This window comes from Pipra filicauda, unplaced genomic scaffold (genome assembly GCF_003945595.2).
Source record: "Pipra filicauda isolate LSUMZ 115617 unplaced genomic scaffold, ASM394559v2 scaffold52_size3558583_pilon, whole genome shotgun sequence".
NCBI classification, from domain to species: Eukaryota; Metazoa; Chordata; class Aves; order Passeriformes; family Pipridae; genus Pipra; species Pipra filicauda.
The window spans coordinates 3,342,890-3,487,068 of record NW_024104676.1 but is presented as its reverse complement, the minus strand read 5'-3'; the positions used below and the strand labels follow the sequence as shown (position 1 = coordinate 3,487,068).

At 40.2% G+C, this 144,179-nt stretch overlaps 3 protein-coding genes across 4 annotated transcripts; 1 reads left to right on the top strand and 2 right to left on the bottom strand.

Moving 5' to 3' along the window:
• Positions 1 to 28,303: 28,303 nt before the first annotated feature.
• Positions 28,304 to 36,624, bottom strand: FBXO4 (F-box protein 4). Of its 2 annotated transcripts, none has more exons than XM_039387093.1 (7): positions 36,562 to 36,624; positions 35,714 to 35,949; positions 33,785 to 34,005; positions 32,702 to 32,777; positions 32,039 to 32,217; positions 30,966 to 31,141; positions 28,304 to 29,943 (listed from the first exon to the last, which is right to left on the bottom strand). In XM_039387093.1, exons 2-7 carry the CDS (start codon positions 35,926 to 35,928, stop codon positions 29,854 to 29,856), a joined length of 957 nt encoding a protein of 318 aa, XP_039243027.1. In that variant the 5' UTR covers positions 35,929 to 35,949; positions 36,562 to 36,624; the 3' UTR covers positions 28,304 to 29,853. The 2 variants fall into 2 exon arrangements, with proteins under 2 accessions (XP_039243027.1, XP_027568512.1); XM_027712711.2 differs by lacking the exon at positions 36,562 to 36,624 and adding an exon at positions 36,043 to 36,354.
• CUNH5orf51 (chromosome unknown C5orf51 homolog) lies at positions 36,454 to 39,733 on the bottom strand. The gene is made up of 6 exons (XM_027712703.2): positions 39,646 to 39,733; positions 39,237 to 39,337; positions 38,664 to 38,810; positions 38,131 to 38,262; positions 37,828 to 37,942; positions 36,454 to 36,922 (listed from the first exon to the last, which is right to left on the bottom strand). The coding sequence occupies exons 1-6, from the start codon at positions 39,731 to 39,733 to the stop codon at positions 36,633 to 36,635; spliced, it is 873 nt and encodes a 290-aa protein (XP_027568504.2). The 3' UTR covers positions 36,454 to 36,632.
• A 14,855-nt stretch (positions 39,734 to 54,588) lies between these two features.
• Positions 54,589 to 143,555, top strand: OXCT1 (3-oxoacid CoA-transferase 1). The gene is made up of 17 exons (XM_027712704.2): positions 54,589 to 54,738; positions 58,720 to 58,828; positions 60,179 to 60,269; positions 71,432 to 71,567; positions 76,660 to 76,809; positions 78,531 to 78,637; positions 85,322 to 85,382; positions 101,871 to 101,978; positions 104,539 to 104,650; positions 105,124 to 105,218; positions 105,883 to 105,931; positions 109,242 to 109,314; positions 110,081 to 110,156; positions 125,005 to 125,094; positions 129,812 to 129,892; positions 132,082 to 132,183; positions 139,764 to 143,555. Exons 1-17 carry the CDS (start codon positions 54,667 to 54,669, stop codon positions 139,797 to 139,799), a joined length of 1,548 nt encoding a protein of 515 aa, XP_027568505.1. The 5' UTR covers positions 54,589 to 54,666; the 3' UTR covers positions 139,800 to 143,555.
• Positions 143,556 to 144,179: the final 624 nt, after the last annotated feature.

Sequence of the window (144,179 nt, the reverse complement as noted above, 5' to 3'; positions counted from 1 at the left end):
TAAAAGTACACCCCATTGTCCGAGTACATCCCTCCCCCAGAGGGTGAGTGCAAGATCTAGAATAAAAGGTTTGATCGTGGCACTTTGATTTTCTGGTCCCGTTACCACTAAAAGGTCCTGAGATTGTTGCGGGATCTGTGTCCCCCCAGTGCCCGCAATTTCTGTTAGTGTCTGTGTGGTCGCCCAGGATCTTGGCCAATCTTTTATAGCTATTATAGTTAAATCAGCTCCGGTGTCTATTAGTCCCTGCATTTTCACTGATTGACTTACTGATGGGGATGATATGGAACAGGTCAACATTGGTCGATGGTTTAAAATAGCTTAGTGCCACGGCCCGCAGGGAAAGGGACCGGGCACTGCAAAGCAGGGTTCAGGACACAGCTGAGGTCGGTGAAGCAATGCCGACTTTATTAGAACCAGCGGGGACTTATATAGGGTTGGAACAGGGGCTGGACTCAGGATAGGGGAGGAGTGAAGGATTGACAACTCAGGGACTCTTGGGATAGGGTGACAGGGTAGAGATGGGCGGAGTTGGGGTGTTACTAGGAGATTGGGCCAATAGGAGCTACCTCTGCACTGCACCAAACAGGGACCAATCACAGGCAGAGGAGCGGGAAAACAGGGGAGAACAACAGGTTTTGGCGGGAAAACTGTGAGGGAAGAAGGAGACAATATGGAGGATATGATTTTTAAAACAACAAGCTGGGGTACATACAACACTATAACAGTACAACAATAAACTGGGGATAACTGGGGAAAACTGTCAGTTCAATGGTCGTCACATCCGGTGAATAAACGTCTTTTCCAGTGAATTAGTGTCCATTCCGGTGTAGGTTAGTCATTTCAGGGGTTATAGATCTGTCTCCAGGCCTGGTATTTCTGCCAATCGTTTTCTTCTTCCCCAACAGCTTAGGACCAAGTGAGCAAGGGTGCTGCAACCCCCAGTTGTACCTTAAGTTCTTCTATGGATTGAAGCTTGGCGATTGGACTTTCTATCCCAATTTCTAAGGGAGGAGAAGGAGCCTACAGTCTCACCGGAATTTGGTCTCTTGTCAGGTGACTGACTATCTGAGGGACCACGATGATCCCTGTTTCAGATACATCTGCGATCCCTGAAAGCAGATAAGTTTCTGTAGGAGAAACAACTGAAGGATTGGTTCAAACAGTTTGAACTTCATCATTCCATAATGTTATTGTGGAAACAGGAAAAAGCTCTATAGAAAAACTTAGTTCATCTCCATTTCCTCTGGGATGGTGGGTATCATTTGCCCTGGAATTTTCCTCAGGGGGATTTGTGTCTTCACGCCCCCTGGGCGCTTGACTTCCAGTTTCCAGGCCTCCTATGCGTCTTTGGGGAGTCTACTAGTAGTCTGCCATTTATATCATATTTTGCTCTACAATGATGGGTCCAACATAATCCTTTCCGACATCTTTGGCACGGGCTCGATGGAGGTTCTATTTGAGGGCCCTTATTACAGTTATTACAATAAGTCTCAACATCCTCTGTCAATGTGCTTGATAATGCCCTGTTTTCCAACATTTAAAACATCTTCTCTCATATTTGTTACCCTGAATAATCGCATTTGCCAATGCTTTCATTTTGAATTGTAATGACCCAACATCTTGGCAGGCCTGCATTATTTCAGTAGTAGTAGGATTTTTAAGGGTCTTTAGTACTCTTTGACAATCAGGGTTCGCATTTTCAACAGCTAGTTTTAAAAACAATGCTTCCTGCGCTTCAGGGTTAGAAACTTGCTTAGAGATTGCTTCTTTGAGATGGGTTGCAAAATCAAAGAAGGTCTCTTTTTGTCCCTGTTGAACTTTAGAAAAGGGCTGTGTCGGTGTGGAGGCATCAACTACTATCTTAATTGCTGATAAGGCCAGATTTTTTGATCTATCAAGATAGTCTAAAGGAATGTGAGCCTGCGCATTATTGCTAGAATAAGGGTCTTCACCAAATAACCGATTAATTGTTTCTTCCATTGGAACCCTTCTAGAATTTAGAGCATCTTGAGCGTGTTTTTTTATTAAGCCTCACCATTCACTTTCGAACATTGTAAATTGTGGGGTGTTAAGAACTGCTTTGGCTATGGTCCTTATATCATTTGGAGTTAACGTACAAGCAGAAAACAATGACTCAATAAGCCCGATGACAAAGGGTGAGCTGAGGCCATACTCAACTATTGCTTTTTTGGTGTCTTTAAAGATTGGATATGAAACTGGCTGCCAGGTCGGGACCTTCCTCTCCTCCAAATAAGCCAGGAAGGCTCGTAACATATCCATATCCCCATCTTCTTCTGCCCCTTGCCTGGCAGCTGACCATCTATCTAGTGCAATACCATTCCCTGCTTCATTCTGTGGAGGTTCAATAATATTATTTCTCATACTTATATTACTGGCCAATGGTCTGGCATAGAGGCCGCCATTTTGCCAGATGTTTACATCTGGTAGACCAGAAGTGTCATTTGGGCCTCCATCTTGGGAAGGGCCAGAGGTATCATGCGAGCCACCATTTTGAGAAGGGCCAGAAGCATCATGTGAGCCGCCATCTTGGAAAGGGCCGGAAGTACCCAGAGGCCGCCATTTTGGAAAGGACTAAAACTACTCGGACGGCTGCCATTTTGAGAAGGGCTGGAGGTACCCGGGTGGCTGCCATTTTGGGAAGGGCTTGAAGTACTCGGCCGGCCGCCATCTTGGATTTTGATCTTAGTTCCTCCCTCAGAATCTTGGATTAATATTGCTTGGAAATTCTGGTCACGCCCACCATTTTGAGAGTTATTGGATTCTTTAGCACAGGTTAGTGTTCCCCTGACGCCATTAGATGTTTTCCTGCCAGTTTGGTTAGTGGAAGGGGTCTCGGCGCCATTTTGACCTATAAGTTCTAATGATGAGGGTTTTTCTCTGGTGTTAAGGTTAGGGGATTTGGGTCCCTCTCACCTTCTCTCCCGCTGTTTGAGGATTTCTAGGACAATCCTCCACCCAATTTGGGCTTTAGAAGCATACTGGTCTCCTTTGTGTACAGCTTTCCAAAGCACTCTCCCCATTTGGTCCCATTGCTCATAGTTTAGGTGATCGGGGATTTTTTCTTGGTTTTTATCAAGCCATCTGGCTAAGGATTTTAGGGAGTCCTTATCCAAAGGGTGTGCCCGGGCGAGTATTAATATTTTTAGGCGCTGGTAAGAATCCCTTTCGGATTTTGACATCCGGGCTCCCATTTTTATATTAAATTGTGGAGGGGGGGGCGGAAAGGAATATCTTTGGGGCTGCTCACCTCGGTCAGTCATCAGACTAGGTGTTGTGGAGCCTGCCAGTCATAGACTTGCTATCCCTATACAGTCCCCAGGAGTCGCCAGCGCTAACAGTTCAATACCATAGCGAGATGCCGTCGCAGGGAGCGAGTTCTCTCAATGTGAGGGACCTCTAGCTCTGCCCCACGTTGGGCGCCAGATGACGCGACCCGTTTGGAAAGGGGGTTCGACCACTTTGGAGTAGAGGCAAAAATAGTCCTTTATTGAGGGGAGAAACAGACTTAAAAAGGGTCTGGAGGGAAGATACTGGAAAAAGGGGAGGAGATGGGGAGGAGCATGCAAATACAAACCAGTGGAGAGAAAATAAGGGTGGAGATATCCAAACAAGGGATTATTAATAAATCAGATACTGCAATGCAGCATTTTTGAACCAATCACAAACAAAGGCGTGAATTGAGGTACCAAACACTGAGGGACATGTGGTAAACTGACAATCAAAGGGATATTATAAGGCAATAATATTCTGAACATTCAACAATAACATTAACAATCCAACTCCAACAAAGGTAGAAAAGGTGCATTCTTCTGGTGTTCCAAGAATTTCCTCACAGATTTCCATATTTGCCTTCCATTGCTCGTAGACACAATCCTCCACAGCACACTTCTCCCGGTCTCCCACATTCTGGAGTTTAGGGAATCTAAAAGCAGCCTGTTGTTGGCATCGTACTTTGCCCTGCAATGACGCATCCAGTGATGATCTTTATGGCATTTGAGACACGGACTGGAACGATGTTTGAATTGTGGGCCTCAGTTACATTTTGCACAACAAGTTGGAATACCTTCTGTAGAGTGCTCTTGATAATGGCCATCTTCCCACACTTGAAACATTTCCTTTTGTATTTGTTTCCTTGGATTATGGCATTCACTAGGGTTTTCATTTTAAGTCAGTAAGTGCCACAGTCTGGGGTTGGAAAGGATCCACGACAGCAAAGAGGGTTCAAGCGAAGTAAAAGATTGAGTCGGATTGTCACTGTGCTATCACGCTATAGCACTTTATTCAAGCAGGGGTAGGACTTATATAGGGTAGGATGAGGAAGGTTCTGGAAAGCAGGGAGGAGCATGGGACTGACAGGGGCAACAACCAACCAGGGAAGGAAGGAGGGAACATAGGATCAGCAAGGACAAATGAAGGAAACATCTGCAATGCAGCAAATGAAAGCCAATAGGAAAAATGGAGGGTACTTGTGAGGGGAAAATACATTAAAACTTGAAAAACTCGGAATAAAACCGTTCTGAACAGATTCCCTGGTAACACTGAAACAGTCTTTTCCATTGACAGCCATTTCTCAATAATGGTGTTATAATTTATCACTTTTGGGGGGGTGCTTGATCGTTTCTGTTTCTCTCTGCACCTGCTGCAGCTCCTCTTGCCATCTTTGTAACAGTTCCTCCTCAAGGCATGTGCCCTTCTCAGGTAAGAACCAATGTTTTTACATGCCTGCATCATCTCCATTGCTGTGGGATTTTTCAGCGTTTTTAGCACTTTTTGGCAGTGATCGTTTGCTTGTTCAACTGCCAATTTCATGAACAGTGCGTCTTGGGCCTCCTGATTAGGGATTTGTCTAGAAAGAGCCTCCTTCAACCTTGTGGCAAAGTCAAAGAAGAACTCCTTCGGCCCTTGCTGTATCTTTGAAAATGATAGCATTGGCATGGAAGCATCTGCTACGATTTTGATTGTGGATAACTCCAGGTTTTTAGTGCGATCTAAATAAATAAAAGGGTATTTGGGCCTGTGCTTTGTTGGCTGCATATGGGCCCTCCCCAAACAACCTATTGATTGTTTCCTGTATAGGTATTCTTCTAGTTGATAGTGTATCCTGCGCACGCTTCCTGATTAAATTCCGCCATTCAGCCTCAAACATTGCATATTGAATCGTGCTAAAGACTGCTTTTGCAATGGTATGTAAGTAATTTGGTGTTAATGTGTACACTGAGAATAATGATTCTAAAAGCCCTATAGCAAATGGTGAACTGAGGCCATACTCCGTTATTGCATTCTTGGTATCCTTAAGGACTGGGTAGGAGACCGGCTGTCATGTAGGCAGCTTGCCCTCCTCGAGGTAAACTGGGAAGGCTCGCATCAACTCCAGGTCTCCTGCCTCTTCTACTTGTTTGCAGGTTACCATCCATTTATCAGTCCCACCAGTATTGATTGTCGGTTCAGTAGTGTGTCCCATATAATCATTGTCAATATCAGGTAGGCCTGCCTATTGTATGGCATGGATGTCGCCATTTTCCCAGATGTTTTGGGTTGGCAACCCAGAAGTGACCTGGGCCTGGGTGCTGCCCTCCGGCCAGATGTTTACATCCGGAAACCTGGAAGTGGCCTGGGAGGCGCCATCTTGGCAGGTGTTATGACTCACTGTTGTCAAGGAAGTTGGGGTTGCTGGGGCGCCATTTTGCATCTCATTAGTTTTTCCTGCTCCGGAAGAAGGTGTTAATTTTATATCATACATTTCCTGGTGGCCATTTTGTGTTAGTCCTTGGCAGGAACCGCCATTTTGAGTCCCAAGGTTGTCTTGGCGACCATTTTGTGTTAGTCTTTTGAGTCCCTGTTGCCCACCATTACAAATTTTCCCACCAAAACCGTTGTTAGCATGGTTCCCAGTGCCATCTTGGGTGTTAATTTTGAGGTGAGGGTTTTTATCTGTGGAGTTATTTCTTGGTGACTCAACTCCCCTTTTTTCTTTCTCACTCTGCATTAATAAGGCTAGAACCACTCTCCATGCTATCTGTGCCTTTGAAGCCTCTTCGTCCCTTTTTCAACGGCTCTCCAAAATAACAGTCCCATTTGATCCCCCTGGTTACAAGTCAAGACTTCAGAGATCTTTTCTTTATTCTTAGCTGTGTTGGGGTCCTAAGGGGACGAAAGGATGAGCCACCCTCTGGAGGCTGAGGGAAAATGGCTGCTTTATTAAGAATGCACCGGCTTATATAAGGTTGGGATGGAAGAGTCTGGAAAGAAGGGAGGAACTAGGGAGGAGCATGGTAATAAAAAACATACAAGGAAAATGGGGGTTGGACATAACCATATAAGGAAAGGCTGAAATGCAGAGAATTTGAACCAATCAGGAAAGGGAAAACCAGGGGTATACATAACAGGGGAACTTTTATAAAACTGATTTAAGGGTTCAAACAAGTAATAAACATGCAGTTAACTAAATGTCCATAACACATTAGTGAAAAGCTCTCAAATCGGGGTGATGCAGTTGTCGTCCATGTTGGGGACGTCACTCATCTCCAGATGCCTCTCTTGTTCTTTCTTCCACCATTCAAATTCTGTCTCCTCTTCACCCTCGATACTTAGCCATCCACTTGGGACTTCAGGGAGTCTTGGTCTAAGGGATAATCTTGTGGGAGTATAAATGTTTAAATTCGATGGTAAGCATCTCTTTCAGATTTAGACATCTGAGCTCCCATTGTTATTAATTAAATTTGGGATAGGTTCGGGGGTAGTTAGGGAGGAAAGTTGCTTTGTGATTGCTCACTTTTTGGTCACTGATTCGGTGTGGTGTGTTTGAGCCTGTCAGTCACTTGGACCCGCTTTTGCAAAGCAGTCACGGGAGCCACTGGTGCTGACAGCTCAAGACTGCAGTAAGAATCCCTTGTGGGGGGGAGTTCTCTTAATATGAGAGACCTCTAGCTCTGCTCCACGTTGGGTGCCAGTTGTTGGGGTCCAGTGAGAAATAAGGGTTTGACCACTCCAGAGTTAGAGGATGAAATGGTCATTTATTGAAAGGTGCACTGGTTTATAAAGGGTATGGGTGGAAGGTACTGGAAAGGAAGGCGGGATTAGGTTGGAGTATGCAAATGGGAGACAAATAAGGAAGACAGGGTTATTTATATAACTATAAATGGGGATTGTTGACCATAAAAGGGATAACCATATAAGGGAGTGCTGCAATGCAGCACTTAAGAACCAATCAGGAGAAAGGGAAGAAAAGAGAATACAGAACCATGTGGATTTTTCTAAAAACCATAAAAATGGGGTAAACCCGGGGTAAAAATACTTTGTGTGCTGCGGTCCAGGGTTGGGTTAGGATAATGACAGCAATAAAGGGCTCTTTACAAGGTGGAAGGTCTGAGGCTATCACAACTAAACAAGTTTGAAATAAATTATCAAGATTTGAAACAGATAAACAAATAGAATCAGTCCCTATTTCTTTCACGAGTTTCACCCATATGTTGTCCGTGTTTGTGTAGACCCATGTGGCCAGTGGCGCTGTTTTTGTTGGCATTTCGCCAAGGGTGAGGATGGTAAGGATGACACCTGTGGTGGTTCTTGATATATTCTTATTCGTTTTGAAAGTATCCATCGTGGTCCAGTGTCTGTTGAAACACAAGCATGCCCCTTTCCCCATGTAATCAGAGGGAAGGGGCCCATCCACTTTTCTGATATCAAGTCTTTCTATAATACTTTTGCTTTAGCATTATTCTGGTTGTTTGCTGTTTGAAAATGTTTTTCTACTGGACTTCTGCTCATGTGGGTGTCCTGTTCCTCCAGCCTGTTCAGAAAATTTGAAACTTATAATACCTTGTCTAATTTCTCTTGGGGAGACATACCCAAACTTTTTGTTTTTTAAGTAAATTTTTGATGTTCTGATAAGCTCTCTCCACAGTGCCTTGTCCTGTGGGATTGTGAGGGATACCTGTAGTATGGACCACACCCCACTTGCTGAAAAATTTCTCAGTCTCCTTCGACACGTAGGAGGGCCCATTATCAGTTTTTATTTGTTTTGATACCCCCATACATGTGAAGGCAGCAAGGAAATGTCTCTTAACGTCACGATTCTTCTCACTAGTATGGGCAGTCGCTACAATAAATTTAGAGAAGGTGTCATTTGATACGTGTACATATTTTAAGGTTCCGAATTCATTAATATGTGTCACATCTGATTGCCATATTTGCAGTGGCTCCAGTCCTCTGGGATTTACTCCTTCAGGTTTGAGAGGAGCCACTGCCTGGCAATCAGGGCAGTTTTTTAGAATTTTTTTTGCTTGAGACATTTTCAGGCCGAATTGTTTTTGTAGTGCCTTTGCATTCTGGTGGAAGAATTCGTGAGTGAGACGGGCTTGTTGATAAAGGTTGGGTACTGTGGACATACCTGCCAATTGGTCGGTGTATCAGTTTCCCTCCGCCACAGGGCCAGGCAGAGTGGTATGAGAGCAGGTATGTGTGATTAAATATTGGAATTTTCTGTGTTGAATAAGGAAAAGTAATTTGATTAGTAATCCAAATAGTAACTGATTTGACATTTCTTTCAGATATGAGTTCTCAATACATTTTACAATGCCTACTACATAAAATGAGTCTGAAATAATATTAATAGACTCAGATTCAAAAATTTCAAAGACGCACACAACTGCTGAGAGTTCAACTATTTGTGGAGAACCTTGCACTCTATGTATATCTTGTACCCAATTATCATTTTGTTTCCACACAATGACTGCATTTCCAGTTTTGCTGGAGCCATCTGTGAATACTGTTTTTGCTTCTTTGATTGGAAAATCTAATAACATTACTTTTATTTGTAAGGGAATTTGAATTATTCTCTGTAGAAATTGACATGCCAGGAGATGAAATTTTACTCCTCCCAGGTATTCACACATGGCAATTTGGAACTCCATCGATACTCTCATCAGTTGTTCACAGTGCTTGGAAGTCAGTGGGAGATAAATGTAGCCTGGTTCTTCCCCCCAAGTTCCAAGCACCGAACATGTCCTTTAAAACATAACTTGCCAATCATTTCTGGTAGAGTAGTTATTGGTTTTTGGAATTGATGTGGGAGGAATAGCCACTCCCACAAGCAGAAATCACGTCCAGTTTTGAAAATTGTCCTAAAATGGCTAATGGTTGTTTTTTATTCAGAACAACTACAAGAGAGACTGGAGTGCCCTCTATTTTACGTTCAGTCTTTCAGAGATTTTTGGCTCCCCTATTTCGAGGGAGGCTTTTCCCTCTTCTGTGAGGAATTGGGGGGAAGATAGATTTGCATACCTTTAAGTAACTGAAACAGGGGATGGAGATCCTGTGTTGCGATCCCTAGCACCGGTCTCACCCAATTGATGGCACCAAGGAGTTTCTGGAGATCACATAAAGTTTGGATGTTTCTGTCAATTGAAACTGATTGTAGTCTTATATTTTTGGGATGTAATTTTCCATCTGAGGTATCTCCAGGGTGCTTCCTTTTGGGTCTTTTCAGGGGATACATTAAGACCATGAGAATTTAGCACCAAAATGACCGAATTGAGTGTTCTTTGTACTGCCAATTTTGTCTTTGCATAGATCATCCATATAATGGAAGATGACTGTCTGTGGAAATTTCTGTCTAATTGGCGTGAGAATTGGAGAAACATATAATTGACACAGGGTTGGTGAATTCTTCATCCCCTGAGGAAGCACTCTCCATTGAAACTGGCAGTGAGGCTCACAAGAATTGATCACCGGGATGGAAAAAGCAAATTTAGGAACATCTGCCGGGTGTAAAAAAATGTGGAAGCAACAGTCCTTGATGTCTATAATGACCATGGGGCACTCTGCAGGTAGCATCACCGGAGATGGCATGCCCTGCTGTAGCGCCCATGGGCTCTAGGACATCACGGCCTTTCTGGAGATCCTGGAGCAGCCTCCAGGATCCCGAAGATTTTTTGATAACAAAAATGGGGGTGTTCCATGGGCTAGTGGAACATTCAAGATGCCCTTTTTTCAGCTGTTCATCTGCCAATTCATTCAGGGCTTGCAGCTTTTGTTTAGGCATGGGCCACTGGTCAACCCAAACAAGGACTTTGGATTTCCAAATCATTTTGAGAAGTTGCAATTCCCCAGTTGCCCTGCTTAAAAAGTCGTTTCAAGCCCAGTGTCCCACTGTTCTAAGGCATCTTGCCCCCACAAGGTAATTGGGATGTTCAGAATAAAGGTTTGGAGGGACACAAATCTACCTTCTGGCCCACAGATCTTTACCACTTCAACACTCCTCAGTGGATTCCGAGACCCCCCTACTCCACTAACATTCACAAATGTATCCGTTGCTTGCCAAATAACTGGCCAGTCTTTACTGGCAATAATGGTCACGTCAGCCCCAGTGTCAATTAGGCCTGTGACCTCTACTGCCTGTGGTCTCTCCCTGTTAGGATAGAAAATGGTACATGTTAAAAGCGGACGTGATCTCTTGACTGCTGTCATCCAATTTATCTGCGGGTTTTGATCTCCTAGATCTTCATCATCTGCTGCAATATTCATCAAGTCGCTAACCAATACCATTTTTGCTTGCGGCATCCCGTCCTTGATTTCTAAACGTGGAAAAGCTACTGAGACACAAATAGAAATACTTTTGTCAGTCAAATTTGTTAGTAAAGTAGGAATAACCACAATTCCCTTCTGGACTGCATTTTGGTATGACATCAGCAGGTAGATATCTTCTGAGGAAACTGACTGTGAAGGGCTGACATCCACAAGTTGATCTTGTGTTTTTAATGTTAACTGTGGGTACCACAGTGTCAGGGTAATACATTCCAAGCTTACAGGTTCATTTCGGTGTTCGGTAGACATAAATGTTGGTGTGATCTGCTGCAGAGAATGGAGCACAGCTGGGGGGAATTCGATGTCGTTGTACCCCCCTGGGCGCTCATTCCCCCATTTCCCGAACAGTTGGACTCGCAAGTAGCAATATCTTGTTGTGAATGAAATGATACTCTGTGTTTAAGGCCAGGGGATTTGTTTGGTGGTAACAACTCTCCATGTTTATCTGTGAAGGAGTGGCAATTTCTTGCCCAATGCAATTTCTTTACCGCATCAATGACAAAGCATTTTAGGGAGCTCAGGTTTGTTATTTAGTTTTGGGCACTGTTTCTTCAAATGTCCCTTTTGATAGCAATTAAAACACTGCTGAGGCCCAGTGAAGGCAGCAGCTAACAACTTTATGTGAGTTTTATCGTATGTTTTTACAGGCTTCTATAATTTCCAGAAGCATTAGGTCCTTTAAAAGTCTTAGTGCTTTCTGGTAATCTTCATTTGCTTTTTCAATAACTAATTTCTGAAATAGGATATCTTGGCTTTCTTTTTCGGCTACTTGTTTGGTTATGGCTTCTTTAAGCCTTGTGATGAAGTCTATAAATGGTGCCCTTGGACCCTGATTTATTAATGTAAAAGATGGAGCCTGTACATAGGCATCAGCAACTTTCTTCAATGCTTCAACAGCCAATTCTTTAGAGATATCTAAATACTTCAATTCAATCCTGGTCTGATCTTCCTTTTTTGCATATGGGCCCTCCCCATAAAGCATATTGGTGGCATTGCTTATTGGGATTCCCCTTCTATCCATTTTTTCATTGGCATATTTTGTAATTAAAGATTTCCATTCTGCCTCAGAGTTTTGTACTGTTGTTAATATTCCTTTCGTGATTGCTCATATGTCATATGGAATCAAATGATAAGCTAGAAAAAATTATTCCAATAGACTGATGGTAAAAGGAGCCCCAAGGCCATATTTGACAATTGCTTTCTTAATGTCTTTTAGGATAGGATATGAGATAGGCCACCATTCTGGGACCTGTCCTTCCTCAACATATATTGGGAAGGCCTTGACGAATTCAGTATCCCCTGCTTCCACTGCTTGGGCCCTGAAGGCCTTCCAAATTTCCTCATGTTGCATGCCCTTGCCCGAGGCTTCGGCCTTCCTGTCTTTATGGGCGGCGCCATGTTGGCGGATGTTTATGCCACATGTTACTTTGGCCCTGCCCCTTTTCATGTCACTTTCCCCCCAGAAGTCTAGTGATGTAAGTGAGGAGGTGGAGCTGGCAGGAGAGGGCATGTCAGAGGGAGGGACCGACGTTATCTTGTGCTTTTCCCACCTGTGCTTTTCCCACACCAAGATTTCCCGCTTTTGCTTTTCGTGCGCTTTGTTCTCCCACGCACGCGAACTCCCTCCCTTGCCACTGACACCATGTTGTATAAAGGAGCCAAATCTCATGCATCGTTTTTCCTCCTTGCTGCCATTTTGTACCTCCTGATGACTCTCATTATCAGGGGATTTTTATCTGTTCTTGCTAGGTTTTCTTTGGGGTTCTTGGAGACTGGTGTTTGAATTCGTCATTTGGTGCTGTAGCACCACCAGAATAAACCTCCAGGCTATTAGTGCCTTGGTTGTGTCCCTTTTTCCCCTCTCTTTTTTTTCTAGATGTTATATCCAATTTTTTTCCCAATCTGATATATTAGGATTGTCCGGGACGACTTCATTTTTATCTTCTAGCCATTTAGCTAAGGCTTTTGCAGATTTTTTGTCGAGGGGATGTCCATTTTCAAGTATAAAATCTTTTAGTTGCCTATAAACGGATTTTTGTTGCGTTGAGAGACAGAGTCCCATGATGTTTAGAATGACTTTGTTTCTCCTTTTTTGGAAAATTATTTTAAATTTGTAGGGGGTGGGAGACAGGTGTAGGTATTCAGAGATGCCCCCAGCTGCTCACCTTCACGGTGCGATAGGGTCTGCCGATCCAAGGATCTGTTTTCCACTGTTCAACTGAGGGGAACTGCCAGGACAATCACCACTCCAGGCGTCGCCTGAGCCTCTGTGGCAGCGAGGGAGTTCTCTCAATATGAGAGACCTTCCACCTTGCTCCACGGGTGAGGCGCCATATGCCGCGGTCCGGGGTTGGGTTAGGATGACGACAGCAATAAGGGGCTCTTTACAAGGTGGAAGACCTGAGGCTATCGCAGGTTTATTGAAGAAGGGTGCCAGCTTTCATAGGGTTCGGGGGGAAGGTGCTGGAAAGATAGGTGGAGCATGGGATTGACAGGTGAGGGAACAAACCAGGGAACAAGCCAGGGAAGGTAGGAGGGAAAATTAAAAAACCAGGAACCAATAACAAGTCACTCCACACTGCGGCAAATCTTAGCCAATCAGAGGGAGGAACAGGAGAACAAGGGGTGAACAAGTCTGAACATGTCCATGCAATAGGAATAAATGGGGTACATCAATGTATTAAGTTTTTAATGCATGCATTAACAGTTTTATAAACATTCTAAAGTCCTTGAAGTCAACTCTGCCACGGCCTGAGGGTAAAAGGGATAGGGACGCAACACTGCACAAAAGGGTTCTGACACTGTAGAAGGTCAGGGTGCAATGGCCAGTTTATTGGGGGAAACAAGGACTTATATAAGGTTTGGGCAAGGGGAGGTTCCACAACTGGGGCGGAGCATGGGATTGACAACTCAGGGCAGAATGGGATTGGGAAATAGGAAGAAGATGGGTGGAACTTTGGAGTATCCAGGGGAAAGGACCAATGGGAGCTCACTCTGCACTGTGGCATCCATCAGCCAATCAGTGAGAGATGAGAGGGAAAACCAGGGAAGAACAAGGGAGTAAACAACTTTTGGCAGGAAAAACGTGAGGGCAAGTCCAGGCAAGCCCTGAACAGTATAAACCAAGGGGAATTAACATGGGAGTATGTGGTGGTATAAAAATGTGTAATTAGTAAGGAAATCGTAGATTTTGCATATAAGCTGTTGTATTGTATTGTATTGTATGTATGTTCTGTCCTTTCATTGGTTGATATTTGACGCAGTACCATATAAGGTTGTGTTCAGCCCCTATCTCCTATGATTGGTTGTAATTTGCATGCTCTGCCTAAACCCCACCTTCTGTTCTAGTGCCTTCCTTACCCATATTATTTAAGGCTGGAGCCATTTTGTGTAGTGCTCTTTTGTGCCCTTTTGTTTCTCCCTTTAAGCCGTTCAGTTGCCCCGCTACTTTTCTAATAAAATCACCTTACCAGCTGCACCCAGAAAAGTTGTGGAGGTCTTTATTCCAGCGTCGACCTCAGCAGGAGTACATTAAACTTGGTATAAAACTGGGGGATAACAAGAGAGTCCATGGAGTAATAGTCTTTTCAGGCCCCATACAAGTCCCTCCAGGCCTTGAATCGTTCCCAGTCAGTTTTGTGATCCTCCTCAAACTCAGCAATATCGTCTGTTAACTTCCATAAACTTCTCTCCACTTTTGGAACTTTTCCCACTCTGATTTCTCATCCTCCACAATCGTGTTTTAAATGTAAACTCAGAGTTCCAACAGTCCAGGTAGTCACTTAAAGGTGGTAAATATGTTGTTCTCAGGCGTGCCGCAGATTTCCTCACAGGTGTCTATCTGTTTCTTCCACATTTCATAATCGATTCTCTCCTGGTCCCCAAAAAGGGACCCCGCGCTGGAGCAGTGGAAAGACACTTCTCCTGAGCAGTGGCAGGAACATTGTAAACTGATCATAATCCCTCCTGCCTGTCTCCCTGTACTGCTGGAGGGAAGGAGGTAGAGCTTGAGAAGAAGGGAGGGGTGAGGGAAAGATTTTTTAGGATTTATTTCACTTCTCATTATTCTGCTTTGAATTTGTTAGTAATAAAATTTGATTAATGTCCCCAAGTTGCAACTGTTTTGCCCGTGACGGTATTCAGTGAGTGATCTCTCCCACTCCTTTTCTGAACTCATGAACTCTGTTATGTTTTCTCCCCACTGTCCAGCTGAGAAGGGGGGTGATAGAGTGGCTTTAGTGGGTGCCTGGCACCAGCCACGGTCAACCTACTACAGTTGGTAGAAGTTTGCTGTGGTGTTTTGCTTTTGTGAGTGTGAAAATTGCAGGATTTTTGTGGCCTCTTACTGGCTATTGTGGGGTTTTGCTTAATTTCTTGTTCAGGGGGTAAAGATTGAGGGATAATGCACTTGGGTGTTTCCTGGGCAATTTCTAAAGAGACAGAGCGTAAGACTGTGAAGAAGGAGACCTTCCAGATGGGAAGAAGTGTCAGAGTGCCAGTCTAAGGTGAAGAAAAACAGGCAGTGCCAGACACCAGCACAGCAGGTAATTGCTGTCCGGGGCTCACCAGCCAGAATCACTGTCGTCCTGAGGCTTCTCCCCAGTGCGTGCCCCGCTCCTGGTCATCCTGTCAGCAGCCAAACGTGGAAGTGTGAGTGCAGAGAAGCTGTTGTCCAAGAACCCAGGGAAGTCATGATTGACAGATTTGGTGACCTTCTATGTCTTACCATCTACAGTGTTGGTAGATAAGGTTAGAGCAACTACATCGTCTGCCTGGACTTATGCAAAGTTTGACACTGTCCTGCATGACATCCTTGTCTCTAAGTTGGAGAGACAAGGATTTGCTGGATGAGCTACTTGGTGGACAAAGAACTGGCTGGGTGGCAGCACACGAAGAGTTCTGGTCAATGACTCATTCGCCATGTGAAGACGAGTGACGAGTGGTGTCCCTCAGGGATCGGCACTGGGGCTGATACTGCTCAACGTCTTTCTCAGTCACAATGACAGTGGGAATCGAGTGCACCCTCAGCAAATTTGCTGATGATGCCAGGCTGTGTGGTGTGGTTGACGTGCTGGAGGGAAGGGATGCCATCCAGAGGAACCTTGACGTGCTCATGAAGGGAACCTCATGAAGTTCATCAAAGCAAAGTGAAAGGTCCTGTATGTCGATCATGGCAATCCCAGACACACCTACAGATTGGGTGGAGAAGTGATTGAGAACAGCCCTGTGGAGAAAGACTTGAGCGTGATGGCTGATGAAAACCTCAACACGAGCTGGTGTCCTTGCACATCAGAAAGCCAATGAAATCCTGGGCTGCATCAAAAATAGCATGGTCAGCAGGTCGAGGGAGGTGTTTTTCCCCGTCTGCTCTTGTAAAACCCTACCTTGAATACTGTGTACAGTTCTGGTATCCCCAGCAGAAGAAGACCATGGAACTGTTGGAGCAAGTCCAGAGGAGGGACACAAAGTTCACAGAAGGACTGAAGCACCTCTCCTACAAAGACAGGCTAAGAAAGTTGGGGCTGTTCAGCCTGGAGAAGAGAAGGCTGCATGGAGACTTCAGAGCAATCTTCCAGTATCTGAAGGGGCCTACAGGGAAGCTGGACAGGGACTCTTTCTCAGGAGCTGTAGTGATGGGACAAGGATTAAAGGGGAACAAATTGTAAGAGGTGAAATTTAGGTTAGATATTAGGAAGAAATTCTTCACTGTGAGGGTGCTGAAACACTGGAACAGGTTGCCCAGGAAGGCTGTAAATGCCCCTACCTTGGCAGTGTTCATAGCCAGGTTGGATAAGGCCTTGAGCAATCTGGTCTAGAGGTAGGTGTCCCTGCCCATGGCAAGGGGGTTGGAACTAGATAATCTTCAATGTCCATTCAAACCGCTTAACATTCTGTGATGTTACTGGCAGAATTGGGTGGGTTTGGACAACAGGTCCATTTACCATTTACTGTCTGTTTCTGGCAGCAGATGGAGTAAACCTGTCTCAAAGAGTGCCACGGCCCGAGGGTGAAAGGGATAGGGACGCGACACTGCACAAAGGGTTCTGACACAGTAGAAGGTCAGGGTGCAATGGCCAGTTTATTGAGAGGAATGAGGACTTACATATGGTTTGGGTAAGGGGAGGTCTAATAACTGGGGCAGAGCATAGGGTTGACATCTCAGTGGAATACGGGATTGGGGGATGAGAGAAAGGTGGGAGGAATTTGGGAGTATCTAGGGGAAGGGGGCCAATGGGAGCTCACTCCGCACTGCAGCACTCATCAGCCAATCAGTGTGAGAGATGAGCGGGAAAGCAGGGGAGGGCAAGGTGGTAAACAACTTCTGATGGGAAAACATGAGGGCAAGTCCAGACAAGCCCTGGACAATACAAACCAAGGGGATTGACACAGAAGTATATGTGGGGGTACATTAAACATGGTACAAAACTGGGGAATAACAAGAAAGTCCGTGAATTATTAGTTCCTTCAGGCTCCATATAAGTCCCTTCAGGCCTTAAACACTTTGGTATTCCTCCTCAAAAGAGGAAAAAGATCTTTGCTTAGGAGTCTTCTAACAGATTCCCCATTTCTTTCTTAAAGGCTCTTACATCTCCAGAGCTGACGGGCACAGATACAAATCCTATCCCTCCTTTGCCTTCCTGTTAGAGCTGTCTCTCTGAGGGGATATAGTTGTGAGTGTGGAAGGGGGTTTTTGATATTTCCAGGAGTTGATGTCATGTTTGAATCTAAAGGCAACTCACTGGATTCTTTTGCTGGTGTGTGTGCAGAGACAGTGGTGGTAAAATGGCGACTTCTTGCCCTTGTGCAAGTAAAATAGCGACTTCCCGCCCTTCTGGGGACAGAATGGCGTTTTCCCGCCCTTCTGGGGACAAAATGGCGGTTTCCCACCCTTGTACAGGTAAGATGGTGATTTTCTGCCCTTTAGGGGATGAAATGGCGGGTCTTGACTCCACTGGAGCACTTGGTGTCACTATACTTTCTCCATTATAGGGTGGAATGTAAGGTGGAGGGGAATTCCAAGGCTCTGGATCTTTGTCAGAGTCTACTTGCTTTCTTTTCTCTCTTAGAGGGAATAAGCAAGTATGTGTGCTTGCTCCTAACCAAATAATAGCATAATGGTTCTCCTCTAAGCAATAAGGTCTTTTATCACTAACATGCCAATTTAGGATCTCACAAATCCAGCTCTCTAAAGAGCCGTAAATTCGCCAATACACACCTTCTCCTCCTAAACCTATTTGTCTACCTCCCCACACTTCAACACAGTAATAGACCATTTTCTCTCTTGATTTTCCGAGAGTGTGTGGGTAACTATTCCAATTCTTCAACAATATACCTAAGGGGCTGTCTGCTGGAATCCCCTGCGACCTAGCCTCAAAGCCGCTTGCTTTAAGTCTTCTCTCCTCTTGAGAATCACTTCCAGTATCTTTTTCTTTGGTAGATAGGTCCCTAACCACAAGATCCCTTTCTCCCTGGGAGCTGCAGTTACCTAGCATAAACTGTCTTTCTCCCAGAGGGTCCTTCTTCGAGTTCCTAGTTTTACTTCTGAGTCCTTCCCTTCCCTGGGAATTACCAGACCTCAGAAGTCTTCCTCCATCGGAGGGATCACCTGGCTGCTCCACCTTACAGCCTCCCATGGGTGAGGAAGCCTTGCTCTTCCCCAATCCCATCTTCTGGGGTGCGTTCTTGCTCGCTCACACACACTCAAGTCACAAACGCTTCCCCCTGTTCGTGGCCTGCTCCCTCGCAGGCTACAGGAACCGCACTACTTGGGGGTCCTCACTCACTTCAATCTTGGAGAACGTCTCACACAGGCACACCGCAGGACCCCCTCCCAACCGACAAGGGGGCTCGCAATACTCACCTCTCCCTAGATGAGTCTTCGCTCTTATGGCAGCACCACACCGAGGCACTGGAGTGGACCTCCCCAACCGGACGAACCACACAGCTGCCTCTCCCTAGGTCAGCTGCCCTGCCCGCAAACCGAGCCTACCAGATTACCTGTCCGAGCTCCTCCCTGAACTGGACGTTGTCCAGACCCGCATGCAGAGATCACAGGGATCTGCAGAAACTTCTTTTTGCTTGTCTGGCCTTAATAAATTGGTCGGTATGAAGAGTCTGAATAATAGAATCCCTCCAGGGCCGTCCAAAAATGGGACGGGGGTGCCCTTCCCAGAGAGTGGTTCTACCACCCAGGGGTCTTCATCCGAGTCACGGCACCAATTGTAATAAGTAAAATGAGGCTATAATTTGGGTTGCAAGGTAATAAAAAGATTTATTAATGCCAACAAGCAAAAACGGCTAGCCGGGCGACCGGAGGAAACCTCAGTTCCTGCCGCGGTGCGCAAAGAGGAACAGAAACAGCACTTTTTGTACCCTCTATTGTCACCTCCCCCCCAAGTCATGTCATCAGTCCATTGGTGGAGGTTTTGCGGGCTGCATCCTGTTTGGTTCCCTCTTCGCGGCCAACTTGGGGTTGGTTCCTCCTTTCACGGGCAATCGCCGTTGCTGAGGGGTGTCCACCAATAATTTCAAAGTCATTGATTTCTATGAGGCCATGGTCTTGGAAATTTCCATCAGGATGACGGTTGATCACCCGGATTCCTCATGGTCTACCCCTCCATATTGGTTCCTATTAATATGCTTAAAACAAACATCTCCAAAATACAATATGCTAAATCATTCTTGTGTTGTGTTAATCATTCCGCAGCTTACAGAACTTGTGGTTAGGCATTACACAACACGTCAACTTATGATTTCAACAAAGCAGTTAACACAATACAACAACTTTATTAACTCTTTCCCATTTTGAGCAGCAAATTTCTTTAGATCACTTATAACAGAACACTTCAGGAACAAGGACCAGTCATGCAGGACTCTGCACTGCGGCTAAATCCTACCAATCAGAATGAGGGTACAGCAACAAGGGAGCAAACAAGTCTGGACATGTCCAACTGCAAGTAGAACTGCGGTACATACTTAGAAAAACATGTATTAACAGTTCTTATGTACTATACGGTCCGAGTTCTTTTCTGGTACGCATACTAAATGCTACTGGTATTCTTTAGTGTCCTCCTTAATAATTCCCATAGAGTTCACGCCATCTCTGAAACGTTTTCCAGTCATTTTCCTCGTCCTCACAGTTTCTCACTGGAATGCTAGCAGACAAAAAGAGTATCAAGGAAAGGCACTTGCACTTGGCTCTTTTATGCAGTCTTCATAGTGGGCTTTTCATAGGGATTTCTGGGAAGCAAGACCCAAGTGCCTCTGCATTCCCATGCACAGTGCTGCCTCCCAAAACAGATCCACCCTTCCCTACTTCTGCTCCTTACATGCCAGTGCAGGACAAGGAAATCCATTAGTAGGCAGATTAAGGAATTCATGGGCAATGGGAGTACACTGGGGAGCCATGGCAGAGAGCAGGGGCTGGTGGGGATGTGAGGACAGAGAGCCCCATCTGATGTGAGGTCACAGAGCCCCACTTTGATCTGCTGTTCAGTGCCAGCTCTGGACACCTCTGAGGCAGCAGCAGTGGCAGCAGCAGAAGCAGCATGTTGCGAGCACTGGGGGTCATGGTCCTCACCCGCTGCCTCCCCCTCTTTCTGGTGGCCCTGCAAGCCCAGGATGCCCAGTCTGCTCCAATGCAAGGGCAGGGAGCAGGTAGGCAGGCGGGGGCCAGCACCCACCCTGGGCTGGCGGCAGTGTGGCCAGGGCGAGGACTGGGTGAGCCAGGAAGGCAGCACAGTGCAGGCAGTGGGGCAGACACAGCCCAGAGAGGTGTGGAGGGGCTGCAGCTGCTTCAGGGGTTGTGGGGAGAGAGGGTCCTCATGATCAGGGAGGTGGGGAGTGGCACTGCAGGGCCAGAAACTTGGCACTCATCCATCACATTGCAATGGTTATCCACCCTCGAGGCTGAGCTCCAGGACTGACCCACAGGCAGGTCACGTGGGCACATCATGGCTTTTGCTTCCTTTCAGAGCTGCCAGCTCAAAGTCCCAAGGGCAGCCAGGCACCCCCGCAGCTGTGAGAACACAGACCTGTCTGTGTGCTCTGTCATTCCCTGACCCCCTTACACTTTCTGCCCTTGAAGTGTGATGGTAACTTCTCGTGGGTGTTTGGTTGTAGATGTGGCCAAAGGAAGGCCTCTTCCAGCTCCTGAGCCAGATTCCATGTTGATTCCAAGCTGGTATCTCAAGGGTGAGTAGTCAGGCTCTGCTATTTCACAGAATAGGCACCCTTGTTCCATCTGTTAGGCATGGGAAATGTATCTTCATATGTTAATGTCCTTCTGAAATCTCAAATAGTGAAGGATTCCCAGAAGATACCTGTAGTTCCAAAGGAACTCCTAAGAGCCTTGGAGAAAGCTGCATCTGGTTAGTATATCCCACTCTCTTAACCATAGGACTTGGGATGCTGAACTTTTCACTTACTCTGGGGATCTGCTGTAGCCTATGCAGCAAGAAGGGATCAGTCAGAGCCTCGCTGCAAGGACGCTCCATTTCACACCTTGCGTGGGCTGCTGAGCCACAGAGACAGCTCAGCTCCTGCTCCCAGACGGGCTTCCAGCTGAGAGCCAGGGGCAACTGCTGCTGCACTTGTACCATTATTGGCCAGAGCTGCTGTGTGCAGATGCTGATATCCAGGTGTTAGGAATAGGGCTGTGCTGAGTTTGTGTTTGGCTCATGCACAGCCCAGCATCAAGGCAGAAGTGATGTCCCAGGAAATCTTGGCTGCTCTTTCCAGACCTCGGGGTCAGGGGTGGGTTGGAGCTGGACACCCAGTGTGAGGTCAGACAACTTACTTGAAGGGCTTCCTAGAATGGCTCATTTGGTGAATTCAGTCCTGGGTGGTTTGGTTCTACATTTCTAGTTGCCTCACAAAAAACTTGGCTGTGCATTTCCTCCTGTTTTTGGGGACAATGGGCTCCTCCCTGCCGCTTGCCAGGGTGCCCAGGACATGGTACCATGTTCCTGATGAGGGACAGTTACTTCTAATGAAACTGTCCCATGTTCTTTCTAAAGAGATGGAGCCTAAGGCTGTGCAGAAGGAGACCTTCCAGATGGGAGAAAGAGATAGAGTGCCAGTCTTAGGGGAAGAAGGAGAGGCAATGCCAGACACCAGGACACCTGCTCAGCCTCAGGGTCATCCTGGAAGTGAGTGCTCAGGAGATGCTGGTGTGCGAAAAGAGGAGTATTTTAGTGTATCCCTGCAGAGCTCTCCATGGATGAACTGCAGGTCCCCAGCACACAGCCCTGGCCTGCAGCCTGAAGGAACAGACTGGGCAGTGCTGGTGCAGGCTCTTCTCTAGGAGAACCTTAAAGGATCCTTCTTGTCCCCTGGTCCTAAGACACCAGAGCCAGAGGCACTAGTCTCTGAAAACAAAATCCCTTGTGCATCTGAAGTGCCCTGAATCTGCGATTATCCATAGTGCAGAGCACAAACATTGTTTTGTGCATTGTCCTTTCTCCTGTCAGGGTCAGCTACTCTGGGAAAAGCTGAAACTGCTCAGGAGCTGAGCAAGAACTATATCCTTGGAACTGCAGCAGCCTTCAGCGTGCTCCTGCTTGGGATTGCAGTTGGTTGCATAGTCATGTCCCAGTTAATGAGAGACACGTGAGTTGGTTTCTTTCCAGTTATTTATTGCTACCATTGGCAATGAAGTGTTTGCACAGTGCTGGAGTGCCAAGGCAGCTCCTGGGAGCACTTTGCTGAAATCTCCATGGTATGGTCCTTTAACTGGGCTCTTAATTCATATCCATGAGTAGACTTCTTTGAAATCTCTTTGTACAGAAGGACCCAGGGAGACAGAGCAGCACAGGGACAAGCTGATACTTACTCTGCCTGAGAAAGCAAGGTTTAAACTAGAGATAAAGGCAAAGCAGAGTCAGGAGAAGGAGCAGGAAGGGGCGAGAGAGACCAAGCAAACACCAAGTTCAACAACAGCTGCTACCTGTCACCAGGGATCTTTGCGGCAGAGCTCGCCCAGCTATACAGGAACATGGGCACAGACCCCGCACCTCTGCCCGCTTGTCCCAGCTGCTCTCTGGCTGATGGGGCCTCATCACGGGAGAACTGGGTTTCCCTGGACTCACTCCAGCCCACACCGTCCTGGTGTCCCTGCTACCAGTACCAGCAGGGGTACTTTACTTTAGAAGATCATGTTTTGTTTTATGGACAATATATAAATAAATATATTGTTAAAAGCATTGAGTTCTCATCTGTTTTGGCTGTTCATGTTGGGATAGAATGCACAGAGCTGGAAGCAGGACTGGATCTGTGAGAGGAGCTGGAAGAGACCTGCACTCCAGGGAGGGACACCTTTGTCCCAGCATCAGCCTGGTTTCCCAGCTGATAGTTCTTCCACTAGATTGGGGACATGCTGTTGAGACGTGAAGTGCAAAGGCTCCACCTCATGATGAATGCAAATGAATGATTTGTCTTGCAGCTCTGAGCCTTGAAGCACAGGCACTCAGGTCTTTCTTTCCAGAAATCCATATCAAAAGCTCTGTATGAGCTGCATTAAAAAAGCCAACTGGAAGTAGCCTTTATTTGTTACTATTTATGTCAGGCAGGATTCTAGCAAAAAGCTAGTCTTGCTACAGCTTCATAACCTTCGAAGAATCCAGTTCCTACAAGTTCTACTCCAATACAGCCTCACAGTCCAGCACAATATACTTCAAGTAGGAAACCTTTACCATACGCAGATGGGCACACTACAAGAGTATGTTACTCTCAAAAAACATTATTTTAACCTCTCTTCCTGATTGATATGACAAGAATTTACATGAATTGATTAAAGGGTTGAGCCAAACTTTTCTTTTTTGCAATTCTGCAATTCACATACCTGTCACTCCACATTGGAGCGTTTCAACAACAATTGTTCTCTCTGTTGGTGCTGTTTTAGATATGTAGTTAACAAAATCCATCCTCATCTACCCAAATCCACAAGCTCTTTTCCTTTTTTCAATATACAATTTTTGGATGCATTTCAATATATCCAGTGGTTCAGCATTTTTCAAGTGACTTCCCCACTGCTTGCACAGTCCTCTGACCTTTGCCCACATGAGAGCCAATGAACTATAGGGAAGGTCATCTGCCACGGTCTGGAGGAGAAGGAATAGGACTGCAACACTGCACAAAGGGTTCGACTCGAGGTCGAAGGTCAGGTGCAATGGCTCTTTATTGAGGGTGTGTGAGGGTTTATATAGGGTTCGGTATGGAAAGGGCTAGAAAACTGGGTGGAGCATGGGATAGACAGCCAGGGGAACAAATGAGGGTAAGAACTTAGAAAAGAGGGAGGAACTGGGAAGGAGCTGGGAAAGTAAAGGGCCAATGGGAGCTCTCTCCACACTGCGGCATTTTTTAGCCAATCAGAGGGAGGAGCAGGGAAGGTAGGGGATAAACAACTCTGGGCAAGCCTGGACATGCCCAGGCAATACAAGTGAATGGGGATAATATAACCACATGGGGACATTACAAAAACAATATCTAAACTGGGGATAAACTGTCAAGTCCATAAGATGGAGTCTCTTTATGCACCGTAAATTTCTCTCCAGGCTTTAAAACTTTCCCAGTCGGACTCTTGCTCTACCACAGTCATTCCAGCCAGGAATGTCGGATGGGACTGATCCCTTACATTCAGATTTACAAAGCAACATTTTGTTCAGATCTGCACCATGACGACAATTTGTTTTGCCAAGGGCATGAGGGGCAGCACAAGAGACACAGACACCAACCTCAAGGAACAAGTGTGTAATTTTACTATAATGCAAAACAGCAAAGAATTACAAAAGGATAAGCTCAGCAATGCAGCTAATCATTACTACAAAGAGTGCCTATAAGAATGATACATCACCAGTTACCCTGATACCATAATCAGCATCCAGACCCACACATCAGCTGGGGAGCCCCGGTTGCAGCAAAGGGTCAGAGAACCCTTCTCAGTAACTGGGAAATCCTACTCAGTGTGTCCACTCATAGGTGAGGTATCCATCATTGCTGTGAAAGGTCCAGCTTTTATATTGTTAAACAAACCAAGCTTACATAACCGCTAGTGCAGAAAAACATCTGGCTTCCTTCTCTCCTTGTGTTTCAACCAAAGCCTGGCCAAGGCTCAGGGGAAAACCAAGCTTTGACAATATGTCACCAAACACGGCCAGACATCTAATTCCATGGCACTGACCAGTCTCTAAATACGGAAAGATAAATACATTCATATTTCACTGAGTCATACATATTTAATAATGAACAGATACAATTATTATTCACTAATGAGCATATACAAATATATCTTACTAATAAGCATACATATTTACACACATGTAGTCTTATCATACTACATATTTTACTGAGAAGCACACCTAATTTTTCTAATGAGTGGATACATGGCTAAATATAACGTTAGGTTGAAAGGTTCATCTAGAGGTAAACTTTGGCTCAGGGCCTGTTGTTCAGGCCTCAGCACCTCAACTATCTATCTTACCTACCTTAAAGCTACCCCCCGTTTACCATTTGATCCCTTTCTTTTTCATCCTACTGGCAATGAAGATCTCCAGAAATGGATTGAGGTGATTATTGGTGGACTTATATTGTTAAGATTATTAAGTTTGTTTGGTGTATTTGTGGCTCAGGAAACTTGTGTGTGAATGGACTTTACAGAATTGTCTGCAGTCAAGTAGCCTATTTACAATGTTGGTATTAAATTACAGGTGATTCTTGTTGCAGTGTTCCGATATAATATGCTGAATTTGAAGCAGGTGTGATTTAGTTAAGACTCAGGACTGAAATACTGAGTGTTCTTCTTGAATAACTAGATTTCACAGTCATCCATCACAGTTCCTTATTTGTTGAGGGACATAGGCATGTTAGTGACAGCTAGAATGGAAATAATGATGCACATGAAATCAGTAACAGCAATTCTTATAAAATCATAGAATCATAGATTCATATATGTTGGAAAAGACCTCTAAGATCTTTAGTTCAGCCTTTGATAGATCACAACCCTGTCAACTAGAACCATGGCACTAAGTGCCACATCCAGTCATTTCTTGAACACCTCCAGGGATGATGACTCCACAACCTCCCTGGGCAGCCCATTCTAATGCTTGACAATCCTTTCAATGAAGAAATTCTTCCTAATGTCCAACCTGAACCTGCCTGGCACAGCTTAAGGCTTTGTCCTCTTGTCCTGTTGCCAGTTGCCTGGGAGAAGAGGCTGAACCCCACCTGGCTACAACCTCCTTTCAGATGATTGTATAGAGCAGTAAGGTCTCCCCTGGGCCTCCTCCAGGCTAAACCACCCCAGCTCCCTCAGCTGTTCTTCATATGATTTAGTCTCTAGATCCTTGGTCAGTTCTGTTGACCTTCTCTGGACTTGGTCCAGGACCTCAATGTCTTCCTTGGGGTAGGGAGCCTAAAACTGAACACAGGTTTTGAGATGCTACCTCAACAGTGCCGAGTACAGGAGGACAATCACTGCCAATGGTATCCTGGCTTGGATCAAAAATCCAGGGCCAGCAGGACCAGGGCAGTGATTGTCCCCCTGTACCAGGCAAGAGTATATTCCACACTGTTGGCTCATGTTCAGCTGCTGTCGATCAGCACCTCCAGGTCCTTTTCTACTGGGCTACCTTCCAGCCACTCTCCCCCAGCCTGTAGCGCTGCCTGGGGTTGTTGTGAGCCAAGGGCAGGACCCAGCATTTGGCCTTGCTGAATCTCATACCCTTGGCCTCAGACCATTGATCCAGTCTGTCCATACCCCTCTGCAGAGCCTTCCTACCTTCCTCCAGCCGATTTGGTGTCATCTAAAAACTGACTAAGGGTGCACTCAATCCCCTTGTACAGATCATCAATAAAGATTAAACAGGACTGGACTCCTGGTACATTGACTTTTGACATCCATGTAATGAGTTTCATTGCAGATCCAAAGACATAAAAAAAGGAGGGTCCTCTTGAGAAGGCAGAATGCTAACAGGGCTCTTGCCGACATCTGTATGCATTTTGTTTCCCATTAATAATGCTGCAGGGCACCTCTGTGCCTCAGAGCAAAATAGCAGAATAACAAAATCCAAAACACATAAACATCCTGCTGTAGGTAGGATATTCCTTTAGTTCTTCCTCCATCATGAGAAAAGTTGTCTAATTTATTTTCTCCCTCTTGTCTTTCAGTTCATTTTATTAGTATCCTTACCTTATTGCAAACAATATTATAACAGTCAGAATTAACACACTGTGTAAGATATCTGCCTGCGAGGGAAGAAAAAGGAGCAAAAAGCCTCTTGGTTTTTAATTGTTTGGAATGATGTAGTAAGTTTTACTCAAAGCTAATTCTAGGCTCTTGATTTGCAGTTTCATCCTCCTCAGGGAAAACTGAGAGCAGCCTGTGTGCAAACACCCTCTGGGCCTGAAATTTAAGCACAAGCTCTAGCAATAGTATCACCTTCTATAACTGACAGAAGAGTCTTATTTCTCTATTCTTGTATTTCAGGAAAGTAACCAGTTACCCAGAACCACTAGTGCTAAAATGGCATGAAAGACACACTAAATAACAGACTAAAGCATCAATCATCTTGCAATAATGCCAGCAATTATTTCCATACATCTTCTTGACAGCGACTCCAGCTTTTCTCTTTAGCTGTGAATTCATGCTACCATACAAACTGATACTGATGATAGCCACTAGATTAAAAGAAGAAGCAGCATGTCCCCTGTCTTTGAAAATCATGTTGAAAATCAGCAACCCCACAGCCACCTTCTTTTTGGGAAAGCTGTTCAGGTGAAGCGTCACTAACCAAGTTTTCTTATCCATCATGTGTATTGCCATTTTAACCTTTTACTTTTATTTTGTGACCACTGTTTATGTAAACATCCTGTCTCAGTGGGCAGGAAAGCAATTTTCTTTCTAGCACTCTTAGAATCCTTCATGCCAAGGAGAGCAAGATTTCTGGGATCCAGATGATTTTATTTCTCACAAACCCATCACAGTTGCTTCTACTGTGATAAATACAAGGCCAATTAGATTTAAAAAAAAAAGTTTTACATTAAAAAGTTTTAAAATACATTTATGTCATGATTCCACATCAAACTAGTTTTGAATTTGTAACAATTTGAATAAGTCCCAAGCTTAACTGACTAACTATGCTTCTAAATTCATCAAACTCAAAAATTTAAATAGTAGAAACTGGTTTAGTTTAAAGATAAAAGATAGTGCTAAATTAGATATGGAGTACATCTCTGCAACTAATTGGTGTATGTACGCTCAACAGGCTGGCTGCCTCTCCATAGCACACCTCTGTGCATCTCAGTGCTCTTTTGGACAGTGTACACGGTCATCTTCCTTGCCTGTACTGATCCACCACGGCACTCAATCATGCAGATCTGTGACTGTACGGACTTCTCATTCCCACTGTTTGTTTTCTAGACTGCACCCTTAAAACTCATAATTCTTGAAGTTATTCTACCTTTAAGTTAACGTAACTAATGTTCTTTAGATTAAAAAAAATTATATACCCTATGTTATCCTGACCTTTTGAGAGGACAGTGAGTGAATATCTGTTAATTAAACTGGCAACATAAAATAACCTTGTTCATTATGATAGCAATGCTAATTCATTATGTTGTGACAGCATGACTGCAGTATGTGTGCACGCATTGCACACATGTGGAGGGCTTAACACACATAGAAAGACTGTAAACATCGTTCTTTAAAAAATAATTTATTCCTTGTGAAGAAAGTAGAATGATGATCTTACATAAACCCCCCATATCTGTAGCTGACGTAGCATCAGGTTGCTGCATTCGACCCTCTACTTACAGATCACTATGAAATTATTAGGACTAGAAGGAAAGTCGCACACATCCAGTCACAAGGCATGGAATTTTACCCTAAATACTCATGAATCTATTGCATCTGCTCTATTTTAAAGGGCAAAACACGCATACACTATTAAAAAAAGGATAAACCACAGAATTTTCACAGTATATCTTCCTATGGATTTTCCCTTGAAACTCCCATATGTCCAAAAGCATTTAGAAAGCTGAATTAATTGCGCATAAAGACTAAAAAAAAGACATTTTCTAGGTCATTAAAAAAAATCCAACCATTTTCTCAAGTGGAGTATTTCTGACATAGCTGTGTTGAGCATCACTCACACTTCCCACACAAAGGGCAGTTACAGCTGTTTGTGCACCATGCAATTATTTATCTAGGTTCCAAAGAGAAGTTGTGAGACTGTTGAATTTCCATGGAGAGAGGAAAACAAGCAAGAAGCACAGAAAGTAAATAAGTGCACAGGCAAAAAAATCCAAGGGAAGTTTCTGAACATTCATCCAATAATAAAAACACAAAAAAGGTGGAAGACTATGACTATCTCAAACATCTCTATGGAAAATGCAATTCCAGCTTTAAAATGTTACTTCCCTTCTTATAAAAATATTTCCAACTGTGTAGAAAATTTCAAAGACAGGTACAATTCATACCTGGAAATGGCCACAACTATTTCAGTAACTGATAGTTTATGTATTTGATAAAGTTCTGAAGTACTAATGATTCTATTTAACATCTGTTCGTTACATCAGAGGTATGTGCAGTTCAAGCTTAAATAATTTCAACAGAAAAAGAAAGATGCTGAAGTCTACCGTGGTTGGTTAATAAACAGGATCACAAATAAGAAACAACAATTCATACATGGCAGTTTGCTTGTTTGCTTCTAAGAATTTTGGTCTGACTGACATTCCTTCTGCTATTTTTTGTCTAGACATTGTTTCTGGAAAAAATGCAGGGGAATTCTTTCTGTCAGCCTACTACTGTACTAAGTACAGTATATTTTCTTTGGTTGGGAACTGTCCCTGTCGAGATCTCCACTGAAAATGTTGACTGAACGTGTGGTGCCTGCCACAGAGCTGTGCTGATAAACTAATGTAGTGTTACATGTATTTACTGAAGAGAACAGACAATCAGATATACTGACAAGATTGTACTGAAGGCCCCCGGCTGAAAGAAGGAAAACAACCAAAACACCCAAACCGACCCGCCCAATTACTTCATAGCTGCTGGAATCCAAGCAATCCTACTTGTACTTCTAATTCAGGACTGTAGTTGGAAGAATGTTAAGTATGTGCGGTGATATAAATGCAGGGTCGTCTTTTAAATTTTCCTTCTGACAGCGTCCCTGCAGGAAGGACAAGACTCACGCTAAATGAAATGCAAAATGCCAAAGGGTTTATACAGTACAACAATACACAGTTCCATTACTGTGCATTTTTACAATTTGCTTCTTCCAAGAGCCACTCAATTCCATTTAGCAAACCATCTAAAGTTGCAGCTACATTGTCCTGCACCTGTGAAAATAAAAAAGAAGCTAATGTATTAGAGATATCAGGTAACAGGATCTAACAGTATTTTAACATCACTCCATGTCCATCCATGAAGTCAGAAACAACCATATAAAATCTAAATTTTTATTATTGGTCTAAAGGTCCCTTAGATAAAAAAGGCTCCGTAAGAGTAAGCAAACAAAAAAAAACCACATTAAAACCCATCAGAAAAGCTTTCACTCTTGGTACCAATGTGTGTTTTTTCTCAATCATTCCATCAGGTATTCTGGAACACTGTCCTTAATTTACAGATGACAATGTACTTGAAAATTCTTCTTGTAACTCTTAAAGCAAAAATGCTGCTAGCTCTAGACTTCTACACATATTATTACTATTTGGATTTTGTAACTTTTATCAAGAGGTTATTACAAACAGTTTGGGTTTTTAAAAGCCTGTAAACATTTTCCTTATGAAAATGAAGGAATTATCTCAAAAAAAAATTTAGTTTTTTTCTGGTTTTATTATTCTTCAGCTACACAACATTAACAAAAATTAATTATATGTGGCTGAATCATGCTAACATATACTGTGCTTGACAAGCATAAAAAAACAGGTTCAGGACCTCACATCCTATGTAAAAAACTGATTTGTCAAAAACTTGAACACATCACATCAAGCGAGCAACAGTCTCCTAAAAATGGCCCAAAAATCTATCTTGTTTCCAAGGCCTTGGGTTATGACTCAAGTAATTTAGATTTAAATTAACTGAAGCTTCCTTACTCCCTTCAAGACCAGCATTTGTCCTTCCCTACATTATGAAGTCTCTTGTGTGTTCCTGGAGAAGCCACTGAACTCCCTATTCTCAGACAGACTAATGATTCCGCTTAGAGGACCAGAGAAACTAAATCCCTCACTTAAGTGGAGGGCTCATGTGCCAGTGTTAAAAGCTGCACACTTGCTTAGGTAGCAGTGGTTCAGGAACCTGAAAGTCTAAACTTAACGTAAGTCAAAAGAGAAACAGAGAATAAAGGTTTAAATGCAAGTACCATCCAGGGCTGACGTAGCAGATTTAGTTGCAACTGATGTGCCACATAAACACATGGAATTCTTTCCACACCAATGTGAGAGACACAGGACAAAACCAGCAGAGGTCTGTTTGGAGGCCCGAGGGCTGGATCAATCATGGCCAAAATACGAGCCCATTCCTCCTGACGATCATGCTCTGAGAAACAATTTTTAACATATGAGTCTTAAATACACGCAAATCCAAGGAAGCATTTTGTTGTTATTTCGGAGGATTTTTTTAATTTCTTTTTTAATTTCAGAGGTGACGAAATAGAGGGCTGGAAGGGCGAAATGATCTAGTTCTGCCTATCACAATACTGATTCACCTGCACTCATGTCACACAAATATTAATGTCATGTTTAGATGTTATTTAAGGTCTCCATAGATTCTACAGGCAACCTATTTCAGTCCTTAACATCAGTGTTTTCCTAGTACCTTACACAGATCAAAACTGCAACAAGCCATTCAGACACACTCACATACTGTACAGTCAGCAGCTCTTCCCTACTGGATGTACTTTTCTCCTTAGTATATCCCTTCACGTTTTTTTTTCCCCACTTCTTTTCTGAACTAGTCCTTTCTCTCCATTTAAAGCTGATGAACGTAAAGACAGTTACAGTAATATTTGGATTATTCTCTTACAGGACTATACTAATTTAGACTAACTGCATCTTTTACTGAAGTTTTCCTGGTGAAAGTTCTGTTTCCAGACTATTACACCACAAACAATGTATTTCAGGCTTCTCCTGCACATGGCCAAGGGTTTTGTTTATGTTGTTTTTTAATCCAGATGATTTCCAACATGTAATTTAGATAGCAATCGTATCAGTATGTGCCCCAAACAAAAGAAGGAGCCATAACCCCTCAAAGGTTGATGAGAAAGTGTCTAGGATAGGGAACCTCTTCCACAGGATAAGCCATGAAGAAATAGCACTAATAAAGCAGATTTTGAAAGGATGAGAATGTGGATTTTGATGTATTGTATATTCTTTGTAATTTTTATAACATTCCAATTATTCTCAAAGTATGAATAAATAAAGATAAAGCCCTTACTTTTATGAGCTTCTGCATTAGCAACATAAATGAATCCATCAACTACTTCGCACACCTTCTTCACTTGATCTATTACACTGTAGTGCACGGCTTGCTGATTCCCTTCTGTGCTGTTCTCTTGGTAAAACATCTTATTCACAGCAACAGCTTGCTCTGTCCTTGCTCTCCTCCTTTCCACACTGGAAGATATTTCAATATTTCAGTAGTCAGGTTAACTGAGAAAGCAGAACTCAATGCTGAGAGTCTAGGTAGCAGAGGAAAGGGACAAGAAAATGGTATGAACCAGCAAAACGATTTTGCTCCCTCCCGCCCCACCTTCTTTCCTGGTGTTCATATAGAGATGGCTAGCAATCTGCATATGAAAATACACCCTGGGACGAGTTTATATAGTGTTGCAAAAGGGAATCAACCAAGGTTTCAAGAGGGATTGAAGCACCTGTACTGTAGGTATGTAAGAGGCTTGGAAAAGGTTTATCACTTCCATGTGAAAACTCAGCAATTGAAAAAAAGAAAGGAAAAGCAAAGATGTTGATGCTTCAATTTATAGGGAATTTCGATGCATGTGAATGCACATATAGAAGTCACATGACAAAAAGATGAGGAAGGTATGAAATGAATGAGAAACTGTACTTTTTATTTAGCAGAGACCAAATCTTATCTTACCTGGTGGTGGAGTACAATGTCAGAATATTGAATTTTTGACTGTTATTAAACTGAAAACTGACTCCTGATCCAATTCCTACAGGGAAAAAATGAATATATGAGATTACAACTACTTGGTTACTGAATATAATTAAGTAGTAGTCTGAATATTCCAGTGGTGCTATAATATGGATATATTCAAGCCTAGATACTGCTGCTAGGGGTAGCAGATTTACTATCTTACAATTAAATTTTCTACATGCCCTAATTGGTCAGACTATTAATTTAATGAAAATCAATTCAATTATATTCAAAAAAATGAGGCATTTCCGTATTTCTGATAATTAGACTTGAACCTAGAAACCCAAATCAGAAAGGAGGCAGACTTGTGTTTACCAGCTGAAATTGTCATAGCAAAGGCTCTAGTCTGTTAAAGACAAGCTGCATTGAAAAGGATGGAGAGAAATTAAAAAAAAAAAAAACAACTAAAAAATAATTTTCACACTTCCTACAAATACAGTTTAATTATTCTAATTCTGATGTGCTGAAATAAACATTAGTTAAAAAGTAATACATTTTTGTCTCTGGTTTGGACTGAAGTGAAATTACAGATGTTCAAAGTTATTCTTTTACACACCAAAAAAAATCCTTCACCTGCTCCTGTAACTCTTCTAAATGAAATTTACACCATTAGACATAATCATGTAAAGGATCAGTCTTGAGTTCTTGTATAAAAACAAAAATGTGTTTTTTAACCCCTCACTGCAAGCAGTAGTACCTAAATGAAGTTCTGTCTGCATTTATCCATTACAACAAGAGCTATAACATGGAATTTCGGATGAAATAAGTACGAGGAGCAAAACGATCCTTCTGACATTGTGCAAATTTAGTCATAAATTCACTGCAGCGATTAGTTTGTCCCAAATGTTCTCTGCATTTATCCTTCTGAATGAATACAAAGAAAGAAAATGGTTTTTTTCCATGATGTTACTGACTTTTATGAGGACAAAAAAACCCATCCTTTTTCTCTGTTTCTCCAACCGCATTTTTTTGTGTTATATTTGTTCACAAAATATAAAGGCCAAAAGCCAGAACCATCATTACCATGAATCTGTCTATGAGGTAGGCCAGCTACTACCAGAATTTCTGGGCACGTCATCATCTTTTGCACTAACGAGTCGTCCAGCTCTTCCAAACCCGGCCCAAACATGGCAAAGCGAGGTTCTGCCTGAGTGACCAGTGATTGCAGAAAGGAAGTCACAGCCCCATACCGGGGTCGGCTTGATCTCAAACTTCTTCTACCCTGAGGACAGCTCTTTTTGTATCTGTGTAAAATAGATGCAACTAGAAATTAAACACAAGATACAGAAGAGGTATTAATCAAACAACATAAATTGACTTAGGTCCCACACTTTCTATGCTTTGCTACTGGTTCAACTCAGAAAGCATAGGTCAAAAATTATAGAGTTCCAAACTGATGCTTTCAAACACCAGTACAAAGCAGACAAAGACATCCGTTCTTTTGAAGTCCAAATACTGACTTTTTGGACCTTGTTATGTTGCTATCAATAGATCATTCAGTTTGTTTAAAATAAAATAAAATTACACATTCCCCCACCCTCACTGAACACACAATACAGATAAAATAACATCAAAGCAGATGAGTCACATAAAAAAATAAAATTAGGAAAATTAGACTGGTGAGTGCATTTCAAACTTTAATTAGACTGCATCTGTGCTTGAAACAGGTAACCACCTGAAATGGACCATGTCCCCTGCAGGTACAGAGCATGCATGCTGTGAAAGATGAGTGTTGTCTGCAAGCTTATGCGCTCGCTTGGTGCACAAGCTGGAAAGCATGAAAAGACTTTGGTAACCAAGGGGAAGAGTAAGACAGATATCCTAGAGCAGCAGCTTCAGTCTGCTTCTGCAGTCATGGTAGGCTGTTGCTGGACAAACCACTTCTAAATGAAATTTACACCATGTGACGTGATCATATAAAGGATCAGTCTTAAGTTCTTGTATAAAAACAACAAATGTGTGCTCTTCTACACCTACACTGAGGTACTTCAGTTGAGATCAGCAGAACCACTAAGTGCACACAGACACAATAGAAATCAGTGGGAGGTGGTTTCAAACAGGTGATGCTCTGAAGTATTCAGACCTGAAGAGATTTAAATCCAATTTCAAAATCAGTATATATTTTGCACTTCAAATTCTGGGTGCATTGTTCCTGTCTGTAAAGTGCGGCTGAAGGGCACAGAGATTGCAGAAGCTAGTCCATTTAACATGAAAAAACACGTTAAGCATCACCTTTGGAAAATTTAACTGCAAATAAATAAAAAAACCCAAACAAACCCACAAACCACTACTACAAATTAATCAATGGAATTGAATGAAGTTAAAAAAAATTTCCCATAAAATAATCTGCTTGTTTAAGAAGTCCTTGTCAGTCATCTAAACACATTGTGAGTGTTGCTATTCTTGTCAGCTATACTATCTGAAACCAGTCTTTTACAGCATTCAACAATCAGAGCTAAAGCAACACTACTTGTTCTTCTGTGCACATTCAACAAAACTTTTTTTTATTATTAGGTCTTCCATGTAAGATGAAAAAAATAAAAATTCATTCCACTTGCCATGGTTTGAAAACTTCTTAGTATTTTTATTAAAGAAGAAATCACTTGCCATTGTACTGAGAGCAAAGAACACTTCTTATCAACAGTATGCAGAGCTTTTGAGATGACTGTATTTCTGTGGCATAGCAAAGCATAGTTTATGAACAGCTTTAATTAGCTCTTTTTTTACAATGTCTTACATTCCTGTTGAACTACGAACAGAAAGAGCTGACCAGACCATCGAACAGCAGGAAACTGTATTTCCAAAATAAACAATGGATTTGATAAAAGATCAAAATTTAAACAGGAGATTACAGCAGAGCTTTATTGCTGTATACATGAAACATGCCTGTGGGCTGAGTATTACTTCTGAAGAGAGACTGAAAGTCATGTAAGGGAACACGAAGATACTTACACTGCCATGTAATCATACAGTGCCTTATCGCTGGCCTCTGAAAAGGCTTTATTAAAAACCTCCACATCTGGGAGCGACTTCCAATCAACAGACGTCCAGAGGGGGAGATCCCGCAGGAGAAAATACCTCCACAACAACGGGTCCCGCACCGCCGCCCTCCAGTAACTACTCGTGCTTCCCAGGCGGCACAGATCTTGGGGCGAGAGGAAGGACATGATGTTCAGCTGCACGTCGATCTGAAAACCAGGGAGAGCAGCGGTTTAAGCGACTCGGGAATGTTCCGCGGCGGAGCCGGGAGAGGCGGGATGTCCCGACCGGGCCCCACTCACCGGCAGCCTCTGCAGGGCGCTCGCCTCCTCCGCATCTCCCGGGAGCGCTGGATGCGGGGGGGCCGCGAACGCGGCGGTCCCGCCGCGTTCGCGGCCCCCCCGCATCCAGCGCTCCCGGAGGACACGCAGCCCACCCCTCACAGCCGCTTCCAAGCCTCCTCCCCGCTCCTCTCCTCCCTCAGCAGCCATGGCGCCGCCGCCGCCCCTCACACCGCAGCGCGCCGGCGCCGCGGACTTTGGCACCGCCGAGGAGGCGCCGCCATCCTGCCCCGAGGGCTGGTTACTTCGGCGGCTTTGTTTGAGCGTGGGGAGGGTTTTTTGTTTTGTTGGGGTTTTCCCCCCTCTCCCCCCCCCCCCCCCCCCCCCCCCCCCCCCCCCTTCCCCCTCAGAAATACTTGATTACACTTTGGACCTTGGTATTCCAGTTCTTGGAGATTGTGCGTGTGGGTTTTTTTTTTAATGCAGCAGAAGTATACATTTCGATTTAAAAATTAATAATAATAATAAAAAAATTAAAACCAGACACGGAAGCAGAGGCAAAACTCCTTAGTTGTGCTCCGAGGACATGGGGTTTCTTCCGGCTGTGGATCTTAGCTGTGGGATTTCACAAAGTCACGCAACATTTGTTTTGCCGTCGTCGTGTTCCACCCTTGGCCTTTTAAAGGTCCCTCACATACGGTCACATACTTCGTTAACATGTTTTTCCCTGTTTCTTGGAAGTCCAGCCACACGCTCTGTGTTCCGCTGCCCAGGCTGCTGTCACACACAGGATCTATTGACTCAGGGCTTTCCTGCTTCCCTTCTCCCCCGTGTTTCAGTCCCCAGTAGCACATTTCTCCACTGTACATCATTGCCAGTAAGTGTGTGTCACTAAATATACCTGCAAAAATAATTTATATGGAGTACTTTATTGCTCTAAGAAAGTACACAGCTTGTTAACTTTTTTTTGAGTTTCCTGGAAAAAAATTCCAAAATGACAGTCTCAGCCTGTTAAATAGGTAAAACAAAAAACCAACTCTTAACCTTGGGATGACTGACAATGCCCAGAAGAGAACACAGATCAAGACTGTGCTTATTACTCTGTCCATTTTGGCCCTCCATAATGCTAAAATCTTTAAGATTGCCATCTAACCAAAATTCTGATAATTATGTTTGCCTATTATCGTTGAGAATTTCAGTATTACGCAAAGGCATGACTGTGCATATTTATGTTAGAATATTTCTGTGCCTCCCATAATTCAAGACTGAAAGAAGATAGTTCTATAGATTGCTCTATAGTAATGCAACTTACGTAAAGCTATATAGTGACAGAGAGAATTTGCCAAATCTGAACAGTTCTGCATGTAGTTTTTACCTGTGTGAAGTCTTTAATTCTTTGTACCTGTGTTATCCTAGAGCTAAACAGGCAGACCAATAGGCAAACATCTAGCACCCTCTGCAGCCGTATCTGTGCCTTAAACATCTGTCAATTGTCAACTGGATGGCTGCAAAACACATATGCTCAGCATAAAACACCCGCAGTCTCAGTTCACCTTCATCCAGTGTGCTCAAAAACACAGGGAAAATCACCACCACCACTTTCTAAAATCCACGAGTCAAAAAAGAAGGGGGTGAGCCCTGCTGCCTGCTTATTTGCCTCATTATTACCTTCTTGTTCTAAAAAGTGACAGGTTTTGAATACAAATTTAAAGAATGAAAACACACAAAAAACCACTTCATAAAGTGAAGCAGTTATTAAGAGGAGGGGGTTGTGGGGTTTTTTCAGGGTTTTTTGGGTTTGTTTACCTTCACTGAGTAATCTAGCTGTGTCTTTATCTTGAAGTAAGACATCTTCACTTAGCTGAAGAGGGCATCTAAAGCTAAGCATCTTCATCAAGTAATGAACTCCATCATTAAGACACTGAGTATAGTTAAAAACGAGGAAAAAATAAGTTCTGGTTAAATTAATGGTAGCCAGAAATACTTCTATGAATTCCCCAAAACCCTACTAAAAAAAAAAAAGATAAAAAAGCAGCCATATTTTAAAAGTGAAGAGTCAAACTTTAAAGCTGTATTCACAAGCTCATAGAATGTTTTCATTTACTTTACCTTTTTAAACGTGGCAATGTTTCCTTGTAGCCATTCTCTCCTTTCTTTTGCTGTATGACAGTACATGTAAAGCAGGGCTCCTTTCCTCCAGTAAAGACATTCTAACAATTCTGCACCAAGGATGTTAATGGGCTGAAATAAAATCCAACAAACTGGGCTAACACAAAAATAACCCACATGAACTAGTTATAAACAGAGCAACACATGCAAAGAGTCTCTTACTTCAGAGGCTGTACTTGACAGCAACACTCAGAAACACAAGACTAACCGAATACTGAAAACGGCCAAATCAAACTATCATTAACGTGTCATACAATCGTAAAATGTTAGTGAGAGAAATTCTGAGCACGCAACAAGTTATTTGAAACAATATTTTCAGGAATCAGTATTTAAATACAAGAAAGAGTTGAAAGTCTTTCAAAATACCTCAAGTTCTGCCCATCAAAAATACAAATACTACCATCCTGTTTCAGATTTTTTATTTTAAAATAATGAAATAATTAATCCTCTGGCTCAAGAACATCAGTACTCACTTCTTCATCTACGTTGCATTCCCTCACTAGATCTTCTGGTTCTGAAAGAATACAAATAAGTTCTTTAAGTTTTTGCAAGGAAGTTTCTTCTGGAAAATCGTCATCCACAAGCTGGTTTTCCTCAAAATACGTTATGTCTAGGACAGCCTAGGAAAACAAGAAGACATACAAAAGAAAAACGCTACTGGCAAAATAATGAAGTAGTGGTGTGTTGTAACATGGAAAACTTGTTAGTTTATAAAATGATACAATTTGAAGGTATTTTTTAACATTTTGTTTACTAAACGTGCAAGTTATAAGTATTGAAGGATTGCTGGCAGTGAACGTAAAGTCAAACCCCTTTCTGTCCCTAAAGTATCCGTACAATTATTCTCGGATAAAAAGTATCCGTACAATTATTCTCGGCTCCCAAGTTATCCAAGTCAACTGCAGCCACGTGCTTCACAGATGTTCACCGTACACACCAAGTAACAAGGTATCCTTTTCTGCTCTATCCCCCTTTTTACATCAAAGCTTCTCTCACAATATACACAGATTTTCTTGAAAGTCAGCTTGATGGTTTAAATACAATACCTGGGTATAGAGCTGAAAAAGAGCAGAAGGAGGCTCTTTCCCTTCGTTACAGAGGTCCTTCAGCTTCTCCAGAGCAGCTGAGCCTTTTGCTAGGAAGGTGTCTGAAGGAAGAACACAATGCTTCCTTAGCACTGAAAGGCACTCAGCAGGAGCCTCGCTTCCTCTCCTTTTTCACATGGCTTCATCCACCCTCGCGGTATTTACAACAGCAGCTGGGTAGCACAGCGCTTAAGCAAGCCAGCTGTCCTGTTAGCCCGCACCTTTCACAATTAAACTGAGGGCATCCGCGGCACGCTCCGCTGTTCCCAAGCCGACCCCCACGCTCCGTTCGCGGGGATGCCCTACACCCCTCCCTGAGGGCCGCCCTCCGCCTGGTTCTCGGCCCGTCCCCCCTCGCTGTGCCGCTCACCGTCCCCGGCCGCGCCCCGGGGCGCCCCGAGCCGCCGGCCCAGCGCCGCCAGCCGGGGCCGCAGCGCGGGCACTGCCGGCAGCGCCATGGCCGCGCCCGCGCACACGCGCAGGCGCAGCGGGGTCGCGCCGGCGGGGCGGGAGCGGCGGGGCTGTGGCACAGAAGAGCCGCGGGAGCGGGGACGGCGGTGCCGGGCGTTGGGGCTGCCTCGCCTCCCTCAGCTCCCGCCCCGCCGGGACAGCCCTGCGCGCAACGAAGGCCGCGAGGGCAACTTTGGTTGTGTGGAGGCGTGAAAGCTCTTGAATAACAGGCGCCCATGGCGTCTGCGGATCCGTGTCACGGTTTCCCAGGGAGAGTCGCTCGCGTGAGCCTGTGTCAGCAGAATTTATGTAGTGAACTTACATGTTGGAAAAGATCTTTGGGATCATCCAGTCCAAACTATGACCAAACACGGACATCTCAACTAGACCATGGCACTTAGTGCCACGTCCAGTTTTTCCTTAAACACCTCCAGGGGCGGTGACTCCACCACCTCCCTAGGCAGCCTGTTCCACTATTTAGTCACTCTTTCCCTGAGGAAATTCCTCCTAATGTCCAACTGAAACTTCCCCTGGCACAGCTTAAGACTACATGCTCCTATCTTGTCTCTAGTTGCCTGGGAGAAAAGACCGATCCCCCCTGGCTATAACCTCCTTCCAGGTGGTTGTAGAGAGTGATGAGGTCACCCCTGAGCCTCCTCCAGGCTAAACAACTCCAGCTCCCTCAGCTGCTCCTCGCAGGACTTGTGCTCCAGACCCTTTGGCAGCCTCCGTGCTCCGTGCTCCAGCACCTCAATGTTCTTCATGGATTGAGGGGCCCAGAACTGGACACAGGACTTGAGATGTGGCTTCACCAGTGCCAAGTATAGAGGGAGAATGACGTCCCTGGTTCTGCTGGCTACACTATTCCTGATACAGGCCAGGATGCCATTGGCCACCTGGGACACAGGTGGGCTTTGTTCAGCTGGCTGATAACCAGCACCCCAAAGTCCTTTTCTGCTGAAAAAACTTGATGGGGGTGCTGTCCCCATCAAGTAATTCTTTCCAGTGTCACTGTAAAATAGGTGTTACCCATAAGCAAACTGAAACAAAGGCAGCAAGGATCAAACAGTTTATTTATCAAGAAATGTTTTTTGTTTGTTTGTTTGTTTTTAAACTTACACTTTAGTATTGAATTACTTACCATGCAGAGGTACAGCTGTGAGAGTACACTTAAATCATCCTGAGACCACATACTTTTTGTTAGAGGAATCAGGCACTTTCTCCAACATTTTGTCCAGCTTCAAACAGCACTCTTAATGAACTTCAGAAGTGATGAGTAAGAAAATCTTGCTACTATGTGACAGCAAATCATGCACTATTTTATGTTGTTTAGTTATAATAATACTGCATTTTACTATACTGTTTCCCTAGCCTTCACCATCTCTTTACCTGCCTGGAAAAAGCTAATGCATCAATGTCTGTTGGAGTAATGTGTCATGAACTCACGATATTCACGATATTTTTACTTGAATATTTAAAAGAAAAGTTTACTAAAGACATTCTCCCCTTTTCAAGTCATATACTGTTCATCCTGTTAGAGCTTGTGACCCACTAAAGTACTTAAGAAAAAGGTGCCATTTACTTGGGTACTTTAGACCATGAAAAGCTGTCTTCTTGCAGGCACAGATGTTTTTGCTGTTGTCTGTCTTATGAAAGAGTTGCCAAACAGATCAAATACAACAAAAAATGTAGAACCTAAAAGGCAAAATTGTGTCTGCTTCCAGAAACGGTTCGATTTATAGAAGAAACACGTGTTTTGATTGGATATGTATTGTTGTTCATTCCTGCATAGTCAATAGTCAGATACAATTTTTCATCTCAGGAACAGCCAATACTAAAAGTATTCTGGTAGTTAACTATATCCTACCTGTGAGTGGAAGAGGTGTCTTAAGTAAAGACATGGCTTCATGTCTTAAGTAAAATACAGTGCTTTCCATGTTGTCATCTTTGGGACTGAAGAGTGCCTGCGACATTGACAAGTGCCATTCTTTGGGTCATTTGCTTGCTTGGTCCTGCCCTTACTTCTCTGTTCCAATACCCAGCTATGATTTAAATGTTGCTTTTTTTCACAATTAGTCAAGTGGGCAGGTGTGTCAGCCCTTAATAGTGAAGGAGACATCATCCAGCTTTCAAGATGTGTCCTGTAAAAAACTAAAAAATTAAACCCCCCAAAGCAACCCAAAACAAAACAAAACACCAAATGGTTGTATGCTGACTCATTTGATAAAGGAAGTGGTATGTTTTCTTCCTGTGCCTCAGGCACTGCTGCAGCTTACTTTAGCTCTGTCTGTTTTGAAAGCTGGATGTATACGCAGTGGCTGGTTTTTTTCCAGAAATGGTTATCCATGCTTTCTTTAAATATATAGTGAAATCTGGCTTTGACATTATCAGTGCCTGAAATGGAAGAGGTGTGTGGCTGTTAATATCAGGTTGGGAAAATAGAAGTTGCTACAAATTTTTAAAAAGAGGTTGATGCACACTTCTCTTGGAAGATTTGTAGGGGTTTGGGTTTTAATTTCCCCAAACCTGATTTTGCCATGAAATGTGTGAGGGAGCAGAAGACACCTCTAGTGGAATTTTTCTTGTATTATACCTTACATACTCCCACTGGGAGATGGTTTGTGAGAAATAGAGGTGACAGGACTTCTGGGCAAATACCCAAGAGACTGTGGAGTCCGGAAGAGGGGCTGGGCTGAACTAGGATGGGGGTGGTGCCTCCTCACTGCAGAGGGGGGGAGCCTTCACCCCTCCCTGGCAGGGAGCTCTGCTTCCCTCTTGGGTGGAGTAGCCTCTGGGCAGCCTGTGTCCTTCCTTTCTTTCCTCAAAGCTGTATTCCCTTTACCACTAAACATGCAAGCTAAATTTTATAATATGTGGAGCTGCCATGCTAGTCTTTTCCCACACCTTCCAAAGTGCTTTGGTGTCAAGAGTGGTGAAAGATAAGGTGTCTGATTGCGGGAACGGTGATTTCAGTTTGCCTTTTGTTTTTAGTAACAATCTGTTCAAATAAACTCCCTGCCAGATATTTGAAAGCCAGTGGCCCAGTTAGGGCTTTACTGCCTCTCACTGTTCTTTTCAGGGCTTGGAAATCTTAACGTTCAGATTTTTAGAGCTTCACACAAAGTTGCATCCCAATATTTTTCTGAAAATTTCTGATGTTTAAGAAGAAACATTCTTTCTGAGTGACACAACATAAATTATGTTGAAGCAAAAAGTGTTTCACTCCATATTCTAGGGAACAGTTAAAGTAGGGTAAAATGATCTCAGGTGAACGGATCCATGTGGGATTTGTGATCTGTCAGAGCCTACAACTACCTGGTTTTAAGGCTGCTGTTACTAATGAGGGAAGGTGTAGGGTGTTGACTGTTTAGAGACAGGCTCTGTTCCTAGATTGGTGGCAGAAAACAGGAAAAGTGTGGTGCCAACAGTTGTGGTTGATGGAAGAGAGAAAGCCGTGATTTTGTCCTTCAGAGGCATTGCCACAACTGTTTTCTTTTTTGGGATTTGTATATAAATCTCTCTCTATATATGCAAAGGTATATATGGTGTGAGTGTAAATTAGGTTCTGTAGATTGCTACAGTAGGTTCTGATGCTTCTTTCCTTCCAAACCCTAAACTCTTCCTGTCCTTCTTGAGACGTGTGTGTAAATGTGTATGCTGCTAGAGAACAGGCTGGTTGTAATTAAACATTTGGAATTATTTTTGTCCTATATATTCTGTCAACACTTACTAAGTGCTCTAATATATGTAACTGTGAAACTGGGCTAGCCTGATGTCTCTGAATACCTGAAAACTTTGAACATACTAGAACAAGTAATGTCTTGGATATACATAATTGTCCTACTTTAGTAGTTCTAGGACAACTTCTTTTTGTATTGAAAATTAAACAGAACTTAAAACACAAGAGTGTCGTTCCTTTGTATATTTAATATTATTTAAACTAGGGAAATGTTTTTAGCTGTAATTAAAAATACAGAGTCATCTAAAAAAAGCAGATTTGCGCAGCAATGACTGATACATTTTTATCATTATTAGCAGCTTCAAGAACTTGTAACTTTTGCAGGTTGTGCAAATTTTCTTGAACTAGGGCACTTAAAATAGGTGATAATGAACTCATACAAATTCTTGGAGAAAGTAGCCAAGACAGGAATTTTAGTGGGTTCGAGTAGGTTCATGTTCATAGAATCACAGAATACTGCAGTTTGGAGGGGACCTGTAAGGATCAGGAAGTCCAAATCCTTAATGCCCAACGTGAACTTCCCCTGATGCAGCTTCGTTCCATTTCTTCAGGTGCTGTCACTGGTCACCAGAGAGAGGAGATCAGCAGCTTCCCCTCGGATGCCTCCTCCACATCCCGTGGGGAAGGTGTAGACTGCTGTGGGATCCCCACTCAGCCTTCTGATTGTGGATGTTTTGTTCTCTAGGAAGAAAGCTGAAAGAAAGAGGTTTTACTTTCAGCAAATTAGTCCTCTGAGCAGAGGTTACTAAGCCTGATGATGATCACTTGATTACTTACTGCTTTCTTTGGTTGTGAACTGACTCTTAATTTTTTTTAAAAAAAAAAGAGGAAGAAAAGGGTATGTGTGAAGGTGGAAGTAGTTAGTAATGGAAAAATTGAATGGAATTAGAGAGATGGAAAACTACATCAGACCTATTCAAACAGGACTCAAATGATGTCAGACATTATCCCTTATCTGGCAGATTCCTAACAGTTTTAGAGTTTGTGGTCAAATTTTGTATTTGAAATGAACAGAGAAGACATCATGGATATTAACACAGAAGTATTTGGCTAATTTGAGTTTATAGCAAGTGAATCAAGTATAGCATGCTTCAAGTCCTGTAGAATCTGGGAGAAATGGTAATACTGTATTTGGTACAGCATCTTAGAATGACGCTGAATTACTATAATTTCAAGGTACATATTTTGACTCTTGGGGATGGTCCTGTGCAGGGCTAAAAGTTGGACTCCATGATCCCTGTGGGTCCCTTCCAACTCAACATATTCTGTGTTTCTGTGATTCTGTGCAATGTATGCCCTTAATAATGAGTGGCCCTCATAAATTATAATAGGTAATTTAAGTGTTGGACTGCAGTCTCTGAATTCTATACAGCAATTATAACTGAGACAGATGTGAGTTGACTTAGAAATTATGAGATAGGCATATTCATCTATACGATAGGTTTCACAAATGTATTCAATCTCTGGTAAAATACTTAAATCAGGAACATATTTATAAAATATTAGGCAGTAATGGTGTATTTTTGTTAGCAAAGAAATGAGACTGACTTACCTTCTTTGTTTTTTTTTATTTATGAAAATTGCAAACTTTGACAGTGAATAAAAGCATAACTGCCTAAATCGATAAATTCCATTTTATTGGTTCTTAGTGTGAATTCAGGATTTTATCAGAAATTTTTTGTGCATGGTGGACATTATGCTGATTTAGCTGTCTTAGGAATGAGACTTATGGTGCATCTCTAGTAACTAAAGAGCCACTTCACAAAAGTTAATGAAAAGTACCTGCTCTTTTTACTTACTTATATGTATTAATGAACATTTATTCATATTTGCCTCCTGTGGATTTGAGTTGCTCAAAATAAGTTTGAAGTTTATTTCAGATCCATCTTGTTTCATTTTGATGAGTTTTAGTGAGCAAAGAGGTGAACTGAAGCAATGTGCCTTCGCAGTCTGTTCTGTGGCTCCCCTGGTCAGAGCTGCCTCAGCAACAACTGGATTGTTGCACTCAGTCTTAGCTGTCAGACTTGCACCATAAACTGTGTTAGCTGAGGAGTATGAGAAGTGTTGTTTATAAAACTACTGAATTTATTAAAATGTGTTGCATAATATTTGGTCCTCCACATATGTTTCATCACTATATTATTTGAAGTAAATATTCCTGCTCTTGAAAATAAGCAAAATAAATATTTGTATTTACGCAGAAAAAATATGAAACAGAGGTCTTTATTTATTGTATGTGAGCTTCATTAGTTTATTGTATCTAATAATATCTGTAAGAAAGATGGTCAATACTATGGTATCACCTTTCAAAATCCTCAAATTCAGAAACCCTCAATACTTTGGTATCACCTTTCAGTTCCTCAAATGCAAAAAAGGAAATGTAAGTTCTGTCTTGCTTTCACTGTGTGGCTTTGCAATTACCAGGGAAGGGGTGTAAAACTGGAATTTATTCAGAATAATGCTAAGAAAGGGCAGATAGTTACCAAAGATTTCCTTCCTATTTGTGGGATGAAGGACTATGAAATAATTTCCAGAATCCAGTGTCATGTTGACTAATGTCATGGTATTGTTCATATAATCATTGCTCATGAAATTATATAATACAGTATCAAATTCAGTCAGTCCTCTTAAAATGAAGCTGTGTGTTTAGCCTGAAATTTATCTAGTTCAGAGCATTTGTTACACTGTCAATGCCAAATGTGAAATCAGGGAATAAGGGTGATCTATAATGGAATTTTACCATTGTGTCAATAGATGTGAAATAGATTTATTCTGCAGAAGCATGTGAGTGCCAACAGTTAGTGAAATTGTGGGTGTGTCCTATTTTTGTTTGCCTAGCCTTACGTGACTTTGTTCTACCTGCTTTCTACTTTGTATATAGTTCAGGTGGTGCCCTGACAAAACATAAACCAGTTGCTTTCTTATGGCCTGCTATTGGGACAGTACCTGATTTGAAAAGCTTCTGAACATAAAAAGTGATTTGGCAGTTTGATTTCTGGTTGTTAGAGTGGCATGCACTGAACTTTGATGTTGGAATCGCTCTCTTCTACAGAGACCAGCCTAGAAGAGGGGAGCATTAGAGGCTGACAAATAGGAACTTCTTGCTGTTTGAGGGAAAGCTGAACTAGCTTCTTTTTAAAAAGCAATTGTAAAGTGTACAATATTCTGTAAGGGAATGAAACAGTTTACTTGCAACAGGCAAGGAAATCTGTGTTTTTCTATTATATGGTTAATGAACAAAGAATGGTGTGTACTGTGGACACCAGAAGAATGCTGTGCCTACCACATGTCATTTGTAGGCTTCTGTCAGTGTTGGTCTGGTCTGGGAGAACTTGCTTACAGCAATCTCCATGTCAGTCTCCAACTGTTACAGATCACTGTGCGTATAACTGAGAGTATTGCTTCACAGTCGGCTTCTAGCAAATGCAGAAGTAATGTCCTTTGGTCAACAGACTCATGTCCCTAACTGCATGTTCCCATCTTTAATTGTATTAATTCTAGAGTCATGTGATGGCTTGGTGTATTAGGTCTGCTCGCTTATCTGACTGAATGCTGCCCTTTTTTCCCACAGACCTAGTCTGCAGTTGGATCACCAAGCTGATCTGAATGGCTGTAAGATGAGACTGTAGCTTCCTTCTGAAACTGTAATATGTAGCATTCTGTGAGAGAACCTTTATTTGGCTTTTACTCAAGCTTTTTTGCTCCTCTAAGAGGTTTTATACAGTTAATTCCCTTGGATCATAGCAAGATTAAATCTACTAATTTGTGTATTGTATTAATCTATGTAGCAGTCAGCATTAAAGTTTTTCCGTTCCTTCTAGGGTTTCTCTTTATAGGAAAAAAAAACCAAAAGAACAAAACCAAACAAAAAACCCCAACCAACTAACATTCCTGAAAGGATCATGGAATGGATAAGAAGCAATGTAACAACTGAGGTGTACAGAAAACAGGTGTCATGCCTTAGTCTGGTAAACATTAGTTTCAGAAGAATACTAATTTAAACGCCTGCTCTGCTGTCTTCCCCCTCTTTATGAAAAGGCGTTTTAAGTTGTGCTTATGTGATTGTATGCAGTGAAAATCCCTCACTCAGCACCCTTTGGGGTGAAAGAATCTAAGGGAGACAGACTTTGTCCGGGCAGAACTCTCTTGTAACTTTATTACTCCATTTATATACAAAATAAGGATCTGAGCTATCAAGCCAGGCCAGGTGTTATCTGCACACATTCTGCACAGACACTCCTGTGGCCATCTTCACCCACAAAGAACAATCATGATCCAAGCGGCTTTCCAGCTTTACCTTGCGATTCTTTTCACACACACACGTAGCTCTGGCTCGCTCAGGACCACAATATTTTTGCTTTAATATTTTCTTCTTCTATCATCCAGGTGGCCGATGATGTCTTTAGCTGCTCCTACGTTTGTATCTTTCAGATGAACATGACTGGGAGGCTCATCGCTGTTAAAAGCCTCCCCACCCCTCTTCTAGTACTACAGTTGAATGTTCAACCATGCAAATCCATGTGCTGCTCTTGCTGGAGCAAGAAATCCATGTTTGTTGAACGTTAAGTGTGGAGTAGAATGTGAAATGTCTGTGGTGTTCTGGCTGGCTTGCTGGAAATCTGCTACCTGGGAGTGTGAGTGCCAAGAGTACCCTCTTGAGTCTATGTTCAACTAAATACCCATCTTTCAAAGTCATAAGAAAATAAATATAAACATACTGATCTTGAAAACCTAAGTTGTCACAGGTAATTCTTCTGTTTTGATGCAAACTGTTGAAGTGGCAAATTATGATAAGGTTTTACACTGTGAGGTAAAGGGAAAATTCAAGATTGCTGACAAATTTTCTGATTCCTCTTGCAGATAACTTGCTAGCTGAGTGAAATTCTGGAAGTGCTTGCTTGAATTCTTAGCAATGTAAATGCACTACAAGCAAAAAGCATCATGTTTATCACTTGGATAAATGTTCTAGTCACGTGAATTACACATTTTAAAATTATGTGGTAATCTGAGACCCTTTTTGCCGTTCCCGTAGTAATTAGTTTCAACCAAGTTTTTCTGGTTACCATTGGTACCTAATGTTCTCCATGCCACACGTGCTACAGAAGTAGCAACTCGTTGGAGCCTGTGAGTCTTAAGTGAGGACAGGCATTGGTGCTGAGAAGACAAATATCAAAGACCTCGAAGCCATTTTTGTTTGAGAGTTCAGCAGAATGCCACAGGGTGTCACCAATACGCTCAGTATAGTCCAGCTTTTAACCATGACATTTCATGGAAGTGATGTCAATATGAAATGATTGTGTTTACTGAAACTCTGCAAACCCCAAAAACTGGAATATAGAATTCTTCAGTGAACAGCTGGGGTATGGCTTCAAACTGAATCCTGAAAGAAACCACCAGGATCTTTGACAAGATGTTTTGAACTGGTGAGATTGTGAGCAAGAGGCCTAAGAGCTCTGTGACAAGCAACAGTGTGCTTGCAAATGGAGAGAATCTGCTGCTTAGGCTTATCTCTGCTGCAGACTTCCAAGCTCTTTGTGAGTGTGTATCTGTAGAACCAGGCTTAAAATCCAACTTTACCAAAACCAGGGAAGAGCGGAGGGAAAATAGGATGCTCTAAGACAATTGATTCTGAAGGCCTTTTAAAAAGATGGAAGAGTGAATGGTAGGCATTCATTTTAAATCACTTTCTAAAAGAAATTTTTAAAAGTTTCAGATTTTGCTATATATCCTGTGTGAAAGTTGTTACCTTCCCTACAAATTCTGTTCATGTGATTGTGACTGAAAAATGAAATGTCACAGTAAAGGCCTATCTGCTTTTACATGTGTAAGTTTTGGACCGTTGAGAATATTAACCAAGCCGTTGATGAGCTGCCCACTGTAAGGGGGAAGCCGTTCTGACAGCTGTTCCTCCTGCAGTTGGATGTACTAGAAGAATTAGGCAAAACAATTGGCACCCAAAACAGCTGGAGAATGGATCGGCACTTTATTTTGTCAGTGCATGCAGGGAATTGCCTCCCTTGTCAGGAAATGATAAAGTAATTACAAGGGCTTAGATTGCATGCATGAGTTTGTGTGCTAGACTCTGATAGACAAGAAGGAGTCCTTTCCAATTAAGCTCCACACCCACAGAACAGATGGCAAAGTCCAAGTTTCAAAGGGGGAAAACCAGAGTTACAGGCAAAACTTGCCGCCAGGCGGGTGTTGCCTTTCTTCATTTATATGCTTGGGCCTGTAGTCTTACTGTGCAGAACCAGCGAGGTGCGGAGTGAGGGGTGCAGGAGATCTGTTTACTCTGTACAACCTCTGCAAAACAAGGTTTGCATAATCATCTTAGGGCTCTGTTAGTTGGTTGTTTTTTTGTAATACACTGTGTATCAAACACAAGGAATAAAATTTCTTCACTCGTATTTTTACAAAGTCCACCTAGGTTCTGTGTTTATGGTACCTTCTATTGCTGTTGAGGTTTGTTTGAAAGAACCCTGTGGAGCTTATTAATGTAACATTGCACTGCAGAATCTGGAAAAGCCTGTTACAGTAGTGCTACCAAACATGAACTGACTTGCAGTGTGACAACTGCTCAGGATTCCTGTTTACAGTTTATTGTTTCTGTAGCTACTTTTGCTGTGTTTACTCTTACAGTGCTATTGGTGTGTAGCGTAAAATAAACCCATTCTTTCAGCTTGTCCAAAGGGTGTGGGGGGAAAGACTTTCCTGTTCTGTTGCATTCTTGCAGAAAAAAAGTGAGGAGTGAGAAATTAGTAGGGTTTTCTGAATAGGAATTTAAACCGTCCTCCACAATTATCAATACACAAACATATGGAACTTATGCAGCTGATGTCTGCAAGTATCTGCTGAATAGGCATTTTGGTTTTTCCTCACTCCTGCTGTAAAAGAATGATAAGTCACTTATCCTTTCTCCAGAACTAGTAGACATAGTGACTGTCACCTTAGCTTGTTTAGACAATGTTAATGCCAGTTACTAAATGAGCAACATATGAACATGAATGGAAGTGCCAAGGATCATACTGAGTAACAGACTTTGTGGTTCTATTTAAATTAAAATGACACCTTCATTTTAAGTGCTGTATAATTAGATCTTGTAAGTGCTGTGGTTTTGAATGAGGTTGCAGTGTTTGCACTGGTCAGAAAGCTTGAAGTTTTGTCATTTTTTTAAGACAACCACAGTGAAGTAACTACTTAACCGTGGATTTAAATGCTGATATTTCAGGGGCTGTTTCTCAGTGCTGTCAAGGTTAATTAGCTGCGGTAACATTAATTTTCAAATTTTGCCCAAGTATATAATGTTCGGTGGCTTTTAAGAAGTTCTGCATAGTTGTTTATCTTAGCTCATAATAATGAAATAATAGTCTGACAAGATATAGAAGTTTCTGTATCCTTTATATGAGAGCAGGACATTCTACCTAAAATATGACAGCTGTACCTAAAATTCTACCTAAAATTGCCCAAGATCGTTTTTCACAGCATGGACCTCCTCATCCAAGTAGTGGGGTTTTTTTATTATTATTTTCTTAATTAGATGACCTCCTGTATTCTATTAGGATATTAATTGTAACAAAAATATTTCATGACTTACTGTTATCTGCTCAAGAGGTCCTTCAGGGATAAAGAAGTAGTCTTGCCAAAGGATTGTTGATTCTTCCTTATTATGTAGCTTCATGATCGTTTCATAGTTTTGTGTCCTTCTTTATCTTCAGCTTAGGACTATGAACGAAAAATTGGCAAAGAGATTCCTCAACAACTCCACATGTTTCTTTCAAAAACCTTGGCTCTGTGGTTCTTTCATTTGCTTTACATTTGCATCTAGACAATAGCTTTTAGGGCTTGGGGTTTCTAATTGTTTTTTGTTTTCCAATTTAATTTTGCCTTTGGTATTTATATTTAGTTATGTTTGAACTTTCATTTGCCAAATCTCTGCTGATTTTTAACACGTGTAATTTTCATTAGACTTGCAAATATTCATTTTTCTTTGTAATGACCTTCCTTTCACTGAAATCTTATTAATAAGTTGAGTATTTAAGTTCACATGGTTCGCTCAGTTATGTTAGCATTGGTTATACAGGTGGCAGCCCTCTTCTCTTAGTTAATTATACATCCTGTAAGTGCTATGAGTTGATCTTGAAATTGTCGAATGTATTGCACAGGGGCTTGTAATTATTGTCATGTTCTCATCATATTTATAATTACGTAATGCCTTTAGGTCAGTATCACTCTGTTCTCATAGGAATATGAGAATGCTATGAAATAATTTTTCAGTTTTCTTTGACTTTCCATCTCATATCAAAGGAATCAGGTTTATTGCACTTTATGAAAGATGAGTTGCAAGTGCTTTTAAATGACTAATATAAAAATATTTTAAAATTTTGAGTAATAATCAAAAGTACTAAACACCAATCTCTTGTTTCAGAACTGGGACCTACTAACATGTTGAAGGTAAGTTTAGGTGTTCTCTGTGTGTTCTAGTTGCTGCATAGTTAAATGAGCCTTCCCTTCTCCTTCTCCCTGTGGCTCTATATGCAGTTTTCATGCCTCACTAACTGAATTTTCTTGCCAAGTTCCAATGGGTCTGAAAGAAAGGTAAATTACTAAATTTTCATTAGCTAAAATCTGGATCAAGTATAAGCAAATTAAAAAAAAAATGTCTAGAAACAAAGTTTTTCACCTCAGATTTCGGGTTGTTCCTCCTGTGCAGGTAAATGAAACTTGCAAACTCTCTGCTAACTCTTTGATGGCTTCTTGGGGAAATACTGTTTCACTGTATTGGAGTTCTGACTTTGACATCTTGTGCTTGATGGCAGTATAAGTAAGCTGGTGTTATACAGTGTGTATATAATGATTAACCTGTGGTAGCTGTAGAATGCCTACCTGCTGACTTATTTTGGGCACCAAGGGCTCAAAACTCTCCTCATTTGTAAATGCTGTTAAATTTGGAAAGTGTTTTGACTCACATTTACTGCTGTTATGTGATTTACTTCACTGAACAAAATATTAAAAACATTCTTGATCACTTTAGAGACTTGTTTCACATTGGCCACTTAGTTGTAGTTCTTGTTGTGTGACGAGCTTTAAGACATCTTAAAAAAAAAGACAAATTAGATGATCTACTGTCCTTTATAAACTCCAAAACAAATTATTTTATCTACTCTTTCAGTCATGCTTGGAGCTTTTCTAAGCCAAAATAAGATGCTTGCAGTCCAAAATATGTGGATTTTTCAATTTTTTAAAAAAATAATTTTAGTCTTACATAATCTGTAGCAGATGATAAGGAAAAGTTAGTTTAGAAACTGTAATTTATGTAAGTAGAATAACCAGCTTTGCATAATAGATGTTCCAAGTAGGTATTAATACTCATGCACATATACAGTTAGCCCTTTTCCTTCAGTCTGCAAGGAGGAATGCTGTTGGAATCCCAAATAGTGCAAATTCCATGCAAAATAAAATGCTAGCTGGGTATGTAACAAGTACTCAACGCTGAACACTTTGATAAGTTTGAGAATGCACAGTATTGGTTTAAAGGAAGATAATTTATTTAACTGAAAAGAATAAACTTACTTTATTGAACTGAAGAAAATAAACTTAGTTTAGACAAGTTTTTCTATGCTTAGGGAAATTTTGTCATGAAAGGAAACATGACTTAAGGAATTTACATGTGTATATGAAATTTAGGAGGAACCAAGGTTCAGAAATCCAGCCCTGCTAAAGTTTTCTGCTAATGCTTAGCCCTGGAAGAATACAAGCTGTGCTGTTATTTTGTTTTTAATTCATTAAGCCTCTATAATTTGTAGCTTTTGACACCTGGAACTGGCCCAGACTTAACTGACTAGCTAAAATGATGAATAACTAGAAAAAGCTAACCAACTGAAAACCTTCACAACAGTCAAGGCATCACCACCACACTTCATTGGCATCTGCAAGGTTTGTCTGTTATGTGAAATATAACTACAGGTCCCACCTTTTAAAATGGATAGGAGAGTGGCATGCCACAGGCCATGAACCAGCACCTGCAAGGCTGGACCAACGCTCTGAATAAAACGGACAGGGTGTGTAGCACATTCTTAAACCTTGGTTTCCTTGTAAGTTATCCTGCTGTGTGTTGATTACTGCAATGGCAAAGTACAGAGAGGCTGGCAGCTGCAATGGAAACAGCCTGGAAACAAGACGAGGAGCAGCATGACCTGCCAGAAGGGTGACTTGTCATGCGCATGAGAACTTATTTTCCTGCATCTGAACAGCTTCTCGCATTTTCCTGTGAATCCTTCTGTTCTATTGGGCATTGTTGGGGCATGCACTGATTATGTGGGGTATTTTTAGAGAGCATAAATAATGGCAGAGTCATGCTTTGAATTTTCCTCCTAGAAGCAGCAGAAGGGCCAGGAGTTCACCTCACGTGGCTGCTGCTTAAACGAGCCGACATCTATTCTAGTAATATTTTCCCACCCAAACATAGCATCCAAGTGCCCTGTGGAAACCATGTGCTTACTGGAGCCTGGCTCACCCAGGCTGTGCTCCGAGGGCTGTGCACTGGAAACATAAACCATTCAAAGCCTCTGTCCTTTCCTTTATTCTTGTGGTGTTAGTCCTCAGTCAGAAAGTGATAGGGCAGAAATTTAAGCCACCTTAACTTGCAGGGAGACAGCTGCGATGGTGCATCTGAGCTGTCCATTTGTGGAAAGCGTGGAGAGGAAAACAGGAAAAAGGAAAGGAAAACAGGAAAACCTGTTGTTTATTGAAGTGATTGTAACAGTGATGTAACACTGATTGCTTTCCCACCCGTGTGGGCTCTGATGGTTTTTATGAACAAAACCGCTGTCTGATGGGCCGGCGGTGTCAGTGGCAGCTACCGGAGTAGGGGCTGCTCCTCCCCGTGGGAGAGCGCCAGCGTCGGGCACCCTGGGCTCGGCAGCGACGGGAGGCTGGACAGCTCTCCCGGCTGCCGGACGGAGCCGGGCCGGGGGGCTCCGGCAGCCGCTGTCCCCGGGCCCCCTCAGCCGCCGGCCCCGCCTCGGCCGCACCGACGTCACGCGCGTCAGGGCCGAGCCCCTCGCACTCCCCCGCCCGCGGGATCCGCCGTCCCGCCGCCGCCGCTCCCCTCGCCCTCTTCGCCCTCCGCCGAGCACCCGCACCCGCCGCCCCGGCCCGGCCGCCGCCCCTCGCTCCGCTCCCCGACAGCCGCGCAGCGCGAAGATGGCGGCGTTCAAATTCCTGCTGCAGCCCCTGGGCCGCCGCATCCTCCTGCCGGCCGCGCGCAGGGCCGAGGTAAGGGCGGGGGGCGGCGGAGGAGGCGGCTCAGACTTCTCAGACCCCTCCGACCCCTCAGACCCCTCCGCCTGCCCCTGCCCGCCGCTGACCTCGGCGGGGAACCCGCCCGCAGCCGCCCATGCCGGGACCACCGTGTCCCGCGGGGGTGGCCGCAGCCCCGGGCGGGGGAGGCTCTTCCCGCCCTACGGGGCCGCGACGGGCTTTGTTCGTGAAGGGTCTGTGCCGAGGGAGCTCCGTGGGCGGCGGGCGGGAAGAGGGAGCGCAGAGCGCGGCCCCGCGGCAGGGCCGGCCCCGGCGGTGGGTGGCGATGCGGTGACCTTGGGAGAGTGTCACGGAGGTTTGGCTTGCAGGGTTTTTTTGGTTGTTTTTTGTTTGTTTGTTTGTTTTTAAGTGTTTTTTTTACGTACTTTTAAGATTTATTTCCCCAGCATTTCAGAAGGCAGCACAGTTACAGCGTGTTACTGTGTGTTTCCACGTTGCCCTCACCGCCCCCGGGGGTGGCAGCAGGTGTGTGCACCTCGCTGGCAGCCCTGCCGTCTCCTACTGCCTTCCTGCCAAACCTCATGGCTCTAATGGTTTCCAGCCCACATAGCCAAGTTATTTTCTTTCTTTCTTCAGAAAGAAAGAAAAGAAGAAGTCTCTTTGTGGCTTTTCTTATTTTACTTAGGTGAAACAGCTCACCTTCTCATGCCCATGTTTACTTCTCCTGATGATAAATCTTAACACATAGCGCTTCCAGGTTTTATTTTGCTTTTCCATAAAATTTACTTCAGTTCAATTGGTTATTCCAAGAACTCATCCATCCCTGTGTTACTTTCTTAAAACTGGACTGCCAGAAGTGCTACCAGATCCTGAGATCTTAGCTTGCTGCTCCAGTGTGCAGGACAGCATGGGTGATCCCTTGTTGCCTCAGCTCCATGAAAGCCCACCTTTCAAACAGCAAGGGGGTGGGAAAGAGACTGAAAGGAACATATTTAGTATAGAAGGGCAGATACTCTTATAAGAGATGTACAACCTGTGAATGCACGCTTGTGTAATACATGCTGCTCTGTTCACCACTGTAGCATGCAGACGGGAAGATTAAAGAAAAGGTACCACGTGGCCTCTTTAAAATATTTTCCTATGAGTAGGTACAAGGACACAGCAGAGCCCTGGCCTCCTTTCAGCCCTGGCTGTGGAGCCTGCTTGCAGCCCAGTTGTACTGCAGCTCACAAGGCTGCCAGCACTTAATACTTCTTTTGTCAATTGCACACCAAATGGGACCAGGAGAGATGCTCTTTTCAGCCTATTGTCATTATGAAAAAATGTTTCTAACAGAATCGTAAATTATAGGATAGTTTGGGTTGGAAGGACACTTAAGTCCTCTAGTCCAAGCCACCTGCAATCAGCCAGGACATCTTCAACCAGATCAGGTTGTTCAGGGTCCTGTCCAGCCTAACCTTGGATGTTTCCAGGGATGGGGCACCCACAGCTTCTCTGGGCAATTTGTTCCAATGTCTCATCACTCTCACAGTAAAAAAATTTCTTCCTTATATCTGGTCTGAATATACCATCCTCTGGTTTAAAACCATTATGCCTTGTCCTATTGCTGCAGGCCCCACTAACAGGTTTGTCCCCATCTTTCTTGTAAGCCTTCTTCAAGTATTGAAGGCTCTCTGGAGCCTTCTCTTCTCCAGACTACATAACTGCAACTCTCTCAACCTGTGCTCACAGAGGAGAGGTGCTCCAGCCCTCTAATCGTGGTTCCCCTCTGAACATGCTCCAACAGGTTCACTTCTTTCCTGTGCTGGAGACCCTAGAGCTGGATGCAGTGTGCAAGGTGGGGTCTCCCCAGAGTGCAGCAGAGGGATAGAATCCCCTCCCTTGACCCGCTTGCCACACTGCTTTGGATGCAGCTCAGAACACATTTGGCTTTCTGGGCTGTGAGTGCACATGGCTGGATCATGTCCAGCCTCTCATCCACCAGCACCCCCAAGTCCTTCTCACCAGGGCTTTTCTCCCTGTCTGTACTCATTCTTGGGATTGCCCTGACCCACATGCGGCACGCTGTACTTGGCCTTGTGGAACCTCATAAGATGCCCATGGGCCAGTTCAATGACCTTGTGCAGGTCCTTCTGGATGGCATCCTGTCCCTTGAGGTGTCAAGTGCAACACTTGGCTTGGTGTCACCAAGTTTGCAGATTTGCTGAGGGTGCATTCGATCCCTGTTCATCATTTATATTAAACAGTCTTGGTCCCAGTACAGACCCCTGAGGGATACCATGCATTACCAGTATCCATCAGGACTGAGCCATTGACCACTACCCTCTGGATGTGACCATCCAACCAATTCCTTGTCCATCAAACAGTCCATGCAATCAAATCTGTCTCTTTCCAAATTAGAAGGATGTTGTGGGGGACCATGTCAAAGGCTTTACAGAAGTGCAGATAAATCCGTAGCCCTTCCCCCATCCATTATGAAGTCACTCCATCATAGGAGGCCACTGGGTTAGTCAGGCAGGACTTGACCCTGCTGAAGCCACGTGGTCTGTCCCAAATCACCTCCCTGTCCTCCATGTGCCTTAGCACAGCTTCCTGGAGGATGTGTTCCATGGTCTTCCCAGACACAGAGGGGAGACTGAGAGGTCAGTAGTTTCCAGGGTCCTGCTTTCTACCCTTTTAAAAGATGGGTAGAATGTTTCCTTTTGGACAAATCTCGAGGGACTTTACCTGACTCTATGACTTTTCAAATATCATGGATCAGTGAAGAAGTGGTCGTAGTATGATTTGGCATGTGGAAGGCTCTTGTAGTCTTTCTCACCTGACACTATTTCTCATGACCCACATACTGATTTTTGATTGAGCCCGTCAAAGCAGAGGAATGTCAATGTTTCCACTGGGAAGGCTGTAAACTTCCATTCAGAAAGTCTTTTTAATATTCAGTATAAACTCTTGCAGCTTTAATTTTAGAAAGAGGACAGTTTGTGTAATCTTGAAACTGAGCCAAAAATTGTTGTCCCAGTTGTAACTGTATCTTAAGGCAACTCTTCAGGGAAGAATTTGGCTATTGTCTTTAAAACATTGGTAGACTACCTTGTTTATTTATTAATTTTTGTCCCTCATTCACAATCTAAAAATTTTCACTTCTCCTATCAAATAAAGAAGTGGAAACACTAGTCGGTAGTACTTTAGCTTCCAGATTTTCTCAATTTATTGAGACTGTATCAATGTAGTGACTTAAATTACAGTTTTTTTCTGGTGCCTGAACAAGTACTTGGTTAGTATTAGTGCATGATATTAATGGGAAATACTTAAAGGGAAAAAAAGGTGACTGTAACCTAAGAACTTTATAGATGAGTTATTATGACTTCTCTGTAATGGCTTTGCATTTTGAAGTGTCTGGGGGTGAGACTTACATTGATTTCCTCTTGCCCTCCATATGTCACACATTTTTTGGAGTCTCCCTGATTCTGGGCTGTTCTTCAACAACACAAAGAGAGCCTTAGACTCTGTTAGGAAGCATTAAGACTACTTCAGGAAGATGGGGAAAGTTCACTCTGTTGAAGGGTGTCCCTGCCTACTCTACTGCCAGTACAATGCTGTCCTTCATACTGTTCCTTGGCTTCCACTCAAATTTTGTGGTGATGGTGCCTCTCTGCTTCAGCAATTTCTGTTTATGTTTAGTGTCTGGATATCTTTGAAGCTCCACATGGCAGTATATAGGTTTGAGAAGTCTGTGGATTGCTGTAATTTGTGCTGAGGAATTTCATTTGTAAATCTGTTTGCAGTAAGTCACAATTTGTCGGCAATTCAGGATGGAATTCTTTTGTTTTGGAGACCTGTGGCCTTCTTTCCCCCACGTCCCCATGTTAAGTATTTACAGTAGCAATATATTTTTTTCATATATTTTCCCTTTCATGTAACCAGAGGCATGGTTTTCATTATAAAGCTACTGTATAATGCTTTTTGTTCATTCGCTTGTTTCTTTTATTGTTCCAGATTTGTGGATGCTATTTTTCTACCAGCTCTCATCGCAACACCAAATTTTATACTGATCCTGTTGAAGCTGTAAAAGATATACCCAATGGGGCAACTATACTTGTTGGTGGTAAATATTTAAGTTCCTTAAGGATGCAGTCACGTTCTGTTAATGAGATACTTTTTATTCATTTACCATGTTTCTTTTAATATTAACTAATTTGAGAATTCGTGGAATTGCATGGTTTTTTAAACAAGTGGTTTCCTACTCTGCCCGTGAGGGGCATATTCTTTCAGTGAGAAAATCCAGGTTGTGCCTTAGGGGAGGAAAAAAGCCTCAGAAACATCATTACTTTTCTTTCCCACTAAAAAAATATTGGACTCTACTTGTCCTAGTTTGAATCCAGAAAATCAACGTGGGCTCTTTTAAGATAGCATAGTTATTTCACGATTTGGTTTGATTATTTTTATGGTAACATTCTCTATATCCTGTATCTGCCTCTTCTCTCGGTCTCTGTGACCTTGAACAAATTGCGTAATCTGCCTTTGCTGTTAGGAAGTGAAGATATATATACTTATAATACTTATCTGTGTTACACTTAATCGTTACGTGTGGCATTTCCAGAAGAGTCAAGAAGTTGTATCATACTTTCACTGTGACTTGAGCCTTTGAATATTCTAGATGCCTCCACAATTTCATACTGTTCCATCTGTGTGAAGAAAAGTGATTTCTGTATTTTGAAGGTTGTTTTGATATTGAAGAGGTAATGAATGTAACATTGTAAAACATGAGAAACCTCACTGGAGATGTATAATGAGGCAAAATTCCTCGTGGGAAAATTTTTTTTTGGTTGGTTAGTTGTTGGTTGGTTGTTGTTTGAAGAAAAGATCTGAGGCCACGATAGGTTGGACTTGATGATCTCAGAGGTCTTTTCCAACCTGATTCTGCGATTTTGTGAAATGGTAGTACCTGTAGTGTGACATGGTATTTCACTTTGGGCATACTGGGTTCTTGCATAACAAGTGGGAGTGTGAGGCACCTGTGAGATTTGGGTTACTGCGCTTCCAGTTACACATCTTCCCAAGGGTGTTCAGATTCCCAGATTTTTATCACCTAATTATAGGCTAAGCTGTATGGGATGCGCAGCAGAGATCTGAAGGTTGGGTGGGTAGAAAGAGAAGGAGAAATAATGAGTACAGGGGTTAGGATGTCAGGAGAGCCAAGGCCCTGGAGCCCTTCCCCAAAGGCCATTTGTGTGTGAGCAGATCCCCGATGGCTAAAGGGCTTTCATGCAAACTGGGAAGAAGTCTGACCACGAGATTACAGTACTAGGGTGCAAATCTTTCCAGAAGTGTTGATTTATTTAGTCAGCTAAGGAGCTTGTTTTACTCAGAGAAGATTTTTAATTCCCAGACTTCTAAATAATCTGTGTTCTTTCAAACAGTTATTACATATTCAGTTTTCTTGTATTTTGTGTAGGTTTTGGATTGTGTGGGATTCCTGAAAACCTCATTGGGGGTTTACTGAAGACTGGAGTAAAGGGAATAACTGCAGTCAGTAACAATGCAGGGTAGGTATTCATGTGTCTGTGGTTTAATAGGTACAGAGTAAATATTCCACTCACAGGAAAATCCTGATATATATGAAAAACCTTTTATTTTCACCATCATAATTTTCATATTAACCACACATCTTGGTTTGAAAGTGTTATTTTTTGAATGAGCCCAGAGAGTACAGTATGTACGTATACTCAACCTTGTCAGGGAAGAGCTGTCACTGTTGTAGAGAGTTGCAATTATGTACATTTATATATATTCAACTAGTTGACTGTAACTAAAAATTCTGTCAGTGATGTACTGTCAGTGATTTTATGTTTGTGCATGTGCATTTCCAAATGATGATATACTTTTAAACTCAATTCGGTGCTTTCTGACCTTCCTACTGTATTTTTGTTACTTTAAAAAAACCCCAAACAACACAAAAAACAGTGGAGAACATCTGCAATAAGAGAATGGAGAGGCTCTTTAATAAGTCTTGAAATTTTTGATTGATTTTTTAAAATATTTGCACATTAGTGGGTTCGACAGTGAGAATAGTTCTTCCACATATAATTTCTCAGCTTCTCATTTGGCCTAATTTTTACAGCAGCTGTTCATTGCAGTAGGCTCCACAATACCTAATGATCTTCATATAGAAAAATATTTACAGCCACTTCTGTTGAGTGCCTTAAGAAAATAGAAATGAAATTTAATAAAAACATTGATATGCAAAATATGAATTGCACATTCATTGGATAAGAGATTATTTGTTTTGGTATTTGGTACATACACAGTAAAACTTAAGCTCCTTAGGATCTTGTGGGAAGCAATTTTTGCTGGAAGAAGGAGAGGGAAAGACAGTTTTGAGTGGAAAGGTTAATCACTAGGGATCATTAACTTTCTTCATCGTCTTATTTTTGGATGACACCACATATATGTCCATAGAGAGATTGCACAGATGTTTCAGAGAGGGAGGTGAAAGTTTGACTGTGAGGAAAAGTGGAAAGAGGAGCATTGTGGAACAGAATGGAGAAGAAGATGTTTTGCATTGTTTTCTGCGTATAGTTTGTGATGTTATAGGTTAGAATTAATTTTCGTTGAAATAATGTTAACTTTCCTGAAAACTCTTTGAACTTTGAGGCTGAAGTGATTTCTGTAAAGCTTTTTGTTGCTGGCAGGAAAGCAAAATTTAATTCCTTTTTTCCTGGAAACCAGTTTTCCATTAACATTTATGGAAGTCTGGGGAGTTCCTCACAGAACAGTGTAACAATTTGAAAATGCTCAAGGACATCTAGAGTTTTCAAAAAGTCTAGTTTGTAAAAATACAAGTTTTGCTCTCAAGTTGAACAGTATAATTTATTTTGAAATTTAATTAATAATAAAATACTTGTTTCATCTGTTGTTTTTATTTATTGAATTATTCTTATATGGAAGTTAGCCTACTACAGTTTGGTAGGATTTGGGAACCAGGTGAAAACACAGGTGTTGTCAGTAATAGAGTCAGAATTCTCATCGCAGCAATTGATACCATTTCTAATCTTCTAATTAGCATGTCAAAAAGCGTGCTTTTCTAGTACTGTGCATCTTCTGATACCATGTCCAGAAGTATAGTGGTATGATCAAGTGTTGCAATACTAATAAATGTCTTTACAACTGAAGTAGCGCAGCAGTCATATTCCCTGCAACAGTAGTACTCAAAGGGTTAATTGTTCCTCTAATATGGAGATGTCAGACACTTTATGGGATGAGTAATTGGCCACTTTCAAGATGCCACGTGATTCAGTGTGTTTGCTTTGGTGACATTGTGCTGCAGTTGATGCCCTGCTGTGTTTCAGCTTCCTGACTGCAGCTGTTTTCTTCTAGCAAACAGGAGGTAATTGGTTGTGGCTAGGTTTTCTCATTCTGCAGTGGGCTTAGCAAGCAGCCTGTTATTGGAGCAGGGAAGGAGCCAAGTACATAGACAGACAACCTATTCTGGAGAGCAGTGCAGCTACATGGATTAAGTCACATGCCTGTGAACCACGGAATGTGTCAGAGTATGTATCTGTTTATAACTAAAATAGCGGCAGTGGAGACAGCGATTCACTTACATCTAGGGAAAAGCAGTAATTAGGAAGTCCTGAAGTGTTCTTGCCAGCTCTCTTTCAGCTGGAAAGAAGGTTCAGCTTGGCAGTCTCTGGAAACAACTTTAAAGGAGTAGGATGTTCACAAGTTCACATCCTACTTACTGTTCTGTGCTGCAGTGTAATGGGGAGGAGATTCCTCCTGCAAGAACTTGTTCTAGTCATATAATTACTGGCAGGTGAAGTCCTTGTTTTGGCCTTTTTATTGGGGCCCTGGTTAGAAACATCATACTGCTAAACTTACTGTCTGCTGCTGTGCATTGCAGTAGTGCTCACACTGTGTGCTAGCCAGTGGAACAGCACCTTTAAGAGCAGTTACTGTTTTGCCAAGCCAAACAAGGCAAAGTGTTTGAAAGGGAAGCAGTACAAATATCCAATACCTCTGCTATTTACACAAGTTGCAGGGGAAACTGAAGCTTGTGAAGCAGGGTGATAGTGAAAGATAACCTTGATAGGTGGATGTGCTTCTAAAATACAGCCTCTCATATCTTCCCTTATAACTTGTTTTGCTCATATAGTTCATATTTTAAATAGTTCCTTTATACTGTGTTTTTTAAGTCCTTTAAATTTAGAGTATTTTGTCTTAGTAAGCTACCAAAATCCATTTTATTAAAGTTTTGCTGCATTTTTGTTTAAATTTATTCCATTCTACATATGTAAGTAGGTCCTTGTTTTAAGCACTGATTCAGTAAATTCCCAGCATAATTGTGATTGGTATACAGTACATTCTTGCATGTGGCTGTTTTTCCATCTGCTTGTAACTTCGTGGTATCTTGTTGCATTCTGATTTCAAGTTACTTGGAGCTTGGGACTTGGAGGTTTTGGGTCAGCCTATGCTAAGCCTAATGCCTAATGCAGGCTATCAGACCTGTTGTTTCAGGATCTACGTTGCAACAAAAGATGTGTTCTTGTCAGCATAGCCAAATATTTAAAATGAAATTTTAAATAGTCAAATGAAATTATTGTTTTTAGTTAATTGCGCTTAATGGAATGGATAACTAATTTTGGGTGTAATCATGTTCTGACATCAACACTACACTCTGTCTCTACCACCTTAGTAAGCTGAATTTGTGCTGGATATAACCGAAGCCCACTGTCTGTGGTAGCTACAGACGTGGTCTGACTGTTCTGTCAGAATTGGGCTTTGCTTTTGAGAGTTAAATATGCATACTTTTTGAATGCGATAGTGTTGAACAGAAGGTTTTCACTTACAGTAAAAATAGAGAAGTCACAGTTAATGTCTTAATTACTAATCACCCGAGTGATCATCTGAAAGGAGATTGACAGCATGCAGTCAGATTATCACTGGTTCAGACAGTGTTCTTAAAAGGCATTACCAGCTTTTTGAACCTTTGGTCTCTCTACTCTTTTTGAAGGTCTTCTGAAGTTACAGTATTATACATTAAGAAGGAGAAGTATAGCTTTGACATAAACATTTGAACTGTTGGTCATGATGCCTGAATGGAGTTACTTAGTTCTGTTGAGCATAATACTCTTGCTTTCCTAAGGGGCTGGGCTACTTGTGGTTCCCAAATCTCTATAAGGCACTATTCTATGGGATCAGATGCATTGGTAAACTTATGCACCCCATATTCTAAAGCACAGAAGGCAGTTTTATATTCTTAGCAATTAAATGTTTTGAATTCAAGACAGGTTTGATAAAGGCTTTGTATTTTAAAGTTTAAGGTTTTCTTGTTTTTCAGTCATTGCTTGGAATTGTATGTTTCTGTTAAAACCAAAACGTGTCCGCCATCTTTGCCACAGACTCCCCATTTTTTCTTGCATGTAGCTCCTGTGGCTTAATTCCATCATTATTGCTACTAAAATTATGTCTGTCTGTCTGTCTGTCTGTCTATCTATCTATCTATCTATCTATCTATCTATTTATCTTTATCTATCTTTATGTTTATTAAAATACGTTAAAATGTCCATGTACAGATAAAAGTACCTTCAGGTGGCAGTTGCATTCCAAATTCACAGGAACTTACGAAGTTTTTCAACATAGTATTAGGTATTAAGTGATTTTAATGGAATGAATTTGACAATCTCTTGATTCAGAAAGCTAAAATGTAACTGAAAAAGCCTGAGAGACTTGGAAGGAGGCTTGTATGCACACAAAGATGGGATCAAGGTGATGCTCAGAGTGTCTTAATGTTGTGTATGTCATTTTTGCGTATGCATAAGAATTCTTTAAATGTGCCAGTTAAATTTACTTTCAGAAGTGAAATACAAGGTTGCCCAGGACTCTTATTTCACTTGGTAGAGAGAGAAGAGTGGGGTTCTGTAAAATCCTGCACATGGCAAGTTGCCAAAATCAGGAGGCAAGGTATATATTTTCAGTGGACTTGATTGTTTGAAGCAGTTTACGTTTTTTTAAAATCATCGCCATTTTTCACAAAGAATCTAATGAGATGCTTTTTTAGAGCTCTTAAATTGGTGACACTGTGTGAACTGCAAATCCCTGAAAATCTGCCCAGGTCATCTAGCTAATTTTAGTGTGGAGGTTATTTAGGATTTTGGCAGGGCAAATTGTACTAACTTTGCACTACATGGAACTATTTAGAAATCAGCTGTGCAGATAACTTTCTAGTTATGATTGGAAATGAGAACAATATAGCTGTGGAACTCAGCATGGTTGAGGAAATGTGTCAACTTGGTTACAGAAGAGTGACAATGAAAGTTAAACCTATTTTTCAGCCAAGTGACTTTTGAAGTATGATATATTCATGATGAAATTCAAATATTTATCAGATTAACTCTATACCCTATAAACTTCATTGTGCAGGAAAACTATGGTGAATTTTAAAAGTTCTCAATAGAGTTGTTTTACTTGTAGTAAATACACAGTATGCCATTTCATAGCAAAAAGGAATGTGGAAGGAGATCTTGCTGCTGATGTAACCATGCAATGTACAGTACTTTGTCCTCTTAAAAATTTTCTACCTTTGAACCTTTGGATGGACTGGGCCTATATGCCTGCACCCATCATTCTCACAGGATATTTTTGGAGGATGGTGGAGGAAGAATACTGCCATTTTGCTGTGAAACTGAAGCTGAGAAGAGCAAAGAGGACAGAGTTCCCATGAGAAGACTGAAGTAGCACAGGGACAAGGGTACAGTGCAGACACTGTAAAGAACGAATAGAGGGGGATTAAGGCTCGGTCATGCCAGTTTGCATGCTGAGCTTCATGATTCCCCACAGCCACAGCTCCCTTATTTTCTTTTTTCTTCCTCCCCTCAAAGTGAAAGAAGTCCCAGGCTGATGAGCTGAGAGATTCAGTGCACTGTTTATTTTGTCCTTTGCCATGGACTGAAAAGTTGATGAGACAGTTTATGTGGTTTCTGGGAGCTGTGATGCACTGCCCCGTTTTCTGTTCTGCTTCTTCCTTCTCCTGACCAGGACTGCTTTAGCATATGGCAGCACCCATACTTCTCTCTTCCTCCTCCTTTCTCATCACCTTCCCTGAGAGAACTTCAGCCTCTCTTTTCTGCCTTCCATTAAGCAATTTGCAATTGGACAGGTGGAAAAGTGTCCTAGGAAAAAGAAGGTGGTTAAGGTAGTGTCAAGACATTTGGCTAAAGACAAGAATCATCAAGGCAAATAAACCTCATACCTCTGAATAATTTACCTTTCTATGAGCTGAATCTGTTTTTCTCTCTCTCTTAGTTAAGTCCTATTCCTCACCTTGCCCTATTCTGTGTACCCATCTGGAAGTGATGGACAGAGAAGGAGAAACAGAATATCATTTGAGCTGGCTCCTTAGTACTCTTCCAGTGTAAAACATGGGGAGATTATTGTGGGACATAGTCTCATTGTTATGAGCCAGCTGTAAGACTGGGGAAGTAATCAAGAACTCTTACATGACTGATTGTCCACATTAATTTTGCTCTTGGTGTGCCTGTACTTATGTTCGATGTCTTCTGGCAAAAGCCATCTAGGTAGGCATCTACTCATTTTCTGCACAAAGACTATAAAGGATCTCTTTCTGGTACTGCCAGAATTATATTTTATTTTTGTGGACCTAAGAACACAGATGGTACTTTCATCCACATACCTTCTTTCATGTTGGTAAAATTTCAGGCTATAGTCAGGCATCTCTGAGCCTGAAAGCTTAAGATTGTGTTACTAAGAAACACAAAGTGATTCATGCATTCTTTTTAGTTGGGGGGCATATCTGGTCTTCTTTAGGAATTGTGGATCTGTCTGAAGGCATAATTGCGTGTAACTTGGAGGTCTTTTGAACACCGAGAAGCTGATGTTTACAAAGAAAAACAACCTCTTCTACATGGAGAATGATAGAGGAAATTGTTTCCTAGCCTATTGCCAAGAAAATTTCAAGCTCTGGAACAAGTCCATCTGTTACTAAGTTTCAAGTGTTGCTTCATTACGCAACACTTGTACTTGCTGGATGGCTGCAGAGACTGCTCATCTAACTCCAGAAGCTGACTAATGGCTTTACATAAAGCGTTCCCCAGGAACAGGACCAACCATTAATATGCTTTTTCTCTGCAGCAACAGCTAGTTGCAGGAAACACTAGTTTCGGCCTGAGGCGGAGTCTTGCCCCAGGATTCATATTGCATGCTTTTCTTTCACAATCTTCAGCGGTGATGTAGTTACCTTCCCATCTTTCCAGTCCCCAGATTATGAGAGGAGAAAGATTAGGTAGGGTATCATGTTGGCTTCTCATTGGTGAATGTGTTTTAATTCTCCAAAACTTAAGATACTCATGGTAATTTTTCATAACGAATGACTTCTGGCCTTGTGGGATCTCCCAGGAATATACTGTCTCAGGTTCTGGAGAATCTTTTAACAATGACTGTAGAGGAACACATCGCTTTAAGAGATCTAGAAGGAGGCCCTCATGCTAATTGATGCTGCTTACCTTCCAGTGAGGGGAGCCGGTCTGTTCTGACACTGCCACTTTTTTAAGACATATATAGCTGTCTTCACAAAGGCAGAGAGAGAAGAGAGTTGTAATTATCTCCTTTTACTCAAAAAAACCCCAAACAATAAGCAATCATATGTCTTGTGCCAGAGTGTGACATTCGAAGGATCCTTTTTTTGTGCCTAAGAATGCAATTTGCTATCCCTTGCTTCATCAAGGTGTGTAGGGCTTGTTGATGTGTGAGGCTTTTATCAGCTTGGAAACAGGTAATCTCTTCTTCCCTGTGATGCTGTAGAATGTGTTTTGCTTGAGCCACCAGACAAAAAGGTCTGAGGGCTGCAGATTATTGTTTATCTGCAGTGAAACGTCAACATGTTGCCTTTGGCTTCCAGTATACGGAGATATGTGGGCTAGATCTTTGCAGTCATCTTTGGCTGCTTTTTTTAATTAGAAAAGGCAGGCATTAGTTTTTGACAGGAAGGTTTTGTAGGTATGAGAGGGACAAAGCAATAGGAAGAAATGTTGCTAAACAATCAGAACTCTGTAATTTTTCTTGTCTGCATCAGTAGAAATGGGGAACTTGGGTCACCTACGTCCTTGATGAGTGCCTAGTTAGATCTCTTTTCTGATATATAATTCTTGTTTTCTGGTGATTTACATTTCATCCTAATACAGAACAGGGAAACTTCTAGAAATCTTAATAATTTTGAGGGCAAAAGAAAGGGCTCTGTCTAGCACTACTGTGTACTTTCCGTTTTCCGATAGCACATATAACAACCATGTCAGCTTCCACCACACCTTCTTTCCTATCTAGGGCAAAACATTTTTATTGTACTCACCTTTGTTTAAATTTTTAAAGGACTGAATCCAGCTTTTTAAATAGAGATATAGAATAGGTTCTTTCCATTCACTCAGTAAAAACTCTATTTTTCTTTTTATAGTTACTGTTTGATAGGGAGAGCATTGCCTAAAAGACAAATATTTTAGGGGTAACACTTTCAACATAAAAGTAATTAAAACTAAAAAGTTCAAAACCAAACTTTTGTGCCTGAAACAACACAACCAAGAAAGCAGCAAAATATGGGAAGGAAAAACAACTAACTTGAAATGACCGTAAAAGTGTTATATTGAAGGAAATTTACCCAGACAATGTTTTTCTTATTTTAATATCAGATAGAGATGTGAAATGACAAGCAAAGGGTTGGGAGAACAGAAGTGAGAACATCATTTTATGTGTGCAGCGTTGGTTTTTTAGAACATTCAAATGTAAGAGAAAAACATAGGAAACATAAAATGGGCTGAAGTCCTTAAAATGAGTTTTTGGAGAGAGATGAAAACTGATATATGTGGAAAGCAAGAAGGTTATTTTAGCTGGAAACCTGAATGGAGGTTACATCCTTAAAAAAAAGGTGGGCAATGATATATTTCTTTAAAGAAATTTACATCTAAAATAAATATATGAGTAACAGCAACAGGATTTTGTGATGCTACTCTAAAGATTAAATGTATGTGAGAGTTGAAGTAATTTTGTGTTATCAGGCAGGCAGAGCCTCCTGGTGCATGACTTTTGAAAGGTAAAATTCTTGTTCTCATTGGGATAGGGAAATAAGGTTCTTGTAAGACCTGTGTGCTCAGTGACAGATCCTCACAGCAATTTCGGTTTTGAACAAATCTGGCTGCATTTGAGGGGACAAGAAAAAGTGACTTAAGTGAAGAGCTACTTGGCATGACTGTGGCAGAGAATAACTTTTGGCCGACTTTCTCCTTAATTTCTTTGTTTTATTTGAGAGAAGATACCTCTTAATAGTAGATTGGGGAATCAAGTGTATCTATATGGGATCCTGCATGGAATCTTGCAGGATGATATGCAAAATCCAGTTAAGGACGGTGTGTTCCAGTAGCTGGAACACAGGAACATAGGAAGAAGGATTATGGATCTTAGTGAAATGAGGCAGAAATTTCTTCAACCATTAGAGATCAGCCCCTGACCTTCTCATGTTGCCATCCTTTCTCATGTGAAAGCGCACTCAGAATTTAATTGTCTGCATACAGAAGTCTCGTGTCTCCTTGTTTCTACTTGATAACTTCCAAGTTTTGCAATGATAAGAGTGGTGTTAACCACCCAAATGATACACAGAAATTGCAAACTCTGGTTTGCAAGCAGGTCAAGCTGCCCCTTGTTCTTGCACTAGAGAACACTGCACAGCTTTTAAATTCTCTGTACTTTTGCTACACAGCACTGTAGTTATACCAACCCATTAAACTGACATCAGATGTTGGCTGATTTGTTATATTTGCTTACTACCTTTTATAATGAGAAGTCAGGGTTTGATAGTTTTCTTTTGAGGGGGACTATCCTGATCTGAATGAACCTATACAGGAAATTATGGCATTTTTATTTTTATTCTCCTTTTTAATCCCTTTTGCCCACAAGACCTTCTATTCTATTCCCAGTGCTTTCAGTTTCAAACTGCTAGATTTTTTTCCTGTGGGGAGTTATAAAAATAGAGGTTGTTTCCAGGCAACACACATTTTAGTCTCAAGGCTTTGGCACCACAACATTTTTGAAGTTGCATCAGAACTACATTTTAAATTCTTCTTAGTAGGTCAGAGTTGGAGAATGGAGCAAGCTTTGATATTATGTCACATTATTTTATATCTAGAGAACATAGAATAAATTCAGAGAACCAGATCAGAGAAGCTTGTTTCACTTCCTCCCATGCAGTTTCCAAAATGCCTGAGTACGCATATTAAGTGGGCCATCTTCTTAAAATAGTCCTAACCTTAAAATAGTGCTCTTTATGCATGCAGTTGCACAGTCCTTCTGACTGCGTGTGCATGTCTGTCCATGCAGCTGTTGAGAGTGTTGTGGTTGGAGGTGGAGAGCTGGTGCTGGTCCTGCTCACTCGGCCCCTCTCCTTTCACCTGCACTACTGCAGCCTGTGTGTGGGATGCCAGTGCTGGCAAAGCATTACCAGTCTTATATTTGAAAGTGAACACTGCATATTAGTAAAATTTTTTAATCTGGTCCTTTTCGGAGCTTTCCATCAGCAGTGGTGTTTTCAATAGGATGCATATATTGTAAGCATGTGTGTGTTAGTTACAGCATGCTGAATCTTAAAGGATTATTCTAATATTTTTCAGTATTTCTTATCCTGAAATCTCAAGCCAGTGTGTGTATAACTAAGTTTATGTTGAACTAAGCCAACTAGTGGCAGATATACATCACTGTTTGTAAGGTGTTTCTGGATCATGGCATGTTTCCCACGGGGGAGTGGAAGTTCCGAGTTCTCTGCTCATAAGTTGCAGAAACCAACATAAATGTAGAAGAGGTTTGTGTGGATGTAGCAGTCTGCTGCCATCCTGCATAACGTGTTGGGAATGTGATAGAAACATGCCTTTACAATATTGTCTATGTTTATTTCCATTTTTATATTTTAACCTCGTATTTCCTCAAATTGAAGTAACCTTTTTTGTTGCAGGAATTCTTGAAATATATTGCTGTTCCATTAGTACACAATATATAGGATGACAAACATCACAAAGAATATCAGAATTTTAGAAGCACTGGCACAAGAAAAATGTTGTATGTCGTCTTTGGCATTCATTTTAAGCTGACACAGACAAGAAAATCTTGACTGCAGTGCTAAAACCCTGTTGGAGTAGGCAATTTCTTAGTAAGAAATTAAAATATTTACTATAATAAGAAAATTTATGCAAATATTGTGTTACCTCATATACAAACTAGTGCTGTAAATGTGAATGTGCCTTTCTCCTTGGACTTCTAAGCAATCACTTTATTTCTGGGGAGCAAGAGTGTAAACAAAAATATATCTTTGTTCACTCAAAGCCGTGTATGACTATTAATTGGTAAGACTTTTTAAAGGATATGAAAAATATCCACTTGTCAAGCTGTTATTTGTAGCTGTTAACATGTGAAATGTCCTTAAAAGGAAGTTTTGGAGGTATTCTGTGCCTAGGAAGAGATGAAGTCTGAACACTGAAATCTTAGATTTTAATTATAGCTTTAATGCTTTCCTGCCTACAAGCTAGAATTAGATTTTTGTCTTCAATTCCTTATGCCTAGTGGGGGGAGATAACTTTGTTCTTTCTTGTTAAATCATTAAAGCTTATCAAGTGCTTTGTTTACAACAAAACTCTATCGTCTGGCTTTTTCTACACAGTGTTGACAATTTTGGACTTGGTCTTCTGCTTCAGACTAAGCAGATAAAACGCATGGTGTCATCATATGTTGGAGAGAACGCTGAATTTGAACGCCAGTATTTGTCTGGTGAGCTTGAAGTTGAGCTTACACCACAGGTAAGGAGTCTCTAAGAGACTGGTGATTTCTTTTAATCTAAAATACTAAGTAGACTAATGCATAAGTACTCTTATAAAATTATTTTGCAATCCAAATGTTTTACCTGTGTTCAAGTGACTCTTGCCATCTGTGGTGGGTTGACCCCGCCTAGACTCCAGGTACCCAGCAAAGCCACACTGTCACTCCCCTCAGCTGGACACGGGAGAGAAAATATAACAAAGGGTTCATGGGTTGGCATAAGGTCAGGGAGAGATCACTCACCAGTTACTGTCACGACAGACTTGACTTAGGGAAATCAATTTAGTTCATTACCAATCAAATCAGAGTACGATAATGAGAAATAAACCCAAATCTTAAACCTTCCACGCCCCTTCTGCCACCCTCCCCTTCTTCCTGGCTGTAACTTCATTCACAATGTACTCTACCTTCTCCCTGTCAGCAGTGCAGGGCAAGGAGGGAAGAGAGGTTGTGGTCAATTCATCACACATTGTCTCTGCCACTCCTTCCTCCTCAGGGAGCTCCTCACACTCTTTCCCTGCTCCAGCATGGCGTCCCTCCCATGGGAAACAGTCCTTCACAAACTTCTCCAATGGGAGTCCTTCTCACAGGCTGCAGTTCTTCATGAACTTCTCCAACAAGGGTCCCTTCCATGGGGTACAGTCCTTGAGGAACAGACTGCACCAGCATAGGACCCTTCTGCGGCATGCAGTCCTTCAGGAACAGACTGCTCTGGCGTGGGTCCCCTGCAGGGCCATGAGTCCTGCCAGCAAACCTCCTGCAGCATGGGCTTCTCTCTCCATGGGGCCATAGGTTTTCCCAGGAGTCTGCTTCAATGCGGGCTTTCCATGGGTAAAAGCCTCCTTCAGGCATCCACCTGCTCCTGCGTGGGGTCCTCCAGGGACTGCAGGTGGATCGCTGGTCCCCCGTGGACCTCTGTGGCCTCAGGGGCACAGCTGCCTCACCATGGTCTGCACTACAGGCTGCAGGGGAATTTCTACTTGGAGCACCTCCTCTCCCTCCTCCTTCACCAACTTAGTGTCTGCAGAGCTGTTCCACTAGCACATTCTCACTCCACTCTTTTCTGGATGCACTTGCATCTGTGCTGTAAGTTCTTTGTTCAGTATGTTATCGGCACAGGTTCTGTCAGACATGAGGAAAGCTTTTGGCATCTTCTCATAGAAGCCACCCCTGTAGCTGCCAAAACCTTGCAACCCCAATGTACCATCTTAGGATCATGTGCTGCAACTATTCTGTTAAGAACTGACCAGCTGTACTGTGTGAATTCCTTTTATAGCTTGTTACATTATATTGATTTCAAATATATGTATTTTTATATATATATACATATACACACATATATATGTATATTTTATTGAACAGTTTTTGATTTTTGGATTTTTTTTCTTACCGATTGTAAAAAATGACACGAATTATACTCACTACTGTGGCCCTTGTAAGGAGAAGGAAGTCAGGGAACTCCTCTGTTCCCATCGTGGTAGCATCTTTTGGGGATGTGTGCAGTGTCTGCCATCTAGTGGGCAGGAATCATAGAATCATAGAATAGATTGGGTTGGAAAAGACCTCCAAGATCATCAAGTCCAACAAGTCCAAGGGCTATATCATGGCCCTAAGGGCCACGTCCAATCTCTTTTTAAAAACCTCCAGGGATGGTGAATCCACCACCTCTCTGGGTAGGCCGTTCCAATGCCTGATAACCCTCTCTGTAAAGAATTTCTTCCTAACATCTAACCTAAACCTCCCCTGGCAGAGCTTGAGCCCATGTCCCCTTGTCCTATTGTTGGTTGCCTGGGAGAAGAGACCAACCCCCACCTGGCTATAACCTCCCTTCAGGTAGTTGAAGAGAGTGATGAGGTCACCTCTAAGCCTTCTCTTCTCCAGACTAAACAACCCCAGCTCCCTCAGCCTCTCCCCATAGGACTTATGCTCCAGTCCCTTCACCAGCCTCGTTGCTCTTTTCTGGACCCGCTCCAGCACCTCAATATCCTTCTGAACTGAGGGGCCCAGAACTGAACACAATACTCAAGGTGTGGCCTCACCAATGCAGAGTACAGGGGAAGGATCATTTCCCTGGTCCTGCTGGCCACACTGTTCCTGATGCAGGCCAGGATGCCATTGGCCTTCTTGGCCACCTGGGCACACTGCTGGCTCATGTTCAGCCTCCTGTCGATCAGCACCCCCAGGTCCCTTTCTGCCTGGCTGCTCTCCAGCCACTCTGTGCCCAGCCTGTAGCGCTGCAGGGGGTTGTGACCAAAGTGCAGGACCCGGCACTTGGCCTTGTTGAACTTCATTCCATTGGAGTCAAGTTAGGAGATAGTGTTATGCATAGTGTTATGAGGCAATTTACGACTTTAATTTTTAGTGCCATAGTTTGAATTATTTTAGCACTGCTAAGCTACCCAAATCGCCTGAATGCAATGAGATCCAAAAATCATCAGCAGTAACATTCTATTGAGGTCTTCTTTGAGACATTGGTGCTCTAACTTTAAAGCATACAGCATGTTAGTGTGTGACATTTTAAGAGGTGATACATGGCCTTTGTGCTTTAAACAGATATTTATATAAGTTTCTGGAAAAAACAACAGTCAAAGAATCACAAAGAATGTTCTGTGTTGGAAGGGTCTTAAGTTTTTATTGAGAAGAGTGTCTTGGGCTCCATTTCTTGGGAAGCACAGAATCATAGAATGGATCAGGTTGGAAGGGACCATAGTGGGTCATCTGGTCCAACCTCCCTGCTCAAGCAGGGCCATCCCAGAGCACATGGCACAGGATTGCATCCAAACAACTCTTGAATATTTTCAGTGAGGGAGACTCCACAACCTCTCTGGGCAACCTCTTCCAGTGCACGGTCACCCACACAGTAAAGAAGTTCTTCCTCATATTCAGGTAGAACTTCTTGTACCTCAGTTTCTGCCCATTGCCTCTTGTCTTATTGCTCGGAACCACTGAGAAGAGCCTGGATCCAGTCTCTTGACACCTTCACTTCAGATACTTATAGGCATTGATGAGGTTTCCTCTCAGCTGACTCTTCTTGAGGCTGAACAGGCCCAGCTCCCTCAGCCTTTCCTCATAAGAGAGATGCTCTGTTCCCTTCATCTTTGCTGCTCTCTGCTGGACCTGTTCTTGGAGCTCTAAGTCTCTCTTGTCCTGAGGAGCCCAAAACTGGAGACAGCACTCCGGATGTGGCCTCCCTAGGGCTGACTGGAGGGGCAGGACCCCTTCCCTTGACTTGCTGCCAATGCTCTTACTAATTCACCCCGTGATACCATTGGCCATCCTGGCCACAAGGACTCACTGCTGGTTCATGGACAGCTTGTTGTCCATCAGGACCTCCAGGTCTGTCTCTGCTTTTCAGCAGGCTCCCAGCCTGTACCAGTACCCAGGGTTATTCCTCTCCAGGTGCAGGACCCTGCACTTTCCCTTGTTGAATTTCAGATGGTTCTTTGCCCATCTCTCCAACCTGTTGGAGTCCTTATGAAGAGCTGCACAACACTCTGGGGTGTCAGCCACTCATCCAACTTTGTGTCACAGAATCATCAGCAAACTTGCTGAGGAGGCATCTGTCCCTTCATCCAAGTCACTGATGAACAAGTTAAACAGGACTGGGCCCAGTGTAGGACCCTGGGGGGACACCACTAATGACAGGCCTCCAACTAGACTCTCTGCCACTGATTGCAACCCTCTGGGATCTGCCATTCAGCCAGTTCTCGGTCCACCTCACCATCTACTCATTCACACTTTCTGAATTTGCCTATGAGTATACTGTAAGAGAATGTTTCTTAGAATCCCTGAGATGAATGGAAAAGCTCTTATACCCAGTCAGCAGGCGTGAAAATAACTAGGCACTTGTCACTTCCCATGTTTTGAAAGTCATAAATCTCATAAAATATTTTTTCTTCCTTTCCAACGTTCAGTCGTTTTATCTACAAGACCTTGAACTCCTTAGACGTATAATTGGCTTTGTGGAGTCTAGATAAGCTGTGTAGATCCAATATGGAAATAATGGGTCTACAGTGTATAATGGTAAACAGTAATGTAAATTAATGACTTGCTAGGAACTGGGGGGATTTCAAATATTTGTGTGAAGATAAAATAACCTGTTGTATAAAGTTAAGTGTAACTTCAGGAAAAATGGGAGACTGTTGTGTCCTTGTTAGACAGTAAGGGAGAGGTCATGGTGAGATCTTGAAATGCAAAGGCTGCTTAGAACAGGGTTTTACATGGTTTGCATCTGCCTCTTGCCACCATTTTGAAAACCTACCGAAGGTCACTGTGCTTCTTGCAGGATAACTGAGGAAAATGCAGCCTATGTTGTGGAGATGGATAATTGACCATGATGATCTTGTCTTGCTTTGGCTCTAGAAAAATATAAAAAAAAATCTGGGAAATTGCATTAATGAAAACAAGAAGACACATCTTTGGCCATAAGCCAATAAGTAAGGCTGATGAGGACTTTGCGCTGTTAATGTCTGTAGTACAGCTGGACATAGAGCAGAGTGCTGGCAGGGTGGTCAAACAGAGTATAAGGAAGCTCTTTCAGCTTCTTGGTATTCTTGACATGGGCAACCGAGATCACTGGATTCCCTCTTCCTTTCTTAATCTGCCCTCCTTGGCTGTTTCAGCTTGGAGTGAGTTCTGAAGTTTTTCTTAAGATGTTGAAGAATGAAACATCAATATGGAGGACTTACACAGAAAAAAAACCCTTCTAGGATATGTAGCCAGGTGGGAAAGAGGAAAAGAACTCTGTACTCTTCTCAGAGCAATGGGTTGGAAAACAAGTTGAAGGAGAGGAGGCACAGCCAAGTGCTGGGGCTTGGTAATTGGCAGAGAGTTGTGTGACAGCACAACTTGAGCAGCTTTTGACCATGCATCAAGCATTTCTTGCCGTATCCACTACCAATCCCACAAAGGAGAGCTAAAATGGGAGGGAGAAATAGATGATCACATCTGTTGGCTGAGAACAGAAGGAAAAGCTCCAAATGAGAGGATATAAAATTAATTTAATTCAAGCCATTCATTAGAGTTTGATTTATTGTTACCAAATGACGAGTTCTTAAATATGTCTTCCCATAGGGTACACTTGCTGAACGTATTAGAGCAGGAGGAGCAGGAATCCCAGCATTTTACACCAGTACTGGCTATGGGACGCTGGTGCAGGAAGGGGGTGCACCCATCAAGTACAACACAGATGGCACCATTGCCATTGCTAGCCAGCCAAGAGAGGTAAGAGGTCTGTTTGCCCTTAGGAAGCCTTCAGCTTTGAAAAATGAATTTCTAACATATTTCCAAGAGAAACAAGAGCCAAGTTTAACCTTGCTATATGGAATTAACTACATATCTGTGGTACCAGGCACATCAGTTTTGCTCCGACTGCTTACTTCTGTCCTTTGTGATATGTTAAAAAAGTTTTTACAGCTTTAGGGCAAGCTGGTCAGAGTGAAAGCCTGCCTTGCTGATTTAATCTTTACTTGACTGTTCTCTGATCAAGTTCATTGTGTATTCAAACAAAATCTTGTACCAGGCCACTGCAGTGCACAGAATGGTCTGAGAACAACCTCCTGCTAGTGTGGCAGTTGCTCCTTAAATCCTGTGCTATGCAGTAAGCAGCCCTGCAGCTGCACATAAAGCTTCATCTTTAGAAGAAACGGGACATTTTCCTGTTAAACAGGGAAGAGCTCAGTTGACACAAATTCCAGGAATTGAATTTCCCAACATCTGAAATACAATTTAGTCTCAATGTTTAAAACTTCAAAGAAATAAAAAGAGTGTGGCTTTCAAGTGAGAAACAAGTGCTTCATTTTGATATTGGATGTAGAATTTGAAGAAGGGAAGATGTCTCAATGCCATAACTGTACTTGAAAAAATGGGTGTGGCTACTGCTGTGTGTTCCGAGTAGGCTGCATACAGTATTAAATTTTACCTTGAGCACATCTCTGGGATAAAGGTAATTCCACCCTAGCCCATGATTTTCATGTATTTTATACACAACTATTTGCAGTATCTGGACATTGACTTAGTCTCTTTTATTCCCTTATTTTTTTAACTGCATATGTCATTATGATGTTTTACCATTTGGAGGAATGCTTTGTTTATTAAATAGCTTATAATTTTAATAACATTTTTCTTCATTTGTTTTCCTTTTGACTTTTGTGGGAAAATCTCTCTTAAGTCTCTCTCCCCAGTCTAATAACTGGGGGTGACTAATAATATGACCAGCATGACTTGTTCAATTCCATTCTCCACATCCATTTTGCATGGAAGTATTATTTTATAAAGGCTCAGATCTCCTTTTATGGGACTGACAATCTGACTTCTGGTACCTTTGTGTCATTCTTCCTTCCCCTTTCAGAAATTTTAAAAAACTCTCAAGTACTATTTGTGTATACTTTAACTACCTACATTGTTAGGAGAAATGCTGTTTCATCTCTCTCTTTAGGATTAAAAGACTAGCTGTGAGTCAATTCCATATTTTGGCTTCAGGCACAGTATCATTCATTGCAAATATTGATCATAAATGCAGGGAAAATCAAATGAAATTCTGCCTGTCAGATGACATGATTTGAGTACTGTGTCTCAAATCGACTTCACTTTTAGAGTTGGGGTTTCTAGTGTTGGGCAGTGATTATGGACCTTTTCAGCAATTCTGCTTTAGCACTTCAGTTTTTGCTTAACTTGTAGATGTGCAGGAAGAAGCATGTCTAAATCCAGTAGATGGAGCAGGAGGAATATGGATTCACATGCAGTTCTTGAGACACTATAACAAAACTGAGGTTTACAGCCCTTCCATGCTTCTCTATTATTATACAGTTTTTCAGATAAAACTTTATGTAGTACAAAAAGAAGTGTAAATATAATAGTCTGTAAAATTAACCCCATAAAATAAATATAACATGAGAAATCTGTTGGAAGAAACCTACATCTCCGTTTTATACTTTTCTCTGTAGGTGCGAGAGTTTGACGGCCGTCACTTTATTCTGGAGAAGTCAATTACAGGAGATTTTGCTCTTGTGAAGGCATGGAAGGCTGACCGTGCAGGAAACATCATTTTCAGGTGTGACTTGTTTACCAGTGGAAAAAGATTCTTTTATGATTTAGATAATGAAAGAGAAGGAGAATCCTGACTCCTGTGTGATGGCAAAAAAATATTTTACTGATTTTGCTTTCTTTCATGTTGCCTTTCCCTACTCTCAAATTATACTGCTATAAAAACCCAAAATATAATTGCTTATTCTAATGACTTTTGAGAATTCAAACATAGGTGTGAAATAAAATATTGGTAGTTTAAAATAAGACACAGCAGACTGAAGTCATTACAATTACTATTGAGAAATTTAGTGTCTTCTATTCTGTTCAGTTTTCATGTTAGGTTGGGTCCTTTTTCTTGAGCAATGAAGTTTGATCCATTCATATATGACAGAAGGGAAGGGAGCTGAATCAGTCTTCTGGACAGTCAGTGATGGGAAAATTGATTCTGTATAAGGAAAGCAGTGTTTAAAGTTGATTTGATCTGAGTGGTGTAGGGAGAGGCATCATATGAATTTTAACATCTTTGCAATGAAAAATTTGAGTGTTGCACTAGTAATTACGTCTTTTATATGAGTTGCTATCCTTAAGTTCTAGTTTGTCCTGAACTGAAGCAGGAGAGGTTTGCTTATGTTTAATGCCTGGTTTTTATTTGTTTGTCTTATGGCTATCAGATGAAAAGGTAAGTGTAACAGTTGCTGCATTTTGCTACAAACAGACTGTGAAAGACACAGTCTGTCTTTGTATGTATTAGAACAAACAAGGAGTTGAAAAAGCAGCTGAAAAATATATGTATAATATAATACTCATAAAGTAATGCTTTTCTTTATTTATGTATACATATACATGTATTCACATTAATTTTATCTATATGTCTTATAATAATATCGAATTAAAATACTTGAACATTAATAAATAAGCTTTTTTTTGCCCAAATCTTGACATCCTGGCTTGCTCACTGGTAAGACAATATGGCTTCTGATTGAAAACTTAACTTTCTTGTGTGCATGCACATGAATTTGAGGACTGTTAAACTGCTTTTCTTAGGTTCTGGTACACAGAATACAGGAAACACTCTTCCTCCTTAGGCTTCTTTTTGTTTACTCTTGAGCTACTCCTGTCTGTGCTTTTACCCTGTATCTATCTACTGATGCATAGTTACCTCTGAAAAATTCTTTAATTTTCCACGGCAACAGACTGGTTGCATTCTCTCTTTTACCCCTCTTCCTTTATGTCCTGTTGGTCTCTATCCCTTTCCTTCTTCCTGTTTTTTTCAGAAGTCTTCATGTGTCTCCCACATTCTCACAGTACAGTTAATACCAGATACTATATCCATCTGGAGTGAAGATCTAAAAACCTTGACTCCTCCTTTCAAGTGTAACTAATCAAAGATGGAAACATCATCACCCAGTGTCTTATTCCTTGTAGAATATTACTAACTTAGAAGAATTTGCTTATGATAAGCAGTGTCCCATTCTGTTTTGGGATGACGCACAGATTACCTGATGACCTAGAACAGAGAAACATAGGCTCATCTTATAACCTGCCATCTGCCACCACTTTCCCAGCAGTGTGGTACTATTTATAGTGTGTTTCCCATGACTGGTATCTGTGGAGCCAATAGCTAAGGAGTAACTGTCTGCCAAACTGTTAATCACCCTTAAGCTAAGAGGTTTTTTAAATCTAAAGGTGTACCTTAGGTACACTTAGTTTGACCACAGGCTGGCATTAATTTTTTTGTCTATTCTCGTATGTGACGCTATACTGTTTTCTTGGGAATCCAGAATGGCACTAACTTCTTTAGAAAGCAGTTTTTTAAGCTGCTTTTTTTTTTTCTTAACGTGATACTTCATGTCTCCTAGATCTTTTCTTCCATACAGCATATTGTGGCTACTTTCATTCCAGGCATCTTCAAGCTGAGTAGACTATTCTGTACCACAGCTGTTGTCTAACAAGGAAGCCTATGTCTAGCCCAGTAGATAGTAACTTTTAGGTATAGTACACTATTAGTAAGACAAATAATCCAAGACTCCCTCAAACATAGTGAAATAGTCTCACCTTGTTCCTATGATAACTGAAAGGATGCATATATGGTCATTTTGCTTTGTTAGTCTGACGTAGATACTAGTTCTGCTTAGCTGAACAGACTGTCTCCCAGTCTTGAGCTCCCTCGGAGCTTTGTTCATTAGGGACAACATCAAGGAGTGCCACTGCTTTTGTGGATAGTCATCACAGAGTCATAGAATGGCCTGAGTTGGAAGGGACCTAAAGATCATCTCATTCCAACCCCCTTGCCATGGGCAGGGACACCTATCCCTAAGTCAGATTGCTCAGAGCTCCATCCAGGCTGTCCTTGAACATTTCCAGGGATGGGGCATCCACAGTTTTTCTGGGCAACTTGTTCCAATGCCTCACCACCCTCACAGTAAAGAATTTCTTCCTAATATCCATTCTAAACCTACTCTCTTTGTCATGTCACTGCCTGCCCTTGTAAAAAGTCCCTCTCCATCTTTCTTGTAGGCTTTCTTCAAGTACGGGATGGCAACAATTAGATATCTCTGAAGCCTTTTCTTTTCCAGGCTGAACAATCCCAGTTCTCTTAGCCTTTCCTCATAGGAGAGGTACTCCATCCCTTTGATCAACTTGGTGGCCTCCTCTGGACTCTCTCCAACAGGTCAATGTTCTTCCTGTACTGGGAACCCCAGGGCTGGATGCAGCGCTCCAGGTGGGGTCTCACTGGAGCAGAATAGAGGGGCAGAATTGCCCTCCTCAGCCTCCTGCCCACACTGCTCTGGATGCAGCCCAGCACACAATTGGCTTTCTGAGCTTTAAGTGCACATGGCCAGTTCATGTCCAGCCTCTCATCCATCAACACCCCCAAGTCCTTCTCACCAGGGCTGCTCTTGATTCCCCAGACTTTGTTCATACTGAGGGTTGCCCCAAGCAAGCAGCAAGCAGATGTAGCACCTTACACTTGGTCTTATTAAACCTCATGAGATTTCCATGGGCCCACTCCTCGAGCTTGTCCGGGTCCCTCTGGATGGCATCCCATCTTCAAGTGTGTTAACCACACCGCTTGATTGATGTCATCTGCAAACTTGCTCAGGGTGCACTTGATCCCATCATCTATGTCATTAATGAAGATATTAGTTAGCACTGGTCCAAGACGGACCCCTGAGGGACACCATTTGTCACTGATGTCCATCGGAGCTCTGAGCCATTAACCTCATTAACCTGGATGTGACTGTCCAACCAATTCCTCACCCACCAAACAGTCCATGCAATCAAATCTATCTCTTTCTAAATTAGAGAGAAGGATGTTGTGGGGGACCATGTCAAAGGCTTTACGAAGTGCAGATAAATGACATCAGTAGCTCTTCCCTTGTCCACTGATGTCAGTACACCACAGAAGGCCACTGGGTTGGTCAGGCAGAACTTGCCTATGGTGAAACCTTGCTGATTGTCTCTAATTACCTCCCTGTCCTCCATGTGCCTTAGCACAGCTTCCAGGAGGATCTGTTCCATGACCTTCCCAGGCACAGAGGTGAGGCTGACAGGTCAGTCATTCCCAGGGTCCTCCTTTCTACCCTTTTTAAAGATGAGTACAGTGTTTTCCTTTTTCCAGTGCCTGGGACTTCATATGACTGCTGTTATTTTTCAAATATCAGAGAGTGGCTTCTCTCCATGATATTTGAACCTCCTTTGGTTCCCCTCTCTTTTTATCTTGGCACCATTCTGCTTTGGAGTTGTTCTAGCCCAAACAAAGTTGTTGCTTGGTGCTGATGAAAATAGACTATTGACAAAGGAACAGAGATGTTGAAGGGATAATGAGAGTCAGGGCCTCTGCTGTCACAGTCAGATCATCTCTTCATGCTTCAAGTGGTTCCGCAGTATATAAAATTCACCTCATATCTGAGGTGTCTCTTCACCTCTGTATCATTAGGTACATAGTTCGTTGGTTTAGTCTGCCATGAAATAGTTTACTGTCTTTTACCTCTGGGAGAAAACACATTATGCCTTTAGGTCAGCTTGGAAATCCATCATTGGAAAAATAGATGTTGTAGATGTTGCTGAGACTAGATGTCCAGAAAGCCATCTTAAAATAAAAAAGGCAACTTCGTCTAGCTAGTTTCTGAATTTCATACTCCTAACCCCTTAGCATTATTTGGTGTTGGAAAATAAGTGTAGTGCTTCTGGTTTTTTCTCCTTGTCGATGATGTGCTCTTTAGAAATAAGGCCTTTGATCCCATAAAGCTTCTAGATGGTGTGTTCTTCAGAAATAAAGCCTTTGATCCTGTAAAACTTCTGGATCGTGTGTTCTATAGAAATAAGGCCTTTGATCCTGTAAAAGACTGCTGCTTCTGAAACAACTTTACTAACCCAGGAACATTCTAAATGGCAGAAGCTTTTATAAATAGAGTCAGAATAGAGCCCATTAGCTCTTCTTAATGTTAAATTAACATTGAAATGTTTTCTTGTAATTTTTTCCCTATCTAAAAATAATTTTATATCAGTTTTTTTACTGGAAGACTAGTCATTACAATCTTGTGAAAGGCTTTGGCTCAGAAAAATAGTTACACAGGATGAAATACTGAATTCTTAGTTTTCACATCTGCTTTCCCCATCTGTATGCATTTTCCTGCTATTTTAATTTGGCTTTTGTAACTCTGTTTTTGTTCTCATTTGCTACTCTACTTTGATTAGGATAGTTTTTCCTAAATCACTACCAGCTAGGATTGTATTCATGCTCTCAGAGAAGGACAGAATGCAAGCTGTGGTTGGTTGGGTTTGTTTTGTGGTTTCCTATTCTTACATCCTTTTGGGTTTACATAGCCACTAAGAAGATCCGTTGACAAAAGATGTTAATAGAATCACAGAATATGCTGAGTTGGAAGGGACTCATCAGAATCATCAAGTCCAACTCCTGGCCCTGCGTAGGACATTCCAAGAGTCACACCATGTGCCTGAGAGCATTGTCCAAGCGATTTTTGAACTCTGTCAGCCTTGGTGCTGTAACCACTTCCCTGGTGAGCCTGTTCCAGTGCCCAACCACTCTTTGGGTGAAAAATTTTTTTCTGATATCCAACCTAAATCTCCCTCAGCTCAGCTTCATGCCATTCCCTCAAGTCCTGTCACTGCACCACCGAGAAAAGATCAGTGCCTGCCCCTCCGTGCCTACCCCTCCTCTTCCCCTCACGAGGTCTAAAATGAGGTCTCCCCTCAGTCTCTTCCAGGCTGAACAGACCAAGTGACCTCAGTGGCTCCTCATACGGCTTCCCCTCAAGGCCCTTCACCATCTTCGTTGCCCTCCTTTGAACTCTCTTTAAGAACTTAATGTCTTTTTAAACTGTTGTGCTCCAAACTGCACACAATATTCCAGCTGAGGCCGCCCCAGTGCAGAGCAGAGCGGGACAATCTCCTCCCTCAACCAGCTGGTGATGCTTTGTCTGATGCCTCCCAGGACACGGTTGGACCTTCGTTAGAGGCTTCCCAGCTTCTGTGTATTGCCAGTAAAACAGCATTTCCCTGAAATGTGTCTTTGGATATAGCTTTGATTGTGTAGATATCTGCACTAGAAATCCTGTTAGCACTCACTGCCTGTTAAATCTCAGGATTTGACTGTTTCCTTTCCGTTCCTCCCCGGAAGCCACGAGGTGGCAGCAGCCCCCCAAAGTTCAGAGTGGCTGTGGTACTGGGCCTGGTCCTTGCGGGAAGGGGAGAGGAAAACACGTTGGAGATTAACTGTTGGACTTGATCATCTTATGGGCTTTTTTCCCACTTAAATGGTTCTGTGAGTCTATGAAATAAGTATGGTTAGGGAAAAAAATGCTTCTGTGTAAAAAGGATGGAGGAAAGGAAGTTTTGATTTGTTTTGGACCCTGATTTCATGAATTCTGATGAAATTTTTCAGGAATTCTACTTTTTTTTTAAAAGAGAAGAATGCTGAGAACACCACTAAAATCTACAGAGCTTTTCTTAATAATTAAATATACCAAACAGTTTTGTTTGGTTTCTGGAAAGTATAGAGAGCAGCTGACAAAGGTTGCATGTTTTTCCTTGTGCCTACTATGATCTTGGTGCAGATCCAATATGTGTCATGTGTTGTTTTTTTCTAGAGATTCTTTTTCCTTGGTACAGAAATGTTGTGTGGGAATACATAGGATCAATGCCAGAGTCTTGCAGTGAGTGCCAAAACTGACACAGGGTTTTTTTTGATGAAGAGAATTGGATTACATTTGCTATGCAGAGTGCTATCCGAAGTCCTGATCTGAGTTATGAAGGCATACGGGGGACTTGAGAGATTGTTAAACCCTGTGCTGGCCCCCCTGTGGAGACGGATTTCATTCTTTGTGAAGTAAAAAAATGTGAAGGCACACTGTACAAAGTCCAGCTTGCCGCTGTGTTTGGATCTAATAAATGAACATATCAGCAACACACCCAATTTCAATTAAACAATGTGCTGATTAAAAATCAAAAGAGCTGTAATAAATATTTTCTAATGTAGCAAAATATGATTTAATTTCAGATGCGTCTTACACAATTCCACAGTACTTTTTCCCCTTCCTACTTTTTTTTATTAGTTCTCAAGCTATTTGACAAAACGATTTGTGGTGTTTATGTTACAGACATACTTGTAGTAGCTTATCTCTGAAAAGTCTTTCATTGTACTGTTATGGCTTTTAATGCTCATTAATTTTCTTTTGTTTTGCAGGAAAACTGCAAGAAACTTCAACCAACCTATGTGCAAAGCTGCAAAGACAACTGTGGTAGAGGTAGGGAATTGAAACATGATAAGCTTATCCTCTTGTAGTCAACATACCCCTTTGTTTTGCATGGTATTCTGGGGACACAGTGGGGGGATTTCAAATCATTGGAGGATTTGATAATAGGGACAGTGGTCTAACCTGTCTCCTTGGATTGCCTACTCCAGACACTCTGCTCTGCTTTAGTGATTAGTTCCTCAGTCTATTGCTGTTCATTTGATCCTGACCAGGACTTCGTGTTCACTGTGATCAGCCTTTAAACGGGAAACATGGCAACAGCCTTCTAGTATCTTAAATAAAGTAATATGTGGATGAAAGAGGAAAACAGTAGGCTCAGCCTGTACTTGAGAAGATTCACCTAAGACTTTATGAAAAGCCTTCTGAAAATAAGAATGTAACAACACAGATGAGGTAAATCATAGAGATATCACAACTGTGGTCTCTAAAATTTAATAAATTACATAACTATCAGTCCAGAATGAGATATAGATGTTTGGTTAAGTCTTGAGAAAGAGAATGGACTAGCTGACCTAGAAAGTTCTTCTAATTTCTTTGTCCCTTTTCCTTGTCTGAAACGATAATGTTTAAAAACATGGAGCAACCTACACTGGAAAAATATTGGTGGCTGGAGAGTTGCTAAGGAATAGCAATAGCTAAAAGACAGAGTGCTCTGTTAGCTTTTACTTCACTTTCTAGTAAGTTTTTTTATGCCTAATAAAAGCTAAATATGGTTTGTTAGTAAGGTCAAGACAAACTCTTCTAGACTATTTCCAGTAAATGCTATTTGGAAGAGGCTTGTGTTTCTTCAGGGGTTTTGGTTAGTTTTGGTTTGTTGGGGGCTGGTTTGGGTTTTTTGTTTGTTTGTAAAATGTTATCAAGAAAATATATTTGTTATATAAACATCTCTGGATAATACATTTGGGAGCTTGAGTTATTACTTTGTGTCTTACAGAATAAAGACAAAAAAATGCCATAATATTTACCACACAACTTACAGTGACAATGCAGCAACAGTGAATTCTCACTTTTTTTTTCAAGAAAGGTTTAAAGTATTTTCCTATTTAAAAATTAAATGAAGAATCTTTCCCTCTAGACACTTGCCCTTCATACCTTGTTCAGTCTGGCATTTAGAGAATTTAAGTAGATCAAAGCCTTCCACCTACATTCCATCTCACTCTCTGTCTCTGCTCTTCTATCCACTTATGATAGGGTAGAATTTTCTTGTCAGCGAGCAACTATTATGTGACATCCTTCTTTCTGTAATTCCACTTAAGAGTCATTAGTAGATCTGCTGTGAACTGTGTCCACTCTGAGTCTTATATTTTCAATACCATTTGAAAACTGTCAAGCTTTTTTCAAGATGGCATATTAATATTATTTTACAATGCTGTTTTTTATGGGCAAATTAGGTGAAGAGGCATAACCACGTATTTAGCACAACTTTAGAGCCAAATGCAATGCATCATTGGCTTTACTTCTACACGTCGTTCTTCCAAAGTGGAATTCAGAATGTTGTGTTTAGATTTAAGGGTTTAAACCCAGGAATCAGAAGGAAGTACCTCAATATGATGTCTAGTACATCCTCAGTACTGAGCATCGTCAACTGTCTAAGCTCAGCACTAGGAAACTGAGGCAACTGAAAATCCGAGTTTTGCCTGACTCCACAGATCTGTTGTTCAAGGCTGAAGGGTGAAATGAGAATTCCATTGACAGGGAGAAGAAAAATGTTTGTGTAGGGTAGTAATTCAGATACTCTCTTGGCAACAGGGATTTCTAAATTCTGTTATCTGTTACTGTCTCTGTTTCTGTTTTTCACTGACTGAACATTTAACTGAGTTTGAGTAGACAGTCCCAGTCTCTAGAAGTAGAGATTTGAAGCCAATCCTACTCCTTACCATCAAAACAGCCAAAGGTCAGGCTTGTTTTCAGAGTCCTGTGGTCATTAATTGGGATTTTCAGAACTGTAGTTTCTCCATCTGGCACTTTCCTCAGATTTATATTAGTTTCTGATCATTGATAAAAATATGGAATGGTGTTTGGCATACTAAGATCCATACCAAGGAAATATAAACTACTGGAAAGCCTATCTGTGGGTGAAAGTGGGAAGTGCACTGGAAATCAATTGCATTTATTAACTTGTCCTTCTAAGTTAACCTGAGAAGCTATGAAATATAACACGCATGCACAGTGAAAGACACTTTTTTCTTTACTTAAAGATGCTGTTCTTTAGCTTTAGTTAGTGTGGTGTTTTACACACTGATAGATGACACAATTTTTGCAACAATTCAGAGATGAGAGAACTTGGCAGCGTTTGTGTATGTGGGGATAAGAAAAAAAAATGAGACAAAAAACCCCAGCTCTCCATCTCACAAACTGATACCTATTGCTTGCTTACAAACCCTTGTGCGTTGTGAGTAGCAAGGCTGGCTGTGTGTAGAGAGGCTTCTAAAGAAGGAGGAAGTCAGGCTGTACCATTGCCAGTTATGTCTGGGACACACAGTGGAGAATTACTGATTTTTAAAATTCCGCTAGAACAAATTTCTGATTGAAGTATTTGACCTTCAGCCTTGTTTATTTTGAATAGGCAAATGGTCAGAAGTAGCCATGCAGTACTTGCTTTGGGATCAGAAATACATTGATTGTAATCTTCTATGAAATGCAAGAGGTGCTTACAAATATTTTGGACTGTTACATGCATTTCTTTAAGTGAGAGGGAGTGGAACGTTCTATCATGATAATAAGGATGTATGCTGAGACACAGATAACTGTAAAAATCCAACTGCTGGGTCCAGTGGAATTTTTACTTTTATTTGAAGATGACCATTATTAAGGGTCAAAAAGATTTGTGCAACTGAATTGCATGATTCCTGTTATTTGGAAGTTAACCTTTGCAGAGAAAAATGTTAAATAATCCAGTGTTGACAACATCAGTTAGTTTGGCTTTATCTATATGTAAAAGCAAAATGGTGCAGGAGTTCATCTCCTTCTCACTTTGTCTTGCAGAACTTGCAGAAGTTAAGCACGCTGTCAGAGGTGTAGTTTTGTTTGAACCTGAGGCCTCATGCACACACTCAGCCTGAGGCTTCCAGTTGATTTTCAGATCTATAAACACTTTCCTGCTCCTGTTGCAAAGACAGAAGAGCTGGGAAATCAGCTGATATATAAAAGGAACTCGATGATCACAAGTTACATACAAGCCACCAGCCCTTGTGAAGGATGAAAGGAAGAGCTTCACATGTGAAGAAACTTGAGGGATTGTGTGGGGTTACATATGTGGTAACATTTCCAACACATTGTTGAATGAAGGTCATATCTACTGAATTCAGCAGGTGTCACTGCTGTCAGGCCCCTCAGCAGAGACAAGTAATTGTGTGATGGAAAATTAATTGCATAGCAGCTTGGAGTTACAGGGTGGCCTCCTGGATGTGTGCCTAGACTGGTGGGACAAGGGCTGTGATAGTAGGATGCTTCTTAAGATGTGCATCTCCCTGTAGAGGCTCCTGTGAGCAGAGCCCCATTAGGAGGGACAACTGGTTTTTGTAGTGAATTGAGGCAACCCAAAGCCACAGGAAAAAACGTGGTGTGACCTTGCCAGGTGTGGGTGTCATGAGCAGCATGGGAAAGATGAAGGGTGATATAGACTTAGGCTCTTGTTTTCCTCCATGGAGGAGAACATAAACATGTGTAACTGCCCCAGTTGTCCCTAGGCTGTTACCTGTTTTCTTGCCATTCTTATTCTCTGCTGTGAGACCTACTGAATATTTGTCCCTGGTGAAGTGCTTTGAGATCTCAGCCATTGCCACAGTGTGTTTGATAGTGGTAATGGTCAATATGTTTAGAAATATTTATTGACTTGCTGTTTGAATATCCAGTTTGAATAATTTTCTTGTTCAGATCAGAGAGGATAGCTAAATATATCTCCTTGTGTAAATAGCATTTACACCTCAATATCAGCAGAGGGAAAAAAGAGAGTGGGCTTTCTCATAAAAATGCATTAAATAAAAATCATTAACCCCTGCATTTTATCTCTGGTTGCCTAGTAACAACACAGCCACATCAGTGAGCACCATTTTCTCAGGTACAATGAACTGCGCTGCACTAAGAGACAGAATCAGAGTGAAATAAGCTATTTGTATCCTGTTATCTGTGCTAAATCATGGCATTAGGCTTTATTGAGGAAACTGGAAATGAACCTTTTCTTCTGTGTGTCTTTTCCTCCAAGTACTTTAACAATGGCAAAACTTTCCTCAGATGCATAGCTCTGTTCTGAGGAATTTTTCAAGGTTTTACACAATGACAGGTTACTGTAAAAAGCCTGTAAGCACTATTTTCAAGTGAAACAATAATCTAATAGAGTCTCTTTCAGCACCTGAATGCCCCAGCTGTGGAAACTGTGCCCTGGATGTGGTTCTGGATTTGGGATGGGCACAGACTTCATGTTCGTATGTCTTTCTGTGAAACCACAGATCAGGATGTGAGGCCAAAGTGGACACAGAATTGAGGTCCTTCCTTGCAAACGCTGTAACCATCAAGCTGTTGTGTTGCTATAGCCTTTTTTGATATTGTTTAATTCCTCAATGATGATTCCATGTGTGCTTTAGGCAATGGTTGCTGAGGTAGTGTCCCATGTATCTGCAGTGGTGGAAGTGCATTGTTTGAGAATCCCATTTGGCACAGGATGGACACTGAGCTGCTTATTCCTGCCGCCTTACCAGCCACTTCTGGCACAAGTGACAGTAGAATTCAAGTTGCCATAATATGCTAGTATAATAAATGCAAAATATATATATTTTATATATAAATATATATTATTAGTGTAAATACAGAAATCTTTGCATCTTAAACATGTAGGTAGTTAGTCAGGAATTTTGACTGCATGATTGTATTTACTTGCCTAGGCTTTGGCTAAGTCCTGAATCAAAGATGCCTGTGGATATGAATTTAGATAACCCAAACCTAGTGTATAAACATTACAATATCCTTTTCAGAGGAACCTTGATTTAACACTTGTGGGGAGAGTATCTTTGAAATGCAAGCTCATGATCCTTAGAAAGCGTAGAAGGGAAAATGGCCAAATACCAGGAATGTCTCTTAGGCAGACTGATTTCATGAGCTCAGAGGCTTGTATTGATGAAGCCTTCTGGGAGGTATAGCTAAGAGGAAATAAGTTAGGGAAAGACTGTGTTAATGAGCTTGAGAATAATATATTCCAACATGGAGAAAGCATTGGAAAAGCAGTAGGAGTTTGACCTTGATCACAATCGTTGTAATTTCATACACAGAAAAGCAAAATGACAGAAACTGAGACCAATGTCAGATGTCAGAGGCTAAGCATTACAAAACCCAAACAAACCAAAAAGCTTAAGCTTTTAAGAAATATCCAGCCCAGTACAAAATAAAGAATACTTGAAAATAACACGAAATCTTTTTAAGAGTACATATATAACGGACTGTCAGACAAAGCATGTTGATACTTCATGGATCAATGAAATGAATAAAATTATCAATGCAGATTGCAACGAAGGCTGAAGTGCTTAATGCCTTTTCTGATTCCATATCCAGCAATGTTAAAAAATGGTTTGGTGGCTATTATGATGCCAGTCATAAAAAGTTAAAGAGCAAGTCAGAGAAGGATTGGAATTGAAATCCAGGGACTACTAATATTGATTTGAATAAACAGCTCCTAGAAACATTTACACACCATTGCCACAGTAATTTTAGTTTGCCAAAAAGATTCCCACCCCTAGACTTAAATACTCAAGAGTTGGTTTTATTTCCCTTCATTGTATTTGGTTCCTTGCTTCGGTGTGTGCATGTGCTTATTAAAAGCAGAACAGAAAGAAACCCCACATTTGTACAGCTGTTGTGGAGACCATCTTAAATTATTTGAGAAGTACTGGAATAGACTGGGCTAGAATAGAGTTCATATGTTAGTTCTTTTTACATTTAGTTAACATGCTTCTGATTCATGATGAGATTTTTGGGTTGTCCTGTGCAAGGCCAGAAGTTGGACTCGATGATCCTGATGTGTCCCTTTCAGCTAAGCATATTCTATTTTATGATTCTGTTCCGTTCTATGATTTTCAGGGGAGTAAACCTTTTTAGTAGTTAAGTTAGCTATGTGGGTGTTGTAACTTTTTTTTTGTTTGTTTGATTGGGGTTTTTTTTGTTGTTGTTACTGTTGTTTTTTCCTTTTCTGTTTTGTTTTTTTTTTCCCTACAGTTGCTTTTCTTTTGTATGTAACATAATTTGTGGCTTCAGATTTGGCACTTCATTGCTGGGGTAGTGAATATTAAGGGGTTAAAATTCATAGCAGATCAAATTGTTGCTGTTTGCTGCTCAGATTGCTGCTCAGATGGTTATACCTGCACACAGTATCAGATTTGAATTTGTTTTTATTTTATCTGTCTCCTATATTTTATTCCTTTCTAAATGATGCTTTCTTGAACGAGTATCATGGTTTTCTCAGCATTCAGTTTCAGAAGTTCATTGCAGATGTGAATATAATCTTGCCATGAAAAAAAATACTTTTATCCTTGTCACATATGTTAAGAACAAATATGACATTCAAAAACAAGAAAAAGCAAGTCCGTGGTTATCAGTGGATGCTGCAGATTGCCGGGAAGTCAGTGTGCTGGAGAAACTGATGGAAAGCCTCTGTTTGCTCCTAAAGCTAAATTTAGAGGTTTTTTCATTATGTTTTATAGAAAGCCTCATAGACTGTGCATTTGAAATATATTTCACTGCCAGAACTTGTGTCCTCTGTCATGAGAATTTGAAAATTAAAAGGATTTAAAATACTCTGGATTTTTTCAGCCCTACTTTTTGTATAAGATATGTTAATCAATCAATGACTTATCTGTCTCTGCATTTGAAATCATGCATTATTATAGCATTGAAAAGATGGTGCAGAGAAAGTTTTATGCATGATTCAAGGAATTTACATGCATATATACTTCTGTGTCTCAAAGCAGTAATTTGTTTTCTGTGCTAATAGCATCTCTAATGGAGATTTCTAGTATAAAATGAGAAAGACTTGATATTCAAACTGAAAATCTTACAAAAAATTACCTTCTGACGTGAAGCAAATGCATTTTTTCAGGTAGTCAAAATACTGAGATTTGAAAAGCTGCAGCCTTGTAACTATTGCTGCAGTGAGGATTTTTGAGTAATTGAATCAGTTGCTCAGATTTTAGTTTTCTCTTGCAGGATCTCTCCCCTGCAAATGCTATAGAATTATTAAATTTAAAAAGTAAGTATTTAAAGAGGAGTAATGAACTGAGATACCAAGACTGTCTTGACTTCAGATCGTGCTGATTTTTCAGGCTGCAGACAATGGTAAAAGAATGAGAGAAGACAACAGAGTAGTTTTCCATCTCTGTCTCTCAGTCACCTAGTTTTTCTTCCTCCCCCCCAAATATTTTATTAAATTTCTTTATAACCCACACTCATAATGTCCAGTGTGTGGAAATGCATTCCCATTGATATTCCCATGAATTAGATACTGAGATCCTTAATTTGCCACTTCTGATTCAGCTGGAGATGGCCATAACTAAACATTATTAAAACAACTTTAAGTTTAAACAGGTGTTTTGTTTTTTTTATTGTAGAGCAACAAGCACATTCCTTATTTTTGTTAAGCTTTGAAATAAGTCAAATGTATTTTATCAGTTTTCTTCTTGTTGAAAGAAGCAGAGAAAGGCAAAGAGGAGAGCTAGGGAATAATCCTGATTAAAATGGGGGAGATATGTAGCCAATTGGCTATGTAAGAAATAAGATAAGGAGCATTTATGCCTTCAGGGTCCTTAGAGTGCTGCATTTCTCAAACACTGAGCATCAAGAGCTGCAAGTGGTGGTACAAGCTCATCTAGCAATTAGATTTTTAAATAAACTAAATTTTTAAATGAAAATATTTTCAAGTACTTTCAAAACAGACGGTTTCATTTTTGTGCCAGAATATTTGCCTGTTTTAATTCCAGACTGATGGAAGTTATACTGATGTCTCATGATTCTCCCTTGTCTTTTAAGTGAATTAAGTAAGGTCTTAAGCACCTTTGTTTCTGTTGCTTTGCACTGTTGGATTTTTTTGTTTGTTTGTTTGTTTTTGTTTTTCAGCCTGTGTATTTTGAAATGTAACTTTTGTAACATCCAGGGATAGGGCCAGCTGAGAAACAGGCTTCCTAGCTTGGACAGCAGCACATTCTTGATGCTGTGGTTTCTGATCATCTCCTGAAAGACATTTAGGAAAGGTTATGTGGTTTGTGTTTGCCTTTGCCACCAGCAATTAAAAAAGACTCCTGTGCATCCCCCATTCACACCAAAGGAGACTGTCCCTCAATTATCCTGAACTAATCATGCATTCAGTTTCTGCTGGTGTTCATACATTGGGAAGAGCTATTTTTACATGGGTTTGGTCTTAAGTTTTTCAGAAATTATAGATGTATTTCATCGTTCAAAATTAGAACTAATTTGGGATTTTAAGAAATTCTAGATTTAAGGGACTAAATCGAGCCATCGTACAAGTAGAAATGAGTTGCTGTTTGTGATGGATTCCGTCAGATTTCATCAAGATTGAACATAAGCTAACCAATGTATCCTATTTAGGTGTGTGGCAGGAGGCTTGAGGGAGAGGGGAGAACCATCTGAATTATATGAAGTTAGCCACCCAGATATCATCTAGACTTTCAGACACAAGAAGAACAAACTTGCTAACTGAAAGTAAAGGTTTCTTGGAGTGCTGAATTTTTCTTTGATCAATTGAGAGGAATCAGAGACAGCAAAGAAATGGATCATTAATGTACTCCTATTTTGAGGGGGCTGGAGAGGGAGAGGTTAAAAATCCAAACAAATAGTTTCTCTAAAATTCAGTTTAAATAAGTTGTGTAACAGTTCTATTGGAAATATTAGCCAATTAGTATTGGCTTGATGTGCTTCAGCAGTTATTCTACCTGATTTATAAATACAGAGACGGAATAGAAAACTTGGTATGATCACGAGATTAGGGGTTGTACTTGTTATGACTTTGAATATTAGATGTTCTAAAGACAATTTTTCTGTTTTCTAGTGAAATCAGAATTTTCTCATTAGGCTGTGATAAGCAAAAAATTCTATTTTTATGATTTGAAGGACTGTTTTAACTATGTTTCTGTCAGCTTCAGCATCAAATAATAATTTTGGTTCTGTGAAGCACATAATAAAATTTTGGTGGTTTTTTTTTTTTTTTTTTTTAATTTCCATGCATACCTAGTGCTCTCCTTTCCAGGCAGCTTTCAGGAAGGATAGTGATTAAGTGCAAGAAAAGTTTAATTTTTCTTAAAATTTGTTACTGACAGTCTCTTTATACCCACATTCCTGTGGTCTGTTGAAAGTGTCTAAGTGGCATGACATACTGCTGGCAGTTGTTTTTTCTTCCAAGCTTTTCCTTGTAAAGTACTCTATCTACCTTCTTTCTCAACACTGGAAAAGTTTTATCATCTTGAATGTTTTGGATATTTGGGATATCTGCTACGTTTCTGAAGGTGAAATGGACTACACCGATGCCTTGTTGAGAAGAAAGTGGTAGCATGTAAAGTAGTTTTCAGAAATCTTTGTAAATTACTGTTGTCTAAAATGAACATCTGAAATAAGGAGAACTAATACATGTGTGCACAGAATGTGTCGTTTTGAGATGATGTCTTATTGTTGCCTTCTCTTTCTTAGCAGAGAGAACCAGCAACATAATTTGTTACAAAACAGCTGCTAATTTACTGTTTTACTGTGATTGCTGTATGTCTCCTGCTTAGCATGCTGTGGTCTGATCCTTAGAATAGAGGTATTCCTTGAATTTGAAGGTGCTTTAGTTGGACTTATGTAGACTGTAAAGTACAAATACTACCTTCTTGGATAGTACAATTAAATCTCTAATTTTTTCTTTATTTTTATTTTTATTTTACTTTTTTACCTCTCCCTTCAGCAGTGAGTAAGCTGAAAAGCAGTAAAAGTTAAATTTATCTCCTGACCTTTAAGTTATATTTCTTTGAATGCGTAGGATAGGAGATCTCTTTCATTCTCTTTTCATTCGTCATTTCTCTGATATGAGTAAGAAAATAAAATCTTTTGTTCCGATTAAAGTTGATTTTTTTACTGGGGGGCGAGAGTTCAGTTATTTGTGATAATATGTGAACAATTTCAATAAAAATTTTATTTTTTTTACTTTCTAATCAATTAAAAGGCTTTCAATCTAATGTAATTTGAAAATAAGCAACAAAGTACAGGAATAATGTATTCAAAGCAACGTAATGTTTTGTTTGAAAAAACTGTTAAATTAAGTCATTCTGGTAGAGTTAATATTGTTAGCAGCTATTCTGTTCTGGAGTGCAAGGATTTGAGGTGTGAGCAGTCACCTTATTCAGCAGAGGTACCTAGTACATGTTAAACAGGTTCTTCTACCATTAACTAATCCTTAAAAAATTAAAACTACATTCACTGATTGTGACATTTTTGCTTTCCTCTGGCTCTTCTCCCATTATTTATTTCATTGATTGAAAAATAATTACATAATGTAATCTAAAAACAGATTTTCCAAAATTGCCATCTCCAGATCTGAGAAAAATATTTCGTATATATTCCATATGGATTTTTACATTTATTTTTTTTTAAGAACTTAGATATTGAATACAAATTGGATGCTTTATACTTAAAAGGTGAGAATGTAATTATATTGCCTTTTTTGTTATCACTACTATCATCCAGTTGAGCATTGTAAAAATAAGCACTGAGCACTATGAAATCATCTCATTTAATCAAGAAAGCACAGGTCACAAAATGTGATCACAACCAGCAGGAGTTCATTGATGGCTTATATGAAAGCAGCCACAGGGTTTCTGAAGGAATTTCTCCTTAGGTGTGCCTGCTGTAGGAGGCTGGTTTGGTTGGTAATACTGGGACTGGTAGTTTGCTGGATATTAAAGCAATCTCTTGTGCTTTTAATTCAGGTAATTTTACCATAGAAAAATAGTGTGAAATCCTAATGAATTAATTAAAGGATGCAAGAAAACAGCTATCATCACTTTAACTTTTTGATGCCTACAGAATTATATAGACCTGCTTCTGCAGGTCATCAAACAAGCAAGTCGGTCAATTTAATGGAGGCACTTCCTTTGAGAAATGTTAGCGTTGTCTGACTTTGAACATGTTCTTGAAACTTAAGACTGTTGTGTATCCTGGCTGTGCATTATGTGACTATCTTAAAAATTTCTGAAGATGTGTACATGGGAGAACCTCTCCAGAGACTGGTGGTTAAATTTTTCTTACTCTTTCATACATGCACGCAGCTTTACACATGGATAGCTTTTGCAGATAATCAAGTATGCTTCCTCTTTCCTTTGCGGTGTTTATCCCAGAATTACTGTGTGTGAGTACCTAGAGGAGGTAATTTAGTGCAGTCTGTTTTCTCCTCTGCTGTCAGCAGTACAGCACAGAGGAAGATGTCAAATGCGTGGAATGGAAAGGGGTGGTTGGAGGAAACATGGAGCAGGTGCAGAGAAGTGTGGGAGAAGAGTTTAGGCCTGAGGCAACTAGAAGTGAAGGTGGTAACTAAGGAGATTTAGAACAGAGAAAACAAAGGTGAATTGAGTATATTCTAGCAGGGGCTCCTGATTTAGGTGGATGCGTATCCACATGACAAAGAACCTGGAGACAAACCTACGAGATTTATGTCAGCTTTGCTCCTTAATTATCGGATACAACATACTGAGAACACAGCTCACTGTTTTTCTCTGTGGTGTTTACAAAGTGTTACAGTCTATTAGAAACCAGGAAAAGAAAACTGTTCGTTCCTGGTTCGTCAGAAGCTATGAAGAAGGTGGTCTATGTCCAGCCTCTGACTGAGAACATCCTTAAACTGCACATTGCTAGTAGCTGGGAGAATATAACCAGAAGTACCACATACTACCTTGTAAGCTCCTGTTGCGAAGAAGGAGGGACCTTCAGTGTGACCTAGACCAGTCACATTAGGTGAAAGGTTCTCTAACAAATTTGAACATTACAGATCTTTACTGTTCCCCTGCCCCTCAGTATGCTTATGCATTTATTCCAAGTCTGATGTGAGCATAATATAGTGATTATCGACCAAGATGTGCCTTTTTCAGGCTATTTGATACTTGCTTGATTTTAAAGTTGTAAAAGTCTCATTTTCAAAGTGGTTGTTGACTGACTGTCATTCCATTAATACAAGATTTTGACTGAAGTAGAAATTTCGTGATCTGGCTGAACTTAGAGTCAGAAAAGGAAAGAATTGAACTCAGAAGATTCTCTGTTTCATCTCCCTGCGTACAGGCAGAACTGAGTAATATTGACCTGAATTTCATAAAAAGCTTTGATGCTGCAAAACAGTGAAATACACACTGAAAACAGTTCACTGGAAATTAAGAACACACTATATGAACTTACTTTGTCATAGCTCAGTAAGTTCATATAGTGTGTTCTTAGTTTCCAGTGAACTGTTTTCAATGTGTATTTCACTGTTTTGCAGCATCAAAGCTTTTTATGAAATTCAGTCTAAACAATTAAGATTAATGTTTTTTTCTCTCTTGTTTGTCATTAACCATGGGGTTTTTGTGATCTTGAGTGAACTAGAGACATAAAATTTATTGTCCTAGTCCTTATTATGTATTTTGATTTTTTAATTCTTATTATTTTATAAATGTTATGCTGAATTATGCAGTGACATCATGACTTTTCCAGTAGTGAACTGAAGAAGGGCTCTGATGAGGCTAAATTTCATTTCATTTCCCTGTTGTTTTGGACATTTAAAGAGTCGTAATGTTTTATTTTACTTAAGTTCTGCTAGGAATTTTCATTATTTCAGTTTTAATAACTGAATCGAACTAGAATAATTAAGATAGTGATAGAGAGATTTAATAAAGTCAGTGCAAAAATAAGCTACTTACAAATGCATAGGTTTCTCCCTCCATCTCTTTCTTTCTCTCACCCACACGTTTTTGATTTTTTTCCTGTAATAAGGAATTATATTGTCATTTCTGCTTATAGCTTAATTTTATACTGAGATTTAAAACTAAAACAGCTGAAAACGTTTCACATATCATAACATACATAATTAGGCTGCAGAAATAGGTAAAAGGTATATACTTAAAACAAAGGCCTTTTTATTTTGATCAAGTGTTTGGCATGAAAGTTTGTGTCAGTGTAATTTCCTCACCTATTTTTGGTCAACAATCAGAGTTCTTTATTTTTCTTACTAGAAGTCCATTCAGAACCTTTCAGAAATTCTGAAATAAAGGTGAAGAATAGATGAATAAGTCTGCATTTGTTCATCCTGCTTCCATTGTCAGCAGTCACAGAAGATTTGCAGAAACCACTATACCCAGGAAGAAAAGCAATACTGTGAAACTCTTGAAACAATGAAAAGATTTTTAAATCAGATATCAGAGCCTTCCCAGAAGACAGAAGTCAGCTCACGTGGTCTCCTGAAGTTACCTTTTAGCTCTGCCTTTGTAGCAAAGATGTAAACATTTTCTGTCTTTTAGCACATTGATGAAATTAAGATTTAAACTGAACATATGTGCCCAAGGCAATCTAAATGGTACCAGAGTATTTTGATTTTCTAATTACAAAAAGTGCATGAGGTGGTCTGCCCTGATTAGTTCCCTCTCTCTGCATTCCCAGAGTTGGTGTCTCTTGGGTGGGATGCCATGTAACTGTTTTTGATGCTTACAGAGGTTCTTCTGCGCATGACAAAATAAAGCCCGAGGCAAGGTGAGTAGAGAGAAGAAAGAGCAGAAGGGAGAGCAGAACAGGAGAAAAACTCACATCCTTTTAATTATTAATATGAGTCCTCTCCTGCCTGTTTCCCTGTGGCTTAGGCTTACAGGTGTGTTCCAGAGAAGACTCCTAAAGAAATATGAAACCTGAAAGGGAAGTGAATATGCCCAGTGATGGGACTGTTTATTTTTGCATTATCATTCTTGTCTAGGAAGATACTTGGGTTATGCCCTGTGGTGAAGTTAAGGTGCTGATTCCCATAGCCATCAGATTTCCTGGTGTCTCTTCTGTTGGCACAGCTTCATCTCTGGCAATACTGATGGTGGGCAGCCCACTACAGTGCCTCAACTGGAGCATCATCTGGTTCCCTGTGAGAGGAGTTGAGAGAGAGAGTTGGAGCAATCAGGTGGCATTTGTACTTCCCCTGTGTGAATTATTCTTTTCCCATATAAACATGCTGATTAATTTCACTTGCAGAACTGGGAAATAGTTATTTTTGCATACATCACATGCAAATTCTTAATCCCTTTTCAAAATTCCACTTTATTGCTGTGGGGTATTTGAACTTACTTAATTTTAGTTCGATTTGATGCTTATTTCATATAATGGTAGAACATGGAAATTGCAAAACACCAGTAAGAATAGTGGAGGGTTGCCTGTGCACAGAAAGGTGTTGCAGTCTTCAGGGATCATTAGGCTTATCTGGAATCCTGGGACAAAATACAGTTTGCAGTGTTATGTTCATTTAGGATAATGTTTGGAAATATTAGAGGAGAAGCTATAATGCTGACTGCTGTGTCCAAAGAGACAAAATACAAACCAATTAGCAGAATGGCATGACTAATAACAAAATTCAACAATTTACTGTTGGATCAATTATTTGTCCTGTGTATTCTGTGGGGTGGGGTGAGAGAAACAGTGTGTCAAGTTTTCCAACAGCATAATTCTATTGGAGTTGGTTGAATTGTGCCAAGATTCTGGTTTTATAATCTCAACTCCTGCAGCAAATAGATGTAGTTCTTTTGTGAGAAAGTTCCAATCAGGACCAATTAGTATTCCCCAGGCCTAGTTTTCCACCTGATAAATGAAGAAAAATTTAACTAGAAAGGATGAATTTGAAAATTCTGCTGGTAGCAGATGATCTTGCTCGCCTATGACTCTGTTGAAGAGTCTTGTCTCCTGCTTCTCCTCCCTTTTGAGCATATTCTGACAGTAATCACTGTACCAGGAGTGCAGTGTGCTTCAGGAGTTTATCCCATGTTTGATTTGGTCTCCATATTAATCTTAAAATTCACATATAAAATAAAAAAGCTTGAAGTGAGATGGATGCAAGTGGAGCATTTTTTCATGAAAGCCCTAATTAGAATTTCCAAAATATTGATTTGATTATCTCTCATTATCTTGTGGGTAAGGGCTTTCTGGATGTGGGATTCTGCTCTGCATGAGCACTGAGTTTGGTGTTGCTCTGGCTGTTATTGCCTCCTCCTTTAGCACCTTTGTCTTAGAGATTTCAAAGCTCATCTTTTCTGTCTCTTTAATCCAGGGCTTTTTTAAGGGATCATCTGAACCTGATCCCTGGTCTTTAGTTTGTTAATTTTTCTTCTCCCTCTACTGCTCTTAGGGTGGATTGGTTTGTGTGTTTGTTTGTTTATTGTCACAATTCAAGGCACAGTAGGAAGGTAATTGTCTATCAGATATACTATAGATTTTAATATTGATCACATTGTGCAGTAACAGTAGGATGTCAAATTGAATTTTAAGCTCTTTAGTGTTGCTTCACTGGTGATGGCTGTTAAGTGATGTACCCTTACTGATTTATCATACCCTAGGTCTTGTTTTGGGGTTATTAAACTACAGACATTCTGGAAAGTTTAACTAATTCCTGGTAATAAAGGAATTTGGAAACTTAGTGAATTTCTTTTAATCTTTGAATAGATTGTTATATGTTATCTTTGACCTCTTGTTCTAACATTACATGTTTTCCCTGTGGTTGGATTCAGGTACAACACTAGCATTAGTGTCTGTTTTGTGGGAGAGTGAGATGTGCTCTGTGCGCCTCAGACCTGTCAGGGAAAGCACCAGACGTGACTGAAGGTCTGTGCTGCAGGAAGCTGCCTATAGCAGGATCTCTAGCTAGACCACCTTGAACTCAGACTTTGAAGGAAGGAAAACCTTATTGTCTGTGGTGCTCCAAATAGGTGACATTTCAAATCTATGTGTGGATGAGTGTCATTTTGTGCTGAATGTGTTTCACTTACTGTAGAGACTTCTAGATCTTCATCTTGCAATCCATTATTACAGTTCAAATGTTTTCTATTTATTTTGAGTACACTATGGAAAATCTTTGAGCCAGCTTCTATATTTGTATCCTCAAAATTCACACTTCTGCTTTATATTTTGTTACTAGCACATTGGTTTCCTCTGTTTGGACAAAAATTATTTTTGGGCAAAAAACTCTGACGTAACTGTAGATGTTATATTTCTTCAAGTTGGCCATACAGATTGGGCTGTTAAAACATAAACTACTTTCAATTTGTATGAAGAAATATCCTTTGAAAGAAGAGGACAGATAAGCATCTAAATTAACCTATTTTAAAGGCTATATGTATTTTGCCCCGTTCCTTAGTTTTCTTGATGTAATACACCGTATATTTAATATTTGAAACTTTATTGTTATTAAACACTTTAATTGAATACTTTTTTTCTAAATATTTTCACTTTCCATTTTTTCTGTAGGTAGAAGAAATTGTTGATATAGGAGCATTTGCCCCAGAAGACATTCATGTTCCCAAAATCTATGTCGATCGTCTATTACAAGGAGAGAAGTTTGAGAAGAGAATTGAAGTAAGTAGCTGAGATTCTTGGTCATGATGTATTTCAGTTTGGAGCGTATTTAAAATTTGCGGAGTTTTTGCCATACCCACCGATTCTTAGCACTGAGAAAACAGTGTGAGAAAAACCTGTCAAGTTTTACTAAGTACTGGAGGTTAGGTAGGTATTTACGTGGTGATGTGGGCATCTGGGAATTTATCCTTGTTTCTTAAACCTCAGACCCTGTGGTTCAGTCCTTGAATAATTTAGAGCAACTGCCTTCAGACCTGGATGGCTTTACCACAGCTGAAAATTTGGTGGAAAATGCTACTTCATTCTCCTTTCTTCCCTCAGTTCACTTGCTGTAGGCACAGCAGGGGGAACACCTAGACCAGGAGCTGACTTTGATGATTAGATGCTGCCTTTTCAACTGGAAAGCTCTTGACATGGGCACATAGGGCCAGTCTCTTTTGTGCCATGTGTTGAATTATGTTGTGCTGCAAAGGTCTTGGAAACTTTTGTTTCCTTTTCTTTAATCAGGAACTTTTTTAGCCAGTGGCCTTTCTGGTCTAAATAAAAGATGTCAGTAGCTATTAAAAGTTGCAGCAATAATATTCTACCACTGAAAATTATGATTATGTAATTGTTGTCTGTTGTTTCTGTGGCTTTACCTCACTCAGTCTATGTCTCTGTATTCGTTTTGATGATGTGACAATGCTTTTAAAGTGCAGTTTAAAATTCTGTATTTCTCTTGTATCTCCATACTTGGGAGGGGAATTTTTCAAAATGTCATCAGAAGAGCTGGTGGAGAGGGAGAAATATGAGAAGGAAAAAAACATTCGGGGTAAAAAAAAGGTGCAGAAAGGAATTCTAATAGTTAAATTTTCATTGTTAAAACCAAGTCACAAAATGCTGGAAAGTCATACAAGGCCTTTTCTGTGAGGTAAACTCTTGTGAATGTTAAAGTTAAAAAGCTTTTTTTTTCTTTCCATCTGTTCATTCTGCAAAAACATATTGCATGTTGTTAAGTAATTGACTGTAAACAGATGTGTCAAACCTTTTTTTTTTACCCCTCTGGTCATGTCGGGTTAGATTGCAACTAGTGGTCTATCTCCTTCTTCTGAATGGATGCATTATCTCACAGAAAAGCTTTTCACCTTACGTGACAGAAATCTTTTTTGCATTTATTAAACTGTTGCTTTTACTGCATCTTGGGTAAATAAGTGAATACACCTGCCTAGTCAACTGCCCCCTTCCCTATATGCTTAAGAAAAAAAATAAAGGGAGGGTAAAGAAAGCTACTATAAACTGCCAAGCAAAGTTGTAACAGAGATTAATTTGGGTTGTGACAATTTTGTAATTCTGGCAGTGGCACCTCTCATTACTAGAGGCATAGGAAAGAAATGGCAGATTTATTTACTCTTCCATTACATTTTATGTATGAAGTGGCTGTACGAAGTGTTGAGTATGATAAGTGGTGAGGGAACATGAGGAATAAGAGAAATAAAGAGAACCTAGTCTGTCATAATTCTTACTGGCTCTAAATAGCAGTTCCCGCCTAATATGGCTCAGAAGTGGTCCCTCTCGTGCAAATCATACTTTCTATCCAGTCTTCTCTTTGCTGCAGAGAAATCCTCTTTGTTCTTAATTCTTAATTGTTCTTAATTCTTCTATAATCTGCAAATGAAGCAAATCTAGGGAAAATAGCTAAGGCATAAAATGAAAGTTGCTGGGAAATTCAGGAGGGTTGATACTACTGGTTTCTCACTGCTAAGGGTGAAGGTGACTCTGCAAAAATTCTTTTGCAATGATGAAAAGTAACAGAGGATAATTTTTCCTGATGTGCTAATTGTAGGCCTGAAGTAGGAGAGGATGTGAAGGCAAATGGGGGTGTAGGACATGGTGTTGTCCAGAGGAGTTTTATATACATAGGAGAGATGAGCAAAGGACGTAATCTATGTAGACAATAATTTACAAAAAAGGCGTCACAAACTTCTTTAATGTCATGGCTTTTTCACCAATATGTGATTGGTGAAACATTAGCTTAAGGCCAGAAAATTGCAGGAAACTACTTCAGGCAGATGTATGGAAGATTACAGAGATTTTTGTTAGAAAACTTCTGTTTCTTAGCTCCACTATCTTTGTCTGTCTTATGCGTTTGTCTGTCTTATGCTTATAAATCTAGGATACCTCATTAAGTTGAATGAATGCAGAAAGAGAAAGATATTTGTGTTTTCAGCTGACATTTTACAAATCTATTTAGGTGTCTCTGGGGTAATGAATCTCAGACTTGCTAGTATTTGCACTAATGCTTGGTGCTTTCTTCACCACTTGTCTATGTATCAGGCTTGGCAATACAGATCAAAAAAATAACATTTTGCTGTAAGGCCTTCGTTGGTGGTATTTGATGACTGCGTTGGCCTAGATAAGCTTGAATGGATAAAATAAAAGGTCATGTTTTTGTAGAAGATGTAGAATAAATAACTTTATTCTCAGACCAAGTATCTCAGTGCAATCACAAATCAGGCTTTTGTGTCTTGAGAAGCAAGAATCTGATTCTGCTCTTTACTTATGATTATTTCTTATTTTGCAGCGTTTATCAATTCGAAAGCCTGAAGACTCAAAATCCAAACAAAAGCAAGGAGACAACGTGAGGGAGAGGATCATCAAACGGGCTGCTTTGGAGTTTGAAGATGGCATGTATGGTATCCTTCAGCTGTGCTATAGATGAAAATGAGGACTGATTAGAATAACAACTGCAGCTGGCTTGTTTAGGACAGGTTAATTAACATGCTCATTGTTTTTCCCAGACCCTCTGATTCTCTCATTTTGTTAATATGCAATTGAAAGAGAAGGGATGCTAAGACATAGAGTACCTGGAGTTTTTAATCCAGGGGTATCTGAGGGGTTTGTTAGCAGTTGAATGTTTTGAAAGAATTTCTTGAAAAAGTTTAAAATGAAGCTTTACTTGCACTGTCATTTTTTTGTCATGTAAAGGATTTGACAGAATAAAATTAGACAGTCCAAATGGCAAAATAATTCATCACAAATATGAGACATAAATAAAAATGAAAGTGTTTGTGAAGAGAACAGTTCTAGTCTAATCATTTTACAATGATAACTTGTTTTGATTTACTAGTTTGCAGTAAATGTTTGTGCCTTAACCACTTCTTTTCAGCTAATCTGGGTATTGGAATCCCACTGTTGGCCAGTAACTTCATCAGTCCAGACATAACTGTTCACTTACAAAGTGAAAATGGAGTCTTGGGTTTGGTAAGAATATATTGTGGTCACTTACTACAGTGTTTTTATCTTGGAGTGGTTAGGTTTTATTCCCCACCGATCTCCAACTTGATTATAATTTTACTAAAAAATCATATTCAAATATATGCCATATTACATCACCATAAAATTCTTATTGTACTGCAGGGAAGTTTTTAAAGAAATGCTCACTTTATGATTATAGTGCTACTTTGCTAAGGATCTTCTTAAGTACATGTTTTGCTGGAATCAGAACCTTCACTAGTTTGCAAGACCAAGAATTGTATGTCTTATCAAACATAATTTTAAATAAATCTTAAAATTAATATTATATTCACTGTCAATATAGCTTTATGAAGTTGCAGTCACTTAACTTTTTCTGAAAAATGTCTGTCACTTTGGTTAAGAAGAAAAAAAAACCCAAATCAAACAAACCCCCACTTCATGGTTGTTTAGTAATTCTAACAGCCTCTGACAATATGTCCATCAGGCCTGATATGTTAGTTGATGTAAATTGTTGCTTGTATTGTCAGGATTTTTTTTCTGCTGAAGATAAAAAATGCATCTCTGTGATGATCTGTTTTAAGTAATAAGCATTAGAAATAATAAAGCAGTTATGAATTGTATTTCAAAGGTATTTTAATATAAAGCTGACACACATCTTTATTGTTGTCAGGGTCCTTATCCACTGGAAAGTGAAGTAGATCCAGACCTGATTAATGCAGGTAAAATATTTTAATTAACTTTAATTCATGGAAAGTGATTATTCATTGTTAACTTAAAAATTTTCTTTTGATGTAGTACTTGAACCCAGAATTCTGTTTTATTTGTTCATAAATGTTAATATATTTGTCTTCCTTTAAGTAAAGGCTGGTTTTGATCAATGGAGATATTTAATATTCTTGGTAGAGGGCTTATGCTTTGATGCATCTTAGTAGCTACTAAAGGAAACTCTCTTCCAGGCCAGTCAGTAAAGGGTCAAATCATCATTTTCACAAGTGAGATTGTTTCGTGCAGCCTGTGTGGAAATATGTTTTTTTTTCTTGCTGCTTTTCACTTTGCGTTTTTTAGAAAATGATTTTCAGTAATTTATACTTGGGACATGTTTTAAAACATCCTGTGTATAATGGCCTGGTTTATTCCTGGCCACGCAGTGTAACTCATTTGCATTCAGAGAGGGAGTGGCAGCCAAGTCAGGGGGAAAGACCCTGCCTAGATGGGACCTGGCACAGTGAGGAGCTCTACTGGGGGCAGCTGCTTTTGCCACTTTAGTGGGGGAGTGACAATGCTCACGTGCTGGTTTTTCCCAGCTGTTTTGGTGCATTTCACCTCAGAAGCAGCCATGGAATGTAAAAACATAAGCTTTTTATGATTTAGCGCATCTGTCTGATTTTTTTTTTCGGTAAGTTGTGCCTATGTACATTTTCTGTTTCCATGTAAAATAACCCTTCTATATTGTGTTATGACAAAGAAAAGTGGGCCTTTGAACCTTCTCATGCATGTTAATGGTACAGGTTATAGACCTGACACATCTTAGAGTTTTTTTCATATGGCAAATATATACTTTTCATATTTTTTTATTGAAGTATACATATACATACATACAAATACAGGTATGCGTGTGTACATATGTATCTATACAGACAGTGCCTTTCTCAGTGGCTGTTAGCAAGTACAATTAAACTCTGAAAAGTCAAAGAAGATAAAGCACTGACATCAAATAAGCTTTTAATTTAATATCAGGGTGCGGTCCAGCAATTGTTCATTGACTTGAAATATTTGCTGCTTGGCTCAACTAATTGGTACCATTATCATACTGCTATGTAACTGCCCCCGTTACAGTACTGTATTTTAAATACGAAGTTATCTGAGGCCATCTTCAGGTTTGAAATAAAAAATGATTAAGAAATTGAGTCCATCATTTCACCAGTAGCTACGTAATTCTTTTGATACACTGTATGAAGGAATATTTCAGAAGTGTCACGGGCTGGAAAACATTATTTAGAAGAAAAAAAATACTATAAAAGGTGAAATTATTTGCTTGTCTTTTAGAACTGAAGTTTTTATATGGGTGCATACGAAAAATGCACATGTTAACAGAGTGACAATGGAAAAATGTCAAAGAACTTCATAAATTCCCTGAAAAGTCATTGTGCTTTAATATGGAAGTCAAGATGATCTTGAATTGTTATTTGTAGTTGATAAGTATTTTTGCAGAGAATCTGGAAGGGATCAAGCTGACATAAGAGGTCAGAATGCAAAATGAAAATCAGATTATTCTAGTATTGGGAGTTCAGTGTTAAGCAGCTTCACATTTTCCTCTGAAGCTGCAGTAAACTGGACATAGGATAGGTGAACCTCAGATCTACCACCAAAATTATTATTGCTATAATTGCTGAAACATTCAGAGGCTGCTAAATCCCACTAACACATGGCTGGATTAAAACCATTCTAGGTGCTTTCCAGCCAAATTTATAAAACAAAGTGCAGAAAACAGAAGCTAAATGGCAGAGGAATAGAAGTTGATTCTGTTCTCATTCATCAACTGGAATGATCCAGTATCAGTCCCAAAGTCCACATTTTGAAATGTACACCTAGCCTGGGCTTTTGCCAAGTTTTTATCTGCAAATGTAATTGTATTGCTATGAGATATGTATGGGTTTTTCTGTTTGTCCCATTTTCTGAATGTATCACGTGAAGTTTATCTTCACTGCAATTGAAAGGTAGACTACTGTATTACAGCAGAAATATTTAAAAGTGCTGACATCCTGAGAACATTTGCAAGAAATGGGTAATGTGGTGCGCTTTCTACATTGTTCTGTAGTCCTAAGCCTGTGTCTCCTTTCTTCTCATCATTGCCTTACCCTTCACTTTATCCTAGGCCTATGGTGTCATGTCACTGCCCGCAGGCCACGTTGTCTTCCCACTGCCTTGGGTGGGTGACTGGTAGGGAAGGACAATTCAGGCAGTCTCAGCAGGTCTGGGCTTTAGCATGAGTGAATTCTCACAGTGTGACTGCAAGACCACTTGTATGACCTTAATTCTATGTACTATTCTGTGTGTCAAAATTTAATTTCCATACAACTAGTATATAAGATACATCAGGTGAACTCAGTAATTAAAGCAAGTGTCTTAGATCTGTGTTTTAACTTTTCTACACAGTTTTATTCTCTATTCCCATCCTCTCAGTTAATTTCATTGTCTTTTTTCCTCTGTTTTTTGGAAACTGTTTAATGATACCTTATTCCCCTTTTCATTTGTAATGATGCCTTATTCCCCTTTTCCTTTGTTGTTACACTGTTCCTTTACAATGTCATCTGGTCCTAAAATATTTCGGTTTGTTGGGTTTTTTCTCTCAAGTTTCCCATGCTTAGTTTATAATTTCACCTTTGTCTGTCTTTCTTATGCCTTTTCAGAGGCACCCTGTATATGTGGTTGTTGCTTAGACTGATTCAAAGAATTGGCAGGAAAGGAAGAAAAGAGCCCTGGACAGAAAAATAAGATGCTTCCAGGTGTGCTCCATTGCTTGACCCAATCGTTGTTCAGAGAACAGTACAGCACTCAGAAGCACATTTTCTTGTGCACTTTAACAAAGCAAGAGTAGACTAGACCTGTCATTTATCTTTCTGTATTCTACATTGTTAGCACTATAAACTCTGTCACTCTTTCTTGCAGCCTCCCTGTCTCCTGAAGACCCTCTCTTTCTCTGTTTCAAAAGAGTTACTTCTCACTTTTTCTATGAATTGTGCAGAAAGCTAAAGTCCACAGATATTTCTTACACTCTGGTTTTAGCGATGTCTTGCCTGGAACTGCAGGTGGTCAAAGAGCAGACAATCCTATCATTAAAAACTGAAAACAAATTGCTTCACAATTCAGTATGACTGATTAGGGTAACATTTGACATAGTAATCAGGTCCATAGTTGTACTGACTCCTAAGGAATTTCGTAAAAAACCCTTATTTCTTGGTTAATAGCTGTGACTTGATTTGTCAAAGAAACAAAATACATACATACTGTAGCTTATTTCTTTTACAGGTAAGGAGACAGTGACTGTTCTTCCAGGTTCTTCCTATTTCTCTAGTGATGAATCATTTGCAATGATAAGAGGGTATGTAACAACACAAACCCTGATCTTTTTGAAACAGGAAAAGAATAAACTGAGTCAATGACTGAACTCATTAGTATTTCTTTCAAATGTGGTTAGCATTTAAAAACCTGTAAAATTATCATGGACTTAATCAGTGATGGTTTACAGAGGATTTAGCCTAGCTGTTGGAAATAAAAGAACCACTGTAACTAATAGATACCGTAATGATGTTTGTGCCTACCACCACCTGGCCATATATAAACACATTTATAACTATGTTTTAACAACTACTTTTTAGTCATTTCCAAGTATCTAATCTGTACTTGCACTCTATATTTTTTTAGCTCAGCTTGCAATTGTGATCCTCATTCCACCTCCTTCATGGAAATTCACCCTCTGCACCTGTTTTTTGTTTGTTTTTTCAGAAAGGAGGTTGGATGCAAACAAACACTAAATCCTAATGGCTCTGAAAGGATAATGAGTGCATGTAAATATGTGAAGGAGTGCACTTAAAAGTACGAGTTCAGAGCTGATTGAGTGTGCATGCAATTAACCAAAACCAGACGAAAGTAGGAATGGTTTTGAGGCTCAGTAGGCATAAAGAGAAGTTTGCACCAGTGATACATCTAGAGGGGAAAAAACCCAGCTATATGTGTGGCACAACGGTTGCTTTCTCTGTCATGTGCCACCATTTTTAGATTGATGTAATGAGAATGAAAAAAAGCTTCTTAAGGTTTGTGGGCTGTTACTTGAACATGATATGCTAATTACAATTTTCTGTTGCCAGCGGCCATGTTGACTTGACAATGCTTGGAGCTATGCAAGTGTCCAAGTACGGTGACCTGGCCAACTGGATGATTCCTGTAAGTAGGTGTTTGAACTACTGTCACTATATTTAGGATAATACAGATATAGCTGAGGGTCAGGTGAAGGAGAAAAGAGCAGAAGTAGAATGTGGGTTGTGAAGTTCAAAGCATTAAAATAGAGGGTATGTGCATTTTTTCTGCATATTGCTGGCACCAAGCAATCTGCTTTCCTCTAAAACTATGCTTGCACTGAGCACTGTGAAAAGCAAAGCATGATCGATGCAAGCCTTTTTCATTCCTCTCATGCCTTTCAAATGTCATGGGTTTTTTGCTGAGGGTTGATGCTTTTTCTTGAGAGCGACAACTCTTGTATGGTTCCACCTGGAGCAGTGACTTGAAGAAAAGTGTAAAATAGCAAGCAACTTATTATAAAATTATAAAAAAATGCCTGCATTAGTTTTCTGAATGTTCCTGTTGACAGATCACACCATTGCCCTTTTGAATACATTAAGAAGGAAGCAATACCACTGTATTTAGCCAAGCAGACCTACAGGTTAGAACCACAGAAATGTAAGCTAATTCCAGTATTATTTAGGCAGCTGATGACATTAAGCCATTCTTTGAACTTTATGTTTTAGCATTAAATAACATATGTAACTTTCATACTGTTGACAAGTTCGATATTTTCAATGGCTTTCAATATGATACGACATCTAGACATGTCTTTGTGTCAGAGATGTCCAGAAACAAATTTTCCTATTAACCTGGTTTCAGGTATTTTTGTCTGCCTGAGCGGTGCTAAAGGTCTTGGGAAAGTCTGTGAAAACTGAAAGCTGAGTACAAAAGTTTTGTCAGGAGGACAAAACTGCGAAAGAATGTCCTATCTCTTGGAAAGCGTTAGTTGAGCCCAGCAGTCTGTAACCTCTCCAGCAGACCTGTGAGCATGGAAGTTGTGGAGCAGTGGTTGGAGCATAAGGTGCTTTTTTTGAGAGAGGACAAAGTCTGATGTGGGAGTACACAAGCAGATGTGGGAGAAAGGATTATGTGAAGGGCTACTCCAGGTGTCTGTGGGCAATTGTAGTGCATGCAGAGGAGTTATGGCTAGGTTGAAATATGACACATAGAAGAGATAAATCCGTAAGAAAACAGTTTTCCTTAACATGTGTTTGCTTAGGTGTTCTCATAGCATAACCTGTTTTTATGGTCATACATCTGAGAACAGCTGGACTAGTGCTGACTAGATCTTTTCAGACCCCACTGATAAAAGTGCTTACTTTTTCAAGACTCTTTTCTATTTGCAGTATCCTCCAGTTAGTATTGTGAAAAAATGAGGTCTGAAAAATTAGTGCTGCCATTACTCCACCACTCTGTGTGCTCTTCCACTGGTGTTTTATGTCTCTTTATAGAACTTGGTGTTTTAAACATAATCTGATGGTCAGGTATACTGTAGGAGTCCATGTATGATGTGCATTAAGGTTATACTAGTTGACTTTGCTTTGTCCTATTCCAGTTTCTTTTTTTTGTCTTGAAGTACTGGAACTAGAATTCAAAAGTGATTAATGCAACTGGACTCCAGAGAGTAACCCACACACACTTAGAAATATAAGGGATAAATCGTATTACATGTTTAACCCTAGATTTGCTATTTGAGCCAAGGCAAAATTATAGTAGTGTAAGTTTTCAAGGAGTTGAAGTCTTAAGTAACTAAAATTGGAGTCCACCTGATTTGGCTCTGATTCTCAAAGTTACCCAAACTCTAATTGCGTATTTTAAATAGCTTGCTTAAAAAAACTTACATGTTGTAAACTGTGTTTTTTCCAGGTGTTTGATGTAAACTATTGTAAATAATCTAAACTATCAGCCTAGTACTGCAGGTGTATGTCAATGAGAGTCTAAGCAAGGTATTTTGCCCTTCATATCAGGCTAAGAACTATTCTTTTGTTTTAACTGGGTGAAGTAGAGCTGGTTTAGTGAAGGCACTTCTTTTATGTTATCTTGTGGTGGCTGTGATGTCTTGTACAAGTAGAAACTAATTGCTTACATAGTGGCTTTTAAAAATTACTCTGAATTATTACATTTTCTGTCAAAATTTTGAAGGTAGACTAGAAAAATTATTTAAAGGTAAATTGTCATAGTATAAACTAAATGTTTTTTTTGTAAATGATATTTAGAAGTTTTTTTGTAGGCGCAGTTCTAGATGATTTTAATCTATACATCTTTTTATTTCAATTGTCAGACAAATTCTAGGTTTTGTTTAGCTGTGTTGCCTTAGTCTGACGTTCTCTTTATTATTTTAGAAAATGAAAGTCACTATATAAATATGTCCTTAGGCTATACTTTATATTCAAGATTTCTTAACTCCTGAGATTTTCTTTGACAATCCTTTGATCCTACTAAAGCAGTGTTGAATGTTTCTGCACCTGGTAAAGCCTTCTGTTTACTCAAGCTGTACACTGAATTTAGGTAGGAAGAACTAGTTTCCTTGCTTTTTTGTTGCTTTTGTAAATTGAAGTGGCAAGAGAAGTATTCTTCAAAATACCCAAGTGAACAAGTAATAAATAAAGATTCCTGCTCTAAAGTATTCCTAGTAAACCAGCAAAAATGCATCTCTGCTTGTAGCTCATGAGGTTGAAATGTTTGGAAAAAAGTACTCCTGAATAGTCATTAATAATAATCATTTTAAGGCCAAAAAATGCCAGTTGTTTCAATCAACCATATTGGTATCTGAGGATATAAAATTTCATGCAGTTACATTTGTACTGAATCTAAGAGCTATTCAATATAGCAGTCATTCTTGAAAAGCAATGTCATGAGCTCGAGCAATTAACCACTCTTTTTTTGCTTGGTTTCATCTGCTTGGGATGGTTATTTGAGTTTTGAATTCCATTCCCGTTGGCTTTTCCTTGGACTTTCCTTATATGTTCCAAAGCTTTTTAGCAAGCAGTGTTCAGGGTTGTTATTCATTATAGTAAATAGAGTTACTTTTTTGATTTAAATTAAAACTTGCAGTTAAAATCAACATATTTTCTCATGCCAGCTTTTGGATTTTTTTCATAGTTCTGTCAATTCTTTATTTGGCAAATTAGTCATGCCCAACAAGCGTTTTCTAAACTTGATAAACTACATCTATTTTTACTTAATACCTCAAGGTGTATTTTTATATCGTTTAAGCATTGAATCAAAATTAATTTTTGCTCGTAATATGTTTACAGTTATCTTTTGAGGAAGAGGTGAAAATTCAACTTTTGCTATATGTAGATAAACTTCAAATTCTACATATTTTTCCCATATAATTAGTTGACTGTCTAGAGCTTGTTTAATTCCTGTTAGAATCAGCTTCCAAAGATATATCACAACTGGAGAATATCAGAATTATTTTTATGGTTTTTTTCAGCTTGCTAGAAACATCTGTGTTGAAGCAAAACATGTGACAGTCTAAACTACTTCTAAAATCTGAACTTTAGCTTGTGTCCTAAATTAGACTGAACAAAAGCACAGCATTCACAGATACTGCAGGCACAAATAATACTTACAATACCCACACAGTCCTTTCAGGGACTAACATTCACTTTTCCAGTATCTTTTTGCACTTTTTACTCTCTTTCAGAATACTTTTTACTATAAAGAAATTAAACTGATTTTTGTGATGATGTTGAAATTCTTTCACTGAAATTTTGTGTGACTTACCTTCCAAGATCTGAATAATCAGAAGATGAAGGTGGCATTTTGTTCTAATGAACAGATTCATTTACACATATATTTCTTGAAACATTGAAGCTTAGGTCGATTGTGATCTTTCTCAAAACTGTGCAGATTTACTTATTACTTCCTTTGGTGCTTTATGTTTTCTAAAAGGTACTGATTTTAGTTTTTCATTCACATATATCAAGAACATTATTTTCCATATCTAATGTTGCTTATTTCCTATGAAGATGGTTCTCCTTTCTGTTTAACCCCAAATTTATGAATAACTGGTATGTTTTCAAAACAGGGAAGTATAAAATCAGACTTTGGGTAGAGTTTGTCTTTTTGTTATCTTTGATATGTACCTTTTTACTTCGTACTACAGCATACAGCACATGGGTCCCTATGGCTTTTTGCTATCTCTATTTTCCACGCTTCCTATCCTTTGGGTGTCTGCAAATTTCTTCTGCAGTAAGTTTTTATTTATCTGTGAGTAAATATGCCCAGTGACACTCCATAAATCCAGCCAGGAGTCTTTCCAATCAGCAGTAATTTCTCCTTGGTTACTCTTATTGAGATCTGTTGGATGGATGATTCTTAATCTGCTTTATTGACATGTCACTTGTATTCTACAGTACAGATTTTTAAGATGGGATTAACCAACCCATAGACATTCAGATCATCCTGTTTTTCTTGTAAATAAGATGATATTTTATTGTCAGTTAAATTTAATTATGAGCAAGATGTATTTCTTTTTTAGTCACAAGATTTGTGTAAGGAAACTTTAAGATATATTTTGTTGTAACATTTTTCACTTCGCTTTTCATTTAGCTTTGGTTAAGCATTTCTTATACACTGTAGCTTTTGAATTCTTGTATTGATGGTATTTTCAGAGGCAAGTAATAGCTCTATGTGTTTTGAATAAGTGCCATCATGAAGCAATCCTTTCTGTTCTATAAGAGCTTGATAACACTTGAGCCCTAGTGCGTGCATGTGTGTATTTACTTGCACTTATTATTAGGAACTGAGCTAAGGAAGTCTCATTGCAATAATTACAGCCCCTTCTTTGCTCTTATCTGTTGATTCTTAATGGAGAGAAAAATCCCATGAGTAAAGGAAGAAAAGAGTGTGAATATTTTAAGCACATGCAGTAAACAATGCTGTTCGCTTAGGCAGAAGTTACTTCCTAAACACTGGTGTTTGTTGGTAATTTTATTCCATTAAGCACTACTATTTAATGGCTTTTTGTCTTCCTCACTTTGGTATTTCTCCAAGTAACAAGAGTGTTTCTGAGGAGGGAAAGGAAAAGGAGGTGGCAAATTTCTGTGGAGCCCCTGGGAGGAGTGTGCAGTTGGGAGAAGTTGGTCGAGAGAGGTCGAAGAGAAACACTGAGGTCACAGGTGTGGAGTAGGGCAGATAGGCCAGAACAGATAGCCCATGACTGCTGGGAGCTATTGGATGGAGCCACATTTCAGTTCATGAGTGCAGGACACACCTGACCTATCTGTGTGTCTCAAGCTAACATCAGAAATTGCTGCTAGCAGGGCAATCCACAGCATGTACAGAGCAGCAGCAAGACCATGCACTCTCACAGCGGTGCTGGCTCCTGTGGCAGTTTAAATTAATTGTCTCACTTGAGCTTTTAGAAGTTGTGGGATTGACTGCACGTAGCCCTCTGTGTACTTGCTTTGTTTGTAGTTCCTTTCCTCTGATGTGTTTCTGAGACCCTCAGAAGCATTTATGAAAGAGTTTCCACTGCCCTTCTGCAGGGGCAAAAGCTTACTACAGAGTACTACAGTTACAACTTGCACAAAGTACTGCTTTTATTTTCTCCATCCTTCCTAGTAGAAGGCACATAACTATGATTGTTGTTGTGACATATATCAGAGGCTGGGCACAGGTCAGAACAAAATACCAGAGCTTCTGCTGTGTTCCTCTGTAACACTAAAACCTCTGTCTTTTTAATACGCATTTCTGAACATCCCTTACCATTAAACAACACTAATATAACTACTGATACAGCTGACATGCTGTACTAGCAGAAAAAGCATAGAAACAATAGTGAAGGGACCCTGCAGCTGGAAGTTGATGAATCTGAAAGCACAAAATGGATGAAATGCCTGTGACATCAGATTTCAGTAGGGAGAAACTTACTACAGGTGAAAAATATAACTGTGCAGCATAACATTAATGAGAAGGTAGCATACTCAGGAGGACTACAAGGGTGTCACAAGGTTAGGCAGGGAGAATATTAGAAGGACCAGAGCCCAACTAGAAATTAATATGGCTACTGCTATAAGAGACAATAAAAAGTGCTTCTGTAAGTACATTAACAGCAAAAGAAGTGCTAAGGAAATTCTCCATCCTTTACTGGATGCAGGGGAAACATAATGACAAAGGACACAGAAACGGCTGAGATACTTAATACCTTCTTTACCTCAGTCTTTTGTAGTAAGACCAGTTGTTTCCCAGGTACTGAGCCCCCTGAGGTGGGAAACAGGGACAGGGAGCAGAATGGAGCCCCCATAATTCAGGAGGAAATGGTTGGTGACATGCTACACCACTTAGACACCCATGGGTCAAGAGGCCAGATGGGATCCATGCAAGGGTGCTGAGGGAGTTGGTGGAAATATTCACTGACCCACTTTTCATCATGTACCAGCAGTTCTGGTTAACCTGGGAGGTCCTCGGTGACTAGAGGTTGGTGGATGTGACACCTGTGTACAGAAGGGCCAGAAGGAGGATCAGGAGTTGCAGGTCTGTCAGCTTGACCTCAGTGCCAGGGAAGGTCCTGGAGCAGATCATCCTGAGTGCCATCATGCAGCACATACAGGACAACCAGGGCATTGGCCCAGCCAGCACGGGTTTGTGAAAGGCGGGTTGCTCTTGCTTTGAGCAACCTGATCTTCTTCTATGACCAGGTGACCTGCTTAGTGGATGAGGCTGTGGCTGTTGGCTGCCTTGACATCAAGTGAAGCTTTTGACACCATTTCCCACAATGTTCTGGAGAAAGTGGTGGCTTGTGGCTAGGATGGGTGGACATTTGGCTGGGTAAAAAACTGTCTGGATGGCCAAGCCCAGAGAGTAGTGGTGATTGGAGTTACATCCAACTTGGGGCCAGACTCTAGTGGTGTTCTCCAGGGCTCAGTATTAGGACCAGCTCTGTTTAATATTTGTATTAAGGATCTGGATGGGGGGGATCCAGTGCACCCTCAGTTTGCAGATGACACCAGACTGAGAGGAAGTGTTGATCTGCTGGAAGGCAGGAAGGATCTGCAGAGGGATATGGACAGTCTGGATTGATGGGCTGAGGCCAGTGATATGAGGCTCAAAAAGGCCAAGTGCTGGGTCCTGCCCATGGATCTCAGCAACCCCAAGCAGCACTGCAGGCTGAGGCAGAGTGGCTGGAAAGATGTCTGGTGGTGGAAGGACATTGAGGTGTTGGAGAATGTCCACAGAAGAGCAACAAAGCTGGTGAGGAGTCTTGTGAGCAGCAGCTGGGGGTGTTCAGCCTGGAGAAAAGAAGGCTCAGGGGAGACCTTACTGCTCTCTACAGCTAATTGAAAGGAGGTTGTAGAGAGATGGGGTTCAGCTTCTTCTTATAACAAGTGACAGTACAAGAGGAAGCGGCCTCAAGTTTTTTCAAGGGAAGTTTAGATTAGATGTTAAGAACAATTTCCCCACCAAAAAGGTTGTCAAGCATTGGACCAGGCTCCCCAGGAAAGTAGTGGAGTCAGCATCCCTGCAGGTATTTAAGAGATGTGTGACACATGTGGCACTTAGTACTCATCTTAGAAGAATACTGAGGACTGATTAATGTGTGTAATTCACAGAGGCAGCCAGGATACATCCAAAGGTGCCAAAGAAGCTGGCCATTTCCTAAGCCACCAGCTGAGTGGCCAGGATTAACAAGCAGCAGCCTCAGGGATGATACTGGGCCTGACACTATTTAGTATCTCTATTCTCTACAAAAAATACAAACCAAATACAATTTTGAGCAAGAAAATTAACTCTAACTTTGTATATTCTTCTGGTGGAGTATAAAATTAATGTTTTGATTGCTAAGATAATGCAGTTAGTTAGCTGAGGAGAAGAGTCACGTAATTTGTGCAGGAGATGTAGTTTAGTTACATAAATCTGGATCATTCTTGGAAAAAAAATCCTTGAATATTAGAAGCAGTAGCCTTAGATTTTAATGCTCTGAATTGGACTAGCCAAACCTAAAGGATTAAAGCATTAATAATGAAATACGATGAAAGAAAATTATACAGATATTCTAAGCTTTATCAAAGAAGATTATCTGAAAAGAAGAAATGAGGAAACCCAATTCCAATTCAATAATAAATCTTTTAATTTACAATCTGTAGAGGTGAGTATAACCTAAGGCATTAGGAATATAATTTTATACATTATTGGTAGTTTTTCTACAGAGCTGCAAAGTACATCTCTTGCACAATTTGGGACGCTTTGACCATGAAGTGAACTGCATATTCATTAGTAAAGACATTTTTAAAAATAAAAGTAAACTGGCAGAGACCAGCTGAGTCCGTGACTGTGTGATGGTTTTTTGGTTTTATTTTTGCCTTTAATTGTTATTTGTAGTGCCAAGTCTGGGAGCAGAGGGCTCCACAGCAAGAGTTTTTCCGACTTGAAATTACCATTTTTAATGATGGAACAAAGGACGAGTCTTCATGAATGCATCCTTGAATGCCTGACAGCGAGGATTCTGTCCTCTCCTCTTCTCCAAGGAGGCCTATTGCAGCCTGTGTGTCACTTGGCTAGAATAGGAGTGTCTTTGCACAAGGCTTATTTTCATTTGGAATCCAAACACACTGTCTAGTAACTCTCCTAGTTCTCCCAGTATTTCTGTTGCACTGAATGCACTAAACTGTCTGTTTTGTTTCAACTTGCAAGAAATTTTGTGAAAGGTATTTTAACTATTAACTGTAAAAATAAGTTAAGGACTACAAATTGGCTAAATTCTGTATGAATAGAAAACACGCAGGTTAATTATGCTCAGTGACTGGGTTTCTCTCAATAGTTATATCAAGTTGTCTGATGTTTAGGACTAGTGGGGCTGCATCAGTATTTGAATAATCAGTTACCTAGAGTCTCCTTGGAAATCTACTTTTCAATGGGACATTGTTTTAATCTGCAGATGTATTAGGTTTTTGCAGACACACTTCTTGAAATTAAGTCTACAGTAGTATATAAACTTGCTGCTTATCTCCCAACAAACGTGCCAGAAAGCCCTGCAGAGCCCTTGCAGCACATAATTACCACCATTGGAAGAGTCCTGGAGCCACAAAGGAGAAAGGGAGCATATTGTGTTAGCTCTACGTCTTCCACCCTTTTGAGAGCTTTCTCTGTCAATTTTCTTCCTGTTTATTTCTCTTCAGACTGCACAGAAGGAATGTAGGAGCTCCTTGATGGTATTTTATTCATACTCTCTTAAATTTTCAATGTGGGAAGTGGCAGCTGTGCATTAGGCATCTGTATAATGAGAGCTGAAGAAATTCTGCCTGTCTCAAAAATACAAGCATATGTCAAAGGACTTCTGATCTGTGGGTTAGTGATAAGAATTGTTACTATGATATGGAACCATCACTTTCAAGAGAGACTAGTATTATGTTAGCAGTAAAATTTAATTATTGCATGCTATGCTGTGTGTTTTGGAAGTGGTATGCGAAGGTAAATGGACAGCTTAATTGTCCCATTACACTGAAAAACACTCGTCACTGGAACGCAAATCCATTTCAATGAAGCATGTCACAGACTGTTTTACATTGCTCCTGAGATGCAGTTTCTTGGTGTATTCATTTGAATTTCACTCTGTCAGTGAAAACTGTTGCCAATGGTTATTTCAAGCTAGGTTTATGGGAGAATAAAAGAATAAAATTTGACCAACTTTCTTCACACATATCTTATGCTGCCTTAATATTCTGATTATGAGAAGTAAAGATGAAAATATAGTTAGTGCACATATTTGTGTGTGTTACATTTTAAGGAAGAGTTATTAATACATTTTGCCAAGAAAAAGCAGTCATTCAAGAACTTACACTCCATTCTTTCAAAAGTTACTTTTAAATTTTGCTTTTCATTTTGTGTGTGTGTTAGGGAATACCTGGTAAGCATTCTTGAAAATCAGGCCATTTTCTGTGTGGCTAAACAGCACAATTAATCCTTTTTTTTTGGATCCTTTAAAAAATACCATTGCTCGATTGTGCATTTAGGGTGTGCTCAGTTTTGTTGCATTCAGCCAGTATTAACTTTTTCTTGTGTTGTTGCATTACCCACTCTACTGATTGAAAAATCCCATTAATGATTTCTTAATTTTTTTTTCTCAGAATAAAATCTAATCCAGCCGTCCTAGTTGACAGTAGAATTACAATAATTCTGTAGGTGGGACATATAAGGACATAAAATCAGTGGAAAATAGGACAGAAATTGTAGTTCAGAACACTTAATCTTGAGCTTTTTCCGTCTTTTTTGATACAATCGTCATCCATTCTTTTTCACTGAAAAAATGGAAAGTGAAATCTGAAAGAGTTGTGGCTTTCATTTTAGAATCAACTACAAACATACCTCTACTTTAAACATGGGACAGGACTGTTAGGAATGGGCAAAAGATTGTCATCTGCGTTTTTATGAAGTTAAAGTAGATGTATGCATATTTATTTTTTTAATATAACCTTCTGATTGGTATCTTTTTTGTACAACCTGAAGCTTTGAGCTAATATGCACCACCCCCCAAAAAAACCAAACAAACAAAACCCAAACCAACCATATGGAACTCCACTGCAATTGACAAGATATTTTTGTTAGATAGGTGTATGTGGCTCTGATGGCCTCCCTACCTGTGCTGTGTGTGTCATTTGATGCTGGCACATCTGTAAAGGCAGATGGTACCTGTACAGAAAGGGAGCGCTGTGTGTCTGATGTGTGTTAGTAGTGCCTACACACCACTGCAGAGAGGGGCAGAGCAGAAACCTTTGGAAGGCTCTTAAGTTCATACTTTTGATTGCAGCGTTAGCACGACTGTGGTCATGATGGCAGTATCTTGTGTCCACTACATTATCTTAATTTCTACTTTTCTCTGTGGTGTTCGTACTGTTCCAATTGCTCTGAACTTTAGTGTCTGTCCCTAGCACGATACAGTCATTTCCTTCCATAAGGAAGCTAAGTCTGGCAATAAATTCTGTACCTGCCACCTAGTTTGTGTCTGTGGCTGTCAGACACAATGCCGACATCTTTAAATTCTTTACTCTCTCATTCTAGGTAGCGTGTTCAAGGTCTTCAGGGGGATGTGTGAAAATCGAGATTGAATGGGAAGCCTGCAGGTTAAACTAGAGGCACTGGTTATCTTCTGTAAGACTTTTTGAAACAGCAGTCTCACTAACTTTGGGCCTGTGAGGCATGTGTATTCTTTTATCTGATAGAAGGAAAGAGAAATTTCAGACTAAATGCTGTTTGTTTAATAGAGTGTAAGGGCTGCTGGCAACATTGGCAAGGACTCTTAACAGGGAAATGGCTCAGTTCCTTTCCAAACGGGTATACATTTTCACCTTGCCTGTCCTTTGATACTCAGTTTTAAGTGGAATTACTCAAGCTGCATTCTAATATGCTTTTACCACTGATAAGTTTTCACTGTTTCTTGAACACATCATTAGCATCTGCTTTGCTGCACTGTTCATGTGATATGTGTTTGTCTCAAAAGATTATGTTACTTTAACTTATCCAGAACTGTTCAGGTGCATTTTATCCTATGATGTTGGGAGTAGCTATAAAATTCAATTACGGAAGAAAAATCCGTATTCCCTGGAGAATGCAGAGGAAAGATTTAAGACACCAACATGGATTCAAGACCTTAATAGTGTTAGAAGGCTCCTAAGTTTTCCTCTTTTCTCTCAGCTACCTCTTTTTAGTCTCTTTGGATGTTCTTATAAATTGTTTCCTGCTTGCTATGACATTTTTCTAGCTTGCTTGAAATACCATTTTGGAAAAACTTCACATTCTCTTGAAAAATATCTTGGCTGTCTCACCCACTCTGGAGTACTCACAAGTTTCCTCTAGAATGCCAGGTTGTCTTGTGTGCCGCATGTGACCAAATGAACAGAAAGGTTTCTGTTTAGGAATTACTGTTAGGCTAAATTAATTCCTCGAGCTCTTTAATGTTATATTTTGACCACTCAAATGATATTCAGATATGAGGACATTAAATGAGAAAGTATGTACCCTTCTCTCATATTTTCTTAAAGATGCCCCATCACCACAATAACAGTCAATTTCTTGTAAGTAGGCATTACAAGAAATTACAGTAATTTTGTGTGGATTTATGATGGTGAAAAAGCAGAAGAGTTGATTACCTCAATTAAAAAAGAAAAATCCATCAGGTCCAAAATTTCTGCATCTTATTTGGACTGAGACTTAGCAAGAAGTGCTGATGAAAACACGATGGGAAAAGCAGAATTCTCACCTTTTGTTGTAACTGAGAAGGTGCAAGCAAATTGTCAGCTTGTGTCCTCTACCTAACACTCTGTATAAATATTGCCAAAATTTCACCTCCCAGGAACCACATGATTAATTCAAAAATCCTTTATTCTCACTTCAAGCTGTTGCTGGTGAAGTGGGTTTTATAACAGTATTTCAAATGCTCTACCAGTGCTCTAAGCCTTTGCTTCTGGTTTCTTAAATTAGCAGCGCCAATGCAATTGGGAACTAACAAAAATCGTCTTAAATAAATAAATGGAGGGGGGGGGGGCAAAAAGGGGCAAAGTGTCTTTTTGGAATCACCTTTTAGTCTTGAATATTTTAATTCAAATTTAGGATGCAGCTGGCCAGTATGATGTGGGGGAAAGTGCAAGTTGTGGTAGTTTGGTAGATGCACTGAGGGCAATGTAAGGCTCTTCTGCTTTGGGTATTCCTCAACATGTAATTACTTGGCTGGTTGCATGTAATGCTTAATTGATTTGCTTCACCAGGCACCACCCTACAGTGATGAATATGTTTTCCTAAAAAGCAGGAGCAGATGAAGCTCCCTCTCTTTGACTTGCATTTTCCTGTTTCTGTGTACACAAAGGGATGATGTCTCTTCTCTCAGTCCTGTATGACTTCTCCAGAAGTAGATTTGTTGTTGACCTTCATCAGCACTTGGTTCTTCAGGTATTTACTTGTTGCTGTAGGTCTTTACTAGTTAATAGAACTAATAGGCCTGGAAAATGAACTAATGGCATTGTCAGGACAGGTACATTGATAGCATAATCCTCAATGCAAACGTATTCTGAGTTACTGGGGAGATAATATGTCATCTTCAGCTTCTGCATTATCTTGTAAGTGAGCCTCTGGCAGGTATGTGAGAGGTCACTGCAGTCTCTCTAAGAGCTCTGTATTTCCAGGTAGGATGGAGAATGATCTGAGCAGTACCAGGAAGCTAAGGACAGAGATAAATACATTTGTATTTGCAAAGAAATATTTAGTAGTCACGATAATTAATATAATTAATATTAAATATTAGTCTGGCCAGAGCAATTCCAAAGGGATTTTTTATAGATATAGGAAGGTGTGATTTATTCTCCTCTCTGCAAACAGTAGAAAAGTATTATTTGGGGGAAGGGAAGAAGGGAGGACAGTGGTGAATATTCCCTTCACTACAATCAAGAGACCATAATGATCAACAGACTAATAAGTTGCTGGCTTGTCAGTTTAATGAGACAAGTCTCTTCCATATGTTTTTATCATGGACCATAGGTACTGATTCTTATAAGGTACTGAATCATATAGCTGATAGAAGGAAGCGTAAGAGAAAAGCTTTGTACTAGCAAGTTTTCCAGTCATTTAACCATAAACTTTTAGGTTTTGTATATAAAACAGCATATGTTGTATTACTGTCCATATAATCAGTCACAGCTTGATGCTGTGACGACTTCCCTGGGGAGCCTGTTCCAGTGCCCAACCACCCTCTGGGTGAAGAACCTTTTCCTAATATCCAAAGTAAATCTCCCCTGACACAACTTCAGACCATTCCCACAGGTCTTGTCTCTGCTTACCAGAGAGATCAGTGTCTGACCCTCTGCTTCCCCTCACAAGGAAGTTGTAGGCTGTGATTATGTTTCCCCTCAGTCTCCTCTTCTCCAAGTTGAACAGACCCAGTGCCCTCAGTTATACGGCTTTCTCTCAAGGCCCTTCACTTTGTTGCCCTCCTTGCATCATGTTTCCTACTAACCTCTCCTATCATGGTGTTCCACTCCCCTTTTTGCCCTCCTCAGCAACTCTGGATTGGTATATGAGGTTGTTGCCATGTTTGATGATTGGGTCTAGTGCTTGTTGTTCAAAAATGATTGCTCTGCTCATACTGATAGAACTTTAAACCTATAGTCATTTCCTGTCAGAAGTGTGCCAAGTTTGGATCTGTTCTAAGATCAGGTGCGTCCAGTTTAAGGTGATGGAAGCAGGCAGGGATTGAATGCTGTAGCACTACAGAAAGTAAAAGTAAAGGTAGCTGAACACCAAGCCGTAAGACAGCTGCTGTCATAACAGGTGCAGTTCTGACACTCTTCGAGAGCAGAATGAGTCCCGAGGCTGAAAGCATTGCTTAGTTTGAGGCACAAACACAAGTGATTACTGAGCCACATTTATTTATTTGCCCATATTCTGAAATGGCCTCTACATACATCTGGAATAGATCAAAACATTGGTTTGTGCTGATACAGTGATGCAAGGCATGACTTTCTAAACTGGCAAGTGACTTTCTAAACTGGAAGGTGGATAGTGCTCAGATGTTCTTGTTACTAGATGTCATAAGCCAAGATTTCTTTTGAGGAAGTAATGACATTTTTATCAATAGGAGGATGAACACTTAGCTTTTCTAGTGACAGAGCCATTGGAACTAAATTCATTGCTCCTCAGTGTCAGTGTCCCATTAAGCCAATGGTACTACTCAGATTTTGGTTACACCCCAGGGCACCAGCCATAGCAGTGGGTCTCCTTGTTCTACTCATCATTCTTCTTCTATTTGCATCATATAGACCCTAGAAAGAGAAAGCTGTTTTCACTCTGGTGAAGCTCTGTTGGTGTTTGAATACAGTGGTTATGAAATAGGTGGGGTTTCAATGCAGGAAAAAGTGACCATGTTGTGCTGTCACTGCAGCCAGAATATTCTCTCTCTCTTTTTTTTTTTTTTAAATAATAAAAATGTTACATTTCCATTAAAATTTAATTTTAGGGTAAGATGGTGAAAGGGATGGGGGGTGCCATGGACCTGGTATCCAGTGCACAGACCAAAGTCGTCGTCACCATGGAACACTCAGCCAAGGTAAGGCTCTGCCACTTCTTTCTAAATGAGTGTTTTGTGCTATACCAAAAAAAAAAAAAAAATAAAAAGAAGAAAGTGGAAAAAAAGAGACATTAATTCTGCTTCTTTGTGAGATTTGATAGTTTTGCTGTTACTTATTATGGTGGTGCAACTGAGGCTAGGTTAGGATGGTTCCTTTCTTCTTGTAAGTGAATCATTCACCATGCGGAAAAAAATGAAATATTAACTTGGTGTTTAAAAGCTGCACATGTTTTTTTAGCTACTTCATGCAAATTTAATGGGGGTGGCAATTGCCAGAGCTAAAGTAGAAGCTGCCCTACTCTTTGCCTCAAAATAATCTGAAAAATGAGGTTCCCCGTGGCTAAATACTTGTTATGATGGAAAGGTATTTACCTTTGAATTGCCAGTCAAATTGGTGCCGACAGCTTAATAGAACAGATCTTTTTGATGAGATGCAGACTGCCTTACATCATTATGTGTTAGTGGTTAATTGAAAGAGTTCTTTGTGGGTGCAGTGCTATAGACATAAGCAGTCCCCCACAAAAGATCGTAGGAAACTCTTCATTTGAATCTTCTAACATGGGACTGTGCAAAATACAAGAAAAATGTACTGAAGGACAAAAATCTCTATACAGAATGTTTAAAAATGCACTTCTTGTTTAAGTTCTGGGTTTCTGGTATTCCAAATTTGTTGTATGTCTGCAACAAGAATTAATGTGTATTGTTGAAAATAAGATCCTTGTCAGAATGCATATAGGCAATCATAAGGAATTTGCATGGTAAGCTATAGCAAATACGTAAATATGAAAGTAAGTATAGTAGCAATTGTGTGATTTTTAATGAGATGTCAAGAATTAATTTTCACTTAAAAAAAAAATTGAAAAATGTAGTAGTTTCACAGTTTATACTAAGCTGTGATCTCCAGGGGCACATTGTCAGTGACAGGCCTGAGTTTAAGCCAACAGTTTTCATGCTGGTACACATAAATAAATAAATGAAATTAAAAAGCAAATTCATCCTTATGACTTGCATCACTAGCCCAGAGCCTCCCAAAAACTACATATGTAGTTATCCATTTGTTCATACATACACTTCGGGTGTTAATGTGATCTCAATAAATATTTATGCTAAATTTCTACTTACTGTGGAATTTGGTTAAGGCTCAGAGTCCAGGAAAGGTGTAAGTATTCAAGCCAGTTTTTCTATTTAGAGACACTATTGCTGAAATATTTTTTCAAAACAGTGTTTGAAAATTGTTTGCTGGGTTTTTTTCTCTGTGAGAGTACTGAAACCTGAAAAAATGAAAGCACAGATAGCTTTACTGTTATGAACGGTCCAGTCATTGAATCATTTATTTTTGCATACATATACCTACTTTGGGCACTAACGTGCATGCTGTGCCTCCTATGCACTTCAGGAGAGCCAGTTACAGGCTTTCATAAATTATTTCTTCTGCTTTTGTGAGGATGCATTGTCAAACTAAACTCTATGCATTATTTTTATTTTATTCTTTTTTTAAAATGGCACTCTTTCCTCTTACCTAGTATGTTTTTGGGGTCTTCATACTAATGCCTCTTGTTTCCTCAAAAGTTAAGATGATAAAAAATAGAAATCTCATGTTTAGAAATCAAAAACTGCCGTTAAAGTTTTCAGGTACTTTTTTTTTTATTTAAAAGACAAGCAAATATAGCACCCGTGAGGCCAGTTCTGGAAGTCAGAAGCCTTTTGTTGGGTGTGACTGCTTTTTAATTTTTTACACTGAAGATTTTCTTGCAAACTTATTGCATCTGAATCTATGTATCAGAGGAGCAGTGTTTCATCCTGCTTAAAGCCCAGTGTGCTATTGAATGAAAGAAATGTCTGCATGTACTGAGACACACTCTTGTCTGTTGGCTTTTGAGTAAAAGGCACAATTCTGTCATCTTACTCTCCAAATAAATAAGAAACCTAGCATCAGATGCCAAAATTTGCTGTATATCAACAACAGTCAAGATTTGATGGATGAAAATACAGTGGAAAACATAGAATATACTCAGTACCTTCAATGGAAATGTTCAAGAGTTGCTGCAATAGGTAGTTCTTGGGCACAGTTTTGTCTTGTGAATGATCTTTCAATCCTTATCAAGATTTTTTGTATAACAGTAATGGCTTGTTAAACATTAAATTTTTCCAAGAGTTTAATAGCCCTTCTCTTTTTAGTACAGACACTGAAGTTTTTAACATAGAAATAGTCTGAGTCCTTGCAGCACAGGCAAAACATAATTTACAGTTAATTATGAGGATGAAACTAGTATCTGTCTTAACACTCAAATACTCAAAGAATTTTCCTCTTTTTAAATTCTGATATGTAGTGTGTTACAGATACAAATAAATACACTCAGTCCCAAATTAACTACATTTTTAATTACCTAAACTTGTATGTGTATTGAAAAACAAAAGATACAGAAGTTGGATGAGAGAACATGGAATGAGATTTGTAGAAGACTCTTCAGCTTAAGAAGCACTATTGAGGAGGGGTAACGAAGAAATATACATGATAATGAGGGCACGGAGAAAGTGGATGCGGAAGGGCTCGTCACTGCCTTATAAAAGAAGTAGGGATACCTAACTGAAATTAGCAGCCTGCATGGTTGAAACAAGAACAAACACTTTTCACAGCCAGCTAACGAAGTTGTGGATGATCAATAGAACGATATAAGATCTCAAATAATTAAGCCTATAAGAAAGGGACTAAACTGCTTTATGAGGTTGAGTTCATCAAGGACAAATAGCATTGCCCAGAAGCAGTCTCTGCATCAGAAAATCTGTGTGTCACAGCATATCAGAAACCAGGAGGGCATATCTGTAGAAGGGTGTTCCAATTTTTGCTCCGTATGCTTAGGTCACTGTGAGACACTTGGGAAATGAACCTGAAGTCTAATTCATTAGCCTCTTTTTTAATTTATTTTTTTCTAAACTACCTCTTTGTTTATAACCATGAAGAAAAAAATAATAGAATAGAAGGTTGTCATTTAATGTCTAGACAGTCACTATGCATCTGTGTCTGATCTGCTAAATACTGCCTGAGAGAATTAAAAGTCAAGTTCTTACCCCCATACCATCATTGACATGTTTTGCAAAACATAGTAAAGTAAGGCTGGTAATTGTTCCATTTTGTGAAAAGAGTTTTCTACACTATTCAGAAAAATAGAATGGAAACTGGTTGAAAGCACTTGATTTGGACATGACTGAAACATGGAGCACTGAATTGAAATCTCCTTTCTCAAACTGTGTTGTGCAAGATTAAGGACATTTTGGTTCTTCAGCCACAGAATTTTTTTACTTAAGGAACACCTTAAGGCTTTATATATCTACACAACAGTCTTTTCCTTTATCTGAACAAGTCCTGTATAAATTCAGATGGTAGAAAAGCATTCCATTCAGATTGCTGTTCTTACATCCTACCTGATGGATGTCTTCCAAAAGTCACAGAATCGTTTTGGTTGGAAAAGGCCTCTAAGATCATTGAATCCAGCCTTTGAAAAGATCAGGAAACGCATGTCATCTTCAGTGCCAACTGGTAATACAATATTCTTCAGCTCAAGCGTTAAGAAGCTCAAATGTATCAGTTATCAGGGACACAGGAGCCATTCAAGCTGCCACCTCTGCAAGTCCATGCATTTAAATCTCAATTAGGTCCCAGAAAGAGACACTTCATTTTATAGGGCTGAAAAGTGTATCTGATATGTTTATGATTTATGAATAGCGCAGATTAGTCTTGGCTCTTAGGCAAAGTGTGTAAGAATGTCCTCAAGAGGGACAGGATATAAGTAGATCAATTGAAAGTAACTAGAATGAAGAAATAGTTCTTCACAGAAAAAAAATATATTCAAACGCACATGGATTGCTTATCTTGTTTTCACTCGGGAGTCAAACTGGCTGCAAGGTGGTTCCTGAGTTTATATTAAGCCTTAAGGCAAACTGGTGATGGTAAATTTTTTGAGTATTGCATTTAGATGGTTAAATGAGACATGTTACACTCTGAGAGTTCTGAACTGAAAATTGATAATTAGAGAAAAAAATAAAAGGATGGGATAATGGGAGAAATGTGCACTTAATGGTACCTCTGTAAAACACAAATACTGATGAAAAATGTAGCAATCTATTTTTTTTATATCCATTCAGAGCTCTTGAAGCCTACATTAATTTAGTAGGTTTTAAAGCCATTTGTGAACTCTTACTAAAAGAAGGAAGAAAAAAAGAAAAAAAGGAAATTAAAAAAAGATGAGGAGATCACTCCCAAAAACCCACGACCCAAATCTTACCTGTCCAGCTTCATATCAGAAGCTATGTCTTCTCATGAGGTAATATTTTTCCCAGGATTTTTAATTTTTTTCTTTCATGTGTCATTGGTGAGGTCCCATGTATTTTTTGTCCTCACAGGAAGGGCAGATTATTAAGCAGCAGTATGCAGAACTTCTAAACTTAGGAGTCCACTCAGTGGTACAGTAAGATTCTTATTGGTCATCTTCCTCTATGTAGGATTTAAGTAATAACTGTCCCAAATTGCCAGAGATGTAGTCTGCCATAGGAGTGAATTCAAAGAGTGTTCTGAATATACTGAATGTTTCAATAACACAGAATGACTACAGCTGTGATTTTCGTGTATGTATTTGAATTCTGAGTAAGTTGTGTTGTTTTTGAAAATTTTTGTTCGTCTCTATATTATTAAACACAGGGCAATGTCCATAAAATCTTGGAAAAATGCAGCTTGCCACTTACTGGGAAACAGTGTGTTGACCGCATCATTACAGAGAAGGTAAAGTACTTTTCTTGAATCCTTGCTAACAAATTCCTCCTCCATCCAAAATGAAAGTAGTAGAGCTTAGTAAAAATGAAGAATATGTTTAGTATCTGTTGCCACTGGAGGGAAAAGACACCCTTGGAGCTCAGGTCCAAAGGTCTTGGGGCTCATATCTTTCCTTTTAAAGCTATGACATGCTGCATGCTGAACTGTACACTTAGACACTTTCAGAACAAAGATGCCATGTATGACAGGCATGAAAAGTGTGTATCTCTTTATTTTTCCCAAAGTATTCCTGAAAATTTGCTGTGAGATGCAAATCTTAAAGTACAGCTGTAATCACAGCTTGGGGTTTTTTGGTTGTTTTATTATTTTTGTATGTGTGTGGGGGGGTGTTTTGGTTTTTGGTTTTTTGTTTTTCGTTTTTTTTTTTTTTCCTGGGGGGGTTTTGTTTGTTTTGGGTTTTTTTTGTTTGTTTGCTTGTGGGGTTTTTTGTGTTTTTTTGTTTGGTTTTTTTTTGTGTGTGTTTTTCTTCTTTTTGTTTTTGTTTTGCTTTTGGTTTGGTTTTTTTTTTTGTGTGGGGGGGAGTTTGTTGTTGGTTTTTTTCTTTGTTTGTTTGTTTTTTGATTTTTTTTTGTTTTCCCCCAGCAGAACACATATAAATTAGACAATCGGCATCTTTCTCGGTGTGTACTACAGACTGTTTCAGATATACCTGTAGCTGTAGCAGAGCTTTAAGTCTTTTGTTCTTACTTGATTCCGTTAGTGAAGCAGTTTATTCTCCTGTGCAAGTATATATGAGCATCTGATATTGCTGCTTCTCAAAGTACATTAGTGGATCTTTTCAGCAAAGGATAAGTGACTTAAGGTTTTTGCTGTAATCATACTCCTTTTATTATCAGTGTTTACATTTTTAAGGACTTAAAGTAGTCCCTCTGTGAGCCATCTATCATGCCAAGTAGAATGCATCAAAGATGCTGATGTAGAATTTGCTTTCTCCAGTGGTATGTTGCTACATTTAAAGGATTTTTCTTCACAACGTAAGGAAAAATAAATTAAAATATGGAAGTTTTTTCCAGTCCTCTACTCACTGGCCACATACAAATATAAGGTACAAAGAAAATGAGAGGGAACAAAAACTGATATAAAATAAACAATAAGCAAAATTTCTCTTAAGATTCATCACTTGCCAGATCTTGTGGCTTTATTGGGAGATGACACAAATGTACAACAGCATTTAGATAATGTTGCAAATTCTGTTACCACAGTAGCATCCTAGTGTGCATGTTCCTTTATGACCAGCTTCTCTTTTAAGACTTAGAGGAGCTGTCATTTTTTAGTCCCATAAAGTGGTCTCGTGCCCAGAGGACAGCTAGTCTTCAGTACACTTCTGTGATGAGCTTAAGACTGAACTTTTATTCCAAGTTCAATTTTCACTGGTCTTTTGGTACTGAACTTTTATTTTCAAGGAAAATTACTTTAAACCTTATGGTTTCCCTGGCAACTAGCTTGCAACCTGTGTATCTCCCTCTGGTAGGCACTATTAAAGTGCGCATTGTTTTACAGGTGTTTTTATGTGATGTGCTTGTAAGTCTCAGAATTGGATTGCATATCTTATGAAGACATCAGGAACTTTGCTCCTTCAACCATTTCCGCCCAGGCTTTCTATTGAACATACAGCAAGAAATGTTCATTGCTAGCTTCTGAAAATACTAACATTTGCACTGGGTGTGCAGTAACTGTAGGAGAAACTTACAATGAGACAAAGGTGATCTGTACTCTCTACTGGCCTTAAAATTAAATAAAACAATGAGGGAGATGTTCACTTTTCCTGTTTCTTTCATGGTCTCTTGCTGGGCATTGTCTTGCAGCAAAGAACGTTTCAGCCCTTTCCTTTGAACTTCCCATTCTCACCAAATGGGAGTGGCAGGCATGGTCCTCATTTCCTGCAGGGATAAACAGTTGTACATTTGTCCCACAAAACTAACACATGTAGTATTTTAAATTCTTTCAGATTCAAAAAAATGTAGCAGAAATCTTTAGTGATCAGTCAGAAAATTGAAACCAATTGATAGTGGCATCTTTTGTTACTGAGGGAATGCTACCTACTTCAGCACACCGTTTTGTACAATATTACCATTTACATCCCTGTTTGCTGCTTTGGTAATAAAAAAAAATAATTGTGTGCTTTTTGATCTTTGTAGGCGGTGTTTGATGTGGACAAGAAGAAGGGATTGACTCTCATAGAAATCTGGGAAGGACTGACAGTGAATGATATCAAGAAAAGCACTGGCTGTGACTTTGCAGTAAGTAATTTTACAAACCCATATAGTTAGTCTGGAGTCAAAACAAATATTCTCCACAAGTGTTCATCACATGAAGACTTGTAGATGAAGTAAGTTTCTTCTTTATAGGTGAGGACTGAATAGATTGCCTGTGGGATTTACAATAAAAATGTAATTTAAGGCTAATCTAGTGTGATTATGTCAGAAGCATCAGAAGCATCAGACGCTAGGAAAACCAGGAGAGATGGAGAAATTACTAAAAGGACAAGTGGAAAGGAAACTTTTATGCTTTGAAGAGGGAGCTGATCATTTTGGAGAAGTGGATGAATATTTATTTTTCCACTGTATAAGTCAGTTTACCTAAGTGTATGTTGCTAAGTTTCCATGCTGTCTTTAGGTGGAGTTGTAAGTCTTCTCAACAGGAGTGACATGTGTCCACTCTGTGTTAGTAGTGCCAGTCAGTGAACTGTTCTACCATTGATATCTTTGCTTTGTCTCTCCCTTTGTCTTCTATGAATGGAACTTATGCTCTGCATTAATTCAGAAAGCCCCTGCCTTTTGACATTTATTCTTGTCTCATTTACAAACACAAAAATGGATTATTAATGGAAAGCTGTAGCACACTAGGGTGTAACTGAATGCATGTATGGTTGATAATATAGTTTCTTCATGGCCTTCCCCTGCATGAACATCACAAATTTTTTTCTTTTGTTTTGTGAAGTCTTTTGGGGCAGTTCAGCCCTCCTTTGGCAAAGACAGCAAGTATGACTATGCAAATGCTGCTGTAAAAATAGTTGGGGAAAATTTAGTAGTGAAACAAAGTACTCTTCTTCTATGTAGAGTTTCATGGCAGAGCAATAGAACATAACTGAAAGACTGCAGAGCATTCAGTTAAGTGAAAGAGTTTCATAATAAGGCTTTGAGCATACTGTTGGTAGTAAGTAAAACTTTCAGAGCAATGAGCCTGTGAAATTCCATTCATTTCCTGTGTGCGTAAGAGAGCATTTCTGATAACTAAATATGATAGCGTATGTTTTTCTTTAGAAAATTTTAAATAAAGAGCTATTCACTGCTGAAAATAGCTTAATTTATCTGAGAAAAAATTTTGATTAAAGACAATTGGTCTGCAACTGCAGAGTGCAGAAAGCTGCTACAGAATCACTTTGGTAGGTTACTAATTTTCCAGGTAAAGTCATTATTATTTTTTAATTTAAAGTGGAAGCAAACTTCCATATTCAGCAATTCTGTGTGCAAAAGAAATTATTCAGCCTCTGACTTTGATCTAGGAAAAAATTATCAATTTTTTAAAACTTTGATAATGTCAGGACATCTTTTTCTTGCACTGATCAATCTGTCAAACAGCTAGCATCTAAAATTAAAAATGAACTTTGTAGGTTTGTGTCATGGTTTGAGATAGCCCCAAAAATCTAATTCCCTAGTCTTAAGCCCCCCCCCCACATCTCAACCTAATGTGAGATGGGTTTTTCCAGACAAAACACACCAGACTCCAAATGGGGGAAGGGGAATATATTACAATGACTATACAAATAAATATTATAATACATTATACACATGATCACAACTATCTCTACCATGACATAAGTATTTACAATGGATCAGATCTTTTCTCCCCTCCAAATAAAAGTCCAGGAGGGAAGAAGGACAGATCCCTTCTAGTCTCTGAGCAGCAGGATGTTCTAAGGCAGCAGGTTCTCCTCATCTGTCTTCCATGCAGCAGTTGATAGCTGGGTTGTTGTAGCTGGATCTCTTTTCAATACACACAAGGGGGTCTCCAAGCCCCTCGGCTCTCCTTCGGTCCAAGCAAAGGCCTCACCTGTGGACTGCCAGCAGGGACAAAACTCGCGTCATCACAGGCATATCACGAAATGCAGGGGCATCTTCGTGAAAGTCCCTTCCTCAGGGGATTCACCCCTGAGTCAGAACATCTTGGGCAGCTTCAGTTGCAAGCCTTTGCCTCAAGAGTTCCACCAGAGCTCCTGTGCTCTGTCTCAACTGCCAACGTGGCAGCAGCGGGGGGGGAAGCAAGGTCACCCCCCTCTGCATTCCATCTGGCCATCCCAGTCAAACTCTGGGACGTCTTTGAGCTTCTTAGCTCCTCTCTCTCTCCGGTACTGCTGTACTCCAAAGCTCCTCTCGAATAGGAGTCTATCTACTCCTCCTTTCTCGGAGGTCTCAAAGGAGTTTGGGGGGGGTCTGGTTTAGTTCTTACCCCCAAAACCTCTGTCTCTCAGCTACTGGCTCTCTTTTTCCTGGCTCTCCTTCCAGGAGTCTTCTCTGCGGTGCATACCGTTTCTGCTGCTTCTCCGGTTCAGTTCTTATCTGTCCTGGCTCTTAGCCAGAGTCTCTGAACGCTGCATCTCTGCTTTCTGCTCTGTCTCCACTGCCCACGGTGGAGAAAAACATCTCCCGGCTTAACTACAGATACTTAGTCCAGTCTAACACTGTTCCAAGTCTTTGCAGTCCACCCCCAGCCAGGGGCTGGGGGGCCCCAGAGGGCCCAAGGGGCTACGAGCCCCTTTCCTCGTGGCTCTACAACATGGCCACCACTCCTTCCAACAAACAAACTACAACTCTTCTCTTCCATTTGCTTGTGGAATGTTTGCATTTTGCAGGAGCGCCCATTGGACAGAACTTCAAAACTTCCAGGGGTTACCACCCCTTGGGGTTTTACCATTTTTCTTAGCCACTGGGGGAAAACAAGATTCAAACCACTACAGTTTGTAACTATTGCAATCAGTCACTTTGTTTTGTTCTTTTGTATTTAATTTGGGGAGTAACTTCATAATGAATTTGAAGGCATGATGTTTAGTAAGCATTTGCATAGATGTAAACTACAGGAAAGGACCTCTGTTTTTGGAACACACTAGCCCTTATTTTTTCAAAACCTGTTTATTTGGAAGGATCTGGGGCTTTTTTTTTGTTCAGGTGACCAATATATATGTATTCAATTAAATGTGTTTTTCCCAAAGTAAAGGCCAGAAGCCTGTGCTCAAGGCAATGAGGACAAAAACAACCAAAAAATTCAGAGAGAGAAGTGCGAAGCGTAAAATGATGGGCTATGAGGTAAAGCTTTGCAGCAGGTGTGATAAGGCAAGACTGTTAGGTCCAAAGAAAAGAGTAGCACCACCCAGCAAGTTCCTTGCTGCTTTTCTGGAAGTGTTACAAAGGAGAGGTATAAATTTCAAATACTTAATGTAGCCTGAAGTTAGCAGTTGATGAAAAGTATTGGAGCAATCCACTGTCTGGGTCCCTGGGATATGTCTTACTAGGATCAGTAAGGGACACTCCACAGGCACAGTTTCCTTGTTGTCCAGAGAGCACAGTCTGCTCTGCAAGGCTGCCGTAGTCAGGCATGAAATCATGAGTTGCACTAAAGCACCTGTGGGCATGAAAAACGTAGGTGCTGCTTGGCTTATGCATTTACAGGTACTTTCCTTGAAAGCAGGTGGCTTGCATAAATGCTTTCAAAGTAAGGCATGTTTGCAAAGTGTGTACCCCTGCCAAAGTATGCACAGGAGTCAGTGTGACATACAGGTGAGTCATTACAAAAGTGCTTGACATCTCTACAGCACTTTGGATGGAAAGCATGAACCGCTGATTTGTTTGTTAAACTTGTGGCATGGAAGCACACTAGCTCGCTCTTTCCTTCCTTCCTTCCTTCCTTCCTTTCTTCCTTCCTTCCTTCCTTCCTTCATTCTTTCCTTTCTCCCTCCTTCCCTCCCTCCCTCCTTCCCTCCCTCCCTCCCTCCCTTTTTTTGTCACCCCTCCTCTAAAGTGCATTTCCAGACCACATGTCCAAGTCGTCTTCTCATTGAAATCCTTACCAAATCTGTTGAAATCTTTGACAGCAAGACTGGGTTACTATTGTATAATATTGGACCCTTGATGGCCCAGTTTTCATCTATACCAAACAATGGTATGTCCTTCACTTAGTTTTGAAGCTCAGAAAATAAAGATTTGAGCATTGTGATAGGCATTTATTCAGAAAGCAGCATTCTTGGTCCTTTATTCCATGTTTCAAGACTGCCTCAGGCTTTCTTGCAACAGTAGGTCTTGTGCTTGTGATTATTTGTGTTCACTGAATGAGACATCTTGGTTTTATATGGGTGACAGGAGCTTTAGTGATACTGTATTGCCATAGTAAAAGCAGGATCATATTTGCCTAGTTTGAAACAGAACTAATTGGGGAAAAATGAAGAGTTCACCTCTTTTTCTAGCATTTTTTTTCAGTGGATGCAATGAATGATCTGAACTAAAACAAATATCTCTGTAGGTTCACTAGAAATGAGATTTTAAGGGGTTGCTGTAGCTTTGTATATAACTACCTCACCCCATGCAGACTACTCCTATTTGCAGAGGAGAACTTCATAGTCTGCATGGCCTTATTTGTGTCACATTTGATTATACAGTCCCATTTTCACAACCTGCTTACTTGGAAAAACATCTCCTAAAGAACATTTGCAACAACAAAATGTCAAAGGAAACATGATTTAAACTTAACAATCTTCATTATAGACTGGCTCATATAAAACATGAACAATTCACCCTCAATTTTACTGTGCTGTGAAGACAAAATGTTGGCTTATCTTGTATGCTTAAATCAGATTTGCTGTAGCCTAGCATGTAGATCACCTTGGCAGGCAATCTGTTTGGGCTTGTACTGGCTTATACCATTGATGAAACCATGATAGGACATACTTTTGCAGATGTATTTCATTATAAAAATAATCAGGATAAGTCTAAAATCTCCCCCCTCTCCCTACCTTTTTTTTTTCTTAATGTAAAACATCAGTTTTACAAAATGTTCTTGAAAGATAGTGTGGAGAATAGGAAAAACATCTGTCAAGGCAGATGCTTAAATAGAAATGTTTAAAAAGAATGTTTAAAAATAAATTATTTATGTTTAAAAAGAAAGTGACTGTCCAATTGAGTACAAAATGGTACAGGATATTGGTTTTATTTTCTGGAATTACATTTTTCTTTGAGAAACATTTTCTTTTGAGGCTGTTGCAGGATTGACTTGATTTTTAAATGGATGTTGTGTTTTTGTGACTTTTGTATCATATATACATATATATATGATGATGGAATTTTTTGATTTTATCTGAAATTAAATACAAAATAGGAGTTAATAAGAAAAGCAACTTTTATTAATTTAATGAGGTAAGCAACTTTTAACAAATATGCAAACTTTTTTTTTTAGGGTCTCTTTTTACATTTGGATCAATAACTTGCTTTTGCACACTGGTCAAGGTTACCAACTTATTAAGACTCAGCACTATTCAGAATCAGGCCCTGAAAGAACATTTGCTACATAGAAAAACAATTAAATGAGCACAGAGCTGTTTGTGTAGCTGAAAAGTATAGTTAGGGTTTGGAAATCAGACAGTCAACAGGCTTGAATTGCAGGGAATCTGTGAGGCTCTGTCTTCTTACCAGTTCAAAGGCCATGTATTGGGCTGCCCAGGCAAACTTCTCCCTGTACACCTGTTCAACATAAGCAAAGTATTTTGAAGCTTCCAAGATAAGATGTTCTTCCCATAGGTGAAATAATAATGAGAATGTTGCTTAGGAGGTGCTGTAAGAAAGTATCCACTCTGTAGACTGTGAAACAGTCTACATTAAGGACCTTCAGTCCTTACCAAATGCTGTGCTCTTAGCACAGCGTGACACTGAATTGACTGCAGTACTAGGATTTAAAGTAGTGGACTCGGGAGGCTTTCCGCATTTCAGATTTGAGTACTCCTTGTTTTCTAAGCACAAACTTGTGTTACACTTGCATTTTTCTGCTTATTTAATCACATGTTATGTAGAGCAAAGAATTTGGGTCCAGTTTGGGTCCAGTTCTGAGTGTTGCTGAGCTCTTGTCACCTCCATTACCTTCAGCAGGCATTGTGACACATCACACTCATGGGCCCCAGACCCTTCCTGAAGCAGAGTGTGATACACACAAATGACAGCTGTTAGCATCAGATGGGCAGACATTACATTTAACATAATATGCTCATCAGATGTGAAACACTTGATGTTTTGATGGCACCGAAATCTGCAACATTAGAAAGAGTAATCTCCTCCAGTAGTTGCCTTTTGTCATTTGCAGAATACAGTTCTTGGTGGTTCTATCTTCATCCTCCAGCTTTTACCTTTACCTCAATGGAACCATCCCTGGTGGAGGCAGAAATAGGCCTAAATTATGCAAGGCACATCAGAACTTGCACTCTGAAACGTTGAAACATTTCTGGAACTACCCCAGGAATGCTGATGCACTCAGGGAGTTTCTCTTCTACACTTGTACCTATTAGATCTCTTTATTATCCTAGTTCACACACAACTTTGAAAAAATCAATGAATGGTTGCCATCCATTGAAAACATTTCATTAGCATTTGATATGTAAACACATTCTTCATGAGCTAAGCTTTCCTCTGTGGTTACTCTCATAAGGTAATAAATGATGACACATACTGGCTGGAGGAAAGATATCAGAAATAACTGGTACAGAAAATACAACCCTGTACTTCTAAAAGAAAGAGGCTTTAATGCTTGAAAAGGCCCTTGTATCATTCTTTCATGAGTTAGCGTCATTAGTACTTTTAACTGAAAAAGATGGGTTAAGGAGGCAGAAGGATGCAGTAGGTGAGGTTTCCATGGGACACATTAATCAACTAGGAGACAGATTGTCCGTGGAACTGTTTTTCATCCTGAACAAGCAAGATCACATGAGTTATTTTTGCTCTTCATCCTGGGGCACCTATTTAAATAGGGCTGGGAACAGGAGATAATTAAAGGGGCTTGGATCTTCTGTGGAGACCTATTCGTCACGGTATTTCTGTAGACCTGCAGTCAGAGTTCAACCAAATGTTAACCACTCATACTCTGAAAGGTCTTTTCTGTATTGTTCCTATTTACACATTCTTTCCTTCTCCAGCTTCCTGTTTAGGCTTACTGTGTTTTATTCTTGGTTTGCTGTACATTTATAGTATCACTAACTGATTTTTTGAGTATAGGGAATTAAAAGACTAGAATACATAAATGTGTCCTCACACAAAAATTAATGTGAGTGGAAAAAGGCAAGTTCTTTAAAAAAAGTAAAATTAAAATTATTATACTATATAATCATCAATCAAGTAAAATTGAATGTGAATGGAAGAAGGAAAATTTTACAAAATAGGAACAATTAGAAGTATTCTACTATATTATCATCAAGCGTTGTCCATCTGCATTGAACTCTCCTACTGCTGTTCATGGCATTGAAAGCCACATAAGACTCTGCAGGAGGCAAGTGCGGGTTCAACTGCACAGGTTTAATCTGCTTGCATTTTTACATCAGTAACCCATCTCAAAATAAATGAAGTTGGAAGGCTAGATGCTGATACCACACATCAGTTATATTCTTGCATCAGAAAATTTAGTTATGGGAGTGTTTGTCTCTGAAATACTGGACATAGTTCAATTTAAATAAATACAGTGTCTGTAGTCTTCAATGGTACATAGTTGGTAGAGGTGGAAGTGAATGGTGGGTTGTGCTGCTATATCTTATCTGTGTACCAACTGCTGTGTTTTTTTCCCTCCTTTCTGCCAGGTTTCGCCGAAATTGATACCAATGAGGCAGATTTAAATGCGAAATACAGACTGGGCTTAACTTCTCAGAAGGCTTGTTTCCAAATGGGAGAAATCGGTGACTGTTTTGCAGTTCTACTTTTTTTTTTCCTTTTCTTATTTTTTAAGGGCTTTGTAAGTAGTTTCCAGATAGTTAAGCTCAGGCTTTGACTATAAGCCTAAATTGTATTCTGCTTTCATAACATTACCAATTTTAATGGAAGGGTGAATATATTCCCTAAGTTTTGAATCCTATTATACTAAAATGTTAATGACGATTGTAAAAAACAAAAAAAACCTCGTAGTCTGTCTGCCAAATACTATGTTTTTTACGCAGAATTAGAAAACAACCATGCAAAACTTATGATTGCCTCTGTGTATCCTGATATCTGTTGCTCTGGAACTGCGGCACTTATCATGTCCGTTCTCCTGTAAAGGTGTGGGGTTTTTTTTCTGGAGTCATCTATAACAAGTGTACGTATCTGTAGAGAGACATCAGGAATATGAACTTTCCTTTTCCTGAGCCTTTTAATCAGTCTGTGATAAAACTATTTACACTGGTGGAAATAACTGGGACCTAAATGTATCTGCTGCTTCCACGGTGTGCGTCTTTTGGTATTAGGAAGCCTACACTTCCCAAAGTCCAACTGTGACCCTTTATATTTCCATCATACAAACTAGAATGGGGCTGGTGTGAAGGAGGAAGATTAAAAAGGCTCCATCCCCATGCAGACAACTGGTAGCTGCACAATTTCCCACGTTAACTACTCTTACTCTCCAGATATAATGCTTCTCACCAGATACCAGTCAAAGGCAAATGAATATTGTTTCTGGAGTGAGGTCTGTCCTTCCAGTGTTACACAGAGAAACAGGGGAAGAGAAGGTTGTGGACACCTTGAAGATTCTTAAGAAGGGAATATGGATAGTTAAGAGTAAAAGCATTAAATCTGCACCACTTCCCAATCAAGGCATCAGAAAAATCTAAAGAATTTGTAACCCAAACTTATAATAAGTAGAATAAATGCCATAAGACAATCAAAATGAAAAGACATTATCTCAGAGTGGTTCTGCTGTTTGGTGAAGGTTTTTTTTTCCCTGTTGTTAATTACAAAATTATTTTTATATTTTGTTATTTTTGGAAATAGGTGACATGGCAGCATTGAATCTCACATACCAAATCAGCACAATATGTCTTTATTATACACAGCATGAACTGACTGGAAACCAACATTTACTAAAATATAGTGTTTTCTCCGAGCATAATGGTTTCTGTCATTTCTGTCATTTGTATAAGTAGGAGCACTTAAAACACTTCAGTTAAAATAATTCCTGATATAATGTTTGACATCAGGACTGGAACATATTAAGTGACTGAAAAGCATGTAAAATGTAGATACACGAAATGTACATAATGCCTATCATACATGTAATAAGGAGTGTTGGGACATGATATAGAAGGGCATTCTAATACTGGCTGAATGAAGGATTCACCATAATCCATGTGAGTTGTGGAAGGAATATAAAACAGGTCTCGGGAATCCGATAGGAAAATCTTGCGACATTTAGCTCCTGTACTAACCTTTGTACTGTTTTATTTCCATTCTAAAATAAGAAATCCTTCTTTTTCATGGAACAGCTACAGAATTTGCCTTGATCCACACACAGGTTTTATAGCAGTAAAACTGTTTTGATTGGAGATACTATTTTGTATAGTTGCACTTACCCTAAACAATTCTTTGACAAACTCTTGTCAATACTGTAACAGGTTATCCTTCATCCTAGAAAGAAATAAACAAAATGCCTTTGTAAACACCATTATGCCAGTACAAAAGTGCTTCGGTAGTATAAGCTGTATGAGTTGAACTTGTGGCTGCTAATGGGTGGTAGGCTCTTGTACAGCCTGAACCTGTAGGAAAGACCTGATGCTGAGCCCATGGGAAAGACTTATGTTGTACAAAGACTAGTGCTGATGTCATGATTAACATATACCAGTGATTTGGACAATAGGTAATTTGCATTGAAGACTTGAACCTGCATTTATCAGTGCTCCAGTATTCCTTAACCCAGCATGTTAATTTTCATGTTTTCTCTGTTTAGATGTATTCCCTGTGTTACTCATTCCAAACAAGTTATTTTCTTAAAAGTTTGACCATTTTTGTTGCTATAGAGGTGGACTGAAGTTCTGCTTACAGAGGTTTTACAGATTAAAAATCTGTATATAATAAAACCTGTCTATTTTAGCTCGGTGTAAACAGTTTTGCTTTTGGGTAGAGCAGCCCAGAGTTCTCTTCCTCAATCCATACAGACAGTTCAGTGACAATTCTGACCCTTGTGGTGCTGTACACAGCAAAAGGTGCCTGTCCTTTCCTTCAGGGCCAGAGATGGGTGAAGAGCTACTCTGAGGGGATAGGTATCATCCCTGAAGGGGATTTCATTCATCTTCACTCAGACGTAGACAGTACTCAGAATGGATGCCAGTTTTCGGGCAACAGGGGAAGGGAGTTACTATTAACTTCTCCAAAAGGAAAAAATAACCCAACAAAAAAACCCCAAAAAACCAAAGAACACAAACATTTAAATAGATGTGAACAAGTTCTTTAAGAAATCTATACATGAAATGTTGATCTATTGCTACATTAGTTGTAGGACTGATTAGTTAATTATAGCGAACATTTACTTACGTTTGTAAAGTACAGGAGAAGTGTCTGAGGGCAGGATCAGGTGTACTCTGCTTCTACCATAGAACTATGCTTTGCTGGCACACGCACAGAAGCCATTGTTATCGTTAACATATGGCTATAAAAAGACTAATGACCTGGTAATGTCTGGGAGTTTAATACCTTGGTTTCTGAATCAAAGAATTAGGAGCCAAGAACTCCTGATTTTCAGCTTTTCTGGTTCTCCACTTACTGCCTTGTGGAATGTCTGCTGTGTTCTCTGCCTTGTCTCCTGTTGCTGGAAAAGGGGATGTTTTTCTTCCTACCTCACAGGGATGTTGTGAGGTATAAGAAGCTAAGATCTGTGCAAGAGATTATCTTTTCCTCTTCAACTTGGGGATCACACTTGATCAAGAGTGTGCAAGAGTACTTGTAGACTGTCGAACATGCTGTACATTTGAGCTCTGTGTCTTATTTGTATCAGTGTTAATGCAAGAGAGAAGAAGTACATGGTGCTGAAAATTGGGGATAAAAGGAGAACAGGCTCTCTCCATATATAGCAGCGATGCTGTAGCAACAGGAAACAAGGTATGGATGTCACACAGGAATTTTTTATCTTGAGGACAATAGATGTGGTAGAATATTGGTATTGTTATGAAAATGTCATCTGTCCACACAAGCTAATTGCGACAAGCTCTGAATCCACTTTTTTAACTCACTTGTCAAACAGGATTAGAAATTAAAGCACTCCTGAGCATTTCCCTCTCTGTGGACGCAGATGTGGTTCATAGGTAAGGTATACTCTGAGCAGTAGTTGCAATGATTGGTGTTGCAGGGATGAAGGTTTATTGGGACATCACTGAAATCATTCCCTGTTTGACAGCACTTCATGAGACAAGTTGATACTCTTTGTCCTGAAGAAGATGATGATTCTACTGTATTATCACATTGGACTTATTTCACTTTATATTTTATTGATTTTTTTCCATGAAAATGCAAAAAAAAAGAAAAAGGAAATATTCTAGAAAATGTAGTTGTACTGTAAACTCTGCAAGTTAAACATCAAAGTCCTTCTTGTATTTGCAAAACAATCAATAAAGTAAAGATGTAAAATCTCAGGTTTTGTCTATTGGTACCATTTCTCATAGTGTTCTATTCTGCTATTAGGAGCAGTAAGAGATTAGCTCATGTTCACACCAGCATGTCACACCTCAGCACATGCCAAAACATCAAGGTCTTGGTTGAATGTGGATGAGTTTGATAAACAGAAATAATGAAGCTCGAAACTCAGCTAACAGCTGGATTCTCCACGTTCTCTCTTCTGACTGATGCATCTGTTGGGTCAATCTCAAGCATAATTATCACATTCATTTTCAAAATGACTTGTTTTTCAATCAAGTTAAATAATGGACTGCATATGTAGTCCTTAGAGAAGTGATTTTTTTTACCTTTTGATTAAAACTGCTGTAGAACTGATCGCATTTGAGATGTTAATCATTGATGTTAGCGTGTGGCTGCTCTCTGAAAATAGTACTAGATGACACATGAAGACAAATTCCATTAACCACCTAGTGGATAATAAAGTACATGATTGCAAAGGGATGAAAATGCGTGTCTGTGGATAGTGGGGTTATCCTTCCATACCTGTCATAAGGTCATGAGTAAATATGTCATAGAATCATTTTCTCTTCAGTATCATCAGAGAACAGGTTGATAAATGTGAAGAAAAATGTTTAGTGTCA

Bases quoted from the DNA above. Each gene is read 5' to 3' on its own strand.
- FBXO4 (XM_027712711.2), bottom strand. From the start codon at position 36,231: ATGGCTGCTGAGGGAGGAGAGGAGCGGGGAGGAGGCTTGGAAGCGGCT. The intron at 32,218-32,701 runs GTAAGATAAGAT...AATATCTTCCAG, and splicing joins ACATTGTACTCCACCACCAG to TGTGGAAAGGAGGAGAGCAA. The intron at 31,142-32,038 runs GTAAGGGCTTTA...ATTGTTTCTCAG, and splicing joins TAATGCAGAAGCTCATAAAA to AGCATGATCGTCAGGAGGAA.
- CUNH5orf51 (XM_027712703.2), bottom strand. From the start codon at position 39,733: ATGGCGCTGCCGGCAGTGCCCGCGCTGCGGCCCCGGCTGGCGGCGCTG. The intron at 38,263-38,663 runs GTGAGTACTGAT...ATTTTATTTCAG, and splicing joins AATGCAACGTAGATGAAGAA to CCCATTAACATCCTTGGTGC. The intron at 37,943-38,130 runs GTAAAGTAAATG...AACTATACTCAG, and splicing joins ACATTGCCACGTTTAAAAAG to TGTCTTAATGATGGAGTTCA.
- OXCT1 (XM_027712704.2), top strand. From the start codon at position 54,667: ATGGCGGCGTTCAAATTCCTGCTGCAGCCCCTGGGCCGCCGCATCCTC. The intron at 71,568-76,659 runs GTAAGGAGTCTC...GTCTTCCCATAG, and splicing joins AAGTTGAGCTTACACCACAG to GGTACACTTGCTGAACGTAT. The intron at 78,638-85,321 runs GTGTGACTTGTT...TTTGTTTTGCAG, and splicing joins GCAGGAAACATCATTTTCAG to GAAAACTGCAAGAAACTTCA.